The following is a 123,780-nucleotide window of genomic DNA, read 5'->3' on the forward strand; positions in this document are numbered from 1 at the left end:
TGGTGGCCTGTTACAGGAACCTTTAGAACTTTTACTGTGGGGCTACCAGAGAAACCTGGATTTTAAATGCACGTGCTCATGAGAAGGGAACTCAGGAAAGTGAGAGGATATGATTCTGAGAAGCATGCCGATCCATATGGACTTTGTAAGCTGTGCTGACTGCACAGACCCATTTCAGCCCAGGGGTCCTAGGATGCCTTAGCCGATTGCTCATAACAGCCTATACAAATTGTGAGAAAGAAAGACTTGTCTTATTCTGAGAATCCAAAACTTCGAAGTATCTGACAGCCCAGAGATGCTACCAGGGACAAGCCTACAGCTCTTGCAGCTCTTGATTATAAAGTTGTCTTTTTTCTTTTTGTTTTGGGCGAAAGAAAGCATTCTGCAATTTATGCCTAACATAGATTTTTTTTTTTTGGTATCATGATCTTGGTAGATGATCTTGGAAAACAGTAATTTTGAAGGCTGATTGGAAGTGCAGCAGTGTCCCTTTCCATGGTGGGAGTCCTTCGCCTTTCAGGGAAAGATGTTTTTGTCACAGTGAAGTCTGTGGAAGGACCTGGACTGAGGCTTCTTTTGACACTGCCAGTTTGAGAGGCTCCACTTCCATGCCATTTCACGGAAATTTGGCTCCCCACAGGTGCCCAGTTTCAAAATATTTCTCTCTCCTTCATGAGTTATAGGGCTTTGGCAGGCTATAAGGTTGTCAGACCTTGAGAGGGCTGCTTTTTGCCTGTGGCCTTGCCAATTATAAGGCCTAACCCGTTTGAGGAGACTTGCTAAGGAAAACGTGTAACACTTGTAACCTCGCAGCCTTTCTCCCTGACTCATTGCCAGCAATGGACCATAGTTTCAAGGTTTAATCGTGAGCTCAGACCCATGGAGAACCTTCTCACCTTCCTGCATCTCAGTAGTCCATGTGCCTTGCCAGCTGCTACCAAACCCATCTGCTCCTTGTCCAAGTCCCTGCAGGACAAAGCTGTGCCGTCATCTAGATGGCAGGAGGATGATGGAGAAATCCACAGGGCAAGGGAAGCACCCTGACCCTGGATCCTTGCTCTATGTGTTACAAGGGGTTACCAACCCTCTCTGCAAGCAGTCAGGCCAAACCTCCAGGAACAAACTCACATTTGAGCTGCCAGGTATAAATTGGGGCAGATACAGCAGAAGTAGGAAGGACTACTGACCTCAGTGCCTGGTCTCAAGACCACATTTCTTCCTTTCCCTATTTGTCTGAAGGCTTTATTGGAGAATGCTGTGAGATAAGAGTAGGGCACTTATTTATGCAGATGTTATGGTGCAGGGTCTGTGATGTTTTACTGCAGATAAGTCAGGGTTGGGGCAAGTATTAAAATGTCCTTTAAGCAGCACTGCAAGGGAGTTTTGGAGAGGTCTTCTTCAGTGGTGCCCTATTTATATGCAAAGTGTCAGTGGCACTTTATAAAGGAGTGGCCTAGAACTGCAACTGTGTCTGAACATGAGAGCCCTTGACCAGGCCTTATGGCAATTACCTAACAGGATGGTTTGTAGGAATGTGAGGACATTGTCAAGTTGATTTCGACACAAAAATGAACCCTTTAAAAAAAGTCTATCAAGTCAAAGTGACCTTAGGACAGAAAATTATGCTGATCCGGAAAGCACCATGCAAATTTTAGTGGACATGTTGACTAAGGACCGTGTCCTCACAGAGGTAAGTTGTCCTTTTGGGGCAGGTTCTACAGCAAAATCTGATCTGTACATCATCATCTTGAACCTCTCCATTGCTCCTTAGGCAATGGTTGTGTTGTGAACCAGGCTGAAGCTTGATCCATTCCGGCTAGTCCCAACTCCTAGATGGTCCCTAAGGATTAACCTGCTGTGGATTTGGGCAGCCTCCAAATTGTCCTGCAGGGTAGGCCCAAAGAGAGGGATTTCAGCAGGCCAGCACCCTCTCCCCAACAACCGCTGGGCTCTGATACACCCAGCAGAACCTGAACAAAGCAAGAATTCTGCCCCCAGCTCCCTGCATGCAGCCCTTAGGTGGAGTGAACACAATTAATGGGAGACTCTGAAAAAGGAAGGAGAACCAACCACTATGGCCAGTGTGGGAGGTTTCTGCTAGTTTATGTGGCTGCCCTTTCAGCTCCACATATTGTCCTCACCAAATGGGTTCAGTATGAGCAAGGAGTACTTACATGATAAAATGTGAAAAAGTGCTGTTGCAAAAGCACTTGAATCCAAAAAAAGCACACTTTGAAATAAATAAGGGGCATTGGGAAATTACATTCTGGCAACTGCACAAAGTGTGTGCATTTCCCATAGAACTGAATAAAAATAGATTGTGTCGAAAACAACGATAAAAACTCATGGGAATGCATGTCTGGCACAGTTCATATTCCACTCCTGGGGCTAAAGTCGGAATATTGTAAGGGTGGTGCAATTATGAATTGTACTTTAAAAATGTAAATATTTCTGTTCCTTATAAAAGTATAAAAAATAATCACATACTTTCTTTGATGATCCATAAGTCTACATTAAATAGCCAGTCTTAATTCACTGCAAGTCAACTGCATTCATAGATTAATAGGTTGGGGTCTTCATGTTCTGCCAAAATAGAAACAGTAAGTCATATACAGACAAATGCATGTGTGTTCATTTATACATGCATACATATACACTTACAGAGAGATAAAAAGCAGTCTTTTTGTTCCTGAATCTGTAAAGGTCATTACATTTTGATTATATTTTAATCAAATGCACATCCACAAGTTTGTATAAACAAACCACCCTAAGACAAAATGGAGACTTGACACTCCAGTGCACAGCTCCAGCACATCCACATTTGTCCTTTAAGGTCTGCTAGTTTGAATTGAGGTTCTGCTCTCAAATGTAGCCCTTCCAACTATAGGCACGTCTTCTCTCTCAGACTAGGCAATACCTGAACCCACCTTGCCTGATGCCTTTGGGACACTGAAGTGTCTGTCATACAGTCCAGTGTGTCTACCTACCCAACCCCATCTGTGTGTAGGTGTGCAGAGATGTCCAAACTGAGAAACACGCTAGGGTCAGAGTAGTGCTTTTACTCACTAACGCTATTCTCAGTTTTTCACCAACAAAAATCTGCAGGAACATTACCACTATATTAGGCTTCAAACCAAAGGAAATATGTGCCCTCTTTAATCAATACTTATGCAGATGCTTTATTCTTCTTGCCAAGAATAACTAATAATTTCCTCAAGAATATAATGAGTAACAATTAAATCTATCAGGGAAAAAACAAAACAAAACAAAACAACAAAACAGACAAGCCAAAACAACCCCACAGAATAAAATCCAAACCCACAAAACCAAAAAATAATCCAAACCAAAATGCCAATAGTTAATGTTCTCTGAAAAAGTTGCTTCTTCCCTAGAAGATATCACTTAGAACTACAGACTCCACAGGTCTGACTCCCTCCTTCTGGAAATTAGCTCCCAAGAAACTGAAGTTAATTCTCATAATGACTTTTTTTTTTTTTTTTAGGAACACTGACAGTTAATAAGAAATGCAAGGCATGGAATTATAGGGTTGTTCTCCATCCAACAGCTATTTCCACTTCTTTGCTCCCTGTTTTTGCCACAAAGTAGATGACCTGAATATTTCATATCTAAGCTCAGGACTAATAGAAGAAGATTTGCAGGGAGAAAGTTCATTTTTCAAAAATCATCAGATTCCCCAGCTCCCTCAAGGAAAATGAAGCAAAACTATCCATTCACTAACACTCTTTTTCATTTAAATAAAACCCAAGCATCCATGGCAGTGACTTTAGGTTTTTAAAAGCATATATGTATTATGATTTTTTCACTAGTGCTTCATATTTCAAAAGATCTAAGAATTACTGCATCTTTTGGGATATTTGTGTTCCTCTAGTGACATGAAAGAGTTTGACTTTCCAAGAGAAGATGTTGAGCCATCTCTGATAAGAAAGACTGATGTTATTCTTTTCCATAAAGGTGCTACTAGATTATATAGACTGATATTCTTTATCACTTAGATCATATAAGCCTCTTCTACTGAGCATAGCAACAAGTGCTTAGATGAGGCTGAGAGCTCTCCCAGTCTTTTCACCTCAAGACATTTCCTTCAGCTTGTCACCTACTTCTCCATATTCTTTTGAACATATGAACACTAAATCTGTACCTTTTTTTTTACTGGTCTCAGGAGTGCTCGACAGAGGGAAGATCTCCCATTCCTATTTTCTATCTCCCTCTTGAAACAAGCAAGAATCTTGTTAGCCCCTTCCTCTGCAGAATTATAGCAGAAATTGGAGTCAAGCTGTTTCTCCATTCTGATGCCCAAGCTCTTTTAGAAGTGCTGCTTTCCATGATAAGGTCCTTCCATTCTGTAGAAACATCTTGCTCTCTTTCTTCTGAAGTCAATGACTTAATAAGGAACTTGTAGAGTAAGATTTTCTTTAAATGGACAAGTCATCCAGATCACTCCATGCTTCCCTGAGCTCAGTGACGTCACTGTTCTACCGGGTTTTGTGTCATCAGCAACATTTATACTTGGTCCCATGTGATTGCAGGAGGTGTTGAACAGAAGCAGCCTACTGTCAATTCCTGGGGAACTTTTCCATCTGATGATGATTTTCTGTTGTCAGCTATTTGGAGAGATGTCTCTGTTAGCCATTTAACAGGTTGTCTTGACAGTATATAATGCCATTTTTATAAAAAGAGTAGGGCATCAAACGAAGTAAGATCCTCAAAATAGATGAAGTCTGCTACATCTACACTGTCATTTTATTTCATTGCTTTTAAGACAAGAAGGTTTACTTCTAATGACACATTCAGCACTCACTATATTGACTTTAGAAACTCTAGTCACACTTTTCTGAAATTACAGGTGATTATGAGAGCCCAAATTGAGGCACATAAAAAGAAGCACTTTTCTAAGAGACAGTATCCTGTAGCTTCTGAATATCAAGGACTACAAACAACAGATTTCAATGGAAATCAACAGCTGTGCATTTACTGAATAGTAACACTTGTAAACAGAGCTTGCAATAAGTCACAAAGCTCATACTCCCTGGAAAATACAGTTTGGGGTTAAAAAGGACTAGGGTGAGTGGAAAAGCAAGGGACTTGAGTTTAGAATATGTGATACTCTTCAATTCTTTTGAACATATTATTTCAGTAGATGAGGTGGATGGAAGACTTGGATTCAGGACCAGCGTAAGCCAACTTGAATTTGAATTGCGGATAATCTGATACTCCTCCTCCTGAGCCACCACTTCTGCTCTCTTCTCCCTGACAGCATGATGATTCATCTCAGCACTAATCAGACATTTAATTTCACTGACTACATAGCACTACAAGTGCCAAAAAGGTGATACAAGGGAGACTAAATGAACACTTGTTCCACGGTTAGCAGGTGCCCTTTTGTGGGAGGAAACTCCTCAAACTGTATTTCTAGTTAAACTGATGGTGAATTGGTACTGAAAATGGCAGGGTGTACTTCATTTGTACTGCCTTGGTGCTATTCTGTTTCTTCAGGTGGATTCCTTCCATCCAGGTTTTGAACTTGGGCTTTCTGTTTCTCAGAGAAAACCCTCATTGGCATAAATAATGATTTTACTTCAGTATGTAAATGGCTACTTGGTTCTTGCCATTCTAGATTTACAGTAGGCAGGGGAGGAGTTAAGTTGAATCCACAGAACAACAAGCACAGGTAGAGCAAAGAGTATGAGACGGAGTAGATTCAATTGAAGGAAGAATAATGAAGAATGTGTTCAAACTTGATTAAGACATTATAGGCACTAATTTCTCATATTGTTTATGGAACCAAACATTTTTCTGATAAATAGATTTGGGTTTGGTAATGGATTTTGTAATACAATAATGGTGACATATCATTCTAATGAGAACAGGAAGGTGTGAAACTATGGATCTGCACAACTGCAAGTTTTGTTATTGCTGGCAAATTCATGGCTGAATGATTGCCATTAAAAAACAGTAAAAAAATTATGTGAGCCAGATTTGCCTAGTAAGCCAGAAGAACTTGAGAAGGACAAAAAGAAAGTCAATACATGTAACATTTTAAAGGTATTTTGGAAGATCAGAAATTGGTACATGATTATTCTTATGAACTGTGGTTGTTCCAAACTTACAAACCAGCTGTCACTTGATCAAGAGCCAGCTAGAAAAACATTACCATATAACTGAAGAGATTTTGAAGTAAGTATAAAACATGTAGGGATTTGCAGGTGCCTTCTGAGCAGCAGCTTTTTAGTCATGCAGTATGCAAAGTGCATCTGCATTTAAAATTTCAAAAGCCTGGACAAAAGATTTAAGATAACACAAACCAATGATCTTTCAAACGCAGGAAATACAGGGAGCAACAGTCTTTTCCTACTATGCTGCCTTAGGTAGAGGGCCAGGCTTTGCCCTGTGTTTCTCCAGTACAATTGTCCCAAGACAACAATACGAACTCTTTCCATGGAGAACCACTGTTGGGAATTACGAGGCTGCCAAATTGAGAGAGACCATTACAGATGATGAGATCAGGATCCCTTTCTCTGCTAGCTGTGCAGCTGCTCCAAGGACGCAGTAATAACAGTCCCTCTTGCCTGCAACACCGTAACAAAGAGCAGGATTTAAAAGCCTGTACTCCACTAGTGTGCTTGCTAAAGTTAACTTTCCACAGGGGAGAGAGGGCTTTACCCTGGCCTACACCCCTGATGTTCAGTGCACACTTCTGCCCCTCTGCACGGCACCTACGGCATTGCAGGCTTAGCCCGGGCTCATCAGGAGATGGCTGTTTGAGAGCATGTCTTCAGAAGGACTGGAGAAGAGTGTTCCTCTCAGGCAAAACATTGAAAGCTGGCAGAAAAAAAAGGCTTATAGTTGGATGTTGGATGGACTTTGACAGGCAAAGTTTACTAAATTTACTAAATTTGCATTTACCCTGGTAAAGACAAGTCTTGAAAGTCTGACTCTTCCCTTTGCACTCTGTTCATTGTTCTCCACGTGATCAGAAAAGGTCTCATTCTCTGAGCTCTGACAAAGTATTCCCAACCACTGTCTGAAGCATGCTGTCTGGAACTGTCCTTGGGAGGCACAGTGCTTGCTATTTCTCCCCTGTTAGCTCTAATCTCCCCATTTTTCACTGCTGCAAACCAGGTGAAGGGACAAGAATGACATGCAAAGCAGATGAGCAGTGTGTTATGAAAAGTGCATCTGTTGGCTGGGAGGAGAGGAGACAACTAAGTCTTTCGATTATTTCCTTGGGAATTGTGAGGGGAATATTCTGCCCAATCCTTTTTCAGTACAGAAGGATTTCTGTAGGTTGTATATTCTCTTTCATTTCAGGAAGATATTTACAGCTGAACTAGAATGGCACACAAAAATTAGTAGCAACTAATAAAACTCATTGGAGAGGTGTGAACCAATACTCTATCTAACTGTTCACTCTGCTAGACATAACATATTTTTGACAGCTGTCCTCCTTATGAGGATTTAAAAGCAATTTAAATATCAATACAAGGTCTTCAGAACAGAAAGCATCTGAGGAAACCAGATGACACCAACTTGAACTACAAAGTTTGCTGCCATCCTTTGAGATACACAAAATTCAGGATAAGTTTCCCTGGGCACAAACATTTTGGGCTGTTTTGAAATTCTTTTTTAAAAGAAGCATTCTTTAGAGTTCTGCCACCTAGGAATCTCTTATTCAAATTATCCCAGTTTTGCATAGAAACATCAAAGGCTGGATCTTGAGGATGTCCTCAGAGAAGTGATCTCATTTTACATCTGGGAGGATGGGACTCTGACAAACTAGGGGAGTCCTTGATTAGATGGCAAAAGACACTATGCTGCTAGTAAATTCCTAGAAAAAAAAGACTGCCTTGTCTGGCTAGGACAAAACCTCAGGGGTGACAACCCTTCTAATCCTGAAAGACTCCATTAAATGGAATATTATATGCTCACAGAACACCTAGTGCCTGGAAGGCACTAATTACTAACACTTCCCTTCCTGGGGGCTTCCTCAAAGCTTAGGTATCTCTCAGCCTGGTCACAATCACATCAACCCTCTCAGTGGTGTGAGAAGGTTTTTAAGCTCCAAAACTTGTGAATGAGCCAATCTGGCATTTCTAAGCTAACCCACCCTCCAGAGAGACTAAGCTATGCAGCTGTCCATGATGTACAGGTGTCAGCTCTCCTGCTGCACTTGATTCTCAACCATTTTAATGTATGTGGCTCCATGCTGCACCAGCAGTGCTTCCAACAGGCAGCTGTGGTCAGGGTGTGCCAAAACTGGGGCATGGCATGAAGTGTGGGTGTGCTGGCAAGGCTGGGAGCCCCCTGGACACTGCAGCAGTTCTTAGAGCCTGATGACAGAGCAATCTTCTGCAGTCCAGAGAGAACTCGTGGTCTGCCCCCTGATGACTTAGCTTGACCTTGAAGAGGTTCCTCCAGCAGGACAGTGCTATACAACAGTGAATTTAACTTCAATTAAGTACTAGTGGCTAGCTGTAGGCTTTTCCTGCACAGTAAAATGAAGCCACGAGATGTTGCTCGAAGGTATTCCACAGCTTCACTAGCAGAGGTGTCTCCTGCCTGCTACAGGGCAGCAATATCACCCACGCAGGTATGGTTTACTCGCTTCACTAATTTGCCTGGTCTATAACACTTTGAAGATCCAACTTGTGAACCAAGCTCCATTTGAAAATACACACACAAGGAGAGTTGGGTTCTACTTGGAAATTAACTCAGTTTAAGACTGGCTTTGAGATCCCTATCTGTGTGAAAACTGTCATAGAGATTGCTGTATTTTGCTGTCACATTATTTTTTTGAGGTCAAGTCTTTCAGTATCTTGCTACTGCAAACTCAGATTTTGACTGCTGATCTTACCCTAAGCCCTTATGAAGCTCCTTGCAAGGCCATTTGACTAATGCTGAATGTTTAATGAAATCAATTATCTAACAGCCATGTTGTCCCAGCCTTAGACGTTTTAGCAGTTAATTTGCTTGCAGCACAAAAAATAAGACTCCAACAGATCTTTCTGGAACCCCAAAACGCTGGCCAACATTCAGAGGCGATTACAAACCAGGGGGGGATGCAGTTTTCATGTGTTCAACAGACCTCACTTTCAAGAAGTATTTAGTGAAGCATTGAAAAACATGGCACCCGTAATTGCTACTTACTCTACTTAAAACATTTAAGCTTCCTGGTGATGACAAGCAGCACCCACTTACCACTGTGCTAAGTAGTCTCTGCAGCATGGCTTGGAAGAGTGTCTATGCTGAGCGTTGGCACTCAGCAGTGTTTAAATTGGACTTCTCCCCCATTTTTTAACAATTGTTTCTTTCTCCAGCTATTTTTTTTTTTGTGGACCTGAAACAACCAGCTGACAAATAGGATGTTCTTGCTAGCACCACAGCACCCCTCCCATCCTAAATGATGTAGATGAATATAAGTAGATAGCACATCTATGCGTATGTATGAATGATGCGGAGAAGAGCTTTAAGGTGGTGCATGGCCGTGAAAAAGCACAGCAGTAATCGGCTATGAAATGTTACATGCACTGCGGTCCTTCCCTGAGCGGGGACATGTCCGCTCATCAGGAATCCCCGCTGGTCGCCAGCGCGGACGCCTGGACGCCTCCGCAGGGAGAAGGCGCTCAAGGCTTGGGTGCCCGGGAGCCCCGGGGTGGCGGGGGGCCGCGGTGCCCGGCGAGGCCGTGCCCCGGCAGGGTAGCCCGTGCGGGGGCAGAGCTGCCCTGCGCTGCCCCGCCGTCCCCTCCGCGCCGCCCCGCCGGCTCCCGCGCAGTGGCGGGCAGGGCGGGGCGCGGCGGCCGCAGTCCCCGGCGGGAGGTTGTCATGGTTTCCCGGGTCACATGTGCGCGAGGTTCCCCCGGCGCGGGGGGAGGAGGCGCCGCCGCCGAGGCTGCCAGAGCCGCTGCCCCCCGCGGGCCCGCCCCCCGCCCGCTCCCACCTGCGCCGCCGCCCGCCCCTTCCCGCTGCCCACGGGCGATCCGCCGGGCGCGCCTCGTCCCCCGGGCCGCCGACCCCCGGCCCCGGGCTCTCTCCCCCTTCTCCTCCTCCTCCTCCTCCTCCTCCTCCTTCTCCTCTCTCCTTCCCCTCTCCCTCCCCCTTCCTGGCCGGGCTGTGCCCCCCCCGGCCGGCCCCGGCATGAGCATCTCCATCCCGGCGGGGCTGACGGAGCTGCTGCAGGGCTTCACGGTAGAGGTGCTGCGGAGCCAGCCCGGAGACCTGCTGGAGTTCGCCCTCCAGTACTTCGGGCGCCTCAAGGAGGAGGCGGCGACGGCCAAGGCGGCGGCGGAGAAGGAGCCGAGCGGCCGCAGAGCGGGCACCGGCCATGACAGGGGCACCCAGCCGCCGCGCCGGGGTCCCCCCGACGCCCGCGGGGTCAACTTCGCCGAGGAGCCCATGCAGACCGACTCCGAGAGCGGCGAGGACGAGCAGCCGCCGCCGCCGCCGCCGCCGCAGCAGTTCCCGGGTAAGGCTCCCCCGCCTCGCCGGCTCCGGGGGTGGGGGCGGGGGGGCTCCCGCAGCCGCCCGGGCTCAGGTGCGCGGCCGGAGGGATGGGGGTCCCGGCCCGGGCCGCTCGCCGTGTGAGGAGCCTGGGGGTCGCAGGGGCGGCGGGAGCGCGCTGGCCTCGGTACGTGGACACGGGCAGCGGCGGCACCGCGGGCAGGGACCGCCTGCGCTGACGCCAAACAGCGGAGCCCGCGGGAGGTTTCCCGTATCCCGCGGCAAACTTTAACCTCCCGGGCTTTCCCTTGTTCGGCGGTGCTGGGTATTTGGCATACAGGTAGCACCAGCTGCATCGCTTGTAACAGTCTAGCAAAGATCTATATGTTTCCGTTTTATAAGAGCAGAAGAGAGCAAATCTGCATTCTGTAATTAGTACAGGGGTATGTCTACCTTAGAAAACACCTCTCATGGGCATGTTGCTGTATTCATGCACTTGATTAAGCATTTTACGTAGATGTACTTATATATGTTTTAAAAAGTAGAGCACAATCTAAAGATTTCTTCCTGAAAGCCAGGGTGAAATTTTCTGCATTTAGAAGGGCCTGTGGAACAAGTGTTGCTGTGACAGCAAAGAACATATGCAGTATCTTTGTGTTTGAAGGTAACACCGATCTGCACGCAGCTAATGACACCTTATCTTTGTGTGGCTGACAGGTTTTATTTAGAGACTGTGTCAATCTATCTGCTGGTGTGGGTTATGGGACTGGTAGGAGCTCTCTCTGAAGAGTGCGTAGTGCTTTGCCTTTGTTCCATGAGCAGGCTGACTGAAGGGTCAGTCAATACGGTTAGATGGGGAAGAGGAAAGCATCCAAGCATCTTTATCTTATTTTTTTTGAGGATAGGTTGAAGTTGAAGCGTATCTCATCAGATCATCAAAGCAGTCATCCCTCCGAGTCGTGCTGGAGGTAGATTTACTTAGCAGAGTACAGGAGGCAGTTGTTTGCTTGTTGAATATCAGTGCATCTAAAATGATGTGTTTTGTGCATTTTATCAGGAAATGTAGATAAACAAGTAGGCGTTTAAGAACTGGGTAAGTTTTCAAAATGCTTCGTGTTACCCCATAAGACAGTCACCATTCTTTTCATCTGTTCTTTGCAGCTATACCCTCATGTATTTAATGAGAAATTGAATCTGTCAATCAGATTCCGCAGCTTTATGTGGCAATTTAAAACTCTAATGCTGATTGTGACATTTGTAGAAGTTTGAAAATTTGCTGTCTTTGAAAACTGAAATGGTTATAGTATGGAAGAAAAAACGTATTTATTATCTTAATTCACTAACACTAGATGTGTTTTTTCAAACATTAACTATTATAACACCAAACAATCTCATTGATAAATGGAGAACTGGAATGTTGTATGGAGGGAAGTGCAGAAATGTAGTTTTATTTATTAGTATGTACTTGTTAAATACCTGTAACTTTACAGGGTGCTTTAAGAAGCTTTCTAAGCTTTTCAAATGAATACCTGTAATCAAGATTCTTTTGACAGTCTTTTTGTTGTGATTGTGAAGAGGGAAAGCCGTTATTGTCAATATTCTCATTAAGGGACATGCTAGAATCTCTTAGTTTGACTAATTGATTTACTTGTTTGACAAAAACCCTTTAAAATACCACATTTTTAAGCTTAATATATTTTGACTGTTTAATTGTATTATGATTTGTAATTCCTGTCTGTTCAAATAATTATTAATTAAAAGAAAAAAAAAAGAAAATATTTGTGAAGCCATATGAAGGTTAATAAGAAGTAACTCATAGTAAATGATTACTAACAGTGTGCTTGTGTATGTGCATTGTGCAGGAGTGTGTATTTTAAATTCAAATTTTATGTCTTCCCTGAATATATTCTTTTAAGGTAACAATGCATCCACTCAGCCTTTTGTAAATAACTGGAGGCATAAAGTATTCAAATATTTGTTTAATGGGTTTAAATACCAATTTAAAAGCATATTTCTTTTATGCTTTTGCTTTCTGTTTCTAGAAGTAGCAATTCTTAAGAACTTAAGTTTGGGGCAAATTTTTTAAATTTAATTTTTCCTTTTGCCTTTATGAATGATTAAACTGCTTCTGTATAGCCGATTTATCCTGTTTGCATCCTTAGGAGAGGGCAAGAAATTTGTAAAGGTGATGAACAAATGTAAAATGAAAACCCCTGTGAAAGAGGTCAGACCTGGTGGTGGTATCTTTTCTTTGGTAAAGCACTACACTTGAAATGTCAAACTGACAGTGTTCCTTAATTAATTCAAACAGCATTGTTGAGCTCTCACTCCAAATGCTCCAAACCTATTTTTTCCCCACTGAATACTTCTAAATACCTACAAGCACTGCAGTTGAACTCTTTGTCAGTATTAGTTTTGTCCTTGAAATGTATTTTGGAAGGTACATGAGCATTATCCTGTTTCAGAAATGATGAGATGAGGCATAAGCTGTGTTAAAAAGAAAAAAACCCTGTACTCGGGATTAAGAGTTACACGTGAACCTTGAATTAAAGTCTATTCAGATCTCTGCTGTGTCCATTATCTCAGATGCAGAAACCACATACAGGTAAAAGCTACCAGTTACCTTGTCTGGAGGGAGAACTTTGTTGTATTGGTGTCATAGTTTTGAATTGGCACCTGGAGTTAAGGTGACCTCAGAAGAGATATTCTTTATGTTCAGAATATTTAGATTATCCCCTTCAGAACTCACAGTTTAATTTGGGAATGTTTTTTAGGGCTTCTATTTGATTTGTTTGTTTGTTTTAAAAAATACATTAGTTGTCCTGCATGGGTGTATTAGCATTAATCAGTTACAACAACTAATTCCTACTAATACTAATAGCAATTACTAAATTGAATAGGACATATACATAAAAATGAGCCCCATTTTAGAAAATTTGTCTAACTTTTAACAAGTCTGAAGCACATATTAAGATTTATTATACTGTGTCTGCAAAATGTGAAGATGTTCAGTAAAGTATTTGTTCTTTTTACAGTGACTATGCTTTTCTTTTGATGTTACCACTTACATGTTGATTTGCAACTTACTTTGGTGGGTAATAACCCATGTAATTTGTAACAGCTGTTTTAAAATATTTGCTGTAGCTAAAAATTAGTATTTCATCTAGCCTTAATATAAATTAGTAGAGGAGTTTTTAGAGGTAACATTGCTGTTCTTTAAACTCAAAAATTGCAGTGCTGTATGTATAATTTGGCACTACATAGACTCTGTTTATTTTTCTTTTGTTTTGTTTTACTTCAGTTTGTTTTGGTGTCTTTCTCAGATAGTGGTGTATTTTAACAGGAAAATACTACAGCTGTCCCTCTCCTCCCCCGTGTGCTTCTGTTGGTGTGTTGGTTGCTTTGAGTTCCTTCTTTGAAAACTTGAGCTAGAAAATGCAAGTGTGTATCTCAGCTTAACCCACGGATTGCACCTAAATAATATGAGATCACTGTGTAGGTATAAAACGTACATATTCTACATTACAATACCAATTTTAAAGGCATGTCTTTATTTTAGTTCATTTATTCAATCTGAAGTGCTTTACAGATGTACTGTTGATAGAAATTTTGAAACAATAGGTAAATTGTAGAAACGAGAGCATCAGAAAAAACTTTGCACACAACTACATTTGTGCCAGCTTTGTGATGTCAAATGGTACTTCACCAGTTCTGTTAAGCTTTTTTATGGTTTTCTTCCTGAAATTAAAGAAAACCAGAAAGCACTGATTAGTTTGTAACTTTCCTGTAAGTCTATTGTGTGTAGATAACAGGTAGATTAGAGCAGTGGAAGGGGTCAGTGAGAGCAAGAGAGCAGTATAAAAATACATATGGTTCATAGTGGGATATCATTAAATCAGGGGCCATATAGAAAAGCATGTGAATTTCTTATAAATGTGTATATTCAAACTGAAATCTGGGGTACGATGGGTAATGGCTGAAAGCACTGCCATCTGATATGTACTTAGCCAACCTTAGAAATGAAGTTTTAATCATTTCTACAGTCACTCTTTTGAAATACAGAAAGAAATAAAACATTATTTGTATTTATAAGGACAAACCTGATTAGACCCAGGCTGGAGCAGCCTTACTGTGGATGCAATTTAGAAGAGACAAGTTTCCAGCTGCAGACCATTGTGAGCATGGCATTGTTGGAGCACTCCTTGGCAAGGCTTTGGGCCATATCTCTTGGCAATTTTCTAGACTATGCCTGCTGTCATTCAGAGAATAACGTGAGTGAAGGGTAAATAATGTGTGTAAATAACTGTTCAGGATGGGTGTTTGGGAAGAAGACAGATTCTGGGAAGGAGAAGAATTCAGCTGCGTGAATTGGGTGCCTCACTCATCCAGTAGGCCTTGGTCAGGGGTTGGCTACGGGCTGCACTTTTCTACTAGTGTACACAGTCACAAAACCACAAAGCTTTCTATCCTTGCTGTAAGTCTTCAGAATAATGCAGATTTTTGAAATAATGGTTTCCAGTGTTTTTGACAGGAGCAAACTAAAATATTTTCTTTGTGCTAGCAGTTATTTTAGAAAGTTAACCCAAGCAAGTTGGCTATTGTTTGTGGCTTTTTTGGTTTTTTTTAGTTCCTTAATCTGACACAGATGTTTTAGTCAAGTTGAGAGATTTGCCATCAAAAAACTTAGTTTGAGAAAATTATAAGCAACTAGAAATGTGAACTTGTAATATGTACCATTTAGTAGCCTTTGTAGTAAGGAGTATGGTTCCCTCTCTGACGTGCATCTACTTGTGATTGTAGATGAAAGGAATACTTTTGACATAACCACTTTTTAAAAAAATAAGTATGTTTAAATTAATAACTTAGTTGAAATTATAGCAGCCTCCACTCAAAAGTATTTATGCATCCATGCTCAAAATTAAGCATGCATGAGTGGAGGTGTCTCTGCTGGCTAATATTTTGTTAAAGTTTGTGTATTGAAGAGAAGCAGGAGAAAATTCCAAAGAGTTATGGACAGAAAAGTAGTATAACTGTACCAAAAATATTTGAATTTGTCTTCAGCTTTTTCACTAAGGAGACAATGTAGAGGTGATTTTGGCTGACTGTTCAGCTTGGAAAAGGAGAACAGCATTAATTCAGTGCATATAGGAAGACATAAAATTTCGCTGGCGTGGGTTTGTGGTGATTGCATTAGGAGTTATAACCTGTAAGCAGTGTCAGTACTAACATTTGCACAGCAACTCTCAGTTTTTTGCTTATATCATATCTGTTTCAAAGGAAAACTTGCTTCCTCAGGAACTCTCTAGGCGTATTGTTTCACTTGCTGACTTCATTTCAGTTTCCCAAAGAAACCTTGTATTTTTCGTTCCCTGTGTTTACTCCTGTTTATACATTTTAAGTGAATGGAAAAAACAATTTATTTCCCTGCTTGGTGAACAGAATAAAGATTAATCTCTGGACACTAGGAGAGTATGTGTTTTTAGAATGTACTCCTACAGCATAATGACCTAGTGTTTGTAACCTGCACAGAGGTGCTTCTTGCATCTGTCAGGAAGTTAAGCTTGGTTTAATACATGTATATCCCATGGTTTATCCCAAGTCTGTTATGCAAAAGTATTGCATTATGTTCTCTAGTTCTGTCTAGTTCCCTCAGTCTGCATGAAATCTACCTAAACAATCAAATCTCTGCAGACTTATTGGCCTTAGCGGCTTCTGTAAATCTGGAACATATGGTTTGGAAAACACACATTTAAGTCACAAGGTATAGATTAGTCAAGGTACAGGCTGCTGCTGCGCTTCTGATTTTCAGATATCAAAGATGACCTCTAGATTGGGAAATTTCATTTGTTGTGACAGTGATGAAAGAAATAAGAAGGCAAGGTGGAAGGCAGGACAGAGAGGTAGAAAAGGAGTCCGTGTGTGGCAAGGGAAATACAAAGGTAAAAACAAGAGGAAGGAGGAGATACAGAATTGAAGTAAGGGGTGAAAGATAAGAATAGACAGCACATGTGATGGAGAGAGAGCAGATTAAATTCTCTGCCCTTATTTTTCTACCCAGATACAGCCCTCATCACCCAAATTTATGTTCTGAACTTTCTATTGAAATTTTGTTTGGCTTATAAATATATTTCAGAAGAGCATAAATATGAACTTAACTAAAATCAGTGGTCATCTGATGTTGAGAGATCTTTGAAATGTTTTGACATGGTCATCTCTCATATTACCATGTCTGGAGCCTCATAACACTTGTATTTTAATGAAAGTTTCAACTCAAGTTTTTTATGGAGAATTCAGATTGTTTTCAGACAATTTCTGTTTTAAAATAACAGTAGTGGTCATCATCAAGAAAGTCAACAGGCCTGTGGGTACAGCTGCCATCTTCATAGGCAGCTAAGAGGGTGCTGATGGAGAAATGAAATATTGAACAGTACATAATAAACATGGTGAAATGTTCCTTCTTTTAATGCTTAATACAAGTCACAGTGGTTATTTCACCAACTGTTATTTTAATGGAAATGCCTTAAAGTCATGCTGCAGTGAAACTATTCCCACCCCAGGTTTGAGCTCCTATTATGAGCTTTGAGCGAGTGTAATTATACGGAAGTTCTGTGCTTTAAAAAGGTGAGAGATTTTTAAACAGTGAATGAAGGAGGGAGAAGAGTTTGAGAAAAAGAGCCATTAAAAATGGCTCAGTGTTCTCTGCTGCTGGAATAGGTCTTGATATACATACATTAGAGGAAGAAGAGGTGATTTTACTTGGGATGATACATTTATCACATAGTCTGATACTGTCGGTTGTTTTATGGGTGCATAAAAGATGAAGTCCATGTATACATGAACTACTACATGCTAGATAAAGCTGTAAAAGAAATAAACTTGTCTATAAGGAGGTATTACCATAAACATCCATCAATTATGCTATTGTTTGAAAGTAGTCTTATGAGAATACTTTCAGGGAAATATACATTTTTTTCCTTTTCTTTGGGACAGTGGATGATGATACTGGTAAGTCTAGATAGCTTTATATAGGGGTTTTATACTGAAACCCCTTATCCTTTCAGGGAACCTTTTTAGGCTAACCCTTTCATGTGCTGTGTAGGAATGATAACCCATTTACTGCATGGAACTGAACAGGATGTTTTGATCATGACAAGTAATTACAAACTTGGGGTTTTATTTAATTTTTTTCATTACTGAATACATTTTTTGGCTTCTAGATCAGTTTTCACTCATAGTACTAAACAAGACATCGTCGAAGAGGGTGAAATTTGGCTCTGAGTGTGCTTTGTTTTCTCTTCTTTTTTTTACTGTTCTAATTGACATAAAAATTTTTGAGGAGCTCTGTTTCAAGGTTTTGTGCACTTGGTGATAAAAATAGCAGAAGTACTCACATAGAATTTCTATTTGCAGTTTCTAGGTGGTGTAATACACAAATCCAGTTTTAAATTGATGCAGCAGGTAGCCCAGAAGACAGTTTTGGGGTTACATCAAAAAGATTATGTTAATCAAATGCCCAGTGCCTCGTTCAGCATTTCAAGTGATACCATGTCATACAAAAACATGGGAGGTCTGGAATGAAGGGGGATGGAGACAGGCAAGGGTGCCTGAAGTACATAGGAGTAAAATGCAGATTATAGGTACAAGGTATCCTCAGAATGAACTATACAACAACCATGTGACAGTTTGCCATCCTTTCCATAAATGGCATCCTTTCAGCATCCTTTTGCTGCTCAGAAAAGTAATTTGTGGACCACAGATAAAATTATAAAAATAATTTTAAATTATGAAGAATAAAACAACAAAAAAATCCAAATTTTAATTTAGTCAGCCTTGCTTTATTGTGCTGTAACACTCTGGATAATGGAAGGTTGAGTGGTAAAAAGCATGCTGTAACAACAGAAAGTGTTTTTCACTTATGTGTTTGACTCTTAAATTACTCTGCTTAATGAGATTAAGAAAAAAAATCATCAGAGCAAGAATTTGAAGCTGAGAGCTTGACCAGGTAAAGGCTGATAATGAGAATAGCTTTCTTACACATACTGTTCCAGTTATATGACTGAAGTGGTTTTTGTAAAGCTGGGCTAAAAGGGACAATTAGTAAATATTATGAAGGCTTCCTTAATGGAGGGTCTAGAAAATTGCTGTATAAAATAGATTTTGAAAGGAGAAGTAATGTGATCTTTCTGGCTCAGTCGTTCCAGATACCATCCTGCTTGTATAAAGATTTTTATAACAGGATCAATCCCTTCTGAATCCCTGTGATGCAGATGTCAAACATGTTTTTATAAATAGTAGTAGTGTTTTCATATTACAACTTTTTAGCACACATGTCCATTGTAAAGCATACCAGACAGGAAGAAAAGAAATCCTTGCCCAACACTGGAAAGAAAACATTCCTTGCAAAGCCTCAGTGTAGACTATAAATAAAAGATGTACTGAATTCTCAGTGTTGGGATGAATACAAGGTGGAACCAAGCATAAGCATTCAGACTTGCCTGCCCAGGAACACAGCCTGAAAGGCTTGGTGTGTTTTCCCATTTTGATTTTAATGTTAGTTTGTAATGCTAGTGTGAAAACCAAAATTCATTGCCATCAGTTATAAGGCATTTGCAAGTGTTGCAGGATATGGGTTAACTTGAACTCAAACTGTCCATGACAGCTTTGCTATGGCCTTTTTTTGGATAACCTCGCATATGAATATATATTTTTTATATTATCAGACACTGATCTGGTCCTTCTAATCTCTTTCCCATTATTTTTACCTCCAAAATTGTTCCCTTTTAGATCCTCTCTCTGAAGCTGTCACACTTTTCATTGATGCTGAAGAACTCCATCTTTGGGCCAGTAATTGCCTTTGCTAAAAAATGCAGACTAATACCACAAGTCCTTGAAATAGACGTTGATCAAGAAATTTGCTATTTAACATCTTGGAAATGAATGTCTAAAAGCTGGTAAATATGTTTCAGTATTCCTCCTGTATTAACAATGGTTAATATGGCAAAAACATCTAATAGAGGGCTGGAATTGTCCTGAGATTTCTTCTTCTCTTCCAAAACAATGTTTGTGATACTCATCACATTTGCAGTCAGAAACAATTACGATATGTGCTATAGACGTATATTAAAATTTTATTCAGGCTTCAAACATAATGTTTTCTACTATTGTTATAAACCCATTTTTTCATCATGAATGAGTTTTGAAAATTGTATATTCTTAATAATTGATGATATTAAACATTAAAGGGAGAGGTTTAATTTTTTCTTCCTAGTTATGCCTAATTTCTACTGAAATTGAGAAATTAGGACCCGGTAGCTTTATCGATCTGTTTCATCATGAGCCTCTTTAGTACTAGACCCAGTCATCATTTTATCTTTAGTTCTATTTTGGGGGTTTTTATTTTCCAGTTTTCAATGCATAGTGCTTTTTCTTTCCAGCCATTTTGTTCAGTACCTTTGCGTAACATTCAGGCATCTTTCTCCAAAAGCATCTTCTAGCTGATAATTTCTCTCTCTCTACTGGTTTTTAATAGGTAGTCTAAACAAGAGAAACTTTCATCTAGCCTTCACCACTACAATATTTAAGCATCTGTGAGGTAATTTAAATACAAAGTTAACAGCCTGCCTTCCTTCCTGTTGCTTCAGCCTACAGGAAATACTGTTTAATGCCTAATGCACATATAAAAAATTGGTTTAAAAGAAGATAGATGGTTATATATTCTTAGGTATTAGTAACTTCAATTCTTGTTAAAAAATTTATCTGCAGTATTTTTCTGCATGTCTCCCTTGCTAAGCTGTCAGTTTCCCCCTTCTATTGGAATGTAGCTGCTGCTGGCAGTTGAGGTGGGAGTAGATGTAGATTTATTTCCATTATCCACCTTGCAAAAAGAAGTAATTTGTTCTTCTGGCTTTGCCTTCTTAGTATCAGGAATAAAAATGGAGTCACTGATTTAAGTGCACCTTAGTTTGCTATCTATCTGGAATATATTGTCATATGAACATGGCTCACCAGTAATTATTTCAGTTTATGGCCTCAAAAAAAATGCAAAAAGAAGAGGAACAATGTCATGCTTTCTTCAAGTCCATTCTTCAAGTTATTTCATGAAGCACAGATGCAGGGTTTGGGTGGCATAGGGAGACTGGGAAGTCTTCGGATCTTGTAAAGTCTAATCAAAGAGCAGTTTGAGCTTGTGAGAGAAAGTTAGGCTTCCCATGCAAATATGTAGGTGTTTGTTCTCTTCTCTGACTTTGTTTTTGGAATTCAAGGAGTTTCTCTACAAGAATTTCTGTAAATACTGCTATAACAACCTGAATTTCTTGCAACTGCCAAAATTGGATGTCATTAATCCATTTCCATGAAAGAGATATTTCCTGGGAAGGTTATATGGAGCACAAAAGTACAGCAATGAGTTGCAACCTACTTCTTCCATCTCAACCTTCTTTTGGCTGAAAGATCTTTCTCATGCACTGGAATAAAAAAACGAAAACCAAAGAAATGACAAACAACAAAAAGAAACAAATGGTAGTAGGAGACAGTAAAAGACAGTAAGAACAATTCCTGTTTTGCACCTTTTGCTGCTGTTAAGAGGGTATCAAGTGTTTTGTTTTCCTTCTTTTCTTTCTCTTTTTTTCTTTTTCTTTTTTTTTTTACAGTATGTGAATTAAGAAGGTTGCTTGACCTGCTCTTTATCCAGAAGCTCAATCATGGGCTAAGATTAATTTCCCTTGTTTTGAGATAAAGTATTATTTGCGTTCTGTTTTACAGTAATGGGAGATAAATTTACAGAAATGTGTGTGATCACCCTTCTCAGTCAAAAGGAGTCAGGTTGATATTTACAATTCTAGCATGACACTCACTGTCTTCATGGCTGTAACACAGCATAAGACCATCTGGGACTGAGCTGATGTCAGGTGCATGTATAGGGCTTTCAGAACAGGAGACAAGTACTCTTGGATCCAGATCAATGTAGTCTTGGTGTCAGCCTGTACCTCATTGGGGCTTACTGAAATATGCTTTTTCCTGTTAGAAAAATGTTTTTGTGTCCAACTCTGAAAGAATTCTGTTACTATGGCATCTGGATCCTTGGCAGAATCAAAACTAAACATGTAAATGAGCTTCAGAAAGACATCCTTAAATCCTACAGGTTAAGGAGAATAGTAGTGCTTCTCCCTAATAAAGCAGGTGATTTATTGCCTATTCTAGCTTGGAGGTGACAGACCCAAGGTCCCTTTTCTGGGAGGTGGCCTGTGGTCCCACCCCTCAGGAGGGATCTGTCCCAGAAGGCACTGCTAGAGGCCCCCACTGGCATGGGCACAAGCAGGGCATCATTCCACCGCCATGGGGATATTCAACCTTTAAGCAAAATTATTTTTGTTCTTTTTAGGAGCCTAGAGTTTTCTGTGCTTGCTAAGATGTGTTTAGCTTCTGAGAAAGCAGTTATCATTTGTGCTTGTGGTCAGTATGTTGCAATCTGATGTCTCACCTTTGCCATCTATTGCAATGCCCTTTTCAGTGAATTTCTTTCTTTTTTCTTCTTTTTTTTAAAGTTTTGGTGTTTAATTTGCTGAAGTTATTACACAGTTGCTTGTGAAGAACTAATAAAACTGACTGTGCAGCTCTGAACATACACACTGGCACATGCCTTCTTTGTTTCTTTAAATCACAGTGTGAATTTATTCCAGCACTCTGGTTGATTGGTATGGGTTCAGTTCAGTTGGAGTGAAAACAATCCAGCTTGATGGCCTGAAAGGGGCAGTGGGTATATGGCATGGAGTGTGTACTGTACCGTTGCAGTGCTGAGTCTGATTCAGGAAGAAGAGGATTCTAAATGTGCACTGCAGTGTTCAGGTGGAGGAAGCACCTGACTGGTTCAGAGCCATCTAATACTGATGTGGGTGTCTAGTACTGATCAGCTGGCAGGCCAAGACTGAATCCATGTGACCTATCCTTCATGGTAGGTACTAGTTTGGTATCAGCTTCTATTTTTCACAAATTGCTAGAAACTTCTTTCCTTTGAGGCTTTTCTCATTGTTAAATTCAGTTCAGAATTGTAGAGCAAGTTCAGTTTTTTCTTTTGTTAAGGAATTTGTGTATCACTTGCAAAATGAAATTGCCCTTGCTTGTTTCCAGTGTTTGAATGGGTTGTGCTGAAACCAATTTAAAATTGGCAGACCAGGTTCTGTGGAACAGCACTCTTTCTTCCTAAATATCAAGAATAGAAATGTAATTGCTGTGACACTTGGAGCAGTTACCCGGCTGTGACTGACACTCGGAAAGTAACAGGAGCCTGGTTATTGCTGAAAAGTATTACTTAGATGTTTTTGTTTTGTTTTCATTTGGAAAATGTACAAAGATCAGAATATAAACGTGTGCTGTTTTAAAAATGTAAAGGCAGAGCCAATAAGATGTACACATTTGTTCCGGAAACCCTACTTTATATTTACTTCTGGTTAAGAACTGACATTGTTTAACTTGTGTTCTGCATTCCAGGACAAAACAGTTTATAGAACTGTAGAGCTACCTTTTTTTTTTTTTTTTTTAAGATGAAGGGATGAATTTAGCTTTTGTCTTAGCAAGAGCTTTTAATGCAGTACATTTTAGGTAGATTTTTTTCCCCCTGAAACTAGCCTCATGCCTTTCTTGCACAAATTCTGTATTAGAGATTGAATAGGTGCAATTTTTTCTAAAGGTAACTTCTCCAAGTGTAGCTATTGTTTGACATGGGGTTCTGTGTTCCTGGAGTGAGGATCAGATGCATATAACTGATTGTGCCTAAGGGAGTGGAAAGAGGAGTGAACCTTTGTAGTCTGTAGTTGGAAAGTTACATAGATTCCAGTGAGAATGTGAGGTGAAATTTGGCACTGGATACAAAACTGTCACTTTTTTTTCTGTTTGTATCAAAAGAAAGTTTAGTCATAGTTCCCAGTTTTAAAAAAGCATTTTTGGTGATCAGTAGTTTTGATATCTAAGATAATACATATTACTTTCATTTGACTGCTGTTTTTTATTTTTCAGAGCCTACATATTTTATGGAAGTGGTTTGATTTCTAAGTAACTCTTTGTTTTAAAAGCAGAAAGCAGAATTTTGCACTGGAGGTGTGAAACAAATGAAAGAGGCATGTTTATCAGAATTATTGGTGTGTCTGTAAAACTGGGTAGTGTTCATCTATAATACTTCCAGAAATTTTAAGGTCATGATACAGGAACACCTATAGTGCCTATGAATCTATATGCTTTAGAAAATACATACATGTCTGTTTTTAATAGAATGACCTGATGAAGCTCTTGTAGTACATCAAATTAGTGATAAAAACATCTTAAAATGATTATATGTGGTGCAGTATAGCAACTAAAGGTAACTTCCCATATCCTATCAGTGATAAGAGATACTTAAAAATTGTGGGAAAAAAAATCTATTTTAATACCCCGTGGATCTGGATGAAGTCTGGAAGACAAAGGAATTTGGACTGAAGGCTAAGGTTTGGTCTATTCTAATCTCATGCCTTGATAACTATCTTTTAAGGAAGAAGAATTGTCCACAAATTAAAAATAGGGCTCTGAGAGTTAAGACAAATTAGGTTAAATCTTCATGCATGTCACAGGCGTGCTGTGCACCTTTGAGTAGTTTGCACTGGTGCCTGTAACTTGGTGAAATGGAATATTTGCCATTCCCAGCTTGCAGCAGTAGCTGTATGTGTGTGAAGGGCTCATGTACCATTGTTTGCCTACAGTACTTGAAAAAACTTTTATATCTTAGAAGCCAGGGCCCAGCTGATGCTAGAAGTTAAGAAATTTTTACCTGATGCATCATTTTTTTCTGGCCAGATATAGAAAATAATGGGTCTATCTTTGACTGAAAAGTGCAGGAATACATGAGCAATCAGCAAAGCCCTTGTAAACAGAGGAGACTTATATAGTTTGGTTAGGCTAGATTGCCCTTCAAAGTGTAATAAACTGAGAAAGCTTTAGAGAATTTTGCCATTGTCCTACGTAGATTATATCTGGGCCAGCTTGACTTCTTCCTGGTTTTCCCACAGAAGAGTGCTGGTAAGATTGTTGGTAGCTATAGCTGTAGGAACCAGAGTGCAGAGAATATTTCTCTGCCTGTTTTGAAGGGTTTTTAGCCCCCTGAACAACACTGTTTTGACCTTTGTCCATGGAAAAATTACCAACTATCAGACAAGAACTAGAAAATACAGTGGTGTGAATTAGGTGATAGACTGCTGTGTAAGATTGTCACAGGGTGAATAATTTAGAGGTTTTGGGCTTCTCTTTGTAGTAAATAGATAAGAGTAAAAAATATCAAAATGGAGGATTGTTGTTCTCCAAACCTTCTTCTTCTTCTTCTACTACTCCATATTCTGTAGTAAAAGTAATTTGGAATGATTGGACAAAAAATTCCGCAGTTCCTGGCTGTGTTGCTGAATAATTGGTAGGAAAGTGAAAATAATATATGTTTTTAGTAACCATTGGTTAAATGATCTTTAAAAGGCTGTGTAAATCTTGATAATTGGACACTTTTATCCATTCTCTGCTCTGTGTTATGTCTGGGTCATGCTAGTGACTCTTTTTCTCTGATAAGACTTAATAAACAACTATCTAGCAGCAGTGAAGGCTGAAAGTCTCTGTTTGTCTCTCGAACTAGCTCCTGGCAAGGACCTTAAAAACTCTCTCCCATCAGGAGAGATTTGATTTACGCCACGGGCTGTGGCACATAGCTTTGTGCTCTAGTGGAAAGAAGAGCATGTCCCCAAAAGGGCATGAACCCTCTGGGGAGTGCGGGGCAGAGACACAGGGCACACTGCAGATGGAAGTTCTGCATGAGCCTCAGGGAGCAGCAAAGGTAAAGCTGTTTGCCTGGCCAGCAACTGCCCCAAATGGGATCAGCCTTTGTAGGGAGTGGGACATGCTGGGGATGGCCTTGGAGAGCTGCATCCCCAACAACCAGTCCTTCTCAACCCAACAGGCACCAGCTCAGCCTTACAGGAAGGAAGTGCAGAATGGTCTGGACACCAAAGAGATTGCATTCCTTGATAGTCCTAACTCCTACTGTCATTTACCAAATTGTTTATACAAAAGGCACTTGTTGTATTTATATGGGATCCTACCATATGACTATTACAGAATCCTGCATTAAACCATGTGCTCTTTGGGTCACACTTAACATAAAGGTCATGCATTGACTCAGCCTATAAAAGGTGAATAAATTTTTAGTCTTAAGTCACTGTCTTTTTTAAAAAACAAAAAAAGTTGTCCTTTTTTGTAACTTTATGGTTTTTTTTAAATCTACTATTAGGACAAAAAGTAGAATTAATTTATTTTTTTCTTGCCCGAAATAATTTTAAACTCCTCATCTTCTCTTGTAGTAACCTAATGTGAATGCTGGGAATGTAAGTGAAAAGTAGTATTTATCCTGGTTTGTGAATTAAGTGTCCTTTAATTTCAGAAACTTCCTAAAGCAGTCTGTGAGGGTTTTGTTTTGTTTTTCTTTTTTTTGAGAAAGCAAGGCAAAAATGTTAGAAAATTCCAATTTAATTTACAAAAATGGATTGGGTTTCTTTTCTGCTGAGGGTTTAATGTAAAGCACGCATGTTCCAGTAAGTTAAAGAAGAAACTCTAGCCTATCTTTGTGGACAATTGAATATCCGGATCACTAGGCCAGTCCGATTTTTAGCATGCCTGTTTGCACATTGTCTTGGCTTCAAGAGAAGAATTTTTAGTGCTTGTCCTTGGAATATGGCATAGCCTGGAAAGTAGGGCATTTTTTTTTCAGAGGTGTGGGTTGTTAGTCTGCCATGTACCCAGTCAGGCAGGCTCATCCCTTAGATTTTTGTTTTCCCTTTTTAATGCAGTCTGGACATTTTCTGTTTACCTGCTCTAAAAGAAATAGAATTTCTTGAAAGGCAGTGTAGATTGGGGGAAGACTGTCAGGACAAGTAGCACTTTGTCAGACACAGATTAAAGCATTTCTGCCATTTCCCAAAGCAGAGAGTCTGAGCAAGATTCCAGATCTTCTGCATCTGCTAGTCTGCCTTTATTCTGGCTCTGTGTATTCCTAATATCCAGAAAAAAAATCTTGGATCATCTTCCCAGGTAGGTAAGTGTAAATAGACAATGTGAAAATGTGTGTGTTGGACTTCTTGGATGGGCCTAGAGGGAAGGGGTCTTTGGGTCATGACCCATGATATTTGCTGTGGTTGGTTTTAGCTGTATTTCAGGTAATGGTGTCATTATCACATGTAATTTTGCTATGGAATTCAAAATGGAAGAAAAGTAGGTTTTGGTTGGTTTTGGTTTGTTTTTTGTTTGTTTGTTTTTTAAAGCCCTCTGTTGGAAGACATTATTTTATGTCAAGAATTATTTCATTGCCTGATGATTAATCAGCCTGCTGGAGAGTTTTGCTATCAGGAGTCATGGAAAGTTGGCCCCTGGTAGGAATCTCACAGATAGTTACTGAAGGAAGTCAGGACAATGTTCTCAAGCATCCCTAGCCAGGGAAAGAACAAAATGGTTGTGAAAGTGACTGTGAGTCTGAAGTTTACTTACAACAGATGCAACTTTTCAAGTGCTACCCGAACTATTGAGTAAAATGGAGAAGTGCTGAAAAATCCACTACTTGTCATTACTAGACATTTCTGAATGTGATCCACAAGTAATGGAGCTGAAAGACATAATGGGATTTAGTTTGACATTGTAGAGTGCTTTTAATGCTACTGCAGTAGCAAGAAAATAAATTGTAAAAGGTGGATCTTTGTATCTGTACTTTGACCACTTTGACCACCCCTTCTCTCAGGGAATGTTGTTCAGATGCTGCCAGTACTCTCTGTTTCACACTAACACAGCAGAAAGTAGTGAAATAAATTGGTGTCTGCAGCTTCCTTTGGCACTCCTCAGCTCACTTGTATGACTCGATTCATTCAGGACAGAAAAGACATGTCATATTAATCTGTCCATAATCTGTCCCTGTTCAGCTGTGGGATGTCTTTGGCCTCTCCATTCGCTTGAAAAAATGAGTTATTTGGCCTCAAAGATTCTATAATTGGGGCACAGGTAAGAAGCCATTTAAGAATAAAGGCAAAGTACATAAAGGGGCTCAATTGGCAATATTTGGCATGATTATACACAGATTTTACCTTTGGGGCACAAAAATCTCCTCACCAAGTTAGGCAACTGATTCTCTGTAGTCTGAATGTTCTGGGGATGTTCTCTGTTGTTACTGTGGAAGACAAAAACAGTTTGATATGAGTGTACACCTGGAAAATGATGCTCAATGAAGGCATTATACCATATATGCACTAAATTAGTTGCTGTTTGCCTCTTGGCATTGGGACAGTCACATGCAGCAGCTTGTGTGTTTGTTTGATCGTTGTCATATAAATGCCAGCAGAGCTGTATCATGACTGAGTACAGAACAGAAACTGGGCTGTGCAGCACATTGTGCTGTGAGTTGCAATGTGTTCTGCGTGCCTACATTTGTGAGAAGAGAGCGAGCGACAGTGGGGTACCATGTTTGAAAACTGAGGCCTAGCCATTCGTGGGGGAGTTTCAGGATCGGGATGGTGTGATCATGGAGGTGAGCTTCGTGCTCTGTTTGCCATTTGTTCAGTTGTTGCCATCACAAGGCAATGGGTCTGTGTCCTGCCTGGTCACTTGGAAAGTAGTTGTCCCCAACTGCCGCTATTCTTTACCTGCCCAGTTCAGGGGAAAACGACAGCCAGCTGTTCAGTTTTGGAGGTGCCATTTGTAAGATCCTCAGTTCATTGTTGACAGGATGATATGTCGATGTGGTGTCTTTGTGTTGTTCTTTATCAATAGAGAGAACAATATTTTATTGTGAGTCACAGTAGCTCATTGTTGATGGATTTTTTGTAGTTATTTGCAGTCCTTCAGTTGCTCTGGCAGATCTCACGTGTCTTCAGCAGCACCTGATTGCATTGCTGCTGAAGCAATGTCAACAGGCCAGCATGCAGCTAACTCAAGATTAAGTGTGTGAAGATTAGTGGAGTCACATAGGTGGATTTCTCTATGCCCTTCCATGGCTCATACAGACATTCATGAAGGTCAGCCTGAATCACACCTGGGGTCTCTGTAGTTAGAGCATCATCAGTGGTCTTGTGGATGTGGATAATAGTTCTGCTTGTTGGAAGGGGAGGTAGATGCTTGTATTATTCAGGTTGAATCTGTATCTCACCTTCTCCTTGGACTCATGTTTTCCTACGTGTTCACAAGAGTAGACGAGAGCAGGTATTGCCATGGTCTCCAAGGCCTGTGTTGAAGTGAGTGCAGCTGCCAGCACCAGCTGTGCTTCATTCACTTGCCCCTGAGAACTGCAAAGGCCAAATCACAAAGGGTGCTTTGGCCAACAGCTTCACTGTAATCCCCAACAGCTGCTTGCAGTAATTTAGCATTGCGCATATATGGGAAGGGAACAGTGAAATATTTTGGATTTTGTCTTTTGTCTTCCCTCCTCTCCTCTACCTTTGACTCAAGCTCTCAGATCTCTATGCTAGTTTTTTGTAGTCTGGGCTTTTGTTGCTGGTGTTGCCCAGGTCTGCAGCCTAAGAGTACAGGCATTAAATAGAAACAGAAAAACAAAACCCAGAAGTATCCCAAGCCTGTTCTCAGAAGCCACACTCAGAACTGTGGGACCTCAGCTTAGGGAAGGTGTCAGACACCAAGTGTAGTGACTTCAGTAGACGTGTTCCTAGCTGGTGGAAGGACATCGGGACTTGTTCATTTTGTCATTTCACTAACTGGTTTTGTTGGCTGCCAGACATTGAACGGTTTGTCTAATGTGGGAATTATGTTATTTGTTGTTTAACCAGTGGGACATCTGACTAGGAAATGGGTGATAGGCTTTGCCTGTGGACTGTTAGGTGTTTCATTAGTCAGCATGCTGGAGTCAAGGAAGATCTATCCTGCCATCAGTATCACGTGCAAGTTTCTTTTATGTGGTAGGAGTGAGAACAGAATGAATGTTCCTTAAGAACTTCTCTTTTTGGTCATGACTTTTCTAGTTAGATGCTTATATTTATTTTGTTTGGTTGGGCTTTTTTTTCAATTTTTTTTTCTGTAACTGTCTCAGTTCCATTCTTCTCATTATATTCAAGCAGTAACACTTGGGGTTTGGGCTTTAAATTTTTTTTCCTTTATAGTTGCTGTGCTTTCTAATGAGGTACTTCTCTCAGCCTGTCTCTAAAACCAAGTGTGGAAAATGTGCTTTGCCTCATAATCTGAAAGCGAACAAAATTGTCTATTTTAGATCTGAATAGCTGAGAACAAATTATCATGAATGCAAGAGAAACTCCCTTTAAGTACGTAACGTTCTTAAAATATGCAAACTTTAAAATATGCATCAAGTCCAAAATCTTACATTTCACCAGGAAGTGAATAAGCAGGCAATGCAGATTGCAAGTTATACATATTCATATACTTCTTCATCAAGGTATTTTGTACCACGCATTTCTGCCAAAGTAGTCCTCGGAACCAAGCAGAGTCTCTGTATAAAATCTTTGCTTCAGAAAGTTTTAATGGTGTTTGCCCATGTAGGATTTGTTGTAATAACCTAATAGCAAAGTGACAAAAACATGAAACATAGTAGGAAAGCCTGAGTCTTAAAAGGTTTGAGGCTTTAGATTAAACATGGGTAGTATAAATGTGTATGGGAGAAAGCAGTTATGTTCACCATTATCAAATGATATAAAATAGATGAGATAATTATAAACTCTACATAAAGGTGCACTCCCTCAGAGAAGAATACTGACATCTTCTCCAGCCCACTTCCATCAGTGAGATTGCAATGTTATTCCTTTGTAATAAATATATCTTGAAGGTACTGTCAAGAGACAAAAGACATAGGCCAAAATTTTGCAAAAAAATAAACCAATCAAACAAACCAATCCCTTCCTCCCTCCCTCCCCAAAGGACCTAAAGCACTGTTATCTAATGGTTAAGGGAAGGAAATCAGGAGAACTGGTCATTCATGTAAAATCTTCAGTGCTCTAGTTTTCAGTTTGACAGAAATATTGGTTCAAGGACAGGTACAGTTTTTTTATTTTATGAGATGGTGAACCTGAAGCAATCATGTCAGTTTGATCCTTTACAGGATCCCAACTGATTTGGGCATTGCTAGTAGAGCTTTGGCAGAACGACCAGTTTTTCTCCTGTTTTGATAGGGAACATGCATACATTAGTATATGTCAGTTCCAGGCAGCAAAATTAGAAAGCAGAAAGGAACGTGAAACGGATCTAAATGCCTATGCAGCAGTGTTAAAAAGCAAATAACCACAATATTCTTAAAATAGCTTATGAAATTTCAAGTGAAAAGAAGCCATTTAGAGATGGTAAGAAGGTAAGCATTGCTGACATTTTATGTCAGATTTTTGGTAGCAATTGTAAAGTATGCTCTGGGTATAGCAGAATATCCCTTGGAGATGGTAATAACTTAGCAAAGAAGGACGTTACTGCAAGTGATGTTGGGTGTAGTGATCATGTTAAAAAAACCTCAACCTAACAAACTAAAAAACTCCAACCCACTCTGCTGAGGCAGAAATAGGCAGTTCAGCAAATTGTACAAAACAGAATCTGTAGATGGTGACCAGCTGAAGCAGGGCTGCAGGTCTTGGGTCTTGGCTCTGTGGGAAGTATTGGGTCTTTGTAGCTCAGGGTGATTTACCAAAATCTGAGTATCGATCTAGTATTGATATCCAACTGAGACGGACAAAACCTCTCTAACAGTTTAAAGTTAGAAAGTGCATGTTTATTGGCGCCAGACAGCTGCGTGGAATAGCTTCCTAATACGCAGTGTTGAAGTACGGACGGTTACAGAGTCTATTTATCCACAAAAGTTATGAATATCCAAAATACAAATACATATTTATAACAGTGACCCCTCCTATTCTCTGCTTCATATGGAAATTAGCTTTAATGTCATTAAGCATGCGTAGTATAGTTTTTAAATTGGGTCGGTGGTCATTATTAATTGAGGAGTGGTCTTGAAGAAATAATACTCTTCCTCACTTGAACTTTCCACATCTCTGGGTTTTGGCAATACAAATGGCCTCTTGGGGAACATCCAGTTTCTTCCTTATGACTTCTGAATAGTATCTAGATGGGAAAAAGTAGCAATTGTTTCAGATTTCTTTAGATCTATCTATCAATGTTTCCTGGTTCTCATTATAAACACAGTTAAGCAAATATAGAAAGACAATTATCTGCAACTTAAAAGCGTGTTTCTAACTTAACTCTTATTAACTCTTAATTAGTCTCAGGTGGACCTACTTCCTCTAACTAATTCTAGCAAAACTTATCTTTAACTAAAATCTTAGAATCTTAATGTTTCCTTCAAAATCTGTTTCAAGGGTATGGCCTAGGAAGGCTGATCTCCCTCCTACATTTATTCCGTTGGTATTTTTAGGCTCAGTTTTGCTTTCAAAAGGTATTGTCTGTGGTGAGTAGAATTCTTCTCTCGTCCACACTACTACTTTTTGTCATATATCCTGAGTAATTTGGGGTTGAGGGCAGCAAGTACTCCAAGCCAGGATTTCCACACAGGTACACATCTTCGGCTTGTACCTAGACAAATTCTAACACAAATTAACTTTTTTACTGTCTGGTATAACAGAAGATTAGAAAGATTGCTGTAAATTATATATTTATTTTTTTCCTCTTAACTAGATCACTGATTACTTTTAATGAGATAATAAACCAAATATACTGGTCACAAGCAATAACGAGGATGGATTTCTAAGGACAAACATGCTAAGTAACAGGATGCACATTTAAGATAATGTCTTGGTTTGAAAGACAGGTGTCTGCCAAGGAAGGCAGGAACCTCCCTTGAAATGAAAAATGCAGCCCCCTTCCCTCTGAATTATAATTTTGAAATTAAGGGGCTTTCAGGCAAAGATAAGAGGAATAGAAATAACGGTTATTTACTAATATATATATATATATATAACAAGGCAAACAAACAGCAATATCTATGGCAGTAACAGCAAACAATCACAAACCCAGTCCCAGCCTTCTCGGCTGTCGGGCCCTTTCCCCTCGGGTGCAGTTCCGCTCGCAGCCGGCAGGGGCGCTGGCGGCTCCCGGTGAGCAGGGCGGGTGCGATGGTTCCCCCGCGGCTGCAGGGGGCGCTCCGGAGCGAGCTCGGGGAGCACGCGGCACTGGGGCCCTGGGATCCCGGGAAGGGATGGGACAAAGGCTTCACAAACCCCTGGGCAGCCGATCCCGGTGTCTGGCCGGACCCTCGGGAACAGCAGGCTGGAACAGCAGGCTGGAACAGCAGGCTGGAACGGCAGGGACAAGCACAAATCCCGGGTGGCAGACGAGATGTATCAAACTCTGGAGCTGCGGTGGGAACTCCGGGAGGTCTCAGCAGGCAGGGTGTGCGGGGCTACAGAGTAGCGAAGGCTGGAAGCAGTGATAGGGGCAGGGCAGCTGCAGCCTGGCTCCCAGCGGGGCAGGGAAAGGCAGGCTCGGGATTCCCAGGATTTGCCCTCAGGCACCCAAGCAAATGGTAAAAAGTAAGGTGAGGTGTTAGGGTCCCAGTGGAAGCAGCACTCCAGTGAGCAGGGTCCACTCACAGTTGAAAGATGGCAGCCAAAAGCAGAAGCCTGCAGTACTGACGAATTCCCTCCACCTCGATGGCAGCCTCTCTCTGTCCAAACGCCGAGAACAACAGCCCACAAGCCCCGGTGAAAGAGAGTAGCCAGTTGGACCCCTCCCTCCATGGCCAGGTCTTTTGTTTCTCCCAAGCACTCAGTAATTTGTCACTCAGGCAACATATATGGGAAAAATTCCTCAAGAGAAAAAGGAAAACAGAAGGGGAACTCCCAAAACCCCTGCAGATAGAAAAACTCATCAACATCTTCCTTTTGTTGTTTTAACATGGGACATTAATCTGAAAGAATAGATGTAAAAATTAAAAAAAAAAAAATCTTGATCAAACTGCTTGGGTGGGAAAAGATCAGTTTTTGATTCCCAGTAATGGGCTATGACAGCCCATTTCAGTGTGTTGGGTCATTGGTCTAACATATCAGGCAGACATTTAATGTTTTTATTTTCAGTGTTTGTAATTACATGCAGCATCAATTATTTGTAAGAGCTGAACTCTCTAACTGATAAAGTAGGAGAGACTTCTTCCCATCTCTTTGAAGGTTTGTGTTCTGACAGGTTAAATAAACAACTTGCAGCATAATTTCAGTCAGTGAGTTGCATTGGGGACCTGACTTCACTGTCCCTGTGCAAGCACACATGGCACACGGGGGGTAAACAAGAGGAATCAGGGACATGTGCACGCCTGCAGGGCTGTGATTTATGTCCTGGGATGGCTCCTGTGACTGGAGTGTTGGAATGGAAGGACACAGCTCTTTAGGAAGGACAGGCAGGAGAGACGGGGGGAGGGTGTTACCCTCTATGTCAGTGACCAGCTGGAGTGCATGGAGCAAAGTCTGGAGGGAAAGAGGAGCCAACCGAGAGCCTGTGGGTCAGGATTAAAGGGAGGGCAGGGAGAGATGACATTGTAGTGGGGTCTGCTACAGCCACCAGGCCAGGAAGCACATGAGCTCCTCTAGGGGCATTCTCACATTCAGAAGTGCTGGTGTTCATGGGGGACTTCATCCCCCCCAATATCTGTTGGAAGGACAGCACAACAGAGCATAAGCAATCCAGGAGATTCCTGGAATGCATTGATGGTAACTCCTCCAAGTCATAGAGGAGCCAACAAGGAGAGGTTCTCTGCTGGACCTTATTCTCACCAACAAGTAGGATCTGGTGGGGAATGTGAAGCTCCAGGGCAGCCTGGGCTGCAGTAACCATGAAGTGTGGTGATCAGGGTGCACAGCAAGCTCAATACCCTGGACTTCAGCAGAGCAGATTTTGGCCTGTTCAGGGATCTGCTTGATAGAGGGCCATGGGATGTTGCCCTGGAGGGAAGAGAGAAGCCTGAGAAAGGTGGTTAATATTCAAGAATTATCTCCTCCAAGCTGAGGAGTGATGTATCCTAACGAAGAAGAAGTCAGGTAAAAACACTAGGAGGCCTCTATGGATGAACAAAGAGCTCCTGGACAAACTCAAACACAAAAAAGAAGCCTACAGCAGGTGGAAGCAAGGATGGGTAGCCTGGGAGGAATACAGAGGGATTGTCTGAGCAGCCAGGGATCACGTTAGGCCCTGAAAGAATTGAGTCCAGCCAGGGATGTCAAGGGCAACGAGGAAAGCTTCTATAGATACGTTTATGACAGAAGAAAGACCAGGGAAAATGTGGGCCCTCTACAGAAGGAAATGGGAGACCTGATTATCTGTATATGAAGAAAGACAAGATACAAATCAATTTTTTTGCCTCAATCTTTGCTGACAAATGCTCCAGCCACAGCACCCAAGATGCAGAAGGCTTCGAGTCCCAGAAGGAACTGGGAGAATGAAGAACCACCCACTGTAGGAGGTCAGGTTCAATATTGTCTGAGGAACCTGAATGTGCACAAGTTAATGGGACCTGATAAGATACATCCATGGGCTCCAAGGCAACTGGCCAAGGACGTGACAAGGCCACTGTCCATCGTATTTGATGGCAGTCAATAAAGTTTCCACTGACTGGAAAAGGGAAAACATAAGCCCCTTTTCTAAAAATGGAAAAAAGAGGAAGACCTGGGGAACTACAGGTCAGTCAGTTGCACCTCAGTATTTGGCAAGATCATGGAGCAGATCCTCCTGGAAACTATGCAAAGGTACATGGAAAATAAGGATGTGATTGGTGACAGCCACGTGGCTTTACTAAGGGCAAATCATTCCTTACAAACTTGGTGACCTTCTACAACAGGGCTACAGCAGTGGTGGATACAGAAAGAGCAACTTTGGATAGATTTGTGCAAAGTATTTGACACTGTCCTGCATCACATCCTTGTCTCTAAACTGGAGAGGCATGGATTTGACTACTCAGTGGATAACAAACGGATGGATAATAATGGCTGGGTGCACTCAAGAGTTGTGACGGACAGCTCGATGTCCAAGAGGAGAGCAGTGAGGGCTGGGGTTCCTCGGGGGTCAGTCTGGGGCCGGTGCTGTTTAACACCTTTGCCAGTGACAGGGATCGAGTGCACCCTCAGCACGTTTGCCAACAACACCAAGCTGTGTGGTGCTGTCACGCTGGAGGGAAGGGATCCAGAGGGACCTTAACAGGTTTGAGAGGTGGGTCTGTGAGAGCCTCAAGAAGTTCAACACAGCCAAGTGAAAGGTGCTGTGCCTGTGTCAGGGCAATCTGAAGCACGAGTACAGGCAGGGCAGAGAATGGATTGAAAGCAACCCTGAGAAGAAAGACTGGGAGACTTGGTGGATGAGAAACTCAACATGACCCCACAGTATGTGCTGGCAGCCTGGAAATCCAACTGCATTTTAGGACTACAACCTCATGTAAATTTAGTTTATTTTGCATATAAAGAAAAATGGGGATAGTGAGATATTCTGGTTCCTGTATATTTTAATCCTTTTATAGATGTATTGATGTCTGCAGAGACAGCAATAATTATGTATGTATTTGTTTTGGTACAGATGGTTTTAAAATCTGTAGATGTCATTTTTAATTAAAAAGTAAATAAATTTTAGGGCGTCCCATGAGATGAAGCCATTTTTTCTTGCCAACATCTACTCTTCTTGCAACAGCCAAATTATTCTTTCTTTTTCTCCCAGTAGCACATAAATGCTACCACTACAGTGTTGTTTCTCTCTCATCTTTGGCTTCTCAGTCAGTCTAGAGGATTCACTGAAAGCCTGCATTGCCTTCATGCCTCACTGCCTGCATTCTGCTTTGTATATGAATGCACGTGTCCGTGTGCACTCTGTCTCGCCAGCTGCAGAGAAGTCTCGACTCCATAGGGAGCTCTTTCTTCCTTGAAAGTGTGTACTTGCAATGCCTTCCAGCAACACACCTTTCTTTGGATGGAGCCAGATTCCTCTGTGTGCAGATCCTGCCCTTTGAGGAACTGTGGGTATTCCTCCCAGAGGTAAATCAGAGTTTTGGAGTGGGCTTCAGATATTTTTGAGATACTGAGATTTGCTTATTGGGAAATTTGGTGGCAGTGTTGCTGTCTAACCTGTCAGGTTCCTTGGCTGACTGGTACATACAGCTTGCACCTGTGTGGCTATGATTTACCCTTTCTCTTTACTATGTAAAGGCCAAGCTTATGTGCTGCTGTTCTTAAATTTTGTTTTTAATAAAAAAATCATCTTCTGAGGCTGACTTATTTGGTGAGGGAAATAATAAAACATACCTCACATATTTCATTGTTAAAATATTACTGTTGCTGTTAAACTTCCAGAAATTGAAAGAGAAATATTTTGAAAACTATGCTCTAACTGCTGTATTGCTAGGACTGTTTGTTTGTCTTCCAAATAATAGCTGTGTATTTGCTGTGCTCATCCCTTTTTCTCATTCCTCAAGGTTGTCATAGCCTTTCACAGAGAAAAGAACCATTCTCCATAGACCTGACAACTCCCTTCTTTGTCAGAGTCATTTCTTCAAACTGTCAGTGAGTTTGTCATGCTTTCCTTGAGATTTTGTGAGGTTTTATCAGTGTGAAGGTACATTAACGTAACTGTATTACCTTGTGTTGGTCTGAGCCTCTGAAATAATCGTTCTACCTGGAATAATCCTGAACTAAAGTGAAAGTTTTCTGTGATGGAGGGAAATTAGAGGGGCTCCAAATTACTGTTATTATCCATGGTGTCCCAGCCTATCACTGTTCTGGGTAATGGGGAGTTAACTGTATTTCCTTCATTTGGCACATAAAAACATAAGTCTGACTAAAGCATGTATTTTAGAGTGGCATTCATTTAGATTTGATTTTGCTCTTGTTCTGATTAGGTCATTCTAATTAATAATCTGTTTATGAAAGAAGACAAGTGAATATTAATTAGCGTAATATAGGAATGTGATTGCAATAAGCATAATTCAAAGTTTTTCTGAAAATTGAGACCTCTGAGAAATAGGTAATCTTGGAACTGAAAAAGTGGAATATATACTGCCCATGATTCTGATCGGTTAAAATTTAGCTTGGGATTTTGAGGTATATGGTGAAAAGACCATAGTTAAATCAGGAATAAATCTACTGAAAACACTGGAGTTAAATGGAATAAAATCAGACAGTGTGTTGAGAGCAGGTTCTCAGTCTATTGTTCAAATTTGGACTAAGTTTGACCCACTGACCTCAGTGAGGTCCTTGAGAGTTTTAACAGTTTTGCCCTCAACAGGATAGAAAAAAATGTATGATTTGGATATGACACTGTTTCCTAACCTCACCTGGGGCGTTTGTGCTTTCCACACAAGGAAGGCACACTATGGTGTGGATGTTTCTCTTTGTCTATCCACTAAGCTACATTAGCAGTACTCCTGCTTTGTAAATAAGGATGGGGTTTGGGGGGCTATGGGTTGCCAAATTTGAAAGTTTTAAACATGTAATAGCTTAGTTTATTTTTTAACTTATTTGTTTTTCTTTTTTTCTAAGGGGGGTTTAGTCCTTTGCCATAAGAAGAAATTGCAGTGGCTGATTGAAAGTGAGGCTTGTGGAAAGTGTTCTAATTTTTACTAACACTGAAGATTAATCACTAATCCCCTGCCAGCCCTTGTCACTCCAAGCAGGCATTTTGGCTTTGTGTGTTTTTCTCTGAAAGAGCATTACCTTGGGTTGCTGTAAGTGTGGCAGGAGACTGAGCAGTCTCCTGTTGGCCTCTGTCCCCCAGAGCAGCTGCAGGGAGTGGGGTGTGCTCACCCTGGCTTGGGAACACACAGGGTTCCGTGCACTCTGCAGCACACCTGGGGATGTGTCTTTGCTGTGGTTTGCACACCTGCAGGAACCACCAGTTTACAGGTCTGGTTTCAGAGTGCTCAGGCATGTCCTCAACAGCCCCTGATATGCAGTGCCTCTTGTTAAATCTCTGACTTCTTAGGAAGGCTGCATGTCTAATGTCTACAATGTGTTTAGCTTCTTATTCTAGGTGACATTAATGGCACAAGAATCTCTGGCAGTTTCTGAAGCAAAAGCATTTAAAATGTGAGTTTGCAAAAAGGGGCAGCTTAGGCTGTTAGAACAGGTTAACCATCTAGAGGATGCCAAGGTAGGGATCGTTTCTTAGCATTATCTTCTTAGTCTTGCTACTCTGCAAACCACCCCACAGACTCCCATTTCCTCCTCTACTTACAAAGTTATGCTGCTCTTGATCATCTACCAATTACTTTTGTTTATTTGCTTGATCTGTATTGCCAAAACATTTTAGTAGCTGTACTTCTGTACAGTTCTCTGAGCAAGGATTTTCAAACAGGAATTTCAGTTGCTAACAAGTGACAGATGGTGGAATTCTCTCATGTTGTGCTAACAATCAAACTACTGGAATATGTCACATGAGTTTGTGCACTTTCAAATGGTAATTTAATCAAAACTTTATCAGAATACAGACCTCTGTAATTTCTCTCACACATACCCACCCCACCCCCTGATAATTTCCCTCTCTGAAGTTTGTAATGGATTTTGGTTGAAACAAAGTAGAACATGAAGAGTCATGTTCAATATTGGAGTGACACCATGTTTGTAGACAAGATTGTCTGTGCACAGCTGTACATTATTCATTGTGGTGCAGCACCCTTTCTGATACTGCAAAAAAATACTAAATGTCACTGGACATGTTCTGAATTTATCTGCATATCTGTTTACCTTTTATTGGGAAAAATCCCTGCCTTTTGCAATGGTGAGGTTTTGCAATCCATGAGTTTTGTTCCTTCTACATTTTGCACAGGTTAGTGGGGATGTGTGTGTTCCTGTAAGTTACTGTGGTTTTTTCTAGCAAGTTGTTTGATTGACTCATTTTGAGCAACCAGCCCTCAGCACAATGTCACTATAACTTTTAAGATTAAGTATATTTTTGCTGTAGAGTTAACTTCAATAGCCACATAGGTATTACCTCATGCCCAGTCCCTTCCCACGTTTAGCCCTGCTGGAAAACTGGAGCTGTGAACTGGTGTGCCTCAGCGGTATTGCATCCAGCATGTTATTAGGGATGGAGTGACCCTCCAACAAGGCTGCCTGGGTTTCACATTGTAGGGAGCTGTCCTTGGGCAGCCTGCAGAGCACAGAGCCAGCTGCTTTTTGCTGTGCCTGCAGGCAGGCACTTGGAGTCCTGAGAACCTGCTTGTGAACATGGCTGGGAGGGGAGCAAAGTGTTGGGGAGCAGCTGAAGCAACAGAGTGGGAATCACAGTGCCTAAGCACCACTTCTATGTGTGTGTAGCTTGCAGCTTGAACCTGTGGATTTAAGTGCAATATTCCTGTGTCCTGTGAGTGGGATTTCAAAGCTGCCTTCATAATTCAACCTGGATGCCAAGACTGTCTCTTGGCATCCCTGTCTCTCTGGGTACCACTTTCACTTGAGCTGTGTGAATCAGGACAGTCATCTCAGTCCAAACCCAAGAGTCAGCCTAACTCAAAACTCAGTAAGGATGGGGGCTAAAAATAGATATCCAGGGGAGATGATAATCACAGGCAGAATAGTGTTTCTTCCCTGGGAATCTCTCTGTTGTTCCTGATGCTGTGTGGCTCCAGGAGGAGCATTTAATATCCCTCATTGAATATTTCTGCCATTGATTTGTCCATTTGTTTCTGAGCCAAGACTTTCCACTCCTGACATGTTTGAAAGATAATTTAGTATTTGTTTTATGCCTCAAGCAAAATGCATCTTAGACTTTCTTTTGCCCACATTACTATTCTTATCCTGCCAGACATTGTAGTGACCTGGTTGACCACACATTTACTTTGTGCTGAAAACACCAGCTAAATTCCTGTAGGCCTGATTATTATTTGAGACCTTCTTGTATGCTAATGCTTCCACCTTTCTGGACAACAAAAGTATATTGTGATTTGCTACCAGTAAAAGAGAGAGCAGTCCAACTTGCTCCATAACAAAGAACTGTGGGTTCTGCTTTTAAATCTCCCAGTAACATATTTGGATGACCTCCATGAAATCCCAGTCTGGGCAGGAAGGCTTTGTCTGGTTCCTGCTGAAACACTAATTATTCACATAAGCTCAAAAATAGTTGCTGGTCAAGGTTCTGACATTCTTGCTATTTTTTTCCTTTTTTTCCTAACAGTAAATAATTTGTAAAATCTGTTGCACAATAAGTTAAGCTTATTGTAGCCAAATAAAAGAGTGAATTTAGAATTATCTAGCTGGAAAAAACCTTTTTTCTTTGACAATTCCAGTAACTTGTTTCAAATTATGTTAGTTTTGTGCTACATGTTCCTTTATTTTTTTTTTAAAGGTGCTGAGGTAGCTGTCTGGAGAAGTTAAATCTTCATATCTACATATTATGTATGGAACTGACAGCCAAAGCCCTCCCTGAGTTTGGGGGAAGCTTTTGAATGGGAGTGAAACATTTTATGCTTTCTTTTTAGAAATATGTCAGATTCCATTTTTTTTTTTTTAATATGAGCACATCTGCTGGGACCTGCTGCAAATTTACCTGCTTGAGGAAACAACTCAGCCATCTGATGGTGACAGTCATGACTGATGTCCTGAAATGAATTTGGTCCATAAAAATAGTGACAAAATAAACAGTTTTGAGGAATCAAACAGCCCCCGTATTACAGAACGGCGGTTGCATAAAATACGGTGTCTACTTTGATAAAAAATATGTCTACATTTTTTTGTCTTTTTATTTAAAAGAAAAGTTGTTGGGGGGAATTAGAACTCGTGTTTCAAAATAACTTTGCTGTTATGTTACTCTTGAGCTCATCTATATATATGTTTGGGGTTCATAACAGCTTCTTAACCAGAGGATTCCTTCCTTGTGACTAGCACTCCAAACCTCTGTAGTCGGGTTTCCCAGTGTATTTTTTTGCCACTTGGACCTGTCACTCCTGTATGTGCTTGCACAAACCATCTGTGACTGTGGTTCAGAAATTGTAGCTTTGCTCTGTTTTTTTGTCCCCAAAGGAATAAGAAGTCATTTTGCATCTGAGGCTGTTGCTACTGTCTCTTCTTTTTTCTCAGCAATTTTTTTCTCTTGGCTTAAGTGTTCAAGACATAATGCATAACTCCCATGTAAAATTTAGTGGGATAAAAAAAAAGTTCAATATTTTTCGTTTTTCAGTTCTGTGTAAGCATGAAGAGCAGTTTTTAAGGTTGAATATTAATAAGCACTGTAAGGGCATACATTTTTAATGTAGCTGCTGCCCACATTTGAAATTAGGTCATTCAGATTTTCTTCTTGCTGTTTATTCCAGCAGTTAATACATCACACTAAAGTAGAGTTCAAGACCAGTGTTTTTTACTAATTAGGAGAAAGCTGAAGGTTCTATTTGGAAGGCAAAACATAAAACTATTTATCTATTTTGTCTGTAGTAACTCTTGAAGAAGCCAGTAAACCTAGAAATGAAATGGAGGCAAAGCCATGTGGTTTAAGTTGTATTTTGCAGTCTCTCCCAGTTGGAAACAAGGCAGGAGTCTGATTACAAATGTTTGCAGCATGCAGTTGGAGATGTGCCAGGATGGCACTATAAAACATTTGCACTGGGGTTTTGGTGGGGGTTGGCATTGTTATTGACTTAGCCAAGGAGTTTTAAAGGTTAGTCAAAGCAAAAGTTGATCTTTTAATGGGATTACAAATTAATCTCTTTCTCTATAGGAATATCTTTAGTTCCAGATTTCCAGTAGGTATATTTTGTAAAAGTAAAGTAAATTTTTTTACTTTTTTTTTTAATCCCTGCTTGCACTATTGTTTGCAAGGTGCCAATTTCTGTACGCTCAATAAATAATGGAAATGCAGATCTGAATGTTTCACATCCAGTCATGAGCAGCAGTAAGTAACAGTAACTCTTAGAAAGCTGAAAATGGTCTTGAAAGCTTTTTAGTTACTATGTGCTATCTGTTGCGAAGCTACTTAAGAGTTAAAGTGTATACGAATGGTGTGACAGGTTCCTATAAAGATACAAAAATAATGCTTATCAGGTGTTTATAGTTGTCACACTTTGCATGAAGTATAACATTGTTATGCTTAAAGCAAGTCAAACTACTACAGAAATAATCAAAATGTTGTGTTTTCTTTCAGCTCCAGCGGTAAACCGATTCACCAGACGTGCATCAGGTGAGTTGAATGAAGTTTCATTTGTCTACGTAATAGTTGAAACATTCTGCTGACAGTGATTGTCATGTAGAACATAATATGACATTAGTCAAACTTCTTTAATGGTGATGGACTTGGGCTAACCTCTAATTTGTTACCTGCTTTACTGAATAATGTAGCCAACATCACGGAACTTGCACAAACCTTTTTTGTTGCTGTGGAATTTGTTAAAAATCTGCATGAGGAAATGTACAAGTGTGTTGGAAATCTCACTGTTTTCCAAACCCAAGCTGGTTTGTGTGTATGGTGTGTTGTTGTGCTGTGCAGAGCTAGCAGATTGGGTCTGGAAGCATCATTCCCGTGGTTGTGGTGTGTTGTGCTGGGTGTGCATCTGCCTCAACTGGTGCTGGTTTGTGTATTCTTCAAGTTAACTTGGTTCTTGCTGGCTCAGAGGACTCTTTACCTTATTTCCATCACATGTAACAGATCTCTCCAAATTATGTATCATTAAAAGTTAATATTCTTGGGCTTTTCTTATTGTTCTGCTGTGTCATGTCCTTTAGGCTTCATTTTTGAGGTCTTTTTTCTCTTGAAGCATGGGGCTCAGAACCTGAATCTCATTTGTTTAAAGTACTATGAATCTGAAAATGTGGCATAAAGTCACCATGAAATGTAATGAGACTCATGACTGACTCATAAGAGTCAGGCAAGCAGGAGGTGTGAGATGTTCCTAGTCATTTCAGTATGCCCAGTTTAACATCCAAGTATAAAACGCTCTTTGTTTTCAACTTCAGGTCATTTTTAATAAATGTACTTCATAATGCAGTAAGCCTATCCAGACTTTGCTAGTTTCAACCCCAGTCAAGCAGTTCCTTGTCAATGTAAAAATACTAGTGAAAATCCTCAGGATTACTGAGGAACCGTACAGAAAAAAGGAGGTTTGTAGGATTGGTGCATAGCATATCACAGAATCACACAATGGTTTGGGTTGGAAGGGACCTTAAAGATCACTGAATTCCACCCCCCTGCCATGGGCAGGGACACCTTCTACTATCCCAGGTTTCTCAAAGCCCCATCCAGCCTGGCCTTGAACACTTCCAGGGATGAGGCATCCACAGCTACTCTGGGCAGCCTGTGCCAGGGCATCACCACCTTCATATATGTAGCACAAAGTAAGAAAATGTAATTAATTCATAATATTCTTATGCTTTAAGTAGTGATAATACTCCATGACGTACTGTACCTTGAGATGAAAGGAAGGATTCGTTAACTAGTGCTCAGTAACAATGAGCAGGCCTCTATGCAAATCACATTTCATGTTTTAAGGAGAGTTCTGCTGTGACTGATTGATAGCTGACGTTAATGAATGCAGTCCTTCTAACAGCTGTGTGATAAGCTTTTGCATTCAGAGAGTTTGATTGTTTGAAAAGCTAATACTTGCACACAACCCCCCCCCAATCAGTTATTCTTAATGTTTCTTTAATATTAAATTAACTTTTATTTTTAAAAGGAAACTAAAACCATGTTATAAGTTTGAAATTTTTGTGCATTTATTGGGGAAATAATTTCTGTGGGGAATTAATATTTCATGTATTTTGGTCTTGTTGTGGAGAGATAAAATAGTTAACTTATTCTGAATAACGAGTCGGGTGGTGTAATATTGTCCAGATGTAAATAATGTGAATACATTTCAAGCTAGAACAAGGTAATACTGCAGTCTGTGTACTATTTTATTAAGGTAATAAAACTTTAGTTTATTAGTAGCTTTAATAGTTAAAATAACTGTTTTTCAAACAAGAAAGCCTGTGAAAGGTGATAGTTCTTACTTTTCTTCTCAAATGATAAATGACTATCAGAGAGGTATAGTACATTTAAGAAACTTGATTGAAAAAATATAAAATTAAAAATATAAATCAGACTATGCTTATAATATAAACATTTCGCAGGGATGTTTGCAGTCCTAGCCATATTTTTAAATACTTTTTTTAATTGAACAATTGTTTGTGTAAACTGAGGCAATCAAGATAGCTTGCAAGTGCAAAAGCTGGATAGTAGCTGTCGGGTTTGGGGATTTTTAATGCTTTGTAGTTTAATAGCCTTCTGTAGTCAAAGCTGATTCTCATGTTTAGGAAATGCCATATGTATTATGTAGGCAGACCAAATGAAATGTAGGGTTTTTTTTTCTCAAGTATTAATTTATCTTAATTTTAGGCTGTTTGGCTAAGAGTTATTTAAAAATTTGAATGTGCAAGATTGTTGAGGGTTTTTGAAGATTTTCTTCTGGTGGATATTACTCCAAGCTAGTGGTGAATATTCAGAGAGTTAGCTGTAGAGCGTGGTTTCATGTTGCATCTAGTTAATGATGCTGCAGACTGATTCTGGGAGTGTGGGACTTCAGGGTCCCTTTTTGTCATGCCTCCGCCCATAGGTTCTCTCTACTTCTCTTGCACAGCCTAGGAGTTGTGCTGCTTGAGGGTGGATTGATTTTAAAAAAAATGAAATACACGAGGTTCTGATGTGTTGATTTGCATTGAGTTTCCAACATTTTCTCACAGAGAACAATAATTCTCTACAATGGGTATTTTGATGTTTCTGTTATTCTTTGGTAATGCTTCATATTTTACTTGGTTGCATAAGATACAGTTATTTTTCCTAACTGAGCTAGAAATTAAGCACCCAGAGTTTAATTGCTGAAGCACCTACTGAAAATAATACAGTACAGCATTTATTATTTAACAGCTGTTCCTGGTAACATGCTGAGAATGTATTAATGAACTGTCATTGGTATGTAGAGGAAAAAAGCAGAAGTAAGCTAGGATAAATTAACTGTTTCTGAATTCCAGCTCTTAAAATTTACTGAGCTACCTAATTTGGTATCTCTGCTGTGTGTTTATTCATATGTGTATATATGCAATGTGGGCTCTATACATAAAATATACTTATACCATAGTGCTGGTAACATAGCTACTCACAGGCTAGTTAATAATGCACTCCATTGTTCTAGGCTATGCACAAAGAATAATAGATATCACACTCTTAAAAAGAGGAGTTTAGCAAGAAGAGGAGATTAAAAATACTTTATAGTGCTAGAATGAACAATGAGACAGCTGCAAGTAGTTAATCCTTAATTTTTCTTTTAAAATCTGGTGGCACTAAGACGAAGAGATAGGAAAACAACTCTTGAGGTGATCAAGAGACTTGGATGTGGGAAAAAGGGGAGCATGGAGGTAGAAGCAGCATGAAGTGGAAGAGAAAGCTGTGAATATTGTTCATGAGGTGAAAAATTAGTAGAAATTCCTGAACAAGCTGAGGTGGCCAAGAGATGCACTTTCTGAATATAGACAGATACTTTCTTGCAATGGATAAGGTACTTGTCTTGCAATGATAATTTTAATTTCCATTCAACCATGACCGATAGATAAACAAGTAAACTATCCCATTAAACGCTGTCAGGAGCTTAGAATAATGCAACAAAACCAGCACGGGTTTGCTGCATAATGAGCTTAAATTTAGGTGTTTCCTAAACTAAAATACTGTATACACACAGTGAAACACTTCGCAAGCAGGTTAGCGAGTACTTTACAGCATCATATGAATAGTGATTACATCAGCGGTGGGCTGCCTGTCAGACCTCCAGCCTTGTGGTTGCCCAGCAAGACAGTGTCACCATATCCAACCCTGGACACACACCTGCACACTTCATCCCACACAGGCCAGGAGCAGGGTTGTCCCTACGGAGTGACTGGCCCTTCCTGCCCTAGTTGGCTGCACCCTCATCCCATGGCTGTGGAGATGGGTGTTCTCAGTTCTCCCTGTGTCTGACACGCAGGGCTCATGCCTCTGCCTGTCATATGAGAGGTGCCTGCATTTTGTCACCCCTTCAGCTAGGACGAGGGAGGTTCTGTGCAGTCTCATTCAGGGGAAATCTGGGAGCAAGTTTGCCAGAACAGTTTATTATTCTTCTTTGTGTAAGATGCCATTAGGAAGAAAGTGACAAAATAAAAGTTTCGGTCTGCAGTATCCTGAACCATTGTGTGGACTGGATTAGTCATGCCCACAGCAGCATTTATATATATCACTGCTACTTTTCAATTTAATGATTCCTACAGGAAGCATGACAACGTACTTAAGAAACACAGTGAATTTTACTGCATTTAGACTACAGGAGTCCTGTTAGTTAAGGAATGGCTAATTGCTTTCTGAAATTATGGAAGAGCATAGGTGGCATTAGATTCAATGGTTACATAGGAAGATCAAATTGACATTGCTGGCCAAGAATAGAAAATGTCCCTAGGAACAATATTTTACTTGTGGTTTTCAATCAACTCAACTATATTGAGTTTTTCTCAAAAAGATTGGCACCCACTTTCCTGTGGCATATTAAAAATTGTCAGAGAAAGGCAGCTTACTGAAATGAAGTACTATTCCCTTTTATAGAGTAAGGCAGAAGCTGGGGTTGTACCAAAAATAATGGTGTGGAATTAAGTAACTGTAAAGTCCCCTTTGAAATGCTTAGGTAGGATGCAGCGTTGTTGTAGAAGCATATCAAGTGACAGAAGAAAGAAAAATAAAGGACTTTATTGATGAACCGGTAATCCCAGTTCTTCAAGAAGAATTCCTGGTTCTGCTTGTTCCAACTGATAAATAACCCCCAAACTGAATTCAAGTGATGTTGGATTCACCTTTGTTCGTAACACACATGTAGTCAGTCCAAAATTCAAAATGCTCAATATGTCACATTTCTCAAATAAGCAAGGACATAGCTGACATACAGTGGTGTCTAATGCTAAAAGTCAGTTAAGCTCTAAGGCTGCCCTTGTCGTGGTGAGGAAAACCAGAAGAAAAAGTGCTGTCAGAATTTGAGGGTGTATCTACATTGCATGAACAGAGCACCGTAAAGAGGGCATATTGTGCCTTGTCAGGGTCCTTCTTACCATTACCACCACTGTAACACTCAAATCCTTTGCTGTATAACAATAAGGGTGTGGTGCACTGAGCTGTAGGCACCTTAGAGCCACTTAAACTCCGTCAGACTTGGTGCGGTGACCATTTCCCTGGGGAACCTGTTCCAGTGCCCAACCACCCTCTGTGTGAAGAAAGTTTTCCTAAATGTCCAACCTAAACCTCCCTGGCACAGCTTCATGCTGTTCCTTTGGGTCCTGTTACTGGTCACCCGAGTGAAGAGATCAATGGCTGCCCTTCCCTTTCCCCTTGTTAGGAAGCTGTAGACAGCTTTGAGGTCTCCCCTCAGTGTCCTGTTCTCCAGGCTGAATAAGTCAAGTGACCTCATCCACTCCTTGGCTTTCTCCTTCAGACTCTTCACCCTTCATAGCCCTCCTTTGGACATTCTGTAACAGCTTTAGATCTTCATTGTGCTGAGGCACCCAAAACTGCTCCCAGCACTCAAGGTGAGGTTGCCCCAGTGCAGAGCAGAGCCGGACAATCCCCTCTCTTGCCCAGCTGTTGATGCTGTGCCTGATGCCCCCAGGACACGGGTGGCCCTCCTGGCTGCCAGAGCACACTGCTGACTCTTTAACTCTTGAAGAACTGATCTCAGTGATCTGCCCACAACACTTCTGGGTCTGTGGAAAGTTAGTGATAAAAGCTGTTTCCCATGCAATCCATAATCAAGTGATCCAGCTCCATTTCTTTAGTTTCTCTTGCATAATTATCTGCTGTGCACTTCTGCAAATGAGACAGTCACAGAAACAATTTAATTTGCTCTTGTCTCCTCTTATATTTTCTGGCAATTTGAGAAAAGTTCCTGTAGAAAAATGAAATATTAACATAGGCCTAGAGATGCCTAAAGAACACACACATTTGCCTCCACTCTGAACCACTGTTTTCATTCAGAATGTCTGATAAATAATGTCATGATGTTAAACTTGGGAGTACTTGTTCCTGTCCTGTTGTTACCTTGAGATTTGTTGCTTTTGATGCAGGTCTGAAGAAGAGTGTGTGTGCTCAGAAGCTTTTCTGCTTCCTTCCAGGTTCAGTTGTTTTGGCTGTTCTAGTGACAGATTCTGCCCATGAAACTTTTTCTTCTCTTGTTTGCATTGCATGTATACCAAAACTCTTCCATACTACAGTGTATAGTTGGACAGTAGTATTCTTGTTCAAAAGAAAACAAAGTTTGGGCTATCTCTGCATTACTTCAGGAAGTTTTTAAGTGGTTCATATTCAACATTCATTTATTCCTTTTTGAAAACTCCAAAACCTGAAACAGATTCTAGCAGGTTGTATCAACTTGTTTCCTTGTATACATGATCAGCAGAGGTTGAATATGAATTTTTCAAAGCCCATTGATGGAGCTGAGTTACAGAAATAGGCAAACTGTTGCAAATTAATGTCATGCCAGGCTTTAGATACAGATATGTTTAAGCTGTTTTGTCATAACACATTAAGCTTAATAAAAGAAGAAGAGATTCAGTAGATGCATACTATAAGGCAAAATTTGAGGTGGTGGAGGAAGGGAGGAAAGAAGGCAAGGGAGAGAGGGAGATGGTAGGAATAAGTACATAAGCCTTGTGCTCTGCACTAGGTTGCTATAGAGAGGGCTCTCAATATTTGTCCCAAGGAGGTGGCAAGGGATGAAGGAAATAAACAAATAGTGATTAGCCTAATTTTAACACACACAAATATTTATGCTATGCTTCGGGGAAAACTCTCTGACTAAATATTTAGTAAAGCAATAGACTAAACTGCACAGGAATGTTGTGTTATCAGAAGTTTTCAGGAAAGATAAGACCTTTTCTTGAAGGGATAGAGGTGTAATTCATACTGCAGCAGTGCATAGATGATTTAGGCAGATGGTTTAGATGATTTATTGAAATTTCATCTGTATTTCTGTGTTTGTTTAGATGTCCTTGCAATCACGTATTTCTTGGCTGCATTTTATAAACTGACTAAAATGTACAGAGTAATCATTTTTAAATTGCACGAGTTGGTAAAGCTAGACAGCAACTGTTTCCTTAGAAAATAAGAGAGTTGTGTTTTGAGCTCACAAATTACTGTGTATCCCCCTTTATGGGAAATTGTAGTTTTTCAGTTTTTCCTGCTGTCTTTGTATTACCTTTGGAAAGCATTCTGCATGTGGTTTTGTATCAATAAAATCAATAATTGTAATTTTTTCAGCTATTTGTCTTGTTTCAGACATATGAAATATAAACCAGAGATTGGTGTTGAAATATGAGTCAAATTTGTCTTAATGGACTGTTGCCCAGACAGTTTGAGGAAGAGCTCAGATATCCTAGCAAGATATCAAATTGTTAGACTGACTGACCAATACCTTTAAGCTGATTTTATTAGTATAACTTGCAAATAAGATGGGTATGGGAAAGTGTCACAGTAGAGCTTGTATTTATATGCCAAGCCCTTCCTGCAGCCAGCAGTGTGGCCTCAGCTGTACCAGTGTTTGGGAATGGTCCTGTTTGGGACCATGCTGGAGCCGGGTCTGGGCGAGTAGGTGTGGTGGTGCCGGTTCCGAGCCGGAGGGGTGGTTGGGTACCGTCGGCTCCGAGCTGGAGGGAGTGGTCAGGGTTAATGTGGTCAGGTCGATCTCCGTGGTGAGCATTCTTTGCATGTGATTCACTCCCTCTTTTTTCTGCACTTTTGTTATTAGTATTGTTGCTGTTACTGTTCTTTCCTTATCTTTTTGCTGTTTCCAGTAAATTGTTCTAATCTCCACCCGTGATCTTTACCTTTTGTGCCTCCAGTTCTCCTCTCCAGCTCGATGCAGAGGGAAGGGAGATGAATGAGTGGCAGCATAGTTTGGAGAATCTCAGTGGGAGCACTAAATTCTTAAACCTCAACAGTCATACTTTGTTCTGTTTTAACCCACTTCTAAGTTTGCATTCATTATTGATAATCTCACAGATCCCAATAATACACATAATAATCCCAATGATCACATAAGATAATAATCTTCCAATGCTTTTATCAGGATGCTCATAACTCATGATTTTAAAACAAATTAAAAAAAATTTTTTTTGAATGAGAGTGTATCTGTTTTGGTAAAAGAAAGAGGAAGGATTTTAAAATCAATTAGGAGCAAGTGTGTATTGATAGTAATTATTTAATAGTTCTGATCTTCTCTAAAATATTTCAGTTTCTGTGTCTACAATAAGCTCCTCTTTGGTTGCTGTGCTGTGTTGCTCTTCCACACTTATGTTAGGTGAGGGAGGTGTGCTCCCTCCGCTGTAACTGATAGAGCATGAATCTGTAGGCTGTCGTATCTGCTTACCAGTTTTCCAAAACAATTCCATTCCATCTGTGACTTCATGTGGTTTGACTTTCATGCTATAGAAGATTTCTCCTGAAGGATAAAAGATGAGTAAGACAAGGCATGTTTTACATAGCAATTTGTTCAAAATAACAGTATTTGTTGTATTAATGTGAATGCATCCATAACGGGTTAAGGTGAATAATTCCTTTTCTTGTTCTAATAACAATTTTGTATGAAAGTGAGAAAGATTGATTTCTGGTGTCTTCACAATTATTGTGAAGAATTATAATGAGCATGCCAGATTGAAAAATTGCTACAATTTTTCTTTGCTACAATGCTACAATCCACTCATGAGGAAAATTCTATTTATCACATAGAATAGGAAACAGAACTCCATGAGAAAATAAAGAAAAATGAACTTGTCAGAGGAAATATTAAATGGAAGTGTTAAAGCCTTGTTTAGTTTTCTTGTTAAATGTGAGATTGCATGGACACACTAACTCTTTTCCCTCTAGATACGCAAGGAAATAATGAAAATGTGGAGATTCCCTTTCAAATAGCCTGTCACAGAAGAGGGACCCCTATCAGCCTAAACTCAAAGCTTCAGTCAGTGTTTGAAACCATCTTTCACACTGAACATCAGCTACACACTGCAAAAAATTTGGGAGTTTATATCCTTAACATTGTTTTGCGAGCAGTCTAGTAAGTGATGAGTGCATTTTTTAAGGTACAAATTTAACGCCTACTTGTCAGCCTTTTTCTCTCCTGCTATCACAGCCTGAGTTTTGGAAATGCAGCTTCAGATTGGAGCAGTACTGTAGCAAAACTGTGCTTTCTGAGCTGGGGACTTGGGACACTGAAAGGGGGAAGTCCTAGATAATAATTATTTCTAGTCTCTCATATTCTTGCCAGTGAGCAACAGGAAGAGACGTCTTTCTTTCTCCTGCTAGCACTGGTTTGGGGACTACTTTCACACTTATTGGTTGGTCCAGAGCTGAGTACACCTACTTTTTGTTCATTTTTTTTGTCTATCCCATCATAGTAATATATTATGTATAGTAATATATCATCATAGTAATATACTAATATCAAAGGTAGTCATGCAGGTCACAATTTAATTTTTTTAGGCATTTTCCTTACTGAGAAGATAAGCACTAATCTTATTCTTTATTTTAAAATAACCACCCCATTTATGCTATCCATTTGGGAATAAGTTCCTGGAGGATACCACCCGTCAGGAGTTGGGGTTTAGGCTCAAACAGATGAAGTCAAAGAATCAGCCAACAGCAGACAAAAATGTGTGTGTATGTATTTATAAAGAACATAGCAGAAATGTCTCCCTATATAATGCTTACCTACTGTTCTGTAGAATTTTTAGACATATCACAGAATCAATCACATTTTCTCATGGTTAGTGTGAAGGAATGCTTCAAATGCAAGACAGCTAAGAAAGAAAAAGAGAAATACTGACGCCTACTGCGTGGCATAATTACACTGAAAAAGATGAGATCCTAATCTAAAAGATCTTCCTGAGGTGTGCTCCTGGGATCAGTTTGTTCGTGAGTAATTACAGCATAGAATCCAAATTGTCATTGTGGTTCAGTATTGCCTAATGACATGAATATGTTAGTGCATGTTGGTGAAGACTGTACATTTCATTAATTGAATTTCGTAGCTGTACAAGTCAAACTGAGTGGGAAGAACAAGTATGGAGTGCCCCATAGTTCATCCTAATATGTATGGGGCTTATTAGACCAACACAGTTGGCTTTAATACGCCATCCAAGAAAGTGCTCTGTTGCAAGAATGAGGAAGGGAAAGTGGTTCAGTTCTTATGGGTCAGTTCAAGAAACGCAGTCCGCATGTGAAAAACACTAAAAGGACTGTTGGAGAACTGGGGGCACGCAGCTGTCAAGTAGCAAAGCAGAGGCAGGAGTAACACAGTGTGACAGTAGCTGATACGCTGATTAGTAAGGGCCTGGAAGAGAAGAGTAGGAAGCCTATGCTTGATGCAGTCAAAAAGAACAATTAAGTGGGATTTCACATCCTTTGTGGTACGCCTACCACCAAGTGCCCAGCAGCAGTGCTTGTTGGGTGTGAGACACCCTCACTGCCTGCACTGTGCACATTCCCATCTCTGCAGAAAACCTGCCCTGAAAGGGAAGGAAGATTAAAACACATAATGATATAAAAGCTGTGCTGCATAAAGGAGACAAAGACTGCCTGCTATTAGAGGCTGGTTTGCTGCAGTCTGACACAAATGTTAGCTGTATATATTGCCATGCTAATACCCTGTTACCTGCTGATGCAATCGTGCAGCTCATGGTATCCTCACACCTGACACAGGATGCCAATTACTTAAAACCTTCTGCACAGAACTGGACTGTGGAATGACAAGGAAACTGTAGACTTAAAGTTTAAAGTAACAGGAATAATTTAATTCCTGTAGATGCTCTGTCCCCCACAACGATGAACTATTGCTGTCACTTAACATAGAATATAAAGTTGTCCTCAGAAATTTACATATAAGGCACTTAGTTAAATGGCACACAACCTAATGGTTTTTGTTTTCTAGCTTTTTTAGTTAGGTAAATCTAGCAAAATACAGTGTGTAACTATTGGTGTAGAGAGATGCTTTAAGTGGAACATGATGTTCATGATTTTGTTTAAAAAGGAATTAATTTGGAAAAAATATTTAACAATAGGTACAACCCACTAAGTAACAGTATTTGCTATATTTGCCTGAAAGTCATAAGCCATTTTGTTACATACTATCATTCATTTATGTATTCTAACTTTCTAAGTGAAATTTCTTACATGTTTTCTTTCTGAGTAGACCTTGTGCAGACAAGGTCTCAGGGCTGCCAACCGGCTTTCTTTGTCAGTTGTTGTGGCAATGATTTCCCAAATTATTTTTTAATTTTTTTTTTTTATTTTGGTGATCAAATTGGGGTGGAAAACACTTGAAATTGTGTTATACTGCACTGACACTTGTTTGAAATGCTTGGTTTGAACTGCAAATTTTTCATGAGTGTGCCAGCTTTACTTTTCACAAAAAAAAAAAAAAAAAAAAAAGGTAAAGTTTATCAAGTTACAGAATGTTTTTATTCTATTAAAAAACTCTTTTCTCCTGTAGTTAGCACTGGCAAGGACACACCAGTGTTCAGTTTCGGGCCCCTCACTACAACAAAGACATGGAGGTGCTGGAGTGTATACAGAAAAGGGCAATGGAGCCGGGGAAGGGTCTGGAGCACAAATCTGATGAGGAGCAGCTGAGGGAGCTGGGGGTGTTCAGCCTGGAGAAAAGGAGGCTCAGGGGAGACCTTATTGCTTCTACAACTGCTTGAAAGGAGGCTGTGGCTGGGTGGGTGTCAGCCTCTTCTCCCAGGTAACAAGTGACAAGGGGAAATGACCTTCAGTTACACCAGGGCAGGTATACGTTGGATATTGGGAAAAATTTATTCACTTAAAGAGTGGTGAAGCATCACAGAATCACAGAATAATGAGGTTGGAAGAGACCTCCAAGATCATTGAGTCCAACCCATGCCCTTACACATGGCACCAAGTGCCATGTCCAGTCTTTTTTTAAACACATCCAGACATGGTGACTCTCCCACCTCCCTGGGCAGACCATTCCAGTACTTTATTATTCTTTCCGTGAAAAACTTTTTCCTAATATCCAACCTATACCTTCCTTGACACAGCTTGAGACAGTGTCCTCTTGTTCTGTCAGTTGCTGCCTGGTGGAAGAGACCATTGGAACAGGCTGCCCAGGGAAGTGGTGGAGTCTCTGCCTGTAAGTGTTCAAAAAGTGAATCGATGTGGGACACTGTGATATGTTTAGTGGCTATGGTGGTATTAGGTCAAAGGTTGGACTTGATGATCTTGGAGGTCTTTTCCAACCTTAATAATTCTATGATTCTTTAGGTAACTGGACTTACATAATTTTGATTACTGAAAAATGCCAGTAATGCCCATAATTTTGGCATATCCATACATTTCTGGCAAATAATAGGATGTAATATTCTGTGGTTCACCTCTGACCATAACGTCATTCTTGTTTGGTGTTGGAGCAAAGTTCTTTCAATATCTGTGACATTTGCAAGGGTGGAGCAAAATCAATTTCAATGTTAGGTGACTTTCAGTTTAAGGACTGTATATGTGACAAAATAGCTTTAAAATCTATCATTAAAATCTTTACATTAAGATTGAATTATTAAGTAGAAAAAAAAACCCTGTACATCAAAAGTTGAGACTGACTGATCACAAGTGACATTTTCTGTCATGAATTTTTAAACCTTTGTATTCAGGACTAGGCCTTATTTTTAAAAAGTACTGAATATGTCCCATTGATTTGAATGAGAAAGAAGGTGCTCGGTTGGGTGGAGGTTGAGGTCGCAAGTGTTTGTATTGTGCAAGAGAGGAAGTGAATTTCAGTGGCATTTCTGTTCATTTCACACTTCTCACACAGGGCTCTTTAATCAAAACACAACATGACTGAGGGATCATTTGCAAAGGCATTATTTATATGAGCAATTGGAATTGTCTCTATTTATAGACTGGTTGCAATCACATCCGACGACTGGGTTTCTTAGTGCATTTATCATTTGAGTGGTGCCAGCAGGAACTCTGCGTTTACATCCCCATGCTGCCATTTTTTATGAATACTTCTTTTTAATGAAATTTCTCAATTTTTCTTCCTGGTGTTGGTTTCATGACTGCAAAGTTAAAGCTACCACCGTCCTTCCTTCCTAAGGTAAAATCAACGCACTTTAATGACTGGGTTATGAAATTGCACCTCGATGCAGTGGGTAGAGCATACGTAAGTGACTTAACGGAAGGCAATAATGTAACTCTGGGCTGGCTGGATTAATAGAAGCAATTTGTTACTAGCCATCAGGGATGAGCATGTACAGTTCTTCTAACAACCAAATGCTTAGTATCATAACTTTTGGAGGGTTTTAACCCACGTTTTATTTTGTGTTCTGCACAAAGTGAACTGGGAGTGGCGTGACTTCATGTTGTCCTCTTATTTCTGGGGCGGATTGTGTCCAATGAAGACTATTCTGTTCTCCAGTTGAATAATTGATTAGTTGGTACAGACACAGACATGTATTGGGAACTGTCTGCTGTATCTCTTTACCTTCTAACAGAGATACTAGGGGGGACAGATATACCAGCATGAGGGAGCAAAGTCTCTATCTCTGGTATATCTGCCATTCTCTGTGTCCCACAGGCTACCCATGCTCTCTGTACAGTGCTTTTATGTGCTCTAATTCTTACAGAGCCACATAGTCATTACTTGGCTTCACCTTTATGGGTGTATTATGTTAAAAACATTTAACTTCGTGAGGGGCTAAAAATATCCTGTGGGCCTTCTGCTGTGCCCACTGAAACCTGTGGTAATGTTTATACTTTTTTTTAAATGAAGGTTTGATTGATTTTTAAAAGTTTTTTAATTTTCAAAGGTGAGTGTATTTTGCTTAGAAGTTATGAATGGATTTATATGGTGAGGAAGATCTTAAAATTTCATTACTAGCTCGCTGAATTTTTTTTATCTTCCCTCTTACACTGTGCCTTTTCTTAGATTTTCAGTGGTGACAGCATAATAGCAAATGCTTTATTTTGAACTGTTCTTGAAAAAGAATAAAAGAAAATGCGGAAAGCCTGTTTCTTACAAGGTGTGTTTTAGTAGGAATTCATGTCTCTGTTAGAGAGTTTTGTTATCATCAATAAATTATTGTGCTTTTCTGTGAATGATACTCTACATGAATATCGACAGTGTCACTACATCCTCCTCCTTACTGCAGATCACACATTATTTTGCCGTGGCAGTATCTGTAGGGACCTGATAACTTGGAAGGAGGAATGGGTTACAGCATAAGCTGCAACAAGCTCAGAGATGTGTCAGATCCTTCAGCCACTCTGCAGACATGAACCACTTTCTGCTTAGGCAGATTTTCTTCTGCATGGTGGATCCTGTTTTTTGTTTAAAGCAGTAATGTCTTTATGTCTATTGCTGTAAGACTTGAGAGGTTTGAATTCCACCTTTGATCTATATGAGAAGTATTTTTATTGCTTAGAAAGGGATGCATTCCTGATGAGTGCTGTATTTGCTCTTCTCTTAAATTCAGCAAGGGAAGGGATCAGGTGCATGTATTGCACAGGAGTAGAGCCATGAAAGCCACCAAGGCCTCACCTGGGTCAGGTGTCTGAGGTTTAAGTGACCCTCTTGGTCCCTGCCAGGGGCAAGCACCACTTCGTGCACCTCTGGGACAAAACTGATTGGGATGCCGTTCCTAAGGTGACTTCTTAACAAAGTGTCTTTTTCCAGACTTGTCATGATTAAGATGAGACCAGTGGAGCCCAAGGAGCTTCAAGTCTTGTGATATGGATGAAGCTTTTGTGTTGACACTTTGTAGCACTGGCTTACCAAGATGTTAAGCATATATCAGCTTTCAGTTTCGGGCCCCTCTCTACAAGGTGCTGGAGCATGTCCAGAGAAGGGCAGTGGAGCTGGGGAAGGGTCTGGAGCACAAGTCTGATGAGGAGTGGCTGAGGGAGTTGGGGGTGTTCAGCCTGGAGAAAAGGAGGCTCAGGGAGACCTTACCAGTCTCTACAACTGCCTGAAAGGAGGCTGTAGCCAGGATACAATCAGCCTCTTCTCTCAGGCAGCTAGCGACAAGGAAAGAGGACATGGCCTCAGCCTGTGCCGGTGGAGGTTTTGGTTGGACATCAGGAGGAATTTCTTCACAGAATGGGTTGTTAAACACTGGAATGGGCTGACCAGGGAGGTGGTGGAGTTACCATCCCTGGAGGTGTTCAAGGAAAGACTGAACACGGAACTTGGTCCCATGGTCTAGTTGACAAGGTAGTGACCAGTCAGAGGTTGGACTTGATGATCTCAGAGGTCTTTCCCAACCTAGCTGTTTCTATGAAAATAGTTTCAAATGAGCTACACAGAAGTTTTTTTACCATAAAACAGTAATTAACTCTGGTGCCCCTAATATTAGAGGCATTGGGGTACAAACACCAATAGCATGCTCAGAACTTCAATCAATAGCATTTTTGTCTATTACGCATTTGGCTGTTTGCAGTTCCTGGAGCTTTTCCGTATTTCAATGATCATTCTTCTGTAAATCCTATTATCCAGACTTTTCAGTTTCTTCATATTATTGATTTCTCTTCGTGCATGTCTAAGATGGAAAATGTTCACCAGACTTGAATGATCTATACACTGGCTTGTGTGTACCGTGCAACTTTGAGAGCTTCAACTAGTTGTAAGTAACTTTCCCTTTGCTTTACTGGTTGGCCCACTGAAAGGCCCTTGAGTATAAAAAACCCACACTGATTTATAGGTGTTTATATTAAGTGTAGTACCTCCAAATTAATTTGTCACAATATTCCAAGCCTGGAACTGTTTATTTTCAACACTTGTAGCTTTCAATTTTTATTGCTTTTTATTGTTTTCTATTTCTTTATAATTAGAATAGCTTTATTTAGCATACCAGCTAGTGGTACCAGTGGGTACCTCAGCAGTCTGATTCATTTAACTCAGTGTGGTTCATTCAGCTGGAATATTTTTGTTATCTCCTAGCTGTGCTGTTATCTTGGTAACTTTTACACTGAATGATTATTTAATCATTAAACCTGAAATTTCTAGAAGTCTCAAGGGAACTGTATACAAATTAAATCAAGAAGTTCTTTAGCACTGCTGCTTACACACAGGGCATTTATAAAAGAATACAATTTCCTTGGGGTTCCTTGATCTTCCTCTATGGCCTTGATTATTCCCTCTAAGTTTGATCTCTAAAAGAACATTCTGTTACAAATAATTGTTTTGGCTGAAGAAGCTAGATGCCACTCTGTCTTACACTAAGGGTTCATTTATTCTTTGATAATTAACAGAGTTGTTGCTGAAGAGCAGCTGTAGGTGTTTCGTTTCCTGGGAGAAAAAGATTGAACTATAAGCCGGAATTCTAGCACCTGGCAAAGTGAGATGTTAACTCTTTGTTTAATTTGTGCTGTAATTCTAGGAGCTTTTGTGAAAAGTGGTTACCTGGGATACAGGATTTCTTAGGGTATTGGTTTCAGTAAATTCTTCATTATTTTGCCCTTTCAAATTTAAAGGAATTTTGTCTTGCAGAAGCAACGTGTGTTATTCTCTTCTCTCATGAAATAAAAATAGAAATAAAAACATTTCCTCCCTTCCATCCAGTAACAATAATTTCATGTGTATATTGTTTTCCTGAAAGTATGGATCTGTTTTGCATGCACAGCACAGTTTCAAGAGGAAAGCAAGTTAGAAGCACAAATTTTATGTTTAGTTTTCAAAATGGCCAGTCCACTTTTTCAGAGGTTTTCTGATATGGATTCAGTTGCTGAGAAATTTGCTGTATTTGCACTCGTGAGCTTTTTCCTGTAGTCTAACAGTTTAATTTTCTGCTGAAATGATGCGAGGTCGTGGTTGTGTAGCAGAATGCAAGAGCTGGTCCCAGTGCAGATCCTGTGTGTTAAGGCAAAAGACTAGGAGCTGAGGTTTGTGTAAAACAAGGAACTCTGCAGAAAATGGAGAATACTCTAACAGGCACTGGAATACAGAAGCAAAGTATTTGTGAAGATGCGGTCAGCTTTTTTCAACGAATGTGATGTAATTATTAAAAACTTGCTGCAGAAGTCAGGAGGCCATTCATGCAATTTAGTAATTTCTTCTTTACATGGAAAGAGCTCAATCTTTCTTGATCAGCTGTAGGCGGAGAAGGATGCTTTTGTGATCACAGTCATTTAGGTATGGAATAGACTGGGAAGTCCAAACCAACTGTCTTGTCAGTCTGATGCTGTCTGAGGTCATATTGTCAAGTGTTCATTAGTGAACTCCTCCTGCATACATAGGTTAGTTTTCATGGGTTCATATTTTCTTCAAGTGCATTGTGGTTTGAAGTAGATACTGAGAAAATGGAGTTAAGTGATGTGACCAGCATGAAGGAGTAGTACACCTTGCAGCATCCTATGTGTGCTGATGACACCTCATCCAACCATTCTGCATCCTATTATAATCGTATAAAACAAGAAGGAGTGAAACAGAACTTTGGAATTCTGCAAGATCCATAGATAGAAGAAGAAGAAATAAAACTGGTTTCACAGTATGCAGGAAAAAGATAGATGTGTTTGTGTGTTTACCCATTTAGTCTTTTGAATACAGTAGTATTTAGCATAATTCATAATGGTACCAAATGTGTATGTGTGGGAGGGTTGGAGGCTGTTTAGCAAGCTGAAAATAAAAAATGCATTTTTTTAAAGTCATCAGAATGCATTGTCTGCATTTAGCATTGACTAAGGACTTTCTGAGAAATATTAGTTTCAAGTAGTGACAGGTCATTATCTGAATGAGTGGAGCCTTGGGGTTTTCTTCCTCTTAGAAAAAGATTAGTTCTGAGTGGTAAGTAGTCGCAGTTATGGACAACTTCTCTTATTAGGGAATGTAAGTATGGTAATCTGTGTTTTCAGAGTGATTATTGTCCCCGTTCTTGGAATGATAATCTTTGTAGCCCATCTTTTGGCTTGTTATGGTTGTCTGCACCATTACAGATGAAGGTGAGCATGTACTGATTGCTATGTGGGACTAGTTACCACTATTGCTTCATAACAGTACTTTATATTTTGACTGTGAAAAAGTAAAACAGCATATATATTATTTCATAGTTTTGATTTGTCTTCTGAACTTCCTTTGGCTATTTGAAAAGAATCCTGTCAGCAAAACATCTTGAATTTATTTTTTGGAATTGTTGAGAAAACAGATGTTCAAAATCAACCATTTCAAAACTTGGCAGAAATATTTTCCATAATGTTTTTTGTCTACCTGTCTTCCTGTTATATCTGGAACCTGTTTAGTAAGTTTGGTTTGTCATATTTCTTATAGAGGATTATGTGAGCATGACTTATCCATTCAACCAAAGCCAACATACCTAAAATCAGCATGCTAAAATTCCAGGACACAAGCTCTGTTAGCTTATTCCCTCATTTCATTTTGCCTAGCAGCCTGGGCCCGGGAGGAATGAGGAGCATCTCATTACAGAGTACTTTGGAATGTAGAATGTAGGGCACTTCTGGAAAATGGGAAGGGTGGTTTTAAGCTTCCTTCCCTTGGTCCCACAGGGTGAAAACCAAAGGTAACTTTGCTATAGCAACCATTCTTTCAAAAGGATGATTCTACCTCCTTTTTAGGTGCCTATTCTCAGCCTGCTATTCTGAATCCCATATGGATGCAGGGTTTCCTGTGAAGCCTGTTTGAGATTGAATTTTGTACTCCTTTAGCTGCCCAGACCAAATCTTCACTGTATGTGGGATCACAGGTTTTGACACATGCCTCTGAAGAACTCTTGTATTTATGACTTAGACATCATTCCAAAGGTTCATAGGAGTATTTTAGATTTGGAATTATGTGTACCTTCTCCATTTTGCTGGATGTTAGATTGTACTATATACTGTACTGCCAAACTGTAATACCTGCTATTGGCAGGTTTTTCACCTTGTCTTGGTCAAATCAGTTTAATCCCCTGGCAGGACATTAAGACAAGCTTGTCAGAATCAATAGTTTTGGCTTTGTCTGTACTCTCCCTACAGTCACTTTTTACATGAGTCTTTGTCATGGAGGTCACCTTCTGTTGTCTCCCCTTAATATAATTTTTTTCTGCTTTCTTGAATCTTTCATATCTTTAAGTGTCCAGTCATCACAGATTATTTTCTTTGTCACACCCAACCCTTTTTTTCCCCTCACTACATCCCTCCTATAGCTATCAAGATCTTGTTTTAGTCTTTAAACACTAGCATATAAAATAGCCATAAATATGTGGTTTCATAGAACAACCACCACCTTTTTGTTTCATTAGTCTTTGTAACTCTTTGCAGGTCTTTAACACAGATTTTCTCATGTATTTTCACTCCTGTCTTCCAGCTGCTGTTACACAGCAGGTTATTTTCCCTTCTTAAATACGTTATCCAAGAGGTGCTACCATTGTCCCAGACAGTTTTTATTTTTGACCCTCTTTAAGTGGGTTAACAAAATAGGCAAAGATTAGGTTGCATTGTTCAGAACGTGTTTTTTTAACAGCTGCAATTTATATTTGCTCACATTCTATATAAGAGATGACATTTCTAGTGGGAAAATAATTTAGTCTCTCTGACATCATCCTAATGCTGACTTTTCAATAAGAAAAAGTATATGTGATTGATGTACTGTGTAATCACATCACTGTATGATTTGATACAAAGTACTAAATATGGCAGGAAGAACTGGGTACAATTCTGTTTCTATTATGTAGTATTAGCAAATATAAAATTGAAATGTATGCAAAGAGCTCTGTGTGTACTCAGACTTTGTCAGATATTTATGCATATTTTATATATATCCCAAATAACACACTGTAGCACTGTGAACTGCTGGACTTGTATGAGAAAGGGAACAGAAGGTTACACAAGTCAACATCAGAGTACAGTATGTTGCTATATGCTGTGCTACTCTTTATGCTGTATTGGAAAAGCTTATAGAATAAGTACTATAGTACATGGTATATATTGTCAAACTCTTCTAGTGGAAATACATCCTACTTTTGTGATGACTTTATTGTTTAATAACTACCTGCAATGTTCTGGACACTGTAATGTGTGTTTGTGCTGGTTTTCACTAGCCAGACAGATGAAATCAAGCATTTCCTGAGACACCAAGCAAAACTGTCTCCTACCATGAGCCAGAAGCCTGGCTGGAGTTGTTGTTTTCTTTTTTTTAGCTCCATCTTGATAAATTGCACAATTACTGAAAGAACTGAAATAGGACTAGAAAGAGGACTGAGTACTGTGGAAATCCTCAGGGAAATTCAGTTAAAGCTCCCTTCTGGTGCCCTATTTAAAAATAGGGAAGTCTTTCAGCTCCTCATGCTGAAGTTTGAATAGATAGTTTCTGTGAAGGGGCTTGCTTAGTGATTCAAACCCCTATGATTTCAGGGAGTAGTGTGCATCTTTGACCCAGCAATGAGTGTGCTAGCTGTGATCCAGAGTGCTTTGAAGCAGAGGAAGCTGCTATGGTCTAACACATCACAATTATCACTTTTACATACTAGATAATATTAAGGCACTTGTGCGAAGGTGTCCACACATGAATAACTCAACTGGGATAAAGTTATCCAAAAATGTCTCTTGGGGGGCTCTCATGTTTCTTCAAATGTGCTTTCATAGTGATCAGTAGAATCTTGATGAAACTTCTGCTTTGTTGCAAGGATTTTTGAAATATGAATAAACTCCATGTGGACTTTTGAAGAGAATCCTTGGGAGGTTTTATGACTCACTATTGGCATGGACCTCATTCAAGATGCTACATGTTTTATTAGATACTTCATGTTTTTTAGAAATGCTTTAGGAAATAGCTTGTGAAATAGCACATTAGAAATAGCACTGGTAGCAGATGGCCAAGACAAAATGCTGTAGAAAAGTTATTGTGTGACTCTGATTTCTTGCAAGCATGTAGTGCAGGGTGAGCAAGGTCTTCCAGCTCTGGCAAAATGAAGGTTTTGCCACTGAGCTGTGTAGATGAGCACAACCCTGGTATTTGGTAGGTGCTCGTGACTATGAAGGCAGTGTTTGGAGAATTGCAGTCTGAGCACTGACAGCAAGAGTAGGTAACTGTCCTTCCCGAGCAGCTGATCCTGAAACAGACTGTATTGGCAGTGCTCCCAAGACTCTGATTCAGTCAGTTCCTGCCTAATGAACTGAAGACCACCTTCCTGATAATTAAGAAGAAACAAGCTGCCTGGATTTTATCCAGTTTGGATTTTTAAGCTGACATTCTGAACACTTAGTTATTTGTGTTAGGTAGTTGACTGCTCAAAAGTTGTTATCCCCTAAGTCAGGTGGATTGGAGGGGAAATGTCTTTAATTTTGGTTTGTTGCATATGAGGAAGTCTCTACAATATGCACGTCCCTCTGATTGCCAGACCATGTTTTCTGAGTATACATACTTTTATTCCAGCTTGGATAGCATCTCTAAGGTAAATATTCTATGTCTAAAAGAGTAATAACACAGAATTGCAAGGTTTCAAGCATTCTGTGTATTCACCTAATTATGCCTAAATAAAGTTTCAGTTTAATGACCCCCTCAGGAGTAGGCACTTCACAGACTTCCTCTATTTGACAGTATCATGGGAAGTGATAGCCCCTGTGATCATGCTTTGTTCCAAATTAGCTCATATTTAAAGTAATCTTAATGTCTTGAAACAATTCCAGGGTTTGGCACAAATGGTGGGTCTCAGCAGCAGAGCCAGTTGGTATTGCCTTATATCATGCATGGAAATCAGATAAATTTTATCTATCTCATCTCATTGTATGCTCAGATGAGAGAGTTGAACAACTTTCCTCTGCACTGTTCTTCAGTCTTATGTTTACTTACAGCTCTTCAATTGCATCTACCATATGGAAGATCTTTCCAGTCAAAACCGGGAAGACAGAAATAATATGGCACTTGATAGTTGTAAGCGTCAGAGACCATGACCAGTTATTTCTCACTGCTACCACCCCCCAAGGGTTGCTTTTGTTTAAATAAAAACTACTTACGAAATTGGAGTTTTGGAGTGCAGGGCTGTCTTGCTAGTTCTTTCTGTGGCAGAAGGAACTGGTGAGATGCCAGAAAATAGGTTTCCATGTTAGAAACTTTGGAGGTCCAGTAGTATTTGTCTAATCTAGTTTGGAACTACCACCTGCTCTGCAAGGAGTCTCTGTGTACCATATTTCTCATTCAAGAGAAGTAAATCCTGACAAAAGAGGAAAAATCTCACACTGTCGTTAAGTCACCTTAGCAATTTTCATACAGTTAAACCAGGGAAGTGACGTTTTTGCTGTATGAGGGAATGGGCATAGCTGCCATAGATCGGGATGTTTATAGGCATGTATGACATGCTGGGGTAGCTACAGCAGCTAGAAATGGTCTGTTTTCATGCTCCAGCCTGATAGTCAGGCTGGCCAAACTTTAGTCTTGATTTGAATGGGATGAAAAAATGTTTTCACAGCTCTTCTTCTTTTGAAAAATTCTTTCTAATACCACTTGTGACTTGGGGGTTCTGTAGTTTCGAAAGAGTACACATATATTGATTGGTTTTCCTGCCATGTTTTGAGTAAAATACATTATTCAGTGATTATATATGAATTTTCATTGATTTCTTTATTGATAGCTTAATCTTCTGATGCATCAAGGGAATGAGAGAGCACGACTAACATGTTTTGTGATCTTACAATGCCAACTGTATGTTAATTTTCATTTTAGAATTCATGGCTGAAGTGACTGTATTGCTGATTTGAATATAAAGCATATTTACTAGGTGAAAAGCAGAAAATTGACGTTACTTGGAGCGATGAGTTAGAAATTATCAAAGCTTACCTCTGTCTTGCTGACAAAGCAATCCATCTAGAGTAGTGCTCAGATTTCAGTGCACATGTATTTTCATAATACACTGTCTTTTGACAGTTCATTTTTCCTACAAATACTTTGTGTTGATGTATTTGGGTTTGCTCATGTTTGTGTCCATCTTGGGGAACTATATGTAAAACATAACCCTCAGATGGAAAAACTGAAACAAAAAATAGTTTCACTTAGTTGAGCTTAGCAACTAGCAGAGAAATGTGTATGGTGTTTGTACCACTATTTTTTAATGCTCTAATTATGTATGGGATGAAATAGGTCCCCAAGAACAGTATTAGGACTGCTTTTTGAACAACAATGTGAGCATTGCATTCAGCAGTGGCACAGAGCAAAACATGGCAGGGCATCTGAGCATGGTAAAGTCAGCATGTACTGAGTACTGTTGGGATGTGGAATGAGCTAGAGGTAAAAAAAATAAAATACTGAACACTATGAGTATTACAGCCACCAGCAGTGCAGTCATTCAGAATAATTAATGTCTGTGGTGCCAGTCAAGCCTTAGGCAAAAGAGATGGGGACCACAGAGTGTCTTCTTGGAATACATGAAATGAATACAGGAGGTGTGCTATTGCATGAGCAGCCTGTCATCGTCACCAGATGATGAATGTCTTCGTTTTCCAGGAAATACATACTAAATGGAGAAGTGGGGAAAACCAGTCTTGCAGCTTTTTATAACTACTAGGACTCATCTCAAAAGGGATTGGATTTGCCTCAATAAATAAACCACATTTTTAATTAATCTGATCTTAGTCTGGGCATATAATACAGGTCAGAAGAATCACTTTGTAAAAGGGCTGGTTTCTCTCCATTGACTGTAATTGGAATCTAGATGACTTGTGCAGGTTATGGATGTCTGTGTAAAAGGCATCTCAGTTTTAGATGGTGGGATTCTCATGTGGCAAAACCCAGTGTTCATGTCATAAAATTGGGTGAACCACAGTAATGTCAGAAACGGTATTTTAAGAACCAAAATAAAATGGATCAAGTTTTTCCATGAGACATCTAGTGGTATGCACTTAGAAATGAATGTGTTACTGAAATAAGCAATAAATGAAAGGAATTTCCATATTTAAAACAGCAGATTCACAGCATTGGTATTGTCTTTCTGACCCAAATGAAGGCAAAATAAGTACAGATCTGCAACCAGAAGAGTAAGTTTCTCATCACAGATGCTAAGAATAAGTCCTCTTAGAATTTGGGCCTATGGGCACTAGCCAGGAGAAACGGCAGTTCTTAAACGTATTGTCCATAACCAGTGATAAAGAAGAAATATATAATGAAGGAACCTGCTGATAGTAGCTGCTGAGACTGACTGAAATGAGTTTCTAGCAGAGAAGAGTGATGTTAGAGCAGGGAAACAAAACGACTGAGAATAAATACCTCAGGAACATACTCTCTTTCTGGACTGGCCCTCCTACATGAAAGGGACTGATAAGGTGATTCAGGATGGGCATGAACGAGGATAAATTCAGTTTCTTTTGTGTGTTCTGGAAGACTGTTGTTCAGCCAGGCTCTCTGAGACCTGTCTGTTCTGGCCTAACAGTATCAAAGCTGTTAAATTTAATTCCTGATTTGTTTTAACTCTTTTCACATAGAGGTAAGGACAGGATGTGCCTGTAGGTCAGCTTGAGACACACTCTTCATACACCCAGCAGCACACTGTGCTGTAACACAGGTTGTTGGCTCCCATGTACACATACGTGCACTGGGACACAGCTGAAACAACACAGAAATTTACATTATGAGGGGTTATATGCTGCTTATTTGGCATGTTATTATTGTTGCTATTTAAATAAAATCCCCTGAAGTTTATTTCTGACAAGATTGTAGTAACTGTAGTACCATTAAACAGTCAGTAGGAACATTTTGTTTATGTAGAGGCAAAATATTATAGTTGTTCAAGAGATTGCAGACTTCCTTTTGTGGGCATTTGTAATTGTTTGGGACCAAATCCAGTTTCCAATAAACTGGATAGGAATCTCAGTCAGTTCCAGAGGGACTTGTCTCAAATTTCATTAAGTTTTTGAAGATGCCAAGTTTTATAAAATCGACGTTTTAGTTGTGTGCCTGATAGAGTGGGGACCAAGACTTCCTTTGGGACTCTGCTTAATATGTGCAATGATATGCTTTGCCATGAAATCTTTTCCATTGGATGTGGTAGTGAGGAAATTGATGGGTCTACCTGGTCACTAGTTCGTAAGTTGTTTGTATAATAAAGAGGAAGTATGGAGAATAAGCCAGAGGACACCAAATCTTAATCCATGAGCAACACTGTGACTGAACTGGCGTAGCACAGACCTGGTGAGAGGACAGGGAGGAGGAAGAGGCTGTTGTATATTTTGATTCCGATATCTGTGCTGTGATCCAGCTGTTCAGGGAGTTGGACATAACAGATGCTCTATGAGTAACAATAATAGGAAAAAGCTCATGGGCTCCATTGTTATGCAGGCATTGCACAGACTGCCAAACAGATCAGGTAGGTGGGGATTTTTATTGTCAGGGTAAAGGTGATGGTGAGAATGAGGGATTTTAATAAATCAGTCACCTGCTGGAAGCCAGTGAAGGAGACTACCAACATGCTTTGCAATGCACTTGCAACTAAATTTTGAGACAGTGGGAAAAGAATTCTAAAGGGAAGCTATATTTGATACCAGCTTAAGGGAGAAACTGTTAAAGAATAGGGAGAGAAAAGGCAGGTTGGGTGAGAATTACCCTGCAATGACAGGACTCACAGATTTCAGGAAAGGAAAGAGGTAAAAGAATTAGAACAACAGGTTTCAAGGGGATATGAGAGGACTGTGGGCATAACCTCTTTGGAAAGGAGTCTGGAGAAAAGAAGCTAAAGAATTGTTTGTTCCCCAAAGAAAAATTACAGATAAAGAGAAAAAATGCAAATTGAGACAGCATAGAAGGAAAAAATGCATAGTAAAATGAATCTGTCTAAAATACAAGCAGCTCATTTATGTCAAGCACAAGAAGGAACCATGTACAAAATTAAAACTAGTTTGGATTATTCAGAACAAATACAAAAGAATAGCAAAAGATGTAGAGAAAAAAAATCCCAAAACACATCAAAGAAGCCAAGACCAAAAAATGTGTACAAGAAAAGATTGTGTACAATAAGTGTACATGAGGAGTAACAGAAATTGTTCTGGAAGTATATTTTTGGTAAGAGCATGTTCCAGGAAAGTGCTGCTCTACTGCTTAACAGAAGCACATTGGTCTTCACTGGTGTTATTTTGAGTATATGGAAAACAGCCTAGAACAGAGAAAGGACAAATCATGCAGTACTTAGTGTGTTAGGTGTTCCCAGGTTAGCTGTGCCTCAGATTTGCTATACTTGGAAACTGGAAGAATTTTCTAAATTAGTCTCAGCCCTGTTAGCAGTTACCATTGAGAATCTGAAGAAGAAAAATGAGTGTGAAAAAAAATCCAGAAAAATAGAAAAACACATCCTTAAAAGGAGGGGGGGGGGCTATGGATGGAAAAGTCCTGTCACAGATTTGCAGATCATTTTTGTTCCTAAAAAAATTACATACATTCATTTCAAATACCTGGAGGAAAGTAACAAACAGCAATCAGCATGGATTTGTTGGAGCTATCTAATACCCTGTAACAAGAGATTAAAACTTGTGGATAAAAGAAAAGGAGCAGATGCCTTACATTTTCATTTTAAGAAACTTCTGAATGCTGTTTTACAAGGCTCCCCTATAAACAAGCTAGGGAGCATCAAGCAGTGTTTATATGCAAGTTGCATGGGATATAGTTGCAGAACTGGTTGGATAAGGTAAACCCCAAGCAACTACTGCTGTTTAACTTGTGTATTCCACAAGAGTTTATTTTAGACAGTAATCTGTTTTTTCAGCAATAATCTGGATTATGTTTTAGAGAATATGCTCATTAAATTTGCAGTTGTCACAAAGTTGAGAATGAATTGGAAGGATGCCAGAGAATGGGATTAGAATTGAAAATTATCTTGAAATGGCTTTGAAAATAAAGTGATATTTAGCAGGTGTAAGTGTATGGTACTGTACTTGGGCAGAATAGCCATATGCAGGCACAGGACAGATGGTTAAGCAGTGGGTTTTGAAAATGATATATGTCATAAATATTACATGAATAAACATAGTCAAGCTGTTGTAAAGAAGGCATGGATGGATGTATGAAAAAGACATATAGCCTGTAAAATATATGGAGTAATTAATCTGATGTATTCAGTACTCTGCTCAGTTCAAATACTGGGATCAGTTTTGAGCATCACATTTCAATAAAAATATAGCTAATTAGAGGGAGTTTAGGGAATGGCAATAAAGATAGTTAGCTGAAAAACATGACTTGTAAGGAAAAAAAATGAAGAACCAAAATTACTTCGCTTCGAAAGTAAAGTGTAGGTAGGAGTGAAAAGTTTCCAAGTATGCAAAAAAACCCCAGCAAAACATCTTGAGCCAACCAACCAACCAACCAGTCAAAGAAACACACCCTAAACCACCTTGAACCTACACAGATGAAGGGAATTATCCAATATCTGCATCCTGTATGGATAGCTTAAATTCTAAGAGAAAGAATTAATTTAGACATCAGAAAAAAATGACAGTAAGGTAAGATACTTAGAACAAGTAAGGTGAGAATTTGGGAAGTGTATTAGCAGTCTTTCAAAATAGTGAAAACATATCCAAAAATGATACAAGTGTAGCTTTGTTTCGTCTGCAGTTTGGAGTTGACCTGCTCTGGGCCCTCTAAGCATTGTCTTCTCTATTGAGTGTGTGACATTACTGTGTATTATTGCTGTGCCACACAATGCGTTTTCTGTTCTGCAAATCTTGTGAAACACTACTGTAATTTGAATTAAGATTATCCTTTTTCTTTTATTTCAGTGTGTGCAGAAGCTTACAATCCTGATGAGGAGGAGGACGACGCAGAATCCAGGGTACTTCATGCTTAGAGTCAAATAGTTTTTCAATTCTCAGACATTAAATTTAGGAGGAAAAATGTAACCAGCTTTACCATTCCTTTCCAAAAACATCCTTATTATAATATACTTGAGTAATCTCTTGGGGTTTTGTGTTAAAGGAACATTTAAAAATTCTCTGTAATAGTCACCCATGCAGGATTTGATGTATTATTCTTAATTACCAAACCTGTGGTACATGGTTAAGAAAACATTTTTGTGCAATTATATTTACCCAGAAAGCACCTGCTTCTAAAAACCCTTACTGGGTGTCCTCATAATCTTGCACTAGTTTCCTTTTTCCTGAGGCAGAAAAAAGGTAAACTACAAAATTGCTAAGATTTTTCAATGTACAATGTGATAAATAATGAACTGTATTTATTTCTCTTATTTATGTCACCCTTTTAAAGACATTTACTTAGCTTTTAAGATGAAATAGCATGACTTTCAAGAGAAATTTAATTGTTTATATTCTACGTAATTTTATGGCTTGTAACACTGTCCAAAAGGTTACCTTATGGTATTACAGCTATACATAGCATATCTTTTGAAGCATATGAGTTGGAACAACTTGATTGATACTCAGACGAACCAGACACTGGTAATTTAGTAAATCTCTGGCTCACTCAGATAGTGTCAAGTCTGTTGTTTACTCTGTGAAATTTCTGATACAAATTTAACACAGATACTATTTACCAAAATATTCTTTAGGAAGTAGTGATGGCAAATGGCTGAATGTAACAGTGGTGCCTTTTATAAAACATGCATGTCCCAAACATGATTAGAGAATAGTAATGTTTATGTAGCAATAGTGTAGATAAAGGTGTCCAGAATGGCTTGCAGAAATGAAATGGATTCTACAGGTGTAAAGATCTTGTGATCTTAAATATAGCAGTGTTTCATTTGCTAATGCTATGGTGATACCATTTTATCACTGAGTGTTTATTCAAATCCTGAAGGTTTTGAAATGAAAGAGTTATGAATCATGGCCAAAATATTGTGTAAAATGCTTAGTTGAATTAACTCAGTCCTTCATCTGGTGCTACTATATGATAATCACTCTAAGAGCTTTTGTATTATATCCCTCAGATTATTCACCCCAAAACAGATGATCAAAGAAACAGACTGCAAGAGGCGTGCAAGGACATCCTTCTTTTTAAGAACCTAGACCCGGTAAGAAATTCTTGGTAATGAGCAGCATTTAGCAGTGCTGCTAAGAATTATTTCTCTTGAGCTTTTGAGCAGAAATTTACAGATTTGACTTTTGTAACCTCTTACGTATGCTTTCTTGACCACTTAATAAATTCCAGAAATGCCATTTTTTTAAACTGATACATCATGTATAGAGTCTTTTGTTTACCACCGCAAGTGGTAATATTGAAACACATTAATATGAATCTGTACATTAATAAAATGGATACACGAATAATATTAATTCTTGTATTTTCTTATTTAAATCTTCCTGTACACTGATGTCTATAAACACATCAGTTAACTGGAATGTTTAAGTTTTTTCTGTTAGTTACTTCTTAGCATCCAAAAGGTGCTGAGTGCTCCATCAAAAGAAAAAATTACCCCCAAAGCCTTCAGTTTAGCTATAGATGTAGCTGAACAAGTGAATTATGAAATAGGGGAAAAGAAAGGTATTAATGACGTGTTTACATTATTATTTCACTTAATGCAGATAGCATAAAAAAGCTTCAGGTAATTTTCTTCCATGCAAATAATTTCCTTCTGTTTAGTATAAAAACAACGACGAGCTTTTAAGAAAGCTTAAGTGCACTGAATGAATGATCTGGATCAGACAAAGGTGATAACGCTACCAAAAAAGCACAGAATTGTTTAAGGGGAAAGGTGAGTGTATCAATCAGAACATGCATACTGAGGTTGGGATGACTCACAGCATCCCAAATACTTTCTCAAGAGAATTGATTCAGTGCTGTCAAGGGAGAGAGCATGAGGGAAAGAGAAACAATTATGTAGATTTTTAAGTATGAGAACAGAAAGTTTAAAATTTGATTCAAGAGGGAGCTAATGGAAGGACCAGCCTGCAGCTCTGTTTGGAAGTCAGGTGCTATTACAGAGAATGCACATTAATTTGTGCTGCAGGTTTCCAGCTCCTGCTTATGTCTGGCACAAAGACTGAGTCCTGACCCTGGGTACTTGTTCCCAGAGAAGCCCTGAGGAGCAGTGAGCCACAAAGCCCCAGCTTAGCAGAAACCTGGAGTTATTGTTATGGAAGGGCATCAAAAGTCTCAACGTGGGTGCTAATATATGTGCATTCTTGGGACAGTAGGGGTCCTGACACAGAAGGTTTCCTAACTCCCTCATGCTGTATGTTTAATGGGTAGTTAATCAGCTGTTCCACTGTTCTTGTTCAATCTAAAGCCATGCAAACCTTTACCCTTCTGCTCCGGAATTATTTTTCTAAATAGCTTCAGGGAATCAAAATCACTTGTGGGCGTCTGCTCTGGATGTGAAATTGTTTTATTATATATTTTCCTTATTGTTGCTGTGCCCTGGCTTCCACTTGGCGGGACCATCATTACATTACCCTGCCAATGGCATTTTGGCAGACCCCTCTTAATTAAGCTCTGAATATTTCTCTTATGAGCCCTGCAATATGATGGATTATTGTGTACTCCTAGAACCTGCTGTGATATTAATAGTGCTTACAGTGTCAATCCTCTGGATGGGATCTGCTTTGCCTTACAGTCAGAGCTAAATAGTCTAAATACTCATCAGCCACTTGGTCTGCAGGATAGGGGTCTGTTGGCATCCTATCAGCTATATTGTACTGTTGTGTAGACATAGAGCATTAAACTGTTCCAGTGTGGGCACTTGATGGACTTTTTCCAAGGATAAATTCTTCCAAGGAATACTGAGGTATTACTTCCTCTGTTTGTGCTGCTCTTCTCAGGACTGTGCTTGCTGTCTCGATACTGATGTTTTGAAGTATTTTTTTCAATTCTTCTTCTGAATCAGTTACTTGTAATTGCTAACAGTTCCCACAGTCTGTTCCAGGTGTTTAGCAGAAGACTTCTCAGTAGAGCTCTCCCTTTGTGGAGGTTTGCAGTCCAAAGTCTTAAAATGGGCTCTGGGGATCTCCCAAGTCTTGTTCACCCTCCCTTTGCTCAGATTGTTCAGTGGATTAAGAACACTTCCTCCTGCTTGAAAGCCTTTACAGGCAGCATCCTGGAAAGTTGAATAAGATAATTTTTGTAAAGGAGTTTTTCATTACAATAATTTTATTCAAAAAAGACACTGGAAAACTACTGAGCTCTGAAGAGAGCAAAGATATGAAAATGTAGCCTTCTTAAGTCTGGCTTGTTTCTTCTGTGGAGCCAGGATCTATAGTCCCTAGGGGCTTCTCCCACTCCTCCTTCTTGTTCTGCTTCTGAGCAGCGACTCAAGGGCTCTGCCACTGTAGTTGCAGTAATTAAATGTTCCTGTGCCAGCTCTCTTCCTCACCTCTGCCTCTACATGAGAGCTGCTGCAGTTTACAGAGTGCTGTATTAGCAAAAACATTATTCATCTTGAAGAGAGATATCTTCTGCTGCTAAAGCTCAAGTCTCTGGAACAAAAGTCAAGCTTTGTATTGCTAGCATATGCCACTCTCACTGCTGTGTTTTTTGGTTGGGTTTCTTCTTGTACTGAACTTCAGCTTCTTTCTGCTGTAGTTCTGTGTGTGAAAGTCACCATTTCAAAGGTCAGTTAGAGGGGAACAGATGATGTAAAGGGCTTAATGGCTTTTCCCCGATGGCCTTTTAGCAGGGTGTCAAACACCATTTTCAAATACAGAAAAACATGTCTTACAGTGTGATCAGAATTAAATTCAGTAGATGATGCTCAGTGAAGTACACCTTTTCTTAACACTTTATCCCACCCTTACACACTGTGTTGTAATTTGAATGGAAGGATAAGATAAGGCTATCATTAAAGCCAAAGGAGACGTTGCAGTACTTGGGAGTGACTTACAGTTCTCTGCTCAGCATGTTAATTAAGTCCATTTGAAAAGACAAGAGCCATCACATAAAATTAAAACCCAGAAGAACCATTTGAATATTAGGCTAAATGAGAGAGGAGAAAAGATAACCTTCAGACTTTGAGACAACTTAGGAGTTGCTATACACACACAACACTGTCTTGAGCCGTCATTTAACTGTAGTAGTATTTAAATATCAGGTAAACTTGCACATATATATTTATAAATATCAGTATTTCACATATTGTCTGTGATTAAAAATATAATAGTGTAAAGGAGCACCAGTTCTCATACATTTCCCTGGGCAACATTCTTATGTTTTAAAGGCCAACTCTTATAAATTTCCTAAAGTCTGTGAAGTTACTTGAATTTTATGGACACTTTCTTTAACTTTGTAGATTGATGACGATGTGACTGGTCAGTGAATGTGAGTTCAGCAACGTATTCCTTAGGTAACTCCCTTAAATGCAAAATACTTTTAAAGAATTGACATGTTAGCAATATTTTTGCCTTTCTGGATGCTTAATCATTTGCCATCTAGCTGCTGTCACTCAATATCAGTTTCACCTAGCACATCACAGTTTTGAAAAAATTACTTCAAGAGAAGAATATGAATTGAAACATGCATGTGCAACAAGATGAATGAAAGAGGTTTTGCAGAGGTGCTTGGTTATTTTTAGAGGACCAGGTCAGGACAGAATCAGGAGACAAGTCTATTCAGATGTTTGTTTTCTTCTCCCCATGCTGTATTAGGTTAACTCATTCCTCTTCTAAAGCATCTCTTCCTGTTCTTCTTCCCAGGAAAACTTCTTTCTCTTAGAGTATTATCTATTGTCCTTCTCGGTTGCCTGCCTCCCCATTGCCAGAAACCATAATATAACTTTTTTGCTTCCAGGATTGTCATGGTGTGCCAGGCTGGTTACTCTACCTGCACGCACAAAGACTGTTACCAGACCCTCTCCTTCATTCTCCAGGTGCTGGAGGTTACTACAGAGGGCTCTGAAGCTGTCTGCTTTCCCTTCCACTTTCACTTTGTGTAAGCCAGCAAGGAGAAAACCAAGATGATGACCAAATGTTTTCAGCCCTTACAGAGGATAAGCCTGAAGTTGCTATCGCTGAAATTTCTCTCTGTTCAGCCTAACAGTTTTACAATCACCAGGAAGAATAGCAGCAGCAGCTCATCTAGTGGCACATGAAGCCTTCTACACTTCCTTTTCACAATGCAATTCAGAGTTGTTCTTTTGGTTTTGTCTCTTAAGAGGAAAATTTGCTGGAGTGATTAAAAACAGGCTATTTGGTTTGGCAGCTACGGCCCATAGGGCAGCAGTTAAAAAACCTGATGAACCTTTAATCAGAGCAAGAGTTTGGCTCTAGGGACTGGTACCATCAAAGCTGAGCCGTGCCCTTGCACTTAAAGTCTGAATCCTTTCTTTGGCAAAAATTCCCAAGCAGTGTTACATCATCTATTCTCTTTCAGAGAAGTTGAATATTGGAGAGCTTTGCCCTGCTAATGCTTGCACAGAATACATAAAATAGGTCTTGACCTTTTTCTAAAAAGTAATAAATTATACATATTGTTCATAAATATGCAAGAGCAATTTCTGGCCATATTACCACTCATGTACCTGGAGAATTAGTATAAGAGCTCACAAATATTGATTAATCAATTAGAATTGATTAACTTGAAGGAAGATGAAAGAGAATATAATGTAACTGTTTTATGAACAGTGGAATCTTATACTTAAGGCCAAATCATTCCTTGAAACTAACAGAAGATTCTCATGATGCTTTTAGGTTCTTAAGAATTTTGGTGAAGAATTAGAACTACTGATTTTGGAGCAATTAATGGGAATATACCCCCCCCATACATACATATATATATATATATATATATACACACACACACAAATGCATAATAATATATACACACATATATACATATATAAAATGTATGTATCATATATATATATACACACACACACATATATATATTTTATATATATATATATATATATATATATATATATATATATATATATATATAAAACTGAGCCCAGAATGCCTGAACATATTAATACTCTGTTCTCTTAGATGACACAGAGGTGATGACATTGAAGTGCCCTTCCAGAAAAAGGGCAGTGGAGCTGGGGAAGGGTCTGGAGCACAAGTCTGATGAGGAGCAGCTGAGGGAGCTGGGGGTGTTCAGCCTGGAGAAAAGGAGGCTCAGGGGAGACCTTACCAGTCTCTACAACTGCCTGAAAGGAGGCTGTGGCCAGGTGGGGGTCAGTGTCTTTTCCCAGGTAACAGGACCAGAGGAAATAGTCTAAAATTGACCCAAGGGAGGTTTAGATTGGATATTAGGAAAAATTTATTCACTGAAAGAGTTGTCAAGCATTGGAAGACACTGCTCAGGAAAATGTTTTGGTCACCATCCCTGGAGGTATTTAAAAGATGTGTAGTTGTGGCACTTGGGGTAGTTACAAAGTATGAAATGTGTTACTGAGCCTGTCTGATGGGCACGTGCATGATATTCGAGAGGCAGAGTACTAATTTAGCATGTAACTGTGTGGAAGACGGTTAAGGTATATTCTCAAGGAAAATACTATTGCTTGAAAATATTGATTGTACATTGAAATACAAATTAGATTCTTTGATAGTGAAGAAATAAATACCTTTTCATTAGTTTAAAAGTGGATATTATACAAGGGAATTAAATATTTTGAATTGGATCAATATTGCTGCTAACATTTTTATCAGAGTTCCCCTGGAGTATATGTGCATGGTTTTGTTTTGAAAAACAAATGCGGAGAGGTGTAGACATGAATTCTGTAATTTATCTTCCTCTACAAGTTTCTGAGTTGATGATTTAAGAAGTCCTTTACTTTCCATGGTTTACTTGCTTGTGTTTTGCTAACATTTGCTACCTTTCTCCCCCTCCCCATCCCCAGTCCCCTTCCTTTTCTGGTATTGTCTTCTTCATTGACTTTTTAATACCATGTTGAATATTAATTTGTTGATATTTCAAATTACACAAAGTGAGGAAAAAGTGGCCAGCAGGATGCCATTTTAACTGGGGCTCATTTTATGAACTCAGGGACAATAGAAGAACTGTGGATTCACTTTGTTCACATGATAATCTTACAGCTGTGTCTCAGAATGTTTTTACATATGAGACAGGCAAGTCTTGTTGCTACTATTTTGCTAAAGTGCGAGGAAGTCTTCTGCCCACTGGATTGTGCAGGCTGTCTTGGATCTAAAAAGGAAATTAACTGAGATTTCCTGTCTACCAGGGAGCACTCCAGCAGCACACTCATTCTTTTGTGGGATTCCCAAGCATATATAATCCCAACATATCATCCATTACTTTAGAGATTTAATGCATACAGCTTGATAGCTGGATTTTACCAGCTCCTGTCAAATGCCAGATTAGGATTGGCTCAGTTTGCTGTTAGATGCCACATCATTTTAATTGTAAAAATGTAGCTATGCCTTCTGTCCTCTGAGTACCTTTTCTAAAAGTCAGGAAGGAAAATTTTCAGAAGTTACTTTCTGCATTTGTCATTGTCATGACTGCCAGTGATGATCACGCCCTACTTTCATTTTATCTACAGTGCCTTGATTGATTCAAGTAGTACTTTGTCAAACAACAAACATTTATATCAGCAGTTTAAACATTGATGCTTCTTGGAAACCCCAGTGTTTGAGTTTAGTATGAACTTTATCCTTTTTCCTTTTACAAAACAGCTCAGAGTAAATTTATAAACTGATATTAAGAAGACATGTACCTGGCACAGCAGTAGCAAAGCACTTGGTAGTTTGGCAGTTAAAAGAGCCTTTGGCATTTGGGAAGGACATGCCATGGTCTACCAGCTCTCTTGAATAAAAGCTGTCTTGCAAGGACATATAAGTGACCGGATTTTTAATCTGTGTGAGATGTGTACTAAATAAAATCTCAATTATACTTAACATCTATTATCTAATTGTTGACAAGGAATTGTGTTGAGCTGTGATTGCCATGTTTGTTTTGTTGACTTGAGAGAAATTGAGGTTAGCATACTATTTTCAAACACAGCAACATGCATCTGGAGGACAGTACTTTGTGATACAAAGTCTATGAGAGGAGAGTTGTGAGTGTTTAGTTGTAGCTTTTCACTTGACCTGGCAAGAGGGATGGAATCACACACTGTGTCAGGAGGATGTCCTTGGTAAACCATTTATCATTCCTGTCTGGGGCTTTGTTCTTCTAAATTTCATCCTGCCTTTTGTAAGCAATTGTAAATGTGTACAAAATTCTGTGCATTTCCAATATGGAATGGCAATGCAACAGGCTTGCACACACCTTACTAATGCAGGACTTACTGGCATCACAGGAGCATGGTGGGACAATTCCCATGACTCCACTGAGATGGAAGGATACAGGATCTTTAGGAAGGACAGGAAGAGGAGACAAGTAGGTGGTGTTGCCCTCTACATCAATGACCAGCTGGAGTGCATGTAGTTCCACCTGGGGGTGGATGAGCAGCTGACAGAGAGCCTATGGGTCAGCATTAAAGGGAGGGCAGGGACAGGTGACATTATAGTGGGGGTCTTCTACAGCTGCCCAACCAGGAAAACTGAGCAGGAGCTTCTCTACAGACAGAATGGAGCAGCCTCCCATTCACAGCTCCTGGTCCTGATGGGGGCCTTCAACCACTCCCAACATCTGTCAGAGGGAAAATCCAGCAGGGCACGGGCAATCTTGGAACGCGTTGATGTTAATGTCCTTCTCCAAGTGATAGAGGAGGCAGCAGGAAGAGGTGCTGTGTGGACTGTTAGGAAGTTAATTAAAGCATGGACAGAAGCAAATCTGGCCAAGGACATCAAGGGTAATAAGAAAAGCTTCTTTAGGTATGTCAGTGATAAAAAACAGACTAGGAAAAATGTGGGTCCTCTCAAGAAGGGTGTGGGAGACCTGGTTACATGGAGAAGGCTCAGGTACTCTACAACTTTTTTGCCTCAGTCTTCACCAGCAAGTGCTGCAGCCACACTGCCCAAGCTGCAGAAGGTGAAAGCAGGCATGGGGAGAATGAAGAGCCACCCAGTGTAGAACAACCCCAACTGGGTTCAAGAACATCTCAGGAGACTGAAGGAGCACAGGTCCATGGGACCTGACGAGATATGCCCGTGGGTCTGGAGGGAACTGTCAAAGGATGTGGCTAAGCCACTACCCATCTTATTTGAGAAGTCATGGCAGTCCAGTGATTTGAAAAAGGGAAACATAACCCCCATTTTTTAAAAAGGAAGTGAAAAGGACCCAGGGAACTACAGGCCAGGCAGTCACAAAAAACCCCCTCATCCTGTTTTCATTTTACATGTATTTTTGAAGGTAGAACTGCTTTAAGGAAAAAAAGCATTTAGACTGCACCATTTTACAAAATACTAGACTTAATTCTGTTTATAAAACAGATCTGCTTTTTAATTCTAAAATTACCTATCTTTATCTTTTCAAAGTAACGACAGAGGGTGCCAGTAAATTGAGCCTCAGTCTGGCAGAGATCGAGAGGATTCACATAGAGCAAACTGGGCAAGCAAGTTATGTAATTCTCATTGTAAAAGTAAAAACCATGTTCCTGGTTTGGTTACTGCAGTCTGCTCTGTCTTAATTTAAAGTGGAAAATTTTAGAAAAGGGACCACTTGCCTTTAAGTTAGTTGCAGTTTATTTAGGAAGTTAAAATTCATATGCAATGCTTCAGCAGTCACTAGACTGCTCTCAGATGTATTAAATATCTTCATATGTTTTAAATATTTTTAAAAGGGAATTGGATTTGCGAATTCTACTCAGTTGCATTAAAAAATTGTAGATTTACATACTGGAAAAGTTGTGGTTTGGTGAGCTGGATTTATAGTTATGAGATTGAAAATGTTTTAACCAGAAATCCAAGATGAAGCACACTGAATAAAGATTTTAACTATATGTATTATTCCTCCATTGCAGGAAATAACTGTATTTTTGGTTTAACCTTTTTACCCAAGGTATCTTGGAAGTATTTTAATTTCTAGGGTTCGATGCCCATATAATCCATTTTTCTTGCATTGCTTGCACTTAGGCCTCTAGCCTCCCATGAAGTGTGGAGCATTCTGTATGTTCTCACTTGTTGTTAAAAGGCAGAGAAGGGCTGTTGGTTGGGGAGCCACTTTGCCAATTCAGATGTAAAGCCAGAGGAAGGGAAGGTGCTGATTCAAGTGCTTCAGACAACAAGCTGACATTAGGTCAGTTTTGCAGATTCTGTAGGAATTTCTTCTTGTTTACATAGAGAGGACTGAAAAGAATGAAGTAATGTTACCTATTCATTTAAGCATGGAAGTTTTTAAAAGGCAACTCCTGTACATGATTTTCAGTCTCTCCCAATGGCACCCACTCACACTTTTCTTTCTCTGAAATGAACTATAACACATTCACTGCTATCTGAAATGATCCATCTTTTTTCAAATACATACCTGTCTATACTAACAAAGGTACTGAACAGAGACATAGTTAAATGATTCTTTGGTGGCCTAGAAGGGCTGCCTGATGTCTCCCTGTACTTTACCATGATCAACTGCACTAAAGATGGATACTGCCATTCTGTTGTTCTTTGTGCCCACACACAGCCAACTCTGTGAAGGAAAACTTGTATTCAGCTTCCATTTTTCAAAAAGGCTTGGGTAACATGGTACTGCTGGTATTTTTAAAAGCTTTCAGTAAGTAAAAAATTCAACAGCATAAGGATGGAATTCATTACACCTAATTTATCTGTCTAAAAATTTTGTGTAACTGGGAGGTACAGTAGATCTCTCTATCCTCAGAGGAAAGAAAGGGAAATTTCTAGAGAATTATTCTGAACTATCTTGTATGGTTATCTCTGTCCAGGGGCTGCAGGAGGATTCTAGAGGACTGACTTAGGCTGGTGTTCTTTGGAAAGGCAAATGCCATCCATCTTTCAGTGGCTGGAAATGCTGTGAACCAAACCTCTGCAAAATGCAAATCTACGGGCTTTTTCTACCATGGTTTTCACTAGAATCTGCTGGTTTCAGTATGATACATACTTAATAAGTTTCAAGAAGTAGAGTATAGAATTCTAGGCATATTGCAGAATAAACCAAAAATAAAATTTAAATTTTTAATTTATCTTTTTAGGATTCTTAATCCACAATGAGCTGTGTTTGGTTTTTCTAGATGTGAATAGTCAAGTTTTAGGAGATTTACATCAAATAAGACAAATTAAGTAATTAATGCTTTGTTTTTGTTATTAGACAGTCGTAATTCAAATGATCACATTTTGTTAGTCTGTTAACATTTCTCTCTCAACAAAGTAGTTTTGTAGCTGTGTGTAAATTCCTACTTCCCAATGAGTCCAGCATTTACTTACTCAGCCAAAGCACTGCAGACCTTTATAGTTGCATCTGGCCCAACATTCTGCAGGCATTGTAAACTTAGACTTTCAAAATACTTCACAATTATTTTGAAACTAAATTCTGTAAGGAAGTTCTAAAGACAAAATCAGGTAAATGTATCGTTTAGAATAATGGATACAGGTTTTTTTTCAAGGGTATAACGTTACTCACTTGTGAAGGGTGAAATTCTGTCTTTGGATGGTCATGAGCAATTTATGTTGCAAGGAAGATCTATTTTATCATTTGCAGTGACAAGTGGGAAGCTGTGCTCTGAACACTGGAAGAGGAAAACCTAACACTGAATACTAAATAGAGCTGTTTTTCTATTATTGATCCACGCATTTCTGTAGCATGAATATTTTCCACCGTTAACATTTTTTATCTGCATATTGGGAAGCTGGCCAGTTAGTTAATTTGAAGAGTAAAATTTTAAAAGCAGATAATTTCTTGTCTTTGTGTTCTTTTAAACAGGAACAGATGTCTCAGGTGTTGGATGCGATGTTTGAAAAGATGGTTGAAGGAGGGGAACATGTAATTGATCAAGGGGATGATGGTGACAACTTCTATGTCATTGACAGGTGAATTGCTGTGTCTTATTATAACACAAAGTATTATGCAAAATTCCATTGAAAAAAGTCTGTATTCTATGAAGTTGTATTTAACGCTTACATTACAGCTTTCCTCTTGGTATCCAGTGACAGGACTCATGGGAATGGTTCAAAGCTGTGCCAGGAGAGGTTTAGATTTGACATTAGGAAGCATTTCTTTACCAAATGAGGTCAAGCACTGGAAAAAGCCTCCTAGAGAGGAGGTCGATGCCCCAAGCCTGTCAGTGTTTAAGGGGCATTGGGACAATTCTTTTAATAACAGTATTTAATTTTTGGGCAGTCCTGAAGTGGTCAGGTAGGTGGATAAAATTATTGTTGTAGGACCCTTCTAACTGAAATATTAAATCAGATGATCATAAAAGTGTGTCAGGATTCTGTGCTGGAAAGACAATATTTTTCAGCCTTCTGAGGTTACAGTTTGTCATCTCTTACCCAAAAGGCTGCAGGGACTTTACAATATTCTGTCAGCCTTGTGGTTTTTAGGTGTAGGGTTATCACCTCTGTGTCCCCTATCAATGAAATAAGTACACAGATTTTTGCACTACCTTCACAGGATTTATCAGTGCATACCATACAAATATTCAGCACTGAAGAAAATGATGGCTCAGCATCAATGGGCTTGGCAACTTGATGTTTTACAAGATATCAGATTTTACTGCATTCCCAAAGCAAAAAGAAAAAAGCTATTAAATTAACGATGGTGAGAAGAAGTGCACAATATATTAGAAAAATGCATATATTTATTTCATGATCTTATGTTGCTCCTCAGATACATTCCTTCTGTTTCCTACATCTGTGTTGTTTGTTTCATTAGAAATTACTACTTTAAAATATTAAATAACTTGTATAATTATTTCAGTGATCCTATCATAGCAATTTTTGCAAAGACTTGTGACATTTGTATTTTGTGTGGTTAAAATGAAATTAAGAAACAGATACTAAGTTAGATCTTAATTTTTAATAAGTTCTGGTGATTGATCACTGTACATCCATTCTATCTTTAAACTGAGTTAATGCAAAAACTAATAACCCTATCCTTCCCTGTAAAGAGGATTATTTATATTATTTATTGTTTATAGAAGTCAGTGAGATGTCTTTACAAGGTATTTAATATCATTTAAGCCAGCAAACGTATATTTCAAATGCTTTATCTTTGGAATTCACGGTATAAAAAATATCGTGAGAGGCTGCTTAGCAAAGGCTAGGCTGGATTCAACTCATGGTATTTATATATTTTATTAACAGAGGTACATATGATATTTATGTAAAGTGTGATGGTGTTGGGAGGTGTGTCGGAACCTATGACAATCGAGGATGTTTTGGTGAGTTGGCCTTAATGTACAATACACCCAGAGCAGCTACAATTATAGCTACCTCTCCTGGTTCCATCTGGGGTTTGGTAAGTAGAGTGCTTCTTTTAAGCTATCTTTTAAAAAATATATTCTATATAGATTTCACTGGCATGCTATAGAAGCAGTAAAAAAAAAAAAAAAAAAAAAAAATTTCAGAAAGTTTATTCTAGAAATCCTGAGAAATCCCAACAAAATGCTATCTTTTTCCAGAATCCACAGATGCAAATCTGAGGATTAATAAAATACTGACTTTAAAAAAAAAAAAAATTAATTTTAATTTCCCAAATTGAAAACCACTTGATAATTGCATATTAATTTTTTTCCCCACGTCTTGATTGGAAATTCCTTTGTTTCCAGAGTAAAATTCCAATATGAGGTTATTTACTAGTGTTATACTACCTGGATCTTTGACAAGAGTAATCTAATTTACCACAAAAGTAAAACTGGGATGGCCATCATCTTCAAGATGTACATATTGATCCAATGACTGACCTCAGGATTGAAATGAAACATGGTTTTTCACCAGCTTAATCCATGTGACTTTTGGGATTGTTTAGGACACTGTAAGAATGGTTTAAATTGGATTGGATTGTGTTGGCCAGTAAGTGCCCACTGTAGCAGTGAAGGCTTGCAATGCATTTCCCCTCTGCCTGTCACCAGGGCACAGCCACACAAAGTTAAGAGAAGAAAACACCATGTGTGTAGTTTTTCCATCTGTCTGGTTCACTTGCATGGCCAAATACTAAGGAATGTTCAGTTGGCTGTTTAGGGCAGCAGTGAGTCTTGTTGTGCTGAAATAGCAGAAAGTGGACTGTGACCCAAGACCCAGATTCATGTATTTTGGTTTTGTTTATATAAAAAACTAAAAGCCTCTTTGAGTACATACCAATTTGTGATTGTATGGGACCTCAGGATAATGAATTAACTTTGTAAATTAAACATCTAAATACTGAGGATTTCTTAAATATCCTAAATTGCCCACTCAGTGTTCACTGCTGTAAACTCTATCCTCTGTACATGAACTCAGTATGTACTCTCGGCAGAGATTTTCATAGCATGATCAGATCAGGAGCTTAACTTTAGCAGCTCTTGATTGACCTCTAGAGGAGTCTTTCTCAACTGACTGTAGGGAGAGACCAGTCAGGTTGACAGCTACACTGTATGACTAAAATTGGGTAATTTGATCATATTCAGCCAGGTCTAAAGTATTTTCTAGCACATATTTGCAGTTAGTAAACTCTCTTTTTCTCTTTGTATTTACAGGATAGGGTAACATTCCGAAGAATCATTGTAAAAAATAATGCCAAAAAGAGAAGAATGTATGAAAGTTTTATTGAGTCATTGCCATTCCTTAAATCTTTAGAAGTAAGATTTTTATTGCATTATTTTAATGGCTGTATTGGAGCTACCTGATAAGATTCTGCTTTTGAAGACTTTAAATTTGGCATTGGAAGTGTCTGCACATTAGAAGTTTGCATACTTTTTTTTGGAAAAGGACATTTAAATTTTTAAAATTAAATTTAGGAGAAATAATTATTATTCATATTATATTTTAAAACATAAATTAACTTTACTTTCAGTTTCCCTAAACTTAGTTTTACGAGATATTAGCCAATAAAATTAAACAGTGACTTGGGGAATTTCAAAATATTTTATCAGCTATATTTTTACATATATTTTTACATGCATGCTTTTCTGAACATAAGTTTTGAAGGATTCTTACAAAAATAGAAGCTTATCAGAATAGCTGTTAAATATGTAATATACCCTGTGGAACACTATTCAGCAGTTCTTTTTTTAATTGTAATCACACCAGGAAAATAAAGATACACTATTCTGTGCACAGATTCATGGAAAGAAATATGAAAGGGCTTTCTAAATATATGCTATCATAATGTTAACCAAATATTTCTTACATTTTCTTTTTTTAAATGAAGGTATCTGAGCGTTTAAAAGTGGTTGATGTGATTGGTACCAAAGTGTACAAAGATGGAGAACAAATCATTGCTCAGGTACAGTTTCTTCCTAGTTTTAGTTTTTCTTTCATAATAGGTAACAATAATCATGTTATTTATAGACAATGCATACTTTCAAACCCTATTTGTCTTTGTCACATTAAATCAATGAATCTTAAATATAAGAGGTGGCTATTTTGTTTCAAAAGCTCACTTTTCACTTATGATACTTTGAAAAACAACCCTCTTTGTTGGTATAAATAAAAGAGTCAACATTTTTAGTTTACTTAGAAATTCAAACTTTGTAAGTGTGCTCCAATGAGGAGCACTGAAGACTCACCTTGGTCTTGTTGTTAAAATATGGTAACCTTTTCAAGAGGAAGACAGAAGTAAACTCTTCAGGATAGGCAATTGGGATTGTTTTGCCCCAGAATAATTAGTGGATATCACACAGCCCCTGAGGCTTTTTATATTGGAAACTTGGTAAGGGAAATAATTTGGGAGGAACACAGAAGTGGATAAATAGTAGTAAGGATCCTAAAAATCTTCCACAACATTGGTTTTCTCTGCTTTTTGTGTAAGGCACAGTCAGCTATGTCTTTTAATGAAAAGGCCTTGCTGTCAGTTCTGTATAGATGTTTTGATTGCTATGTGTCTAGAGTATCATTTTCAAATTAAAAGTGGTTTCTTTTGCAACAGGTATCAAAAAGAGGAGCTTCAAGGCACTGGTTGCAAATATTATGATGCTACCAAGAAACTAAAAGGAAATTTTACACTTTTTTTACTCACTTTATTTTTTTTCTTGTGCAGGGTGACTTGGCTGATTCTTTCTTTATTGTGGAATCTGGAGAAGTAAGGATTATAATGACAAGGAAGGTAAGCATCCCTAAAACAACCTTTTTTTTTACCATTGTCACTAAAATCCTGAGTTCGGCAAATCTCTCCTCTCATACTCTTTCTTTCTCTTTCTCTTTTTACGTGATATTTCAGGGTAAACAAGATCTAGAAGAGAATGGAGCAGTAGAAATAGCTCGATGCTCAAGAGGACAGTATTTTGGAGAACTTGCTCTTGTAACTAACAAACCCCGAGCTGCTTCTGCATTTGCTCTTGGCACAGTCAAATGTTTAGGTATTATTCAATATTATTTTATATATAATATAAAATGACACCTAATCTATTTGGTTGTTTCTATTGTGACTCTGTCTTTCTGCAGAATATAAGATTTAAGGTTGTTTCAGTAATCACCTATTATCGTGCATTACTATTTGCATTACTTATCTGCAAAACTTACTTGCAATCAATAAATACTATTACACAACATTTCTCCAACATTTCTCTGAATGTATGGAAATAAACATTGTTTTAGGACAGTACAGAGTATTGCTGCAAACCACTTATAACTATCAGATAAATGTCTAATACTCTGCAGAAAGGTGAGGTGTTTCTTTTCTCAGTAGACTGACTCATCTAAGAAATAATTCTGTTAAAAATCCTGTGCCTTTTTATCCCCATGACTTAAGCTTTTAACAAATTCTTTTGTCTTCACCAGCTGTTAATTTAGTCATCCCATCACACTGTAGTCTCAGGCACAGGAAGAGTGAAGACTGTAGGAGTTGTGTTCATAGACAACCCTTTGCATCCATTGTTTTTCATGGTCTGATGTTTAGCTCCTAATTATGGGAAAACTGTAAACTGCAAAGATAGATTTGGCATTCCTGCATAACAATTTGATGACCAAGCCAGTAACCAAAAATTTTCTCTATTTTTCTAAAATTCTTAACTCCAAACACACTGAGATGATCAGGCAATAGAGATCAAAGATAAGACACATGGGAAAGAATAAGAGGCAGTGGTGAGGAAGAATGTTATTATCCATTATGGATGAATAACAAAGATCTCTGGTACTTCCCAAACAGCAGACATCTTGAACATTTCTCGGGAGACAAGAGATTACAGGCCAGCAGGTTGGAAGTATATGAAGTTTCCTCCCTGGCCTATTGGCTGGAACTATAGAGGATCACATTATGTGATCAGATAAAGAAAATATTCTGGTTGGCCGTGCACTGACAGTGTGTGTGAATTACTGTTTTCAACTTTTTGCTCATTTGCTGGGAAAATGAATATTCATTACCATTTTTACTTTGGGTGGAAGCAAATAAAAAGAGCAAGGAAATATCGGCTGTTAGAGCCCAAATAGAGCCAACAACATCACATAAGGACGTGGCTTTTTGAAATCTCATGGGTTTTAAAACTTTATTTTGTGGAGGAATCCAGGCCCCTTCAGACTTCTTCACCAGCTTTTGGGTAACATAAATCTTACTATGAAAATATTTTCAAAACAAGGAACAGAGAAAGTTCAAGTTTATTTATGAAGTTTCGAGACAGCAATGTGGTGGTTGATCTTGGTTTTGCTAAGGTAAGTGTTTCCTTTGTGTGCAAACAATGTATATGCCTCAGTAGTATATGTTGTCATTTAAAATCTTAAATTGGAATATCATAAATACTAGGATTAGTGTCTGTAACTGATGAGCACATCATATTCTTTCTCTTTCTCTCCCTTTTTATCTTAGTTATGGATGTTCAGGCATTTGAAAGGCTTTTGGGACCTTGTATGGAAATTCTGAAAAGAAACATTGCAAACTATGAAGAGCAGCTAGTTGCTCTGTTTGGAACAAACATGGACATTGCTGATACCAGTGCATGAACTAAACATTGGAGCAACAAGATCTGTTATGAGAATATAGCACAGTAGTGGTTAGTCCACTGAGAAATTGTCTCTCTTCCTATAGATGCCAAGCATTTTCTGTGATTTTAAGAATGGGATTGGGGTTTTTTGGTTTGGTTTTGGTTGGGTGGTTCTTTTGGTTTTGTTTGTTTGTTTTTTTTTACTTATTACAGTGGAGAAATAGTAAAGAAAATAGCAATTCAATAAATGGAGGGCTTGATTTTTAAAAGTGCTTAGAATTGATGGTTCCATCTGATATAAGGACGACCTGTAGTAGCACAGCACCTTTGAAGATCAAGTCCTTTAACACAGCATTTCCTTAAAGAATAGATTTTAAAAAAAAAACCCACATGTGATGAACTTGTTAAACCAGCTTCTGTTCTTCAAAAAGGTTACATCTTTTCTGGAAAGACTGTTAGTTTGAATGTGATATGTTGAAAGTATTAGTGCACACAAAGTGTTTATATGTATTAATACAGAAGATATACAGTAGATATTACTTTTTGACTATTGCAGTTGTCATGATTTTATGTTGCATTTATCACAGATGTAGTGAATCACAAGATTAATCATAAGATAAAGCATGACAATGCGTTTTGTGTAACGCTCATGACCCAAATCTGATTTTTAACATTTTGTAATTTGTTTTAAAGTCCTCTTTGTTTAGTATGTCATGTTTCAGCACGACATTGTAATATCTTATGCAATTTAGAGGACTTGTATATTTTTGCAATAAACTGCATTTTTATTAGTTACATGAATTCTGTACATGAGTGAGGACAGCTGACAAATTAACCTTAATGCTTTCAAAGCAAAGGCATGGGTCATTGTCATGTTCTACCTAATCATACATAATCTATATTGTTTTCCTTTTCCCTTGTTTTATATTTATGCATTTTGTCTTCTCTATTTATGCTTGTTCTCTAGTTAATTTTTTTTTGGATCTCACCTTTTTTATTGTTAAATCTGTTTCAAGTGAAATGATCTCTGTATATCTCTCTTCTTGCAGTCTAATCTTAGCTATCAGAGTCAATTACTGAAGTGATTGATATCAAAAGCCATGCTAAACTAAGCTTGTCCTGGAAAATCCTTAACAGGAAGTGCAAAAATATTTTTAATTTGAAAGATCAGTACTTCCAAAGCTTTGCACACATCTGTCATTGTTAAAGCTAACATGTCTTGCTTTCAAAAACCTGTAGGTCATCATGAAATAACATGTTCAGCCATAATAGCATGGGATACCTTCTGAGACTGAGGGGAGAGAGTATCATCTTAATTAGGAGCACGGGGCTCATTGCTTACGAGGGTCTGTGACTGGGAATTTCAGGCACAGTCCAGTTCAATCCTGCTTACTGACCTGTCTGTTGATGTTCATGGACAGCCAGTGCACATACTGGCAATGGGCAGTGCTGCCAAAATGACACTGCAAGAGTTGTAGGAAGGCTGCTTGTGCCCTGATTCAAACACCTGAACTATAACATCTTTCCTTCTTAGATAATGACTTTTCTAATGCCATATATTTGTGTATGTTGATGTAATCATTATGCTACAGTTAGTGATACGTTCTGACAATTTATATAATCATACCTGTATATGAAATCATGATTATATAATATGATAACAGTATATAATTTATATCATATAGTATGGTATAAATTATAAGTCAGATTCCTAACAAAATAAAATCTGAGCAAAATTTATATATGTAATTTTTTTTTACCTAGAAACCTGGTATGAATAATTGCACATACGATAACTTGCCTTTGTACTTTTGATTTATGGAAAAAAGAGAAGCCTGTTATACTAGAAGGAAATATCAGGTAACCAAAATCTACACTCTTGTCATTCTGTACGCTAATCTCTAAAAGCTACCTATATTTTGCACTGGCTTGATGTGATTAAGAAAAATGCTAGAAATTACCTGTATGGCAGTAAACTACAATCAAGGCCATAAATGCCAGTCATGATATTTTCAATATTGCTGGTTATATTTAAACTTTCCTTACAATAAACAACACTTTTATATATAAAAAACTATGTTTATTGATATTGTTGTTGTCTTTTAATTCTATTACCATAAAGTTACAAGTGACCTATTTATATTAGTTTATTAAAAAATTCATAATTCTTAACACTTTCGTGCTGATTTTCATAAATGACATTGTGAATGCTCTGTCTACTCAGAACAGACAACATGTTGATGCTGTAATTGTCATAACTTTATTTGATTATTTGCTTGTAGTTTATAGCTGGGAAAAAGCTGTGGAGTAACAAATTTAGGACAATCAGAGACTTTGGATTTTCTGATTCCCAAAATACAGCTTTATTGTGTTGCTCTTGGGTACTGGATGATTTCTGGAGCTTTCTTTGTTGGTAAATTCAGGGGAGCTTAACCAACAGTAAGAAGTTATCACTTTTTACATTTCATCCAAATCATTATATCCTTCATCAGTTAGCACTTGGGATTTCTCCTGGAACTCTTCATATGTACACTTGAAATGTGCCAGGCTTCATGTCATAAATGTGCTGAGTGTTCATCCCAAAAATGAAATCATACCAAGTTACTGATTTTTTTTTTACAGACCTTTCAATAAAAAGTAAACAATTCTAATAATTTTAAACAACACAGTATCAGATTTATCTTATTAGACTCTGTGTCCATGCTTAAGTTACCTGAGGCTTCTGTTATTAAATATTCTGTTATTAAAGCTTTTTGTTGAGTTTGTTGAAAATATGCTCCACTGAGTGAGGACAGAAAATCCTGAGAGAAATCCTGTATGAGAGGCATTCATGGGTTCACACGTTTTACTAACCAGAAGAGAATCGACATGGCAATAAATGGTTGTTTATAAATGCCTTAACCATGGGGAAAAAAAATCTGATTGCAGCCCTGAATTTGATCACAAGACACCCTGAGGTGAGCAAGATTCCTTGATCCTACTGCTGATGACTTTTTAAATGTCAAATGACATTGTGCTCCATGAGATTTAATGCAAATTAATCTGAAATAAACACATATGAAGTCATTCCCTTCTGGATCTCCTGTTTAAGGACCAGAAGTGACCAAGTGTGGAAGTCTTGAGGCAAACCTCTGAAGAGTATTGTGAAACCATTTACAGCCTAAACCACTATGGCTCCATCTTCTTCCCTTGTGTTTTCTTTTCTATTCAATAAAGACTATTCTGCTCCTTGCTGGATGGAATGGTGGGTTTAGTTTTGTTTTGGTTTTGGTCGTTCGGTTTTGTTTTGCTTGAAATGTTTGGTGCTTCAAGCTTCCTGTAAGGTGACTGTGATAAGTTGTCATGATTGTGCCATTTTGTTGTCCATGGCACACTTGCCATAACAAACATTATTGTTTACTCAATATCAGAGTTACCAGATGTGCAAAATCAATATCTTCTGGCCATCCTCCACAGACCTGACAATTCTTAGTCTTCTTTTTTTTTCAGATGTTTTCTGCATCTGATAGTGTTTGCTGAACAAAGTGCTTTGCTGGAAGTCAATTTGCCACAGCATGGACATTCTTATATCTTCTTGCCAAAGTTTTTATGTTAGTTCAAAGCTCTTTTTATCCAAACATACATGTGATGATTACAGGTGTGTATTTTTTAAGTTTCTAAGATACTTTCCTGTGTCTATAGTTCTCAGCTATTACTGCAGAGAGGAATTGCCTCTTTGTATGCTGAGTATGTACAGATCTGTGCTGTTGACCGTCTTACAAAATTTAGAATCATTTTCAAATCGTTCTGAGAGTTGTATTTCCTTCAGATATATACCAAGGCTGTTTCCAAGTCCTTAATCTACTTTTTGGCTCAGAAAGATGCTTAGCAGGCTGGACACTCTTACTTCATGGACTAAAAGGAATCTGAATAATCTTGGTAGGGTATAAAAAACCCAAAGAAAATTAGATTTTAACATTGTCTCTTCCTTCACACCATTTCTCTCTTTCCCTCTAAATGATCTTTATCCTGGCAGCCAGGTGAAGAGCCAATAGCAGTAGGGGGATATAAGGCAAGTGGAGTGACCGGGTGGGTCTATGCTGGGACACAGTGGCCTCGTTGACTGGGCTGCCACTTGCCCTTCCTGATCCCCTTTGTCCCACCCCTGTCCCTTCTCTGATGGCAAATCAAAAGGAGCTGGAGTGCAGTTCTGGCATGGCCAGGGTTGTGTTTCTTCCAGAGAACTGGTAGAGGCCTATGTGTGTAGGGGGGAACAGGGAAAAGACAAAGACCAAACTATTGCATAAAAGAAGCTGCCCAATTAAGACTATATGAAAAACTAACATTAGGTTCTACTAGGTCATTGTGACAGTATCTGCTGACTCAACCTTTTCTTACTGAAGTAAATTAGAACAGCCTAAAAATAACATCATTCATTATATGAATACTTTGTCCTTTCTTCTTTGAAGGTATTGAATTATTTCAACTGAGCAGCTATGAAGTCTTGGGAGAGGATACTGCTCTGTGCAGGTTTCTGTGGATGACTAACTTCCTGGCAGCCAAGTGAGCCTTTGGGACCTGCTCCCTCACATCTCTGAAGATGCTGGAAACTCAGTTCTGATAAATGTCTTATCTAGAAAAATCCATCCAGCTTACCAAGAAGCTCTATTGTGGGAACGTAGAATGCAGAGAAATATTTCTCTGCATTCTAGGTTCCCACACTCTATATTATTTTTTTGCTTTGTCCTTTTGGGGTCAGGTGGTGTGACTATCTCAAGCAACCTTAGCTTCACTGTACCATTAGTTTTTGGCTGCATCTGTATGACTATATCTATCAGAGGAAATTTTATGTGCCTCAGACTATTCGCTAGTACTGAGGCACTGAATGACCAACACTCATATCATTTTCCAGTATTTCTCTGGGTTAATTTATAAGCTGTCTTAGAAGCTTTTTTCTAGCTTTCCATATGGGTGGCCATATATAGATGGCCAGCTGAGAATAGCTCTTGGGCTATGGTAGTTCCTAAACTATATCTGAAAATTATTAGCTATTGGCTTGTGGAAAAATTGTACAAGGGCTATTCTAAAATGAATCATATGCAGTACAGATGATTGTATTCCAGTGCCCAGAAACACTCACTGGCATTTTAATTTACCAATCAGCATAGAGGAAACCTACAGTTCTTCTGTAATCTCTTCTTGACTTGTTTTTCTGCAAGCTTTGAGCTAGGATGGAGGAGTTTTTTATTTATCATTCTTCTGGGGTTTTTTGTGATATATGAAGCCTTTATTTTTTTCCTAATACTATTGTGAATTTTAGTCGTGCTCTATCCTTGTAGGTGAAAAAAGTTTATCTAAAACTGGAATCTGTGCCATAATGACAGGAAATAAAATTCTCATTAATTCCTGACCTGTCTTGGAAGGGAAAAAAATAATCTCTGGCCTGTATTTATTCTATTTCTCCTCAATTTGAGTCACTGCAGGAGGCAAATGAAATTTCTCTTCTAGCACTCAAGAGAAAACTTATTTCCTGGGAGCAAAAAGTTTTCTGTTCCTTTGCTCTCCATTCCCAAGAGCATCTTCTGTGAGGAGATGAAGGACATGAAGTGCAGAGGTAGGGTGTTTTTAGGAACGTGGACAGAGTCAGCCACCATTGCAGCTAGCCACAAATGGCCATTGGAAGCGGGAATGAGTAAATAGCTTTAGGAGATACACAGGTCATTGTGAGAGGAGACAACTTATGCGAGAGGGTCTGGCAGAATGGCTGCAGAACAGAGGCTGCCACCTTGGGTAGGAGTAGCAGCTCTGGTGAGCGGGGTTCTTCTGATGTTTGGGGGAGTATTTAGTTAATTACTGAGGGTGAATGTCTACATGCTGATGTGAAAGCTCTTGTAACAGAACTAAAATAATGGTATGCTGTATTTCAGAGAGTCAGCAGTAACAGCTGTGACATAAGGGTAGGAGTGACTTAGGACAGGAGGGATTAAAGGTGGAGATAAGCACAAACCTAATATATAACATGTATTTTACTAATACAACTTTGACTGAAACATTACTGATTTTTAAAATCTACTTTGTGGCTTCTTAACTTTGTGGCTGGCAATTTAAAGAGGTAAGTAGCTAAGATGCAAATAAATCAGTATTTTCTAATTGTAGTCTCTCCTGTTTGTTTTGTGCGTCTTGGTAGGCACCTGTGACGGTAACTCAAGACTAACACTTCCCAATCTCCCACCCTATTTTCTACCTCTTAAAACAGCAGAAGCAACTGAATCAGCAAAGCTACCAAGAGTGCCTGTGTTACACAGTATTGATTCATTCTCTGAGCACTCATTCATTTGGGCATGGAGTAAGGTGAGGTAGGGTGTGTGGAGGGGGAGTAATGATTTAATTAAAGACCAGACATCAGAGCAGAGTATGGCATTGACATAATCTTAATTCTGAAATTTAGATAATACATACTTGCCTTGAGCCAATGGGGTTAGTTAAGTAACCTTTGCTAGTTTTGTGTGTCTTGCTGTCATCTACTGCATGGACTACCTGTCCCTTTACTTATTTTCACTTACATCCTCACTGAGTAAATGTTAACTTACTGTATGAAAAGGAGAAGTAGATTTGAAAATAAGAAAGCTGTTACGTGTCTCTTTTTAGAATTTCAAAACAGTTCAGACACTTATCTTTACAAGATTTTAATCTCAGTCCTAGGTAGGATTCATATTTTTGTGCTTTCTGAGTATGTCACAGATTCCAGTGTGATATCGAGGCTCTAATTCAGCAATGGTATTTGCTTGTCTAGACCTGTGTCTGGAATCTGGGCCAGTGGATCTCAGAGACTGGGCTTCATATCTAACACACATGCATGAAGCTTTTATAGAGAACTGTGAACCTCCACAGCAAATAGCTGTGAAGCTGTTTTGTTTTGGGTCCAAACAGTACACAGCAGGGTGGAAATGTGCTCCATAACAAGATTCATGTCCTTTAGGCCAACAGACTTCTTCTGAAGAAAGATGGGACTTGAGACAGGACTTTTTATCTTCTGTAGCTGCTTGATCCGACCTCTGCCATTTCCATCTTCTACACTGGGGCAGAGGGAGCTTTCAGAAGAGTACATTTTGAGTTTTACCTCACAAGTGGCTGTACCACAGGCACAGAAGCCTGTTTGCAGAATGGAGACATCTGCATGCCCTGGTCTTCTACCCCACCTCGATCTGGCGGTGCAGGATCTGTGCTGAAACTCATTAAAAGCCCAGGAAGCTTAGATGTCTCTCCAAAGAGCCTAAAGGCTGTTTAGATGTGTAAGAGAGATCAAAAGAGAAGGGGAAGAAACACAGCCTTAAAATTAATTTTATCATGGAGTGGTGTAAAAAAAGATGGTTCCTGGTTTACCAGTTTTCTATTTATTAAAAGAATGTATTTTAGAGAGGGGGTGCTATGAAAGCTTTCTTATATAAAGATGTATCTGTTATTTAGAAAAAGCCTGAATTGTAAATATAGGGAAAATGTGAGTTTGTGGGATGAGGGGTAGACAGCTGATATTATAATAAGCTGTCTAGTCACTTAATATTTGAATCTCAATATTACTTTAAAGATTATTTTCCTCAAGTTACTTATTTAAATAACTCATGGTTTCAAATTAGGAAAATGATCTCTAAAGGGTTGGTTTGTTTGGTCATTAAGCACAGAAGATTTTGAGTTAAATTCCATGGCATTGGCTTTTCTACTTTTAAAGCTAAGCTTGCTTACAGGGAGTAATAATTTCCAGTTCACACTGCAGAAGATACTGGGTGTTTTTCAGAGTAATGTCTGTCTTCAAACAGTGCCTACAGCTGTCCATGACTTTACTAACAGGCAAACAAATACTTCATGGAAAAGGCAAATCTCAAACTGATGTGCCAACGACATCTGCAGACTAAGTGTGTTGTGATGCCAAGCACAATTTTGGTGTAATTTCCTTTTTTTTTTTTTTTTTAATTGTGTTACCCTTGTAAGACCTTGCAGGCCTGTGGAAACAACAACCCGGCATTCCCTCTAGTGGCCACTAACCAAACAGGGAACCATTTCTGTTTAACTTGGGTTAACTACTTTTTTTCTTTATTATTGTTTTCCTGCACGGCTATGTTAGCATGTCTGAAAGGCAGAACTGTTGCAGATACCAAATTACGGCAAAGATTCTGAGACAGGATTTAAGACACGTTCTCACTTCTGGAATTATGCTGACAACCGGATAAGAAATGCTTTTCTTGGAAAAATCCCAACAGTTGCAAAATATTGTAACTGTCCAGCAGTTTCTAAAATATTGTCTATTTCTGAATTGTGCGTGTACTTGCTTTGTATCATATCATGTGTAGTAATGAATCTATTTTGTGATGAAGATGTGGTCTCTGGAGGAGTTGTGTCTCTCTGATCTCCCAGAGTTACTGGGTAAGTGGGAAAATGTCTGAATAATAATGTTTAACCAAACCACGCTGTTATTTTGGCAATAAATGTATGGGACTGTCTGGGAGACACTACCGGACTGATAAACCTGCATGGATTTAATTTATTTTCTCCCTCCCACCCCAACTTGTATTTTGGGCCTAACCTCCCACCAGTGTCTTTTCAATGAAAGAGAGGGGAGGGACGAGGCCGCAGCGCAGATGCTGACTCACTCCCTGACCTTTAGCAACCTCCTTTGCCCTCTGCGCTGCCGCCGTGACTCGGGCCCAGCGCGGGCCGGTTCCGCACGGCGCTGCTGAGGGCGAACCGGGGCGGGGGCGGGCGGGGGGCGCGGGCGGAGGGCAGCGGCCGGGCCGGGTACACGTGTCCCGCGCCGCTTGTTTACCATCGCCGGGCCCCGCGGGGCATCCTGGGGGCTGTCGTCTTATCGCGGACCCGTGGGCAGGCGCGGGCGGCGGCGGCGACTACAGCTCCCAGAATGCTCCTGCGCGTGCTGGCGGAGGCGCCGGCCAATCGGGGCGCCGCATGGGGGTGATTGATGTGCGGCGCGGTGCAATCCGCTGTGCGGGAGAGTCAAAACATGCCCGCCCTCCGGGCGGAGGCCTGACAAGCAGGCCAGGTAGCCAATAGAAACCGGCTGCGAATTGAGCAACGTCGTCTCTGGCCACTCAGCGCCCGAGTAGTGGCCGGCGGGGGCGGGACCCGCTGAGAGGACGGGGCGGGGGGGCAGCCGAGGGGAGCTCGGTAATGGCGACGGGTTCGGTAAGTGCTACAAAGTTTGGAGCTGCCGCTTTTCGGGGCTGCGAGGCTCCGGCGGGGGATGAGAGGGGTCGGGGAGGTCGGAGGGGAATCGTAGCGGCGTAGGCCGAGCTGAGGAGGCCGCTGGGTCCAGGCTTTTGACGGCGAAGGGAACCCCGGACATTGTTTACTGTACACCTTCCCCGACCGACCCTGCGGAGCCGCCACCCTTTCGCGCCGCTGGGTTGAAACTCCCGGGGTGTGCCGGCCACCTTTGGGCCCCTCCAAATCACGAAAACAAGCAGAATAGGGGGGGTGTCCCCCCCTTGTTTTCCCTGGGGAGCGGCTGTCCGCCCCAGTCTGTCAGTGAGGGCGGTGTGCCCGCTGCGGGAGCAGCGGCCGTGCGGGATGGGGAGTGTTGGGGGTGTCGGTGGGCGCGGGTGAGCCCCGCGGGGGGAGCGGCGGCCGGGGCGCGGGGGGGGCCCCCCGGGTCGGTGTTACGCAGTTCGAATGAATGGGGCCGAGCGCGCGTGCGCCGTGCGGCCGCGGGTGTAAACAAGGTCACGTGACGGGGGGAGGCCCTGAGGGGGTTTGTGCGGGGGTCCCTGGGGCGTCCTGCCGGGGGTCCCGCCGGCGGTCCCGCTGCTCCGCCGCCCCCGGGCCGCCCTGGGAACACCGTCCTCAGGGGCCCGCAGCAGCGCTGGGGCTGCGGCGGGAGCGCGGCCCGCCCTGAGTCAGCGAACAGGCCGCCCGGGCTTCGAAAACATGGTGAATCACGCTCTGCCTCGGCTGCGCGCTCTGGCACGGCCGGGGATGTGCTGCGAGGATTCCTGATCAAAGCAGCTGCGCCAGGAAAAGTCCCTGGTGTAGATCCAGTCTTGCCAGTATGTTGTGTTTTGCTTGGAGAAGCTGTTCTCCAAATTAAACTCCGTCCAGCTTATTGCTCAGGCGTAGACCTGGCCTGAAACTTCGTCAGTAGGTTGGGGGAAGAAAGGCAAATAGCAGAAGGAAAAATACCACGGGAAGCATTTCCACCCAGGCATTCTTGCGCAGTGCGGTTTGGGTGGATGCTGCTTAGTTCCTGCTGAACCCCTTCTCAGCCACAGTCTTTATTTACTTTTTTCCCAGCTTTATTCTTCTCCCTCAAAAACAGACACGGTTCAATTAATAAGGTCTTTGTTAATGGTGCCATTTGTTTTAGCATGACAAATTAACTTAAAGTACAAAATAATAATTTCATTTAGCCTCCAAAGACAGCCACAGTAATTAAAGTCCTGTGAAGCATGGTTCTAGACAACACCTGATGCAACAAATTTTCAGCATAAAGTTAAATTTAAAAAAATATTTACAAACTAATTAATAACCAATCCCCTTCCTGTTCAAACCATTGACATATCCAAAGCAGGCTTTAATCAAGTAGAATAAAAAAAATTGAAAAGTAAAGTTGGGCACTTTCCTTGTTTTTCTTTGTAATTTTCTTTCAATTTCTTCGTAATTAATTTGTTAGAGGATTTTTTGGCTTTTGTACATGGATGGCTTTGTTTTTGAGAAATTCTTGTGACTTGGAGAAATAATTCATTTCTCAAACAAGTATCCTTCTTGTTAGACTAGCATTTTTTATCTGTATCTTACCTCTGACCTTTAGAGTGTTGGGATACGAGGACACATACTTTCAAGTCTTGACACCTGTCAGGAAGGAAGGAGAAGGTAACATTCCAGAAATAAGTTTGCTTCTTCAATTTGGCAGGAAAATGGGAAAGGAAGAGAGGAAAAAATAGAGGAAAAAAAACAGGGCAGAAGAGGGGAAAGGGAAGATGTAGATAAGCCAGAAAAACAAGGAGTGGCTTTTTGGAGTTGATTAGATTTGGAGATAATCTTCAAGGTCCTGATACGTACTAGTGAGGTCTGGTTTTTCTGTTCAGAAATAACTGAGCTATCTGCTCTTGTGGTGTTCTGTAATTTTACTGTCCCTCATGGGTGACAGGGGTATAAATTGTGTTAAAGATGTTTCTTGGAGGTGAAAGTAGTGTCACTGATAGTCTGAGTTACATATTCTTATTTCTCTGACCTTTCTTCTCCACCTTAAATCAGAAAAAGCTGATGTAGCTTTGTAGTAGTGCCATTTGAGTAGAATCAAACATCTTTTTATGTTTAGCATGCAAGTTTATATAAGTTTTGCATATATTTGAAAGATTAGGTGATCAGACAGTTAGAAATTTTTCAGTCAAAACCCTCCCGGACATGATCCTGTGCAACCTGCTGTAGGTGAACCTACTTTAGCAGTGGAGAGGGTTGGACTAGATGACCTCCAGAGGTCCCTTCCAACCCAGTCATTCTATGATATGAAAATATTACACTTTTTAAAGCTATGGTTGGTATTTCTCTAATGTAGCTTACGTAGTTGACATGCACATGGTAGACTTCTCAGGTTTTCTTTCTTATTAAGCTGTGTTTTCTCTTATTTCGTGACAGACTCATGATTACTTTTTCAAGGACACTTCATTAAAGTACACAGTAATCAATGTTATGGTAGCTTTAATTCATCCTCACCTGAAAAAAACCCCAGTAGATAACCAAATTAGTAAAGATTGGATAACATTGTTTGCCAGCTTTTAGAGGCAGAGGTTGTGTAGAATAAGCACACAGTTCTCTTCTGAAGATGATTCAAAACAGTGGGTTTGGTATAAACATTACAGTATTGGGATTTGGGGAAATGAAACTGCAGTGAAATATCTTAGTAGAAGTAGAGGCTTCTTTATCTTTCCATTTGCAACACAGCTAAGGATGTTAGGAGTCCAGTGTGTTTGAGACTCTTCCTGGAAGCCAGACAAAGGAAGGGCAGTGGAAAAGGCTTCTGCAGAGACACTGGTGCTGAAAGGGCAACTGGAGAAAATGTCGGCCTGATGCTAAATAGCAGAGGAGACCTGATCTCACAAGGTTGAGGACAGCATTTTTGCTTTGATCTTCATTTTCCAGGCCTGTTCCTGGGCTCCTCAAGTCCCTGGGTGTAGCAACTTGCCTCTGACAGAGCGAGACACTTCTTTGTGGTAGAAGCAGAGCAAGTGAGGGGCAGGCCGGTTCCGTGATGCAGCCGTGCATGAGGCAGTGGGACCAGATGGGATCCCTCCAGGTGTCAGTCATGGGTCACAGAATGTTTTGGGTTTGAAGGGACCCTAAACATCATCTAGTTCCAAGCCCCCTGCCGTGGGCAGGGATGTGTTTTGAGGATGGTCTCCAAAAAGAAGTGGATTTGGTGGCAGGATGGCTCCCAGTAACTGGAAGAAAGAAAATGTCACACCCAGCTTCAGGAAGGAGGATGTGGGGAAACTACAGGCTGGTCAGCCTTACCTTAGCCTTCAGGAATATTATGGGGCAAGTTCTCCTGAAAGCCATGTCCACCCTCTTCGTAAGGCAAGAAATTGTCTGGGAATAGCTAGGACAGATTAGCCAAAATCAAATCTTGTCTGACCCATCTGATTGCCTTTTGTAATGAGCTGAGTGGCTTAGGGTACCAAGTGAATATTATCTTGGCTTGAGTGGTGGTTGAGGAGAGAACTCCAGACTCCTGGCAGCAGTGGGTACAGGCTGTGGGAAGTTCAAACCTGTGTGAGGAACAGCTTCTTTAGGCAAGAGTGGTTGGTTACTGGAACAGGTTCCTGGGAAGTGCCAGGGAGTGTCCATCCTTCAAGATACTAGAAACTCAAGTGGCCAGGGCCCCAGGCAGCATCTTGACTTCCAGGTTAGCTCTGTTTTCTGTAAGGATTGTACAAGATCATGTCTAGACACCCCTAAAATATGCTGTGATAGTCAACAGACTAATGAGGATTTAGGGCCCTGGTAATGAAGTATATCAGATGCAACTTAAAACGGTTCACATGCATACAAATTTCTAACCTCTCTCTTTCTAAAGTCAGATACTTTGGAGCATCCTAACATGGTGTGGGAAGTGAAGACAAATCAAATGCCTAATGCAGTTCAGAAACTCCTTCTGGTAGTGGACAAGAGAACTTCAGGGATGAACGAGTCACTGGAGTTGTTGAAGTGTAATGAAAACCTGCCCTCTTCTCCTGGATATGCATCCTGTGATGAGCACATGGAACTTGGTAAATAACATGATTTTTTCAGAAGAAACTGAATTCTGAAGTTTCTTTTAGATGTCCTTTACTGAAATTACTGGAAGCTGACTGAATGAGATTCCTGATTTTCAGCTTGAGAAGGGCAGGGAATTGTGACATCTGAAGGTCTCACTTTGCAGTCCCTTTTCCCTTTAACCCATTTCCAGTTCTGACACACTGGCCTGTTGACTCAAATGTGTTCTTGAACTCAGAGCCACAAATTTCTGCTTCTAATCCCCAGAGGAGTGGGGTTTCTTTGGCACAAGAAAAACAAACAGAAAGCTCAAGAGCTCCTCCTAAAGGGAAATTAGGTTGTTTTAGATCTGCTGCAAATAAAGTTTCTGGGATTGAGGAACATTGGTCCTTAGATATTGGAGAAAAACAGCATATACTTTAGAAAGTATTGATATAATCAGTGAGTTATTAACACATTTAATTAAAGGTATGTTGTGATTAAGAATATTGATACTTAGTTACATGACAGCATATAGCACAGACTTCTCTTAACAAGCTGGGCTCTTTTCTGCTATTCTGTATGGAATATGAACGATATATATTACTGATAGGAATTCACCCTACCAGGCTGTATACACAGCTTTCATGGTTTATTTAATCTGAGTTATTTAACTCCAGTTCCCTGGTAGAAACCTTTTACCTTGAACATGGTCTGATGTTGAATTTTTTTAGTGTCACACCTTCAAGGACAGATTGGTTGTCTTTTGTGGAATGTTTTAGTGTTTTAGTGAACCATGTTGTTTTTGAATAATTCTGCAGTATGGTTCTGTGTAAACTGGTCAATCTAATAAAAACTTAAAAATCAGAACTATGTTTTTACCTAGTTACCTAATTTTTTCTTAAATTTCTTGTGTGAATGTATAATCGACTAGAGATGTTACTATTTCTGTAGCCATTTTTATGAATAGGGTTTGTGAAATGTTCGTAGTTGTGATATGAGAAAATAAAATTATTTTATTGTGGTTCCTTTTTTATTTTAATTTGCAAGATTTGGGGTCAGCTAGAATTGAGAATAATTATGGTAATTTGTGCATTTCTTTGTAGATGATCTTCCTGAATTACAGGCTGTGCAGACAGATTCTACCCCACCTGCACTTTTTCAGCTTGGTGCTGATGTTTCACATCAGGAATGTTCAAGGCCTTCATGGAGCCAACATACCTCAAACAGCAATCCAGAAAATGCTTATTCTTGTGAGAATGGGGTGAACTGGTTGACAGAATTAGCAAATATAGCCACAAGTCCTCAGAGTCCTTTGATGCAGTGCGCCTTTTATAACAGGTACAGACATTCATTTCAATTTTGAGCTATAGAGATTTATAATACTGTTTCCAGAAACATTTCCTTCACTCTTTAAACCCTCTGACTTTGAACTGGAGCCTTATTTTTTGGTCTTTTTATTTTTTCTGTGAATGCATGAACAGAACTCGTCCCATAGCCTGGTGCAAAAGCTGCTTAGTTTCCAGCCATGAATGACATAGGATGATATAAAGACATTGCCTATCCACAGCAGGCTCAGAAGTTATGGACATTTATCTCATGTGAAGCAGCAGATAAAAACTAAGAGGAGTTTGCTACATTAAATTCTTAATGCTTTCTAGTGCACAGACTTCAGATTTTCTTTTAAACAGCTAGTTGGAAATCTAGTGCAAATGTGTATTTCAGTGATAACTGTCTCAGGTTTGTGATCTGTAAATTCTGTAAGGTTGTGAGCAACAAGTGTGGGATCTTGGAAATTTCTGGGCTTCACATTTTATTGTACAGCTTTTCTTAGGTTTATAATCAGAAAACTCAATGCAATACTGTTAATAGTCATGGAGTTGAGATTTAATCATTTGGACAGAGCAGATGTCTTTACATTATCTTTAAGAGCTGGTATTTACTTCAAGATCTGTGTAAAAACTTCAGCATTGTGGTAAGGAGATGCCACTGTGGAAGTGCTGTTGTCATTTGGGTGCTATACAGAACCTATGCAGGAGTTATGCTAAATGTTCTCTTTGCCTGGGCTTGCACCCTTTAATCATCCCATTGAAATACTGGTGTGTGGGAGGTTTATTTGGTGTTCAGCTCATGCAAATGGAAATATTTGCAACAAAAGCATTTTAGAGTAATGGCAGCAAAGTCTCATGTTGTCTTAATCTGAGATATTTTAAAATACATGTTTCTGTTGCAGATCATCTCCTGTTCGCATAATAGCAACAAGCAAAAGTTTACATTCCTATGCACGTCCTCCACCAGGATCTTCAAACAATGATCCTAACTTCTCCAAGAATGATGTGGATGAAACACCAGTCAGACATGAAAGGGTGAGTTGTTCTGAAACATTTTAAAACAAACATGTAAGAGTAATGGATTAAGTTTTTTGAAAAGGGAAACCAGTTTAAAAAAGAAAAACATAGGTGTAGTGTTACTACTATTGCTATTTAAGCTATTAAGATTTAAGCTATTTTAAGATTTAAGCTATTAAGCTATTAAGATTTTCTGTTAGTTTTCATTTTACCACACAGGGTAGGCTTGTAGTGCTACTTCATATTTTTTGTGACGAGATCACTTTATAAGAAAGCTCTCCTTCTGTTATAATTCCTTCTATGGGAAGCTTTAAAAAACTGTTAACTTGTTTGATGCCTCAGAAGGAAATACGCATCCCTCTCCTTTTAGATCCACAAAACCTGTCAGTCCTATGTCTCCTTTTCCCTTACATTAATTTGTATCTGAAATCTGTCTGTTAACAACACTGAATTTTCTCCAGTGATTCATCTACAACTGCCTTGAGTCTACAGCTTTCCAGTAATTGGACCATAGAGTAATGTGCTTTGAGTGATTCTGTAGATGACCAAGGAATGATGAGGTGTAAAATGCTTACACATGAGCATAAGATAATCCATAGGGGTGAAATGAGTCTCTGAGAATGAAACTCAAAATTGTCAAGCTGCATCTCACAAAAGGAGATGAAAATGCTCCATTCACATTTACTGCATTCCTTTAATCTTTGTCTTCGTGTTACATTCCTATTAGTATTTAAGGCAAAATGATGCCACAAGTGCAAATCCGTAAAATACTCTGCAGTAAAATACCAACACCATTTTGCTTTTTTTTTTAACAGGCCAATAGTGAATCAGAATCTGGCATTTTCTGCATGTCATCACTTTCAGATGATGATGATTTAGGATGGTGCCATTCCTGGCCCTCAACCGTCTGGCATTGTTTTCTAAAAGGTAAAATAACATGTATCATGAAATAAGTATTTGTTTTATCTTGTCCTTTATTTTTTTCTTGTAGCACAGGCTTTTTTTACCTAACACTAATGTTCTTTTTCCCCTTGAAAAAATCTCTTAGGCTCTCGTTTGTGCTTTCATAAGGGACGCAATAAAGAATGGCAGGATGTTGAAGAGTTTGCAAGATCTGAAAGCTGTGGAAAAGAGGAAAATATCCCAGTCAGTCCTTACAAGGTAGCCATTAGTTCTAATAAATTCACTGCAATACCTGTAACAAATACTTAGTTTCTTACATTATCCCTGTGCCTGTAATTACTGCCTCAGGAAAACAGATTGGCATTAATGTTGTTTAGAGCAGATCATTGTGCTGTTTGAGTATCTCATTGTAAAGCACTTGAACGGAATTAATTGATGTATGTTTTGAATGTTATATCATCTTTATTAATTTCTAGCAAGATAGAAATGCCAATTAGAATATTGTTATTTTTTAATATAATGTATGATGATGAGTATACACCTATAGTATACACAGATATATGCTTTTCTTGGGGGAAATTTTTTGAATTGTATGTGTGTTAACAGGACTATGGTTCCAATGGTTTGAAGTTGATTTCCCATGAAGAAAGCATTTCCTGTGGTGAGTCAGTGCTGAAGCTGACTTTTGATCCTGGCACAGTGGAGGATGGCTTGCTTACTGTAGAATGCAGACTCGATCATCCATTTTATGTTAAAAATAAAGGTATGAAATACCTCAAGTACACTTGGTTGTATATTAAAATACTCTCAGAAGGTGATTGCAGATTTTGTTGGCATCCCATACTGTTCAAGGAAGCGATAAAAGCTGCGGTGTAGAAATTACTGTCTTTGTAAAGAAATCCAGAATATGAACAAACAAAACTGTAAAGCCATAAAGCTCCAGGAAGACTACTTATCTCTTAAGGAAAGATTTGATTGAGTATATCAATGGAGCTCAGGAAAGCAGAAAGAACGGGGGCGGGGGGAAGAAAGGAAAACTGCAAATAAGGGAGGCTTTTCTCACTTGCTAAACATGGACTTTTTATGGTAAAAGTTTCCAGGTTTTGATTCCTTTTTTGCTAGAATGAGATTTTATTTGAGATAAAAAGAAACCGTTTGCAGTAAGAATTCCCTAAGTAAGTGTTTCTGGTTTTTCTTTTGGGTGAAAGAAACTACATCAGAACATTTTATAAAATTATGTAATTTCGAGATACAGGATTGCTCCAATGAAGAACTGGAGAGATTGTCTGGCCGTTTGTCTAATTTAACTCTTTACCACTTCAGGTTGGTCATCTTTTTATCCAAGCTTGACTGTGGTACAGCATGGCATTCCATGCTGTGAAATGCATCTTGGAGATCTGTGTCTACCTCCTGGACACCCTGATGCCATTAACTTTGATGATTCAGGTGTTTTTGATACATTTAAAAGGTAATTTTTGGATAAAGTGGCCTCAGTGGTTCTTGTATTTAATGAGTAGGCACCTTAAGTCTAGAAGAATTTGAAGCATTATAGAGAATAGTTTTGGTAATACAAGACAAATGATAGGGAAAAATAATACTAGGAAAGCTGTGTAAATTATGTGCTCTGCTGAATTGCAAAGTAGTGCCTTGGAGTGAAATAACATTTTAGCCCCTTTTTAGGGCAGTTGAAGACATTAGATAAAACAGTAAAAATATATATATTGTCTTTATAAATTCTCCAGGTAAAATGGATTATGTTTGAAAAACCTAGTACTAATTTTTGACAATAGTATGTCTGCTAGCTGTTACCTCATGCTTCATATCCAACGCTATGTCTGAATTACCTGAGTAGTTTCTTAGTGGTAAATGCATGTGCAATGGCTTTAGAATACAGTATGTTCATAATTAGTTATTATTTTTGTATAATCTGGTTTTTGGGATTCTTTTATATTAGATCAAATTTACCTAACTTCAGAGTTTGATTAATGTTGGGGTTTGCCTGAGCTGGAACTTCAACCAGATAACCTTCAGAAGTCCTGTTTAACATAAATTGCTCTAAGATTCTAAGGAAATTACAAAGATTTTTCCACACTATTTTGGGATTTTAAGGTTCAGTAAAATCCATATTTTTCTATGATGTTAGTGCCTTTATAGCATCTGTTTTTAATCCGTTGAGCTTTGGTTTTTTACAATAGAAAAAGAGGAATTTAAGATGCTGTTTGCAGTTCAAGCCCTGGGAGCTCTTGTATGATTTCAGTCTGGCATAGAGTGAGTTCAGATTGCTTGGCTTCACTCATTTGCTGTCTGGGCTTTTTTTCTTATTATTAACTCCTACTGTGAACTGCATATGTAGAGAGCTTTTAGAATCATTGTATCTACATCTCACTGAAAAATCTGGATTTCTGGCTCCTTACTAATTTGCAGCCCAGCTGAATACTGCCTTCTGTGGTACTTCTAATTCCTTGTCTTTCTCTGGGCCGAAGGGAGTGATTGAGAAAGGAGCATGCAGCAGCTGCAGCTGGGATAACAGGACAGAAGAATTAAAAACAAAATCCTGTTGCTGTGTTATGGGAAGGAGATAAGTAATAGGAAGGGTGCTGGCCTATTGTAGAACAGAGAGGTCCTTTCTCCTTATCTCGTGAGAGCCTGCAAGATGGTTGGCATTATCCCTTCTTCGCTGCCTTGTACGTTGCTGAGGGATGTTGGAGGCCGCTTGTAGGCTCCGCTCTTCTGCGTGGTTCTGTCTCACAAAAGGAGCTACCTTTGCAGATGGGGGCTGGACTGCAACATGCAGCATTTCCTTGCTAGTAGTTCTACTTGGTGTCCGCAGAAAAGCTCTTCAAACTCCTTATTTTGTCCATAAATCATGCAACTATAGCCTCATTGAGCAGTGGGTAAGAGGAGCCTTAGCATATATACATTTTATGTTTATCTTGTGGTGGTAACTTTAGCGGTTTAGATTTATGATTAAGTAGCCCCTTTCCAAGATTGCTTTCCCCATATCGCATGATAAAAACAGCATAGCCTGTTGTTCCCACCTGGAGATGGTAACCGATAGTCTGTGGAGTTAAACTGCCTCTTTAGTGATTAGAGGTTAATTGTAGTTGTTGGTCAGCTAAAAATTGCGAGAGTTTGTCCTATCTGGAGGTCTGAATTTTACGGAAACAAGTCACCTGACTTTAAATACCTTGAGGAGAAATGTCGCGGTTTTGTCAGTAGAGGGCAGGCGTTTGTCAGCACTGCGTCAAATAGTGCGACATCATGGGGCTCTGAGCAGGGTTTTAACCTCGCTGAAAGGTTTCTGTGTAAAATAGCATGTATTCAACTACCTAGAGAAGTTATTTGTACAGTAGTGAATATAATATAATTCATTTTAATATAGTGGTTTCATATTTACCCTTAATATATATTTGCAAGTGAACTCAACTGCTTATTCTTCCCTTTCTGTACTTGTCATTCACTGACCAGGTTTGATTTAGGGTAGGGACAGAAGCAGAAAGAAAGAAGTGTGTTTAAAAAGAGGATGAAGTTTGAAGACATTTTATAGTTAACTGATATATAGCTGAGGAAAGTACACAGCAGATCATGTAAAGTTGCAGCCTCCATCACATTGAAGAAAATATTAACTTGCCTGCCAAAGTCTTGTAGTTTTTTGTTTTTCACACTGACATCCACATCAAGCACAAATCATTATGTCACACAAAAGAGAGCAAAATACTAGAAATGTACAACTGAAGAGTGGACATATATTTAGGGATTTTACATGACAACTACTCGATGGCTTTATGATCTGTCTTTTCCTTGTAGTTACGATTTTACCCCGATGGACTCCTCTGCAGTGTATGTGCTCAGCAGCATGGCTCGCCAGCGTCGCGCTTCGCTGTCCTGTGGGGGATCAAACAATCAAGATGCTGAGAGATCAGAATGCAGCAGTAAAAACTGTGCCTCTGCTGCATCGTCACATCTTTCCTCCAATCCTTTGTACAGCAAAGCTGGCAAAAGCCACAGCTCAGGGACTGCAAGTACTGTGAGTGCCACTTCTCCAAACAAGTGCAAAAGACCAATGAATGCCTTCATGCTTTTTGCCAAAAAATACAGAGTTGAATACACTCAGATGTATCCAGGGAAAGACAACAGGTAATGATACAAACTGTAGTTTTGCTATTACTGGTGAGTTAGAAGAATATCTGTGTCCCACCTTTAGATTTAAGTAGCCTATATCTAGCATTTGAAATAAAATGTGTGTTTTAAGAACAAGTTTTGAAAGATGTTAACGTAAAGAGTAATTTATGAGTGGACTGTGAATATTTACAGTACTCAGTGAACTTGATACAAGACGTTTTTGGCAAACTTACCTTCTCCTAATTCTTATCTCACAGAAGATAAACAGTAATGAGTATTTTAGACCAAACCACTACACTAAATTGGTGTTTCTGCCTGGTTACAAACCCAACCCGCGACACCTTCTGAGAAAACATTTGGGTAAAGCAACTGATACATGTATATGTGTGCAGAGGCACAAATACAGAACAGCCTTTGCTTATGGTGATGAGGTGCTCTGTTCGTGTGCTATAATGGAAAAAATGGAGTTTCTGGTTCTTCTAATTAAGTCTTGACATATTATTGCAAATTGGTCATGAAGTCACAAGCATTTATTTCCAGTCTGTATATCCTGTTGAAGAATGGAGTACTGATAGTTAGGATATCTCAAAGATCATAATCCAGACAGCACATTGCCAAATTTTGCTTGCCCTAAAGGCATTCAGCAGTCTGCTGAAACTTGCAGTAAGAGTCGTATGACTGTGTTTGGGGAAGACCTCTTGTTTGTTCTTTTGTTCTTAATCTCTAGCACATTTGCTTCTAAATATTTATAAAGATTTCCATTACCTATGTTTAAGTAGTATTTGGTGCTATGTGCACCAATATTTGTGCCTATGTAAATAGGAACTAAAACACATGAACACGAACTGATCTTAGGTTTTTTTTAAATGTATGTAATTTTATAAAAACTGCTACTGTAAAAATTGCATTGTGACATAATTCTAGAAATAAATCTGGTAAAAATTAAAGTTGACAAGGCTTTGAAAGGGTTTTTACTATTTTACAGTGTTCTAATAAGGAGGCTGTAACTGGTGCTGGGATATAAAATCCTGCCAGACAAATCTCAGCCAGTCTTGTATGCCCTGACAATGATACATTCTGTAATGTTTATAGTAAGTTCAGTGAAGCAGATCTGCTGCCTTCACATTCATTGCAACTATCAATGAGAAATGGAACAGAATGTCAGCCAGGAAAGTTTATGATGGTTATATATTTAATTGAAAATGCTGATTTCAAATGGATGCAGTGAACTGGAGCTGCAGCTGCATGGATGTGAAAATGAACATTCCAGCGAGCTGGTTTACCTTGAAGGGAAGTGATGACAGAGTTACAAGTGTGGTTCAAAAGGCACTGCTCATTGTCGTGGTTGGAAGGCAGTGCATTTGGGTGCAGTTTCGTGGCATCCATAAAACACAGGACGGCAGAAATAGCATTAATGGTAATTGATACAGACATTCAGCTACTGTCACTCCAGTGCTGCTGCAGCATTCATTAATTTAGCTGTTGGGAGGCAACTCTTAACGTTTTTTAAGTGTAAGTTTGTGTCATTTTCAGATTACTGTGTAGGTCTTATAACATAGTAGTCACTTCTGTACAGTGGAGTTCTTAGGTTTGCTAAAGTTATTTCCTTACGGGAGTAAGAAAGGACAGAACTTGAGGTATCCTGAGTTAAACGGTCTGTTCTGAGACAAAGCAGCTGAAGGCTGTCACCACGACAGTGAGCTTGTAAACTTTCAAAGCACAAGTCAAGAGTCACATGATACTTAAAACTACTGTGGACTGCAAGATTGTGTTAGAAAAACTTAGGTGTTAGGGCTGCACTTGTTTTATTTTCTAGATACTGTTCACTGTAACACTGTAACCATAGTTGGACTTGGTTGTGTGTTCAGGAATTCTTTAATTTGAGTAGAGATGAGGGAAATAATATTTTTGTTTTGAAATAAAAAGATTTCATGGTGCATTTTTATTTGGAAAGGCAATGGCTTTTACTGCAGACCTCCTCTCTCTGGGTCACCATGTTCCTTTCTGAGGAGCGTGCGTGATCTAGCAAAAGCTGGCGACCCAGAGCAGACAGGTTTCTGTTGATATGTCTCTGGATACTGTCAAAAGATGAAAAATCTGCTAATTAAACTGGGTGTGTTTGCTTCTGATGACAGACCAAAGATACTGGTTCTCAGTCTGGATAGAAAACCAGAAATTCCATTGCCAAAGAGGCTGTGCCAATGGGTTTGTTGGCGATGGGATGTGGTGTCCCCTGGAGGAGTTTACTCTAAGGAGTCACCAGAGCACATGACAGCACAGGCTCAAGGGCTGTCCCTACACACTTTGGGATGTGATCCCAGAGTGCTCTGCAGCTCGTGGAAACCTGAACAGCACCACGTGGCCTTGCAGGATTCAAATCCATTTTTTTGCTGTGATGCAGAACAGCCTTCAGGATTGCTCCATGTGCCATATTATGGAAATATTTGGTAGATGACACTCTACTTGTCTTGATTCAGTTTGAATATCTTTTCTGCCAGCAAGGAACTTAGTAATAGGAGAAAGAAAAGGACTTAGTTGTGTCCACTTTTTTCTTAGGGCCAGTCACAGAACTCTTATTGCTGTAATCTGAAGCCAAGTGTACAAACTACTTGGTAGCTTTAATAGTCGTTGATAAGAGCTGTTGTTTAGAGACTTTCATTCAGCTAAAAGAGTTAAAGCTTTAATGGGATATTGATCCAACATTTGGGAGTGCAGTTAAGCAATATGGCAGGATAGTACAGGGAAATGTTGTAAAAAGACGTAGAGTTTATAAGGAAATGAATTAATTCAGCTTCTGGAAATGGTTATAAATGTGTTACAAAAAATGGTTCCCTTTGCACAGGAATGGGAACTTAACCCAGGATGGATTAAAGGTGGAGGAAGCTACAGATATTGATTAAATAGACATGTGGACTTGCAGTTAATCAAATATTTGGCTGAGGTCATATTCAGTTCATTGCTCTAATTATTAGAGAACATATTTTCAGCAAATCTGTCATATGATCTGCTAGTATGAAAGTAGAGCAAAACAAATGTGAGTTACCATTTGGTGGTGGTTTTTTTAACATCTCTATTTTGCTGGTTTATGCCAGTTGCTGCGCATTCAAATGTACACCCTTTGAAATGTTAAAATGTGCATTGACCCATGCTCAGCTAACACAGAAGTCTCAGCTGTTTAACAATTGAAAGAACTATGAGAAGATAATCACAAATATGATTATTAAAAATTTTAAGATACAGTTGATTTCTTCCTTGCATGTTATTTCCACATTTAACTCAAATCTTCTTTAAAGTGCTCAGATAAAAAACAACAAAAAAAATCACGGTATTTCTTAGCACTGTCCTGACTGTACTGTAAACATTTATCTTGCAGAGCCATAAGTGTGATACTTGGTGACAGGTGGAAGAAAATGAAAAATGAGGAAAGAAGGATGTACACACTAGAAGCCAAGGCCTTGGCAGAGGAGCAGAAGCGTTTAAATCCTGACTGTTGGAAAAGAAAACGAACAAATTCTGTATGTTTGTGAAGCAGTCTTTTTCATTATGCAGTTACCTGTGTTCAGATGGGTGGCTACAGTGTGTTTTGTTCAGAATAAGCTGCTTTCTTAGTAGCCAAAACCTTCATTTACTCCCCTGTGTTGTGTAACCTGCTTTTGGCAGTTTAGCAGGAGATGGATCAGGATAGGGTCTGTCTGAATATTTTATGAGAGTTCTGTTTTTATGTGAATTTTATGTGAGTTCTGTTGTACTGAAACTTAGTGTGCTTGTGAAATGCAGAGGAAGGACACATGTTCTTTTGCTTTGAAGTGAGTTCATAAGGTTGTACCTGAACTTTTTTTCTTCCATAAAAGCTTTTTCTTTACACATTTTTCTGTTTGTCTTACTGATAATTTATATCAGCATATATGAAGATACTGAGGGAGGATATTTATTACTCTATTCACTTGTAAAATAAATACAGTAGATAACACTACTTCTGTAGGGAAATAAGTTGTTTTCCACTTTGTAGAAAATCATCAATCTAAGAGTCTGCACCGATGTATCAGTAGGTGGTGGACGTATTAAAAAAGAGAAAGGGCTTTCAAGCTGAAAGATCAGGTAAAGCAGACATCAAAAAAATGAGATTCTGCTTGTTGAAGTAGAAGAGTAGATTGGAAGGAAACATCCACTGAGGTGCACAGAGTGCTTGCCAAGTTCTTCCATTTTATGCCTGGGTAGGAGCTTGAAGTGTGGTGTGGACTTCATCTACATGGCTGGTGAAACCGTCCATCCATGTGGTGTAAGATTTCGTCCTCAAGTTACCCCCTTTCCTTTGATGTGTAAATGAGGCTTTTTTCTCAAGAGCATATGCAAGTGTTGCCTTAAGACTGAATAAGAAATGCTCCAACACTGAGCTGCTTCTTTCTGCAGCACATACTTTGTGCAGTTTCCAGTCCCTTGTTGCAGAAGGTTCCACCAAGTCCCAGCTGCTAGAAACAAGCTGTTTTTCTGTTCACTGCATTCTATTTTAATCAACAGTGACAGTTTCTGTTAGATTTCCTTGTGGGTTTATTAAAAATAATATTATTTATTTACTCTGCTCTTACACTACTGCAGTTTTGGGCTTTGGATGGTGAGATCACAGGCTCAGCTGTGAGTTTCAAGCAACTCAGAGGCATGTTTGTGTGTAGCTGTGTAGTGATGGGTTGGCCTCAGTAAGGCTTTCTTACCCTGCCTTGTAGTGGGATTTTCCTTGTCCCTACAGTCTTCAGGCCAAGAGAACAGGATCTGTAGAACCTGTTACCTCAGTGTTACAGCAGGAAATACCCTTTATAATTGTTTTAGTTCAGTGAACTGAACTGTTAGCAGTCTAGTAACCTTACTCAGTAATGACAGTGGGCTCCAGGCTGTGACAGAGAAGTTGTGATGGTCTTTCGATGATCAGGGAATAAAACTGTCTGGTTTGGCCTTTTTGTTTTCTTTCAAATAACTGACCAATTGTTAGAAATACTTGTGGCTTTCAAAACAAGTGTTTGCTGCCCCTTTGCTTGCTAATTGCTAACCTGGTTTTCTCTTCTCTTTTCTCAGGGCTCACAGCAGCATTAAGCCAGAATTTTCCTGTTAACTCTGTATTTACGAAATGGCTGTTGCTTGTTCGCAAGAAGATGCAAGATCAAGGTCTTACTATTTGTTGTGACTATGTGTGACCATAAAATACTGGCACCATCATGGAAATGATCTGAGTGCAGATTTGCTTTTTACAATAGAACATTAAGTAAGCTAAAAACTATCAGCATTTTAAACCAAATTGCCTTACTTTTCTTCCAAACTTCATTATGTATCAGGTAATAGGCTTGAAAATGGATATCCTGTGGTGCTAAAGTACTTTAGAAAGAGGAGAAGGAGATATGTATAAATGTTTATTTTTAAAAGAAAATGTACAAAAAGGGGAATTTTAAAATATGTAACAGCTGTTTATATACATTGATTCTTATTGCTGATTAATATGTATTGCACAACTGTATTATTAATTGCGATTCTGGGGCCTGGGATTTTCTGAAATGGCAAAGTGTTATTATCAGCTTCCAGCTTCCCAGCCTGCCCTGCTGCCAGCAAGTTACCAGAACATGTGGGAATGGAAAGCCTGGTGTGATGCAGCAAGGGAGCTGCTGCTTGGGATGCCACTTAGAAAACTTGTATCCACAAAGGATATTTGTGCATCAGCTGGCACTAGTGAGCGCTATCATTTCGTGGTGGAAACAATGACCCAGGACAGGACGAAATGAATAAATAGCATTATCTCAAGAAAAGTGGTGCTGTTGGTATCATCACCATCATAGTTATAACTTTGTGTTTTGTCTTTGCCACATATTCTACAATATTTTATTTTGCCATAAGACATCTTTATGGTGGGGGCAAACTTTGCACTTAACTATACGTGCAACACTTGCACTTTACTTTTTTTCTTCTCCAACTGTCTAAAATTAGAGCAGCTGCATTAGGATTACAATTGCTTCTGCTGTGAACATTTACAATCATGGCTTTTCCTGTACTAAACAGCTGTGTGTTGTTTTTTTTTAAGAATCACAACTGTAAATTTCAGTTTATGACACATCTACATGATGTTGCCCCTAAGATTTTTGCACACTATATTCTTGTATATTATTTCAAATAAATTCATTAAAATTTGGTGTTGCGTATTTTATAAAATGAAGAAGACTAATCACGAAGTCAGCCCTGCAGCAATGAACATGTTCTGCATGGAAGTCTTTACATGAACCCATCCAAAGTATACTTTAATTAAGCTTTGTCATTAGGAAGCTAGTGAAGAATTTCAAATACTGTTTTCAGGATTGAATAGTCAATGTTCTTTATTACAGTTTAAGCAAAAAGAGTTGAAATCAATATAAATTATTTCTAAGCAAATAGAAGTGCAATAGAGAATCATTTAGGTTAGTTATAAATATTTTTCCTTGTGTTAAAATTAGTGATTTTTAGATGGAAACTGATGATTCAAATGTTTCAAAAGTAGTTTTCTGAATACGGCTAAAATGTATTCAACTGTTTAAAACCATACTTGTAGGAAAAGAGCTGCTTCCTTATTTGAGATATTCAGCAATTACACTGTAATACTTGAGTTCTAATTTTATACTTTTCTAAATTCAAAAGGAATGCTTAAGAATGTTTCAATTAGATGTAGACTTACAGCACATAAAAGTTGTACAATTTCCTTACGATATTTCTGTATAAGTAAGTTCCTGTAATGTGAACATAAAGCAAGAAGACAGAAGTTTCAGACATGAAGTAGGAAAACATTTCATTGTAAAGCTGATCTACTTGGGGATAATTTACATGAACAGTAAATACAGATGTGGCACCAAAGCCCCCAGCTCTGTTACCGTCCACTCCCTGGTATGAGAGTGTTGTCCAGCTGTGTTCACTGAAGGGTTGACATGGCTTTCTGCAGCAGCTGAACCATTATGGGATAGACTGGTGCAAACTCCTTTCCCTCTCTTGTTCTCACTGATTGAACATAAGCTTCCAGTGCACCACTGAAAAAAAAAGTAAAGTAGCTAAAGCAATTAAGTACTGTAAATTCAGGATCTGCAACTGAAATTAATTGCCTTCTTCCCTCCTGCAAAATTTTCCTCAGATGGTCCTACTTGTCTGTGGAAGGAAGTGAGCAAGGAAGGCCTTGCAAAGCTCTGCATAATTGTTTCATGATCTTTCTCTCCTTTCTTGCATGTTTTGAGGAGCAAACAAGTTAACATTTAAATAAGCAGCAGCATGTTGCAGATGGCTTGAAATGACAGCTCTGACGCACAGACTCGGGCTCAGTGCTGCACTGGTAACCTTTAGAAAGGAAGAGAATAATCTCCAGCTGCTGCAGATGCCGAGAGTGCAACTTCAGCACGAAAACTGGGGCACTGGTGAACACCCGCCATGCCCTGAGGTGATTCCTGGCACAGCCTTGTGAACTCCCGCTGTCCTCGGAAATGCACGCTAACTCCAGACAGGGCTTGGGCAAGGCACGGCCTGGCTCTCTTACACGTTGTCACAGGATGTCACACATAGAGTCATCGTGTGTGAACTGCACAAATAAAACATGGCAAAGCTAAAAGGGGCAACTGTGGTGACGTACTTGTCTGTACGTATTTAACTTGCTTTACAACACAGGGTCACCTTTTAGCCGACATTCTAGTACACAGTGTTGTTGAGTGACAGCATATTTGTAAAACAAACACTGTAAGTGCTCATCTGTTGAGATTCCAACTTACTAATTCATTAAGTAGGCCAGGCTAGTGTTGTCACACTCAAAATACAGCTTTGAATTTAATTCCCCTTTTCTGCTTCTATTTCTTCATGTAACTGATACAATAATCTTGGAGTTTCCTTCTAAAACTCGTTTATATTTGCACTATTTACAGCAAAACTGACAAATTTAAGAAAATGCACAAACAACAGACCCCATTTCAAGTGGAGACTAATGCAGCTCCTGGTACCTGGCTGTTCCTCTTCTAATACAAAGTGTCACCACAGCCCTTCCCAGCACCAGCCCGAGGACAGTGGGCCCTGCCGCGAATGTGGTCACTGAGGAGGGAGTGGTCCTGGGTTTTGTCTCCTGCATTCCTTTCTGGAAGTGCAGGATGCACCAGCACAGCTGCTCTGACAGTGAGGGAGCCTGCTGGCTTTTAGTAACATGGCAGGAACATTCCCAGTCCCACTGGGAGAAGGCAGATGAGGTGCACATCTGGTGAAGGGGGTGGGGACACAGGGGTCAAGGGAGATGGTAACACAGAGCAACTGCAGTGTTGTGCCTATACACTGCTGTGGGATGGTGGGCTGTGGAGGCAGAGCTGCATTTATGTTTGCTGCTCCTTCCAACAAACAAGCCTTTGGTGGAACCCTGCATTCCTGCACGAAGAGTTCATGGACCTAAGGCAGCGCTGCTCCCTGGTACGTGCCTCCTGGCAGCGATAGGCAGTGAATCAAGCAAGGCTTAAGGAAAGCAGAAGTACTGAGGAGTGAGATTCAGCCCACGTTTCACACACACAGGCTCCTCCTGGAGTAAGATGGTAAGAGAGGAGCAGCCAAGATCCCTGTGTGATGCTGCAGCTCCAAGAAGCCTCAGATGAGCCCACCAAACCTGACAAAGGAGAAGAGATGGTAGGTGCAGGGTCGCAATACACTTGGGTGCCTGTGAGTAAAGCTGCTGCTACATCAGCAAGGGCTTGGCCATCCGTGTCAGAGCATCGCTGGGAATTTTCAGCTAAATTCATTTATCAGCAAGAGGAAGATGCTCTTGAGGCCAAGAGCCTGTGCTCAGTTCGCTGGAGAGACGAGTCTGAGCTCTGGGTTCCAAGAAGCCACTGACGGCAATGACAGCCCGGCCCCACGAGCTGGTCCTGGGGCTGCTCCCGCTCCTGCCAGCACTTCCCATGCCCAGCAACGCATGCATGGATCCATCAGCCTCGCTGCCAGCGCGCACCAGGAGGAGCTGACTGGCCCCACGTGCAGTCCCTGCTAATGGAGTTTGATGGAGAGAGTGAAGCGTGCAATTGTGCAACCAAAGAACCCGAAGCAGCTTCACTTCTGAGCATGGGAATGAAACAGCATAGGCACGAGGTGATTCCCACCACAGCTCCTGATGTCCCTATGCAGCATCCAGACTTCACAGTCCCTCTTTGCTGAAGCCCAGGACATATTGTCTGAGACTGGGGGGACACAAAAGAAGGATGGACTGGATTGCTGGAGAGTTGAGCAGCTTCAGAAAAATAAAGTTAGTGAGCACGAAACAGTTCCTCATGTTGGCCTTGGTGCACTTGAGAGCTCTTCAATTTCAGTAACAACTTACTCGTGGAGCTACTGCTGAGGGGTCCACACCAGGTACCAATACACAGTGAGGAGTCACTTTGGGTTTTTTGTACAGCAACAAACAGCAACAGAGAAGCAATCCCTTGTTACAGGCAGAAAGGCAGGGGAATAATATTTATTTTATCTAGCTAAAGTAAAGCTGACCTTTTGCACCTGGTCAGCTCTCTGAAAACCTTCAGCCTCCTCCTTCCCAAAGGTCCCTGGGGAGCAGCACAGGGTCTACAGGGAAAGAGGCAACGAAAAAAACTGCTTGCTGTGGCCACAAAGTGCTTTGGGTGCACCTCACTTCACTCCCAGCAAAGGCCATCAGCATCATGAACTGCAGAGAGATTAGGCACATCCACAGGTTTATTTTAAATCCTAAGATTTAGAGAGAATAAGTGAGACTGAGGGAATGGGACAACAGGATATTGTGCTTTTTAGATAAACTGGCCTCTTGTGGCAATGAGGGGGCAGCATGTGATGAGCAGACTGAGCAGCAGGTGGGAGATAGAGGCAGGGAAAGCTCAAGGATGACATCAAGGATGCCATCCTGATGAGGGGAGATGCTTCAGAAGAGTCAGAAGTGTCTCACATTTCCAGTCACATCAGCACTCAAGTGCTCTGGTCAGCAGTAATTGTTAGACATGTTAGACGTTAGTTACCTGCTACAAAGAATAGTCCCTTGTATTAAAAAAATAGTTGAGAAACTCCTGTGACAGTTTTCTTACTGTAGCTGTCATTCATCTCACTAAATCTCTCCCACTCAGCAGTGGCCCTGTCTTTTCCCTTCTATACACTCCTCAAAGTTTGTTGGGCTCAAATAGTTTTCTGAAGTCATCAAAAGCTGAAAATAGAAAAAAAACATATTGACCTGCTTAACTTAGAAAGCTCTAACACCTCTTGGTGAAGTTGTGGGTTGGTATCATTATCCAGATGGTAACACTGCTATCCCTTAACTGACTTATCTCCTTGCTTTGAAAAAGCCCTTGAAAAAGATTACAGAGATAACCGAATAGATAAAAGGGAGAAGCTTTACCCTAAAAGCAACACCCAAAACCACTCAATGTGAGCCCTTGATAATCCCTTGCCAGACTGTTATTCCCATCAGATCAAACAAGATGGAATGAGATTTAGGCTATGCTAAGTGCCATACACCAGTATTACAGTCCCACAGTCACACCTTCTAGCAGCTTTTATCTTTTTTCCTTCTCTTCTGCCCCAAAAGAATCTGATTTAACTGGCAAAACCAACTCCATCAGTGGCAGCTGAAAGGAGTTTTGCAGGTCCCTCCTGCTGCACTTGCTCTTTTACTGTGGCTTTGCTTGCATTGTTTCAAAAAGATGGAGTCAAACTTCACCAATATGACCAACTTGAGAGCATCTTAGCTCTCTTACCCACTCCAGAGACAACCAGTAATATCAATACTGTAAGGTGAATTCTCAGGCATTTTTCTAAAACAGACCTTGTACAGCTTTACACTGAAAACATTGTTTTACAATGAAAACAAAAGCTTTCTGACTACTCCAACTGCATTCACTATTTTCCTGCATCCCACACTTGCATCCCCAGTAGAAGTATTTAAACACTCTGAAGCTGAATGTTAAAAACCCATTCATAATCAGTAACTTCACCTGAAACACGGGAAGAACAGTGTTTCTGCTAAAGCAAACTGGCCTAGAGAACTCCCTGCTCCCTATGCCCACCCAGGGAAGGCTGGGAGCCTGCTCCCACATGGGCAGGAGTAGGAAAGCAGCCAAGGGGAGGGTGAAAAGCTGCTGCAGCTGCTAAAGGCTGGGAGTGAAGAGGCAGTCACAGTCACCTGGAGCTCCACACCCTACCAGCTGACAAGGGAATCATGGTCAAGCTCAGGAAACACTTTTGCATTGCTGCCTGTGAGAATGGCACCATAGTGACAGGCCAGGAAGTCTGTCCACACTGTCAGGAACAACATTCTTGGTTAGGAAAGGTCCAGGTCCATGGCACAAATCATGAATCCAGGGAGAAAGGTTGTTTGTAGTCCAGAGAATAATGGTGAGGTTGCTCCAGAGTGAGCTGGAGGAATGGGCTGGAAGAGGTAACTGAAAGCACCAATGGTCATAAAGTAGACATGGTTACAGAAGTTCATTTGGGATGGGAATTTTGTTTTGCTGAAGACAGTCAACAAGTCTTCAAGGTGGGATTTTGGGACTGCAACATACAGAAATATGGACAGTGCAGGAAGTTGCTTGTGGCAAAGCAAGATGGCTGCTGCTGCACGTAGCCAGACTTCAGTGGAGGCTGCCTGAGCCGGGCAAACTGGAACATCACTGGAGCTGGGAAGCCTACCTGACTGTAATTTGGGGAGATAAATTAGTTCAGAGGCTTTGTTAACATTTGAAATGCAGGATTTACCATGACATTTTGGTAAACTTTAGCAGTCCTAGCTCAAATGAGCTTTTGTAACTATGCTGGCAGTACAGGACTCAATTCAGATGCACCATTAAAATCTTGTCTTTAAAAAGGCAGGCTCACTCCTGTTGAGGACACTGTAAAAACACCAGTGCCAAAGTAGCTGTGGAAAAATAAACAGCGCTATGGGTGAAAGCACTATCATCAAGTCTCCAGCACAGAGGAGATCACAGCTGTTGTCATATAAAAAGATGTAATATATAGTTATATTATTGTTGTTTAAGATGGTAGAAACCCTGTTTATGTAATATACAAAACATACTCTTGAAGGGATTAGACTAAATAATGCCCTAAATTCAGCATCTTCTAGTCTAATAAAGGACATAAAACCTGTTCAGCAATCTGTTTCTATTTCAAAAGACAAGCTATGGTATACATTACAAATGTTGTTTGTAAAAGAGAGCTATGGAAGAAGGGTTGGTGGGATGTTCTGCATATATTAATGCTTCATTAAAAATGCCATAAAAAGTAAGGAAAAAAAAAAGCCCTAAGTTTAAGATGCCCTCCCACATAAGGAAAAGGATTTTAAAGCACTTATTAAATTACTTCACTTGCATGAGCAAAACCATGAGCTTTCTTGGAAATCAGGACAAGCTGATTATATAAGATTCTGATAGTTCTTCTTTAAAATGTTATTTCAACCCATGAAGATTTATATCTAGAGTTAAAAGGAAAAAAGAAGTATGATTTGAGTTGTGGTTCTTAAGGGATCTTAATGTGCATCATTTAGAATCACTCTAATGAATTAATTTTATATGGAATTGTGAATCCTAGTGCTGCCCTCCTGGGCTCTGCCTTGGTCAAACAGATTTACATCGTAAGCTTAGAAGAGGCAGGGATCATCTTTCTGCTCAGCAGTAGGGGGATTGCACGCTGTGCACTCCTGTCCCGATCAATCAGCAGGGCAGCTGGAGGATGCTGGGGCCAGACATTTCTTTAGTACTTTGGTAAAAGTCTGTTTGCTCTGCAAACCTTAGCGCAAAGCAGAAAATGGAAAATCTGCTGTGTAAGAGCACATCTGTCTGACACCAGGTCTATTAAATCCAGTGCTATAAAAATTACTGTAAAACCAAACAGTAAAATCTCCAACAGCATCACCTGTAGGACAAGACAGGAGCAGGAGACATGTCCGGTTATTCCAGACTGTAAATGAAGGGATCAAAGGGCCCGTGCGCTGGCAGAGCCGCCCGAGCGGCACCGAGGGTTTATGAAAGGCCCGGGCCGGCCGCGCTCGCTCCCTGGAGCAGAGGCAGCGCTCACCCGGCGCGGCTCCGCTGCTCCCAGCAAAGCTGGCGGGTCTGTGCCCTACCAGACTGAACCCAGTGCACAGATGGGGCTTTCAGGCTGGTCCCTGAGCTGCCATTTGTCCCTGCCCCGGGCAGGTGAGTGGTCAGAGCCACTCCTCAGCTCAGGACAGCAGCTCGTTATGGAAGTGAACCCTTCACTGAGCCTGGCTTTCAACTCTGCTTCAGCAAGGGGAGCTTGAATAAAGGGAGTTCACGTACATTCTAATGGCAAAGGTAAGAATTTGGCCCTTAAAAGGATGAACTGTCCTTCAGGCTGGCTCAAATCCTGTCAAGTTTAATAGGGTTTCTTTTATGGAAGAAAAGTTGAGTTTTCAAGTTTAATTTAAAAAGAAAAAGAAAAAAATTGCCCTGGCCACTTAAGTGCTTCTTTCAACCCAATCCCTGCTCAGGGAGGACACCTGCAGCAGGGTCATCTCACCTAACTTTAAATGTCTGCAGGGCAGTTGGCTGCCTGAGCTGGCTGCCTGTGTCCCAGCCCACACTCCATTGACTGAACAAAGAAAATGGGAGCTTTCAGGACACAATGGAACTGACCTATTTTGGGTACCTGCTTCAGGATGAGATGAATCAGCCCCAGCAGTGCCTGTTTCTCTTTGTTGACTATAAAGGGAGTCTGGCAAATATACCTCTGGCCAGGTAAATACCACCCCTTGTGCTGAATACAAGCAGAAAGAAATGCACAAAAATGCTCAGAATGGGACTAATTCATACCATTCACACCATTTTGCAAGTGAAGCATTTAATACCTACAGAGCGGAAGAAGGACTCCAATTAGCTTTAATATGAAGCTAGAAGGATCCTGGTAACACAAGGAAATTAATATCTAGGCAGCAGGTCCCTAGAGTAATTCCACAGTTGTTACAAAGGGAAGTTGCAGGAAATTACCATTTGCAAGGCTGCAGCAAACATAAAGATATTATCTTGATGCAGGCCAGTGCAGGGATCTGAAGGCTCCAAACATCCAAAGTTCAACTTGCACAGCTGAACAACTACAGGTGGAAAAAGCCTGAAGAGGGTGACTGATAAAAGAGCAAGATGCCTGTAGTTCAACTTGGGTTCATATGAGACACACAAAGAGCAGGCTCAGAAATCTTCCAGTAGAGTATTAAAGAAAATATGAGTGATTCATGGTCATACTAGTGACTGATGTCTGCGTGCCTGCCTTACATATGGATAACCAGCCATGCAAAATGAATAAAGGATTCAATGAAAGGACTGAAAGGAAAACTTAAGTATTCCAGCTTCACTACTTGGTCTCATGGATGACACTGTCTCAGCCTAAAAACCTCCATCCCACGGTTTGTCCCTTAATACCTCCATGGTTAGCACAATTTATCAGTGTCTGAACATGACCACCAGCAAACCCATTAACTGAAACAGTCTGGATGAAATTTAATTGCAAGCGAAGACAAAAATGTGTTGCAGTTTAAGGATGGCATTTTTGAATTTGTGAAAAGGAATTGAAGAGAACAAAATCCCACCAGTTCTCAAATTATTTGCATTCTTGGCTTTCCCTACTATAACTGAGATTCAACACTGCCAGTGTTGCCAATACTATCAGGACAGAAATTACCATCAAAATACTCATAGCTAAGTACATATACAGCTCTGTTAGCCCTGTACCTATTACCTATGCCCCTGTAATTCAGTGTCATGGCTTGAGATTCAAGAAAAGCTAGTTTTGTAGACAAACTAGACTAATCACATGTATGATTTTCAAAAAACACACATATGAAGAGACACAGTTTGTATTTTCATTTTTCAGAAATAAATCCTAGTAACATCTACTGGTGATCAACTAGTATTTCCTTAACTGGCCCAATCACTGCATGGGACTGTGTGGTGCTATCAGCTTCAGGAAGTGTAAATATTTATAGCAGACTCCTCTTGGCTGCTTTAGAA

The 123,780-nt window shown here is 39.7% G+C and overlaps 3 protein-coding genes across 8 annotated transcripts in view; 2 read left to right on the plus strand and 1 right to left on the minus strand.

Annotated features, from left to right (window-relative positions):
• The first annotated feature begins 9,956 nt into the window (after positions 1-9,956).
• Positions 9,957-90,368, plus strand: PRKAR2B (protein kinase cAMP-dependent type II regulatory subunit beta). Of its 3 annotated transcripts, XR_011146588.1 has the most exons (12): positions 9,957-10,480; positions 42,547-42,582; positions 70,123-70,175; positions 71,286-71,369; positions 82,067-82,173; positions 83,449-83,602; positions 84,819-84,920; positions 85,493-85,567; positions 86,321-86,386; positions 86,501-86,639; positions 88,082-88,265; positions 89,961-90,368. XR_011146588.1 is itself a non-coding variant. In XM_068994790.1 (11 exons), the coding sequence occupies exons 1-11, from the start codon at positions 10,153-10,155 to the stop codon at positions 88,213-88,215; spliced, it is 1,278 nt and encodes a 425-aa protein (XP_068850891.1). In that variant the 5' UTR covers positions 9,957-10,152; the 3' UTR covers positions 88,216-90,368. The 3 variants fall into 3 exon arrangements, 2 of the variants coding, with proteins under 2 accessions (XP_068850891.1, XP_068850902.1); XM_068994790.1 differs by having other exon boundaries at positions 88,082-90,368; XM_068994801.1 differs by lacking the exon at positions 88,082-88,265.
• Positions 90,369-97,319: 6,951 nt separating this feature from the next.
• On the plus strand, positions 97,320-114,955 carry HBP1 (HMG-box transcription factor 1). 3 transcript variants are annotated; one of them, XM_068994842.1, is made up of 11 exons: positions 97,320-97,370; positions 101,261-101,449; positions 102,521-102,755; positions 103,648-103,780; positions 104,578-104,689; positions 104,811-104,923; positions 105,272-105,428; positions 105,989-106,133; positions 108,473-108,802; positions 112,161-112,302; positions 113,855-114,955. In XM_068994842.1, exons 2-11 carry the CDS (start codon positions 101,281-101,283, stop codon positions 113,870-113,872), a joined length of 1,554 nt encoding a protein of 517 aa, XP_068850943.1. In that variant the 5' UTR covers positions 97,320-97,370; positions 101,261-101,280; the 3' UTR covers positions 113,873-114,955. The 3 variants fall into 3 exon arrangements, with proteins under 3 accessions (XP_068850943.1, XP_068850935.1, XP_068850953.1); XM_068994834.1 differs by having other exon boundaries at positions 97,332-97,370; positions 101,257-101,449; XM_068994852.1 differs by lacking the exon at positions 97,320-97,370 and adding an exon at positions 98,212-98,230 and having other exon boundaries at positions 101,257-101,449.
• Positions 114,174-123,780, minus strand: part of COG5 (component of oligomeric golgi complex 5) — a 182,987-nt gene continuing 173,380 nt past the window's right edge. The window contains exons 22-23 of one of the 2 annotated variants that reach the window (XM_068994824.1): positions 115,666-115,818; positions 114,174-115,524 (exon numbers count right to left, since the gene is read on the minus strand). In XM_068994824.1, coding sequence (XP_068850925.1) covers positions 115,704-115,818 — 115 coding nt within the window. In that variant the 3' untranslated portion in view covers positions 114,174-115,524; positions 115,666-115,703. Of the gene's footprint in view, positions 115,819-123,780 lie in introns of both variants that reach the window. The other variant, XM_068994815.1, reaches the window with a different exon arrangement.

Source organism: Aphelocoma coerulescens, chromosome 1A (genome assembly GCF_041296385.1).
Source record: "Aphelocoma coerulescens isolate FSJ_1873_10779 chromosome 1A, UR_Acoe_1.0, whole genome shotgun sequence".
NCBI lineage: Eukaryota > Metazoa > Chordata > Aves > Passeriformes > Corvidae > Aphelocoma > Aphelocoma coerulescens.

Coding starts and splice junctions, on each gene's coding strand:
- PRKAR2B (XM_068994790.1), top strand. CDS start 10,153: ATGAGCATCTCCATCCCGGCGGGGCTGACGGAGCTGCTGCAGGGCTTC. Junction 42,583..70,122: donor ATTCACCAGACGTGCATCAG/GTGAGTTGAATG, acceptor CTTTTATTTCAG/TGTGTGCAGAAGCTTACAAT. Junction 86,387..86,500: donor GGATTATAATGACAAGGAAG/GTAAGCATCCCT, acceptor GTGATATTTCAG/GGTAAACAAGATCTAGAAGA.
- HBP1 (XM_068994834.1), top strand. Junction 104,690..104,810: donor CTGGCATTGTTTTCTAAAAG/GTAAAATAACAT, acceptor AAAATCTCTTAG/GCTCTCGTTTGTGCTTTCAT. Junction 108,803..112,160: donor TATCCAGGGAAAGACAACAG/GTAATGATACAA, acceptor TTTATCTTGCAG/AGCCATAAGTGTGATACTTG.